Here is a 108,593-nt window from a genome sequence, read left to right on the forward strand (position 1 = left end):
AAATCCTGTCATGCTCCTGCTTTGTTGATCTATTTATTTTATACTATACCATTCCTCTCACTTACCTGTCATCCTTCTGCTCCAGTCCATCCTTCTCTGGAATTAGACTTCACCACAGCCTGAAAACCCACTAACTTGAAACTCCTGCCCTCTAAAACAACAGTTCTACTGTGCGACTTGGCTTGCCAATTTGGCTTGATGTAGGAGGTGGGGTTGGGGGGAATGGGTTCTATAAGTTTTAGTTATACTTGATACAAGTCTGTTCAGACACAAACGTTGTTTTGAAAACAGCCCTACAATCTGCAATGTCATTTTGGGTTGACTTGAATATGTCAGTGTTTCGAACAGATTTGACCCACATGCAGAAAGCAATTCAGGAGGCCGAGTTTAACGGTAATGAGTTTATTTACAGTGTAATGAAATGTGCAGGGAACTGGAACCGGGATAACAACTGTAAAATAAACAGAATGGTAAGCAAGGGATAACTCTGGATCTAAATTCTTAAATAATAATTCTGCCTTACTGGATTGATGGAGAGATCCGCCAGAGGGGGGTGGAGAGACCAAGGGGTTATTTACCCGTGAGACAGGAGATGGTGAATACTGGTGTGCCAGGATGTTTAGTAGGTCCGAAAGTTTCTGAAGTTAGTGCAGTGGATGGAGGAGTGTGGACAGGGTTTGTAGAAGGAGAGCCAAGGAACAAAGGAATCAGGAGGCTGCTAGCCAGTGTGATCCAACAAAGTAATAAGAGGCTTGAGTCTTTGTTCATGGAGCTGGATCGCTTCTTTCCAGAAGACTGTAATCCAGGCAGGGTTCAATGCAGAAGGCAAAGTCAGGTTCAGGTAAACCTGCAAGGTAACAAATACAAAATTACCAAAAGTACAAGGCAAGGTCAAGACAAAGGTAATGTGGCTTGAGCTGTACCACTAAGGGCAACACTCTGGCAGTGAGTTGCTGGCAGCCTCCTCCTTAAATACTCCTCAGCAGGTAATCAGGGGGATAGAGAACACCTGTCACCTCTCCTCCAGGTTCCACGCCATCTAGAGGCTAAGCACAGTAAGCAGCACCAATAAAATAGACATGGCACAGATCCTGACAGAATGATCCCAATGTTTATTTTCATATCCTAATTTTCTCACATAACCACAGAAAACCTCAACCTTAAGGTTCTGAACTTAACCCTTGATCCTTTCCTCTACACTTACTTTTCACCACAGATTGCACAACATTACTCTGTCTGAACTATGCAGTCCCAGCCAGGAACTAGGCCAATTGCTGACGACATAATACAGTAAAGACAAGTATGATCATGGGTTGTGAAAATAACCACGTTCTCGTTGGGAACACCACCAGTGACACAACGGATTGTAGACATGGCTAAAGAAAAGAGGACAGAGTTTGAAATAATTCTAGTTGCAAATTTAGCATTTTCATTACAAACACTTAAATGTTCCTGTTAATATTGTTCTAGTGTTTTGTCCTATTTGATTAAGTTTTGCTAATTGTGTTGCAGCCTATCTTGGTCACCTCAAGACCACAAAATGCCGAAAGATGTCACCAAAAACCCTGAGATGTTATCATGCTGACCTTCTGCAGGCTCTTGCTACTGCTCATATTTAAGTAGATGCCTGTACAATCGCTTTACCTTTGCTTATGAAGAGAAACCTTTAAGGCGAGGCAAATGTTTTACAGAGAGGGCATAGAAAAATGCCATGACTTCTGGAATAATGTGCTTTGGATAGATGCTTCTAAATTTAAACCTGGCCAGCTCACCTTTACAGGATCCACAATTCTCCCTTGTATCTGAGGGTGCTTGAGGAGACTGTGAGACCATTTGTACAAAAAAGAACTGGAAAGTCCTAGGTTTTTTTTCCTACGGGAAGACAGGGTAAAGGAGACCCTCTTGTCCAGGCGGGACGTTCTTCTCTGGAAACACAATGGATTCTTGGCAGCAGTGGAAGATTGTGTGCCTGACTACAATGTCGGTTGCGGACATAGAAAATGTGTACATATTTGGACTTTGATAACAGGATTTCTGCTTTTTGGAGTTGGTGGTTACCTGGCTTATCGAGTGATTCCCAAAATGTGGGCGGCTTTTCAAAGCATTCCTAAGCTTCCTGCGATATTAGATGGAGTCTGTAGAGCAATCAACACTCAGACTGAATGTTAAGAGAGCAGAATCGCAAGCTGGACACGATTCTTGAACAGAATCGCAGCCTGGCAGCGGTTGGACTCAGAAGTTAAAGGATATAATCTTGGAGAAGTTGTACGCTCCAGATCTGCGGAAAATACCAGAAATTTGGCTATTTGGATTTGCAATTGAGACATACCAGTAAAACTCTTAAGGTGGCTAGAAATTCACAACTGCCTGAACCACAACATTTATTGTTTTTCTAAATCTGGCGCCCCAATGTGGCCTTGGCAACTTCTGCTAACTGGCTATCGACAAAATATCTCCTGGATGTTATATAAACACGAAGCTCTTCCCCAGCACTCCCCTACCAGCTGTGGGCTGATAGGACTATGCAGCCGATTGATAAAACTTCCACCTCTCTTCTCAAGGACAATGGCGCTTCTGTCAGTGTTGACACTCTAATTCTTGCAAACACACTCAGACTTACATTCGCACCCTCAAGATTCCACCGTACCCTTGCTGAATTTTTACTTATGTGTGTGTTGCTTACCCCTGCTGAGGTTTTGTTTGTACTGTTTCAGACTCTATTCTGCTAAGAATAGTCTGAAACATGATTTTTTTCCCCTCCTATCTTACTTTACCTAAATGCGTGATTTCATTACTTTTCATAGATTTTACCAGCAAAAACCAAACATTATTAGTAACTTGGACTTTACACCAATGACCCAGCTTTCTTAGATTACTTAGTTCAACTTCAGCACCAGTAAAAGCAATATATTATTAGCACCTGAAAATGTGGATTAAATCTGTTTTGTACCAGTGACTCAGCTTCACTAGTTAGAATTCAGTGGAATGATGAGACTTCTCAGCACAAGATGCTTTCCCCTACATAGATGACTTAATGATATAATTACCTCTTTAGAAAGATTGGTTTAGAACCAGCTCTTACCAGTAAAACCCAAAGGATTATTAATGTTATCTGTATCATTGTAATATTAACCAGAGATTTTTAGATTTCTCAGAAGGATTCGTAGATTTTTAGATTTCTTAGCATTTGATTTGTTTTTCTGTGTTCTTTGTGATTGTATTGTAATTGCATGTACAGCGCTTTGAGTGTCTCGTTACTATAAATAAACTTACCTTATCTTACTTACCTAAAGTTAAGTCAATGCTCTTGCTCTTATTCAGATGCTGTAGGGGGTTATGTTAACATTTCTTTTTTTCTTCAATAGTAGTTTTGTTCCTGGTAACTTTGAATGCGTTTACACCATCGTCTTGATGATATCTCTTTAATTTATATTGGTTGTGTTTAAATGTATATTATGATCTACATAATATCACACACAATGATATATTGCAAGCACCTTTTTCAGTTCATTTGAATGATTGTGGCTTACATGCACTGAAAACCCAAAATCCAGATTCTTGGAACATTTGAATATTACATAAGACCAGTAAAAAATGATTTTAATACAGAAATGTCAGACCATTGAAAAGTATTTAGATATACAGTGCAGTAAATGCACTCACTACTTGTTCAGAGCTCCTTTTGCATGAGTTACTGCAACAGTGGATATAATCTTGAAGCACTGATTATATAATAGAACTTTTAAGAAATATTTTTATTTTCTCCTAGCCAGGTGTTGTCCCAGTTACCTGTAGTTTGCGTCATTGTTTTTTCCTTGTTCACTGTTAAAGTTGACTTTACAACAGTCATAATTACCACCTTGGTTGTTTTCTGCAGAAACTCGACTTTGACATTAAGCTGATGCAAACTTAGGTCAGGACTTTTAAAAGCCATACTTACAGCCTCCATCTCAGAAATCTCTCAGCACATCACAAAATGAACAGTTTAAACAAATAAAGAAGTAAGTAAAATGTTTTTTGTACCTTTCATAGATAAAGTGCTTCATAAAGACACAGCATAAACCTGATTACACATTGACAATAAATACATTTAATGCTACAAATAAATAAAAACACATGATTTTATATTTTACAAGATCTTGAAGAAAATCCCATTTTAAATAAAAGTGTCTTCTGTTGCTTTTTAAATGAGTCAAGACTCTGAAGACATCATCAAAACAACAGAAGGAACTACAGCAGTTTCTAGTTTTGGCATATGCTAATATTGCTGCTGTTTAAAATAAGGACAAAAAGTTATTCAGTGACCTTTAGTGAAAATGTCTTCACGTCAACCTGGAAATAAATGTTCAAATTTCGGTTGTATGTCATTGATCTCGAAATAACTTCTAATGATCTATTAAATTCAGGAATTGGGAGGAAAATGTTACCAAACCTGACATGACATTCTTATAACTTAGATTTATCCTGGGTTATTCAGGTTGTTTGAAGCTGCTTGTTTTTACAGGGCTAATAATATTCTAGGGAAGCAGCAATTTGTCAAATGTTATTCATCATGGAAAAAGGAATAGACCTGTTGGAAGAGAAAAATTATTTCTGTGTTCACCTGGACATCAGTTTGGACATTATGAGTGGGAAAAAAGTAAATTTTTGTATATTGGGCATACGACCACCTAGGACATGACATTTCTCTCAGAATTAACTTTTTTTTACTATGGCTTTAAAAAAAACAGGTCATGACCAGAAGAACAAGATCAAGCGGCTGAAATGACCTTCCTCCGCTGGGTGGCCGGGCACAACCTTAGAGATAGGGTGAGGAGATCAGCCATCTGGGAGGAGGTCGAAGTAGAGCCGCTGCTCCTCCACATCGAGAGGAGTCAGCTCAGGTGGCCTGGGCATCTGTTTCAGATGCTCCCATTCCCATTTCTGGATTAGCGGAAGACGATGAGTACAAGTGTTTTTTTATGACTTTGAATTGAGCAAAATGGAAATTTGTTTTCAGGAAAAAAAAAGTCAAAATTTTGAGATCAAAGGGAACATACTATCTTGAAGAAAAGGTGGAATGCTAAAAACTGCAGTGTATACCCACAGGAGGTTTATATGCCGAAAGAAAAATATATTTTCTGTTATTAAATTCTGTTCTAAAGTATAAAGTTAACAGCTCATTTACACAAGGCATGACTGAGCCAGCGCTGGTTCAGTTTAAAGGTTATGTTTTTAACCTTTTCTCAAAACATCCACTTGATTTTTGAAAGATGTTTACAAGTTTTCTTTCTCTTCATTTCAACTTTTTTTCTGATCATTTTAACTTTTTTGTTGTTTTTGACAAACTTCCTCCTCATTTTTTTTTCTCCAAGTGACCTTAATACTCTGCAATACAAAATGGATTAAGGACAACAAAGGCAATGCAATGGAATGGCCATCACAAAGCCCAGATCATAGAAAGTTTATGGGCAGAGCTGAAACCTGACTCAGTCACACCATTTCTGTATGGAGGAACGGACCAAAATTCTAGCAAACTCATGTGAGAAGTCTGTGGACCCAAAATGTTTGACCCAAGTCAAACATTTTAAAATGCAATTTTACCAAATACTCAAGAGATTTATGTAAAATTTGGAGAGTGTATGAAAAGTTTATATAATAATAATAAAAATGATTATAATAATAAAATATAATTTAATATATATCATTCTGCTATTTAACAGATAGATATGATTTTGGTAATTCCAACTGACCTAAAGGAGGAAACGTGTGGGGTACTTTAATAACAGACTGTGGGGGAGAAATCTTTTTATAGTGTTTGTAAATGTCTGATTTTAACTGTATATGAGAGAAGCTCTGTATGAGTAAGTTCCTCCAGTCTCTTTCGGCAAGTAACTGTTCTCCTTGTGTATATAAAGTAACTCAGTTTAGCGTAGTGCGCATGCTTCGGCTTCAGCTATAAAAGATCACCTCTCATCACATTTGTAGGAAAACAGTAAGGAGATGGAGGAGATGGAGGAGATGGAGGAGATGCCGTACTCAGACAATTGCAGTGATCTAACTACATTCTGGGATAGACACCGAAGAACCTGTGTTCCTTGTGAAAGAAAACCTGGTATGGTTATATTATAATACAATATATTATAATATAATATAATATATTATAATATATTATATTATATATTTTTAAACAGGACATGAAGTTAACCCTAATTGTGGACGCGACGATGAAGGTGGGATCCACCAGGCAGTCTTCAGAAAATGCAAACCCAACACTTTCAACAACGGGACCTCATTTTACTGTCAGAACTGTTCCCTCTGTCCTCCTGGCAGTTCTGTACTGAAATTGTGTACATTAACGTCTGACACCATTTGTCAGGAAAGAAGGTAAGAAAACTAATACCAGCATAGTTATTTGTCCGGAAATTGTAAACTCTTTGCATTTTTTTTGTGATTGCATTATAAATCTATTTAAGCTGTTTTTACCTCGTTGTTTTTCGGTGTAAAACTAATCCGTCTGCTGCAGAGTAAACAAAAGCATATTTTTCCCCCTCCTCCCGCATTAAAGTAGAAACGAGTTGACAACAGTGGCTTTCTCGGTGAGTAAACTGGTTTCAATGCACTTTGGCTTAGTTTACCAACAATGCATCATCTCTGTATTAATTGTTTCCTTCTCAGAAATCTGCAGACACTCTTGCCGCCACAACGTCATTCAGCCCTGCAGCAACGGTACATTTTTTTTCCGGTCGATATGTTAAAGCTAATAGTCTGCAGCTTTATTTTTGTTGGTGCAGGAAAGTAGTCCGTCGACGTTTCAGTAGGAAACAAAGCCCACATGTTTGAAAAAGAAATCCCCAGCGATAGGTTTCGGTGGTGAAGTATTTAGTTCATCTTAAATTAGGTTTCCATGAAATGTGTGTTATCTTTATGCATCTTTCTGCTATAATGGCCTGCATCACAACCTGTCTACATTCTCCGAATATTTTGAGGTATTAAAATAAAAAAGAGTAAATGATTGCTCAGAACGTTTCATTTAAAATATTTATGTTGAGAGTTCTGTTCAAAATAAAAAATAGCAACGAGTTTAAATATCGACTACATCTCGAGTGCACAAAAACGCACTGGAAACACGCACATTCTGTTCCAAATCAAAACTTGGAAACGTGGAAATGTATTATCCCTAAAAAAAAAAAAAAAAAAAAACCAGAGCAAAAACTAAAACTATTGTTCTAAAAAACAGCAGTGTCTGCAATACAGCTGTTTTTGACTGCTGCTTCACATCTGTGTTGCATGAAGACATCAACTTCTGGCAGCTGTGGGTTCCAGATTGGACTACATTCCCCAGCTTCTTTGTTTGCATGAGAAACAGGATTTCTGACGTCACTTCAAACGTTTTCAGTTGGATTAAAGGTTTACTTGCAGCCATGTATAAATGATCAGGGTCAAGTTGATAAATGAGTTTGGATGTTTTCCAACAATTTTTAAATCAAAGTTCTTCTGAACAATGCCTGGCTCTTTAATAAGAGCCAAATAAGGCTCATATTTTGAACACCTTGTTTTTATTAGAGAGTTACACAGAATCAGCAGCATGCAGGTCATAACGTTTGGGTTTGCTGCATGGTTTTCTGTTAATCTATTGCAATTAATTTGCCTTGTAGGGAGAGAATCTCTACCAAAACAGGGATTAATTTAGTTAGTGATGTTTTATTTATTTTTCTTTATTTCAGACAACGACATACAATACAGCCATCAGTCAGGATAAAGGAAGTCCGCAGACTACTGCTCTGTGTGAGTTACATACACTTGAGTCTCCATTTTTTGTTGCCAAAATGGAACTTAAAATCTTCTTGTTGTTTTTTGAAGGGGCAGTACCAATAATAATCATCTTTGTCATCCTGCTGGCTGCTGCTGTTTGTGCTTTGAAACTGAAAAAAAGAAGAGGTTAGTGTGCAAGATAACTCATCTTTCTTGAACACCTCGGGATAAATCAGAGCAAAGGCTGCAATTCTTGTTGGTTTCTCATCAAACTATGAACACACTCCTAAACCTTATAGAAGATGTTTGTAGAATAGTTAAAGTTGCTAATGTTGACAATGGTGGGCCCATCAACAAATTGGACCTTAGAGATTAAGAATAGGATCTCATCAAAATTAATGTAAAGGTTTGGACACACCTTTGTCATTCAGTATCTTTTCTGTATTTTTTATACCTTCCTACAATGTAGACACTTGCTGAAGACATCAAAACTGTGAAGCAAAATATATAGACCTATCTAAGCAAAAAATGGTGAAATAACTTTGCTTTGATTACTGCTTCGCACACTCTTGTCATTCTCTCGATGAGCTTCCTGAGGGACCTCAAATGGTTTTCCAAGTGTTGAAGGAGTTCTCAGATGTAAGAAAATAAAGACAAACCACTGAATGAGAAGCTTTGTCCATACTATATTTCCATTGCCTGGGACTGCTGGAATCCATTTTTTCTGTCTGCTTTGAAATGTGGGCTAGGAAATCGTTCCCTGCTAACAAGTTCAACATCTCGCTTGAGTGAAATTTTTAGCTTCCCACAAGAGCAAACCAAGTGCCTTCTGGTAAAGGGAAGTTCAGGTTTGAATTATCACCTTAATGGTTTTCAGCAGAAACAGTCATCTTGATAGGAATCAGCCAATAGCGTTCAACATGACGCAAATCTTGACCTTAACGAGCCATCCTTGTTTCCAGAAATCTCCCAGTGTTTAACAACTAAACAACATTGTTCCAAATGTTCTCCGTTAAATTGCGGTTCTGAAGCACGTTAATTCACTATCGGAATGAAATAAACAAATGAAAAAGCTGCTGAATAAGTCATAAAAATAGCTATATAAATGTTTTAACCTTAGCAATAATTACACTCAGAACTGCATTGTACAGTACCTTACAATAAGATTTGTTGTCATGGCAAAAATAGTTGCATCTTATCTGCTAGTTCTGCTTACAAATGCCATTCATTTATCTCAGTGCCCTTTATAACGGTATAAACATCACACAAATTATGCTGGTGTTGCACGTCAGAGTGTTTCCAGGGAAACTGTTGAACTTTGGCTGAAAGCTTCAACTGCAACCATCCTCATCAGTGCCTTGTAAAATGCCTTCTGGAGATACTTTATATAGTCAGACGAGACAAAGATTGAGCTATTTGGCCACAATGAATTTCAGCCTTTCAAACCTAAAAACACTGCACCAGCGGTCAAGCATGGTGGTAGCAGCGTCATGCTGAGGGTCTGTTTTGCTGCCAATGGCACAGTGAATAGAATTATGAATATTCTGGACAGCTGCTGGTAGTGTTCAACTTTACCTTAATTTAACAGGTAAACGGGGGAAACCTGGACACCATTAGGTTTCCCAACTGGTTGGTGATCACAAAAACCACCACCTGGTTTGGAAAGCTTTTAGAACGACCCTGACCTCAATCAAATTGAAAAAATTGAATCTCTTTGGACCTTTTCTAAAGGCTGGGTCGGTGCTAGGAAACCAACCAGTTTAAATAAAGACTATCATTTCTGATGAGAATATTAGTAAAATACCCAACCAGAATTATGAAAGTAGTTTTTTGACGGCTACTCTAAACAAAAAGCAGAAGGGTTAAAAGTTAACTGGAAGTAATTGAATATTCACACCCATGAAGAGAAAATGTAAACTTCTCCTTGGAAACTCTGGGTTGGTGAACCCTTTAGTACAAACCCAGAAAGACAAAAAATAACCATGTCTTTTTGTTTTGCACAGGTCTGTTAAAAAGCGTGTGCTACAAAAGAAGAACATCGTATAAGAATGAAGGTTTTAACCCCATCTCTACCCCTGGCACCAACAGCGAGGAGGTGGAGGACATTCTCAGTGAGTCAAAATGTTTCAAAATGTGTTATAGAAAGCCAAATGAATTACAAGTGAGTGCATGGATGTTAATAACAGCTGATTATCTTCTTTCTCTCTCTCTCACACACACACACTGCTGTACATTATATTTTTCACACATATATAGTATGTGTAGTTTTACGTTTGTTGCAACAAAGGATTCAAAATATTCTCTGATACTTTTTGTATTTTGTAGATGACAAAATCCTGTCAGCACCTTTACACACAGTTCTGGATGATCTTGATGTTTTGGAAGAGTTGGTGATTCTGCTGGATCCAGACATTCAGGGAATAAAGAACACAAAGCATCTGGCATCTTACTGCTCCTTCCCCTCTACCTGGATCACTTACGCTTACTCCATGAAGGAGAGTAAAAGCCCCCTGAAAGCTGTGCTGGAGGGGGTCACCAGCAAACAGCCTGACTGGACTGTGGGCCACCTGGCCAATCTGCTCAGACAAATGGATCGCAATGATGCCATCGCTGTTCTCGCAAAACTCCAACCCAGTCATTTTCATTATTTTTAAATCTAACTTTACATGTTCAGTGGAGAAAAAAAAATCCTATGTTTGAGAAGTACTTTTTGGTTTTTCCCATTATTTCTTCACTTTTTATGAAGTAGTAATCAGTAATCCATGACTTATGTTTCTCTGGCCTACAATTACGATGTGACAGAGACCCCTTTCTCTTGCTTTCAATTCTTGTTAAAAGTGAGAAAAAAAGATAAGAGAACATGCTGTTCATGGGAGGCAGACGTGTTTTGATCTTCAGAAATCTGGACATGGGTAAAGGAAAGTCTACTGGTACTAAAAGCAATTATTATAATGCTTAAAACATCTGGAACTGTATCACACAAAGCCAAAGGAGGACCAAAGTTTGTCTTGGAAGCACACAGAGTAAGCAGGGTGTGGAACGGAGGGGACAAAACAAGTCTTTATAGTTCATGGTTTAGTTTTCTCTGCCAGAAAATGGGTCTTAAACATTATTGGGGAACACCCGATTTAATGTCAAAGTACATTTCTGAACATGTTTTTTTCCACTTAATGAATGTTGCCAAATCAGTGGTGAGATTATTGCCCTGCAAATAAACAGGAATTTAAGGCTTGTTTAAGGTCTTAACCACATCGCCAAAAACACTGGGTTGCTGAAACCCTTTGCTTTCGCCTTTTTTTGTGTGGCTTCAGTTACAGCCTACAGGAATGCATGATTGTTTTCATAATGAGCAGCTCAGGTTAGTTTTTTTAAAACACGTTCACTTCTATATACGCTCAAGCAATAACTACAGTGTACAAAGAATGTAAAACAGTACATTTCATTCCATTATCTTTGTGTGTTTGGGATGTCATATTGTATGTCACAATAAACAATAAAATATGTTCAAACATCTTAACATCTTTATTAAGCAAGTAACATTATAAATAAAAAAAGTGCATAGAAAATTAAACAGGTTTAGAAATGTATATACAAATATTTACAAAACTCAGGGTTTATTTGTACATGGTAACAAAGACGTAAATTTAAAGAGCACAATTTCTCATTTTTATGTCTTTACACTTTAAAATAACCCTACTTTATAGATTTATCATTATATATATATATATATATATATATATATAGGTGTGTATATATAACATACAGCTTTCTTAACAGATCCTGGGAGAGATGGTCATAACTTCTGCAGTCTTCATTCCATGCACACAGAAAAAAAAAATGAAAAACACAGTGTACACACACACACACGAATATTAAAACCGAGCTTTTTAGTTTTTAAATCAAAGTCTCTTTTTGCATCAGTATTCCCAAAATATCTGTTTAAGCAGCTGAGGTAGAAATCCTTGCACGGAGTTAGGACTGACCCTGCTCTGCTAGTCTGGGCTCCACCCCAGCGTAGGTCATGCGAATGAGAAAATGAGAGAAAACATGATGTCAATTTGCTAAGTTTAGTCTCTAAAACAGAAAGGGTGGAGTAAAAATATAAGAGGGTAGGTTTTATTCGGCAAATAGTGCTCACTTTTAACTCCTGTGGCTGATACTAAGACAGTATTCTACAATAAAAAAAATAAAATTAATAAAAATGCTTCTTTTTTTAAAAAAAAGAAAAGAGCTGTTTCAGGTAGTCATAAAAGGCCTAAATGTATGACACAATCACCTGAAATGAGAATTCAAGTAAATAAGTGAAACAAAGGACATCATCTGTAAACAAAAGAAAGATGCGAAACAGGAGGGAAATCTATCAGTACACTAGACCGCCACCGCATTACACACACCACGACATTTTACTAATAAAAACACAAATCGGAACGTGAATAAATACAATTAACAAGCGGAACAGCGTGATTTCGATTTAGCCTCGCCATTAACAGCACTGAACATCAACTTACAACATTTAACTTTTTCTTCCCCCCTAAAAAAAAAAAAGAAAAAAAGGTGCAGGATGCCCCTATCAGCTCCGCGCCGACTGCAAGCGCTCAGTAGCAATGCTTCTATCCCCCAGTGATCTCCCTGACTTCTAGGCAAACTGGTAGCAGGTCTCAGAAAGATGAAGGTAATGTTTTGATGGTGATGTTTATTCGTGTGCAAGCGCCAGGCTGCCAAGTCTTATTGCAGTAGGAAAAAAAATACGAGCATCAGAGAAAAGAATAAAATATACACTTTAAAAAAATCCCTCCCCTCCACCAATCTTCACTTTTGGCTTGGGTAGTGTTTGCTACATACGCAGAGCAAATACCATGTCTTCTAAGACACACTTTTTGTCTTTATATCTATGACACTATATTACCGGCACATTACGACATCCAACTTAGAGCTGAAGACTGGATAAAGACCAGCGGACCCTTGATGGTAATCAGAAAATCTCGGCACACCAGTGATTTTAGGAGTAATGCTTAAGTGCATAAAGTTTAACGTTGGTGAACTTAGCAGGGAGAATATACAGCTAAACAATTCCTGATTCTCAAGACGTTTTAGTCCAACTAAAGAAAAAGAAAGCTTTCAAAGCTTTAGCACCATGGTTGTTTAGTTATAAACAAAATTTACATCTAAAAAAGAAAAAGAAATGTTGATTATAAGTAAATTAAAACACACAAATACACGATTGGGTGAATGTATGGCTCAAAAAAACAAAACCAAAAAAAAAAAAAAAAAGCCAAAAAATAAAACAGACATCACCACTGCACAGGTGGGCTATAATGCACCGCCACCAAGAAATATTAAACGGAGGAATCGTGAACACATGAGTACTACAGGTTGATGAATTCCTCCCAAAAAAGGAATCAAACGTATCAGGAACCCAAGATTAGCGATAGATTTTCAGCAATGATTCAAACACATAAGGCTTGATGAGTTTTGGCATCCTCCATTTAAAATAAACGATCTACCCTCTTTGCTTCTGCTTCAAGCATCGAGTTATAAATATCAAAAACCACTTCCTTGCCAACTGCTGCAGCAGCTGAATGTGAATGTGTGTTCCTTCCCACAAAATTTTGAAAGTGTGAGGCAGGAAACGCTCCAAAAGTCGGAATTTTGTTATTTTCCAAACCCGGGATAATTCCTGACTAGCCGTGTGTCTCCAGTCAGTCTCATAGTGGTTATTCCCATTCCAGACTGTGCAGACCGATGCTTGCCACCTTAGTTTTAAGGCTTACTAGTGACCAAGGATCCACTACTTGTTTTTTCTTTAATCTAACAGCGTAATCAGTTGAGGAAGCGGCGGCATCTTCGGGCCCCACAGTTACAGTTGAGCTTGTTGCTGGCATCCTCGATGGGGAATTTGTAGTCGTAGGTGAGTTCCTCGCCCCGGTAGATTTTTCTAAGCGCGAAGATGACGATGTGCTTCCGGCCTTCCACGTTGATCACGCGCGAGTAACAGTTGGGTTCGCAGGAGTGGTTGATGAACCTGGCCGCGTTGCCGTGCATGGTCGCGTCCACCACGTCGAAGTCGTCGATGCGGAACATGTAGCAGCCGATACCCTGAAAGGGAGAAGGTTACAAACAGGGCTGTAGACTTCATGCAACCTGATCAGAGTTTGAATGAAACCGGCCGCAGACAGAGGAGTGTCAGCCTACCTTGCCATCGTAGTACTTTTCTCTTTTGTCGGTGAGCACTGAGCGGATGACGATGCCAGCGTACTCGATGACCATCTCTCCGGCTTCAATGTTCCTCTTGCAAAACAGACCCCGTCCATGAATCGCAGACCTACATTGACAATATGGAACAGGTCAGACTAAAAAACTAAAATTATTTGGGGATTCTGGAAGAATATCAACCATTTTGTCAGATAAAAGAAAATGTAGACAACTTTGTTTCCTGTGATGATTCCTCTGAAATTCTTCCACACCCAGTTCAGACAGTTATGTTTAATAATGAATCATTTCGAACTAGTAATTCATTTCAAAAAGGACCAGGGGAATGTGTTGGTCTGACCAACCCCAATAATTGCATAAAATATTACACACTTTTCCGGTCAAAGTTTGTCAAAGTTCCTTGTTGTAGAGTCACATTTTCAGAATTTGTTTTAAGTTAGACAGTTAAGCCAGAAATTTGCTCACCCATCGCATATTTACAAGGAAAATTATTTTCATTCAACAAAGATGTCTGTTTCTACTAGGAAATGAGGCATCTCTCAAAAGACAATAAAAAAGGGAAAAGGAGTAGCAATTTTAAGAAAAAAAAATATCTGCATTACAGCATTTAACCCCTTCTTCTAGTCGCTGACCAGCTTTGTGCATGTTTCCACTGGTATATTGATGGTTTGTCTTAGAGGTTGGAAGGCCTACTTCCCATCACCCTAATCTTCAGCTCCCTCCACACACTTTCTATCAGATTAAAGTCGAGACTCTGGCTGGACCAGAAAAAATATGTTGGTAAAATTAAAAGACTAACTGTAAAATAAATACACTTTTAAACATCATTATTTAATATCACAATATTACATTTTTGACATTAATGTCCAATTTTATCTAAATGATCTCATTCAGAAATATGTAATAAAGAACGTAGGAGTTTATTTATTGAACCGTGGCACTTCTGACCTGGATAAAATATAATTTGGGGCTTAACTGCATACAGAACTACTTGTTTTTCAATGTGCTCATTATTAAATCTGACTTGACTCACGGTTTTATTAAGCAAGTAGATCAACATACAGAATGGTGGTCATCATCGTAATATCAGAGTGCATATTTGAAGTGTTATGCATTAATGGTCTACATAGAAATGCCCATACTGGATGAATATTTGCAGTGGCAGAGATGCTAAAGCTCATGGAGCATGCTAGAGACACAATGTCATGGTAAAGACCAGAATTGGCTTGACGGGTTAAACAAAGGTTAGATAAATAAAAAACAAACAAAAAAACATAACATGTTTATTAGTCATACTGGATCTTGCCCATGCAATTTTCAGCACCAGTGCCACTATTATAAGTTTATGATATCGTGCAGCCCTAATCATCCCCATATTTTATTTGCCAGAGAGGATTATCTAATTAACTACACGATGTTTCTTAATTTGCTTGTAGGCTTCAAATATGTATATCAGAAAATCTTAAACCCATCAGCATCATCTGATTTAGAAGAAACCGACCTTTGATTTCTATTTTGAACATCTCGATACAGAGAAGTTAATTTTAACTGTAACAGGAAGATACTTGGTTTCAACAAGACTGCAGGTGTTACTTCAGCTTAACTACCTGAAACTAGCACCGTTTTTCTTTATTCTGAAGAAAATTAAAAAAGAACTAGCTGACCTGTAGACTCCGACTGCCTCCTTGGACGTCCTCTCCAGATGTCTAAAACGCATGGCCATGGGCAGCTCCAAACTGGTAGCCCGTCTGAGTAGGAACAAACAATATTTAAAACTCTGTGGTGTGTGGAAATGATTTATTTTAGAGATGCATCAATTAATCAATCAGCCAGAGATCAGAATTGGCCAATTTTCTCTTCATGGTTTCTGATAGGTGATTGGTAGGTCAAACACAAACACACAAAACAGATTTTTAAAATCTTATTCATTAGATGCAGGAAAACTACAAATTTACACCATTTTGGTAGTTAAATGGATTAACCATTAGTTTCAGCCTATAGCAGCAAAAGGGGAAACAGGCTAAAGGAAACACACACTGCAGTCAGACCTCAAAGAAAACTGGAAATGGGCATCAGCCTTGGAGAGAGATGCTTGTTGTCAAGATTACTGAAGCAAAACAACGGCGATGCAGCCCCAGAAGTCAAAGTTAACCATTTGTTTTAGTAATATTGCATAACTTGCTTTGAAAGTCCTGGTTAGCAACGGCATCATAATCAGACACACTGTACTTTTTTTTTTTTTTTTTAAGATTTTACTCTAACTTCAAAACTAGAACATCCATATCACATGCGCCAATATAAAATAAACATCTAAACTAAGATAGAATTATTTTTATCTACGACAACAAATGTGTTTTTCAGTGTAAGAACAGTCATACCGCTCAAACACTCAAACATGTCACAATCTAAACACTGTTTCACATCTAAATAGTTTCCTGAAGAGTTCTAGGAACTGTAAGCAGCAAGTCTGGGCAGTTGAAAACTATTTGATAAACACAAACCAAATTGTTAGGCTTCAACATCTGCTGGGAGTAAACATCTGGGTCTTACCTTGTGGACTTCAGAAGAACTTCATCTTCCTCATCATCATAAAGGCCGATGTCAGGAAGCTGTCTGTGCTGAGAGGCCAGGAAGTTGAAAATGTCAAATGTAGACTTCCTGTAGGAAGAAATAAATATTGTCTTTGTAGTCATGGTGAACTTCTGCTATGGAAGCCACATCCTTGTTTCATTCACACTCGTGTCTTTCCGCAGAATAATGCAACATCATTTGAAGAAAGAAAAACATTTGCGACATACTTTTACAGGGAGTCATGATGTTCGGCTGTCGGATTAATCAGTCATCAATGCTTTTGAGTCCAACTTTTTAAAAGTGTGGGAATTTGTGAGGAATCACTAATTTCTAGGGTTTGGGTAAGTCATGTTAGGCCAATAAGAGCAGAAACCAGCCTGCTTTGATTGCTCAAGGTGTGGATGTTAGCAAAGACGTTTCACATCAACTGACCATCTTTGAAAGTGTCAGTTTTAAAGACAAAAAAAGAAAGCAAGTAATGTTGGTTAAAAAATGTAAGCAGTCGTACCTAACATAAAGCTCAGAGCGGGCACAGCCGGTGGGATTCACTGGCAGGTCGTCTTCCTGGCTGAACTGTTTGAAGAAACGGAAAGTATGTCGCTGACAGCGGTGGGCTCCTTCAAGTTGCTCCAGCAAAAACACAATGGCATCGTGGATCAGTCCCAGCATGCGAGCGCCTGTGATTTTCTGAAACGCTAGAGGCCTGAGCCTCGCAATTGCTCGGGCTTCCTGCACACCATCAAGCACGGCTTTCCAGGCCACTAATGGGAAGCAATGAGATAAAAATAGCATGAGGTGAACATAAAAACCAAAGAATACCATATGAAGACAATCCACAGCACCTTGCACTCTTACTGGCACGCCTGGTAAAGATGTGTAAAAAAAGCCTGGCTCATCAAGTCTCCCCAACAGTTAATCTACATCAAAAATGATTGCTTAGGAGGTAAGCAGGGAAAAAGAAGCACTTTTCCACCAACATAAGCGTGAACATGCAGGAGTTTGCTAAAGGCTCCAGAGGCTTTTATAGTAAACATGTGCTTTGGTTAAATAAGACTTCAATTGAGTTTTAATGCAACAAACAATTCAGGTGAATAAAACAAAGAATGAATATAAGGAGAAGCCCCTCATGTCCATAGCATTCATATGTGTGGGAGGAGGTGTGATGCTGTGGGCCTAGCCTTGAAAATCTTTCTTAGAGCAAATCTTAGAAATACTAGAAGATTTGAATAAAAATCAACTGGACTCCTGAAAAACTGAAAACGGGTCACCTCTGGGTTATAAAGCAGAATAATGATCCAAAACAGAGAGAAATCAACACAAAACATGCAACACCAGACACACAATCAACCTGTGCTGTAAGCTGAAGAGAAGGTAAGACCCAGACGATCTATAGAGATTTGAACTGTGGACGGTGATTTCCGATGATTCGAAGGAAAATGAGAAACTAGAAAAATTTGCATTTCCTGCGAAAATGCAGTGTGAATGCTGTAAGCTTAATTTTTTAGCTGAAAGCTGGCAGAAAGAAGCTGAAATTGACTGCAGAACATCTGCTGAAATCTGATAAATTAGTAGAAATAGCAGAAACAGCAAAGAAAAACTGTCATCTGATCTGTTTGAGCAGGAAGACTATTAGCTATAAAACAGCTTAACAATGTAAAGTTACCTCAAAACTACTTGTTGAAAGAGTTGTTGAAATGCAAGAACTGACAAAAACGTTGGTTACGTACTGTAACCCCAGATTCTATGAGTATAGGCGCAGCCCTTTAAGGCTATCGCTAGTGGGTTTATCCCTTCGCAGCACTGAAGACTTTAGGCCACGCCCACCTGCTGTGTGAGCCCCACCCCGGTCCGTATAAATTACGGTGAGACCGGACAAACGGCTCCCAAATAGCTTTTTCTTCAGCCATTCAGGAACCAGTGAGGCCCAGAGCTTAAAGGGCTGCACCTATACTCATAGAATCTGGGGTTACAGTACGTAACCAACGTTCTATTTCGTATAGGCTTCGCCCTTTAAGGCTATCGCTAGTGGGTTAAAGGCGAAGCAGGATGTAGTCTATGCCTCACTGGGTCCATCCAGACCACAACTGAACATCTGCTTGCCTAATGACACCAAAAATCAGCCTTCTGAAAGCGTAATTACGCACTCCAAGCGTCTCCATGAGGGAACGTGGAGACAGATCAGCAACTGGATCATGCAGCAGAACAACCTAGTGTGCCACAGACAACACAACAGAGGAGAAAAACCTCTGTTCACACGGAGGCTTAATGAAATACAGCCGCAGTGACAATAACATCATAAGTCACGATCAGTGGCTGATAATAATATTACGGCACCCTGCGTCTGCATGCAGGAAGGGTGACGAAATAACAGTCATTCTGTCAGACCCCTGAGAACAGAATGAGTCATGGAGAAACCTGACACATCTCGCAGGTAGAAACGAATAAATGAGCATGGAGATGACCATGAGGCTGCTGTGCAGATGTCCTCCACTGTCATTCCTCCACGCAGAGCCGTGGAGGATGAAATCCCCCTGATTGAATGAGCTCTGAGATTCTCTGGAGGATCCAATCCAGAGGAAATATAAGCCTGTGAAATAGCCTCACACAGCCAATGTGAGAGGCGCTGGACAGATAGAGGACGTCCTGCAGAGTTTTCTCTGTAATGCACGAACAGACGCTGGGAGCGGCGCAGTGCAGCCGGGACAGAGGAGAGGAGAGGTGGCCTCCTCTTCAGAGTTATGAGGAGGAGGATAAAAACCATCCAGAGTTATCACTCTCGATCTGAACGAACTCGTGATGCTTTTAGGTGTACGGGTCCTTCTCAAAATATTAGCATATTGTGATGAAGTTCATTATTTTCCATAATGTCATGATGAAAATTTAACATTCATATATTTTAGATTCATTGCACACTAACTGAAATATTTCAGGTCTTTTATTGTCTTAATACAGATGATTTTGGCATACAGCTCATGAAAACCCAAAATTCCTATCTCACAAAATTAGCATATCATTAAAAGGGTCTCTAAACGAGCTATGAACCTAATCATCTGAATCAACGAGTTAACTCTAAACACCTGCAAAAGATTCCTGAGGCCTTTAAAACTCCCAGCCTGGTTCATCACTCAAAACCCCAATCATGGGTAAGACTGCCGACCTGACTGCTGTCCAGAAGGCCACTATTGACACCCTCAAGCAAGAAGGTAAGACACAGAAATAAATGTCTGAACAAATAGGCTGTTCCCAGAGTGCTGTATCAAGGCACCTCAGTGGGAAGTCTGTGGGAAGGAAAAAGTGTGGCAGAAAACGCTGCACAACGAGAAGAGGTGACCGGACCCTGAGGAAGATTGTGGAGAAGGGCCGATTCCAGACCTTGGGGGACCTGCGGAAGCAGTGGACTGAGTCTGGAGTAGAAACATCCAGAGCCACCGTGCACAGGCGTGTGCAGGAAATGGGCTACAGGTGCCGCATTCCCCAGACCTGGGCTACAGAGAAGCAGCACTGGACTGTTGCTCAGTGGTCCAAAGTACTTTTTTCGGATGAAAGCAAATTCTGCATGTCATTCGGAAATCAAGGTGCCAGAGTCTGGAGGAAGACTGGGGAGAAGGAAATGCCAAAATGCCAGAAGTCCAGTGTCAAGTACCCACAGTCAGTGATGGTCTGGGGTGCCGTGTCAGCTGCTGGTGTTGGTCCACTGTGTTTTATCAAGGGCAGGGTCAATGCAGCTAGCTATCAGGAGATTTTGGAGCACTTCATGCTTCCATCTGCTGAAAAGCTTTATGGAGATGAAGATTTCATTTTTCAGCACGACCTGGCACCTGCTCACAGTGCCAAAACCACTGGTAAATGGTTTACTGACCATGGTATCACTGTGCTCAATTGGCCTGCCAACTCTCCTGACCTGAACCCCATAGAGAATCTGTGGGATATTGTGAAGAGAACGTTGAGAGACTCAAGACCCAACACTCTGGATGAGCTAAAGGCCGCTATCAAAGCATCCTGGGCCTCCATAAGACCTCAGCAGTGCCACAGGCTGATTGCCTCCATGACACGCCGCATTGAAGCAGTCATTTCTGCAAAAGGATTCCCGACCAAGTATTGAGTGCATAACTGTACATGATTATTTGAAGGTTGACGTTTTTTGTATTAAACACACTTTTCTTTTATTGGTCGGATGAAATATGCTAATTTTGTGAGATAGGAATTTTGGGTTTTCATGAGTTGTATGCCAAAATCATCCGTATTAAGACAATAAAAGACCTGAAATATTTCAGTTAGTGTGCAATGAATCTAAAATATATGAATGTTAAATTTTCATCATTGCATTATGGAAAATAATGAACTTTATCACAATATGCTAATATTTTGAGAAGGACCTGTAAAAGCAGGGTTAGGACGCAGCACAGCTGAGCTGCCGTCGGCTTGTATCCTGAGACATGAAGAGAGCGCAGATAAATCGCTCACTCTCTTCGCAGATGTCAGAGCTAACAGCAGGGCTGTTTTAAAAGACAGAAGTTTTAGTGGAGCCTGATCTAAGGGCTCAAATGGGGCTTTAACCAGTGCGCGCAGGACGAGCGCTAAATCCCACTGAGGGACTAGAGGGCGTGACATGGGTCTGTGTCTACATACATCCCGCAGAAAACGCTTCATCAGCGGGTGGTTAAAAACCGTTCTGTCACCAAAACCCTCATGACAGGAGGAAATAGCTGCAGCATAAGTTTTAATGGTGCTGAAAGCTAAATTTCTGTTCATCAGCTGCTGGAGGAATGACAGCACGCACCCTATTGGACATGAAAAAGGCTCCACGTCTTTCTCTGCGCACCAGCGCTGAAAAGCTGCCCACTTTGATGCGTATGACGCTGTGGTAGAGGGGGCTCGTGCGCCCTGAATCGAGCGCACCACATCGTGCGGGAGACCCAGCCTTTCTAAGCGCTCCCGTTCAGCGGCCAGACCCAGAGACGTTGACCTAACTCTGGGACGCTCCTGATCGCTCCTCCCGCCTGGAGGAGTGCATCCTCTCTCCACGGCAGCTGCCACGGGCGACCTGACACCAGCTGCTGCAGGCTCGGAAACCATGGCGCGCTTTTGCGCTCGGGGGCTACGAGAATCACTGAGAGCTGTTCCTCTCGGATTCGATCCAGGAGCCGCGGGATCAGCGGCTCCTGGATCGTCTCTGAAGACGTCTCATATGAAGCAGACCCAGCGGAACAACCACGTGAGCCGCTGACATCATTCCCAGTAATCGCATAAGTACTCTACCGGAGCAGCATAGGATGCTCTCATGGAGTCATGCTTGAAAACTGTGAGATTGTGGGGCCTCTTAAACGGCCGTTTAAAAGGGGCCGTCTCATTAGGAGTGGGGGATGTGTGTGAGGAAAGCACAGCGAGATCGTACGATCTGGCTGAGCCAGAATAAAACGGAAACTTGCTCTTAGAGAAATGTATGTGTTTTATTTCAAAACAATCAGTAGTTTTACACACATCCCCCCCCACCAGTCACTTTTTAAATCTCCGCCGTGGCTCCTGCAGAGGGTTGGACCAGGCGCACGCCAACTGCCGACCTCTGCGCTGCTGCTGCGGCTGAGGAGACGGTGCAGTGGGTGGAGGAACTCGGGGAGCTGCGGCAGCGGCCGTGGAGCGTCTCTGCTGCTGCTGCTGATCACGGCGATCCCGCCAGCGGCCGGTGGTATGGGACGACCGGAAGCCAGAGCGATTAAGAGACCCATGTCTCCTGACCCGTTCAAGTTCCTCTTGAGAGGTCTGCATCTGGCCCAGCACGGACTGGAAATGAGGACCGAACAGCCCATCCGGACTGATCGGTCCCTCCAGTAACTCCCTCTTAAAATCCTCAGGGATGGAGGAGGAGAGCCGAAGCCACATCTGTCGCTGTAGCAAGGTCTGCCAGGCAGCGATGCAGGAGGAGCACACAGCCGACGCCGCACAGAGGTTGAGGATGGTGTCTGCGAGATTGCAGAATTCCTCCACATCCTCCGGAGGCAGCTCCATCTCCCGAGCCTTCTTGGAGATGGCGTAGGCCAGGAAGGCGGTGTTGTTGGTCGCCGGCACATTGGTGGGAGCGATCAATCTGGTCGTGATCTGATCACTGGGGGAGGGGCGCACAGGCTGTCGTCCGATGCGCTGGACCGACCTAACCCCAAAAACTGCCGACAGACTGGGCTCCAGAGCAGGAACTGGGGGAAACCCCTGATCCGTCAGGGACTCCACCCTCGTGATGGGTATGAAGGTGGAGACCGGTGCCTTTAGCTGAAGCGGCTCTGCCGCTGCTCCCGACACGTAAGCAGTTACCGCAGGAAAACGGGGCCAAGCCGGATCTCGGCGAGTTGAATGAGCTGGGGCAAATTTTCCCGCCAGGTCGTCAGTCGGGAGCTTGGCTAAAGGCGCGGGAACAGGGACACCTTTAGCCTCAGCTACTTTAGCGATGATGTCCGGCAGCGCGCTAACAAGTGCGCCCATCGCCGGAAAGGGGGTGGTCGCCGACATTGGGAGGCCCTGAGCCTGAACTGATTTTGTATCTGCCTCCGCGTCCTCCGTCCGGAGGAAGGGAGTGGAGATATCAGTCGCTGTCTCTGGGGCGGAATTGTCCGATTCCCGCCCAACACCAAAGATGTCCAATGCCTCATCGAGGGAGCATTGGTCCGCTACGGGGAATTCCCCTTCTAGCGGGAAGAAAATGGCTAGCCGCCGTTGCTTCTCTTCCAGAGGCAGACGCCTGCAGGAAGGGCAGGTGGACTGCGGGGTCAAGGCCAGGCTTGCACGATCAGGACCGAGGCAGCCCTCGCAGATGGCATGCAGGTCATAACTCATGATGTAGCCTGTGTTACAAGCCGGGCAGAGGCGGATAGTGCCGACGCTAGCCATGGTTCTTCCCAAATCAGTGCTCTTAAGCTGTCGCTGAAGAAAAATGGGAGTCGTTTGTCCGGTCTCACCGTAATTTATACGGACCGGGGTGGGGCCCACACAGCAGCTGGGCGTGGACTAAAGGCTGATATTCATTTAACCCATCTACTATGCAAAAAGCAATATATAAGCTAAAATGAGCTAAAATTCTAATGCTTACTACAGCGTATATTCAAAAGTCTATGAAATTGCCGTTTAAAACTATTCACTCTTCAGCATTCACACAATAATAATAGTAATAAACTAGAAAATTTCTGAAGAAATTTAGACGGGGCCTGCCTCTTGGCGCGTGCTTCTTGGACCAGAGCCAAATGTTGTGGGGCTGAGGTGCAGAACCAAAGCAACAGAACGGTGTGCATCATGATTGAGGGTAGAAGGTTAAGATGTCTATCTAGACCTGTTCTTGTTTCACCAGTAATCACGCATCCTTGCATTGCTCTGGAAGTCGCCAATAAATAAAGAGTCCAGTTTAGAGATGTGTAGTAATAGGTGCCACCAGGCAATGGCATGGGAGTCAAGCCACTCACTGTTCTCCCTTCATTACTGTGGCAGGCCCCAACTAAGGAATATTGAGACTTTTATTTTGTAAATATCAGTGAGTTTATTTTGAAAGGATAAAGTACATCCATTTCCATCACAGAGTCCCAGCAATAGTGTTAAAATCCAATGCTGCAATTATTGCTGTGTGAAATATGAAGGCGTTTATTTTGCAGGGTATGTCTAGGTGTTGTTTTGAAAGTCCAGCATGGTTGTCCTTTCAGGTCTGGTGTACTTCCACTAGATATAAAGAACCTGTTTACTATTCTAAAATCATTGTGTATGCTATTATCAGCTTAAAAAAAATCAATACAAACTATGGAAGCTGAGGCTTTTATTTTGAAAGTTCCAGTAAGCCTTATTTCAAAGGACTAGCATAGTCCCATTTCCAACTTTGTGTGAACTCCAACAGTAGTGTAATGCCCAGTCCTGCAATGATATATAGTTTAAAACGTAAAGGCTATTATTTTGTAGAGCATGTTTTGTCTTATTTTGAAAGTCCAGCGTGGTTAGTTCTGTTAGTTGTTCTAAAATCATTGTCTATGCTATTATCAGCTTAAAAAATCATTAGTAACTATGGACGGTTGAGGCTTTTATTTTGAAAATTTCAGTAAGCCTTATTTTAAAGGGCTGATCTGGTCCTATTTCAAACACTGGATGAGCTCCAACATTGGTGTGAAGCCCAGTGCTGCAATTTTCTATAGTTTAAAATGTAAAGGCTTTTATTTTGTAGAGCATGTTTTGTCTTTTTTTGAAAATCTAGCAGGTTTGTCCTTTCAAGTCTGGGTTATTTCCATTAGTCATATAGAACCTGCTTGCTTGTCTGAAATCATTGTGTATGCTATTATCAGTTTAAAAAATCATTTGTAAATGTGGAAGGTTGATGTTCAGTGTGAAAAAAAGGCTTTTATTTTGTAGAGTATGTGTAGGTCTTATTTTGAAAGTCTAGTTTGGTTGTCAGCTATGACTGACTTATTGTGATCACTCATAGGTCACTTCTGGCCTGAGCTCAGCCTCAGAGCCACTCTCTGTCAGAGGTTACTTAAGTTCACTGGCAGCTGTGTTCTGTTGCTATGGTAATTAATGAGCGCCCAACAGCTGCTGTTTCTCACTCAGCAGCACCTCACTTTGTGTCTCATCATGGCCTGGCTTTATAACATGGCGGCACATGCTCCCGAACTACTGCCCATAACTCGGAAACCATAGGGGCTATCAACGTCATTCTTGGACCGTTTTTCTCAGAACGGACAAGAGAATGAGAATATTAACACATTTTTGTTAAAAATATAATAATAAAGGCACAACACTAGGTGAAAAAAAGGGAAAAATGGAGAAAAACACAAAAATGCCTGAACATGCTCTTGAACAACGTCTAATACCTCAGAAACTATAAATGCTATCAATTTGATCCATGCACTGTATTAATCAACAGGCCCTGGTGAACAATCATGGAGCTTCTCAATTTTCTACAAAAATCTGTCTGGGAGGTGTGACCCTGTGAAAAAGCGGATAATTTTGACCATTTTTAACCTGAGTGAAGGTGAATTTTTCAATGTCAAACAAACCTACTTCACGAGGAAACAATACAAAGTATCTAAATTATTTTTGGACCGTAGGTATCAGCAGGGATCGGTGAACAATCCTGGAGATTTTCATGTGTCTACATAAATCCGTGTAGGAGATGTGACAGTGTAGAAAAGTGGATAATTTGGAAATTTGTTAATTTCAAACGATTTTGAGAAGGACAGATTTGGTACTCCTAAACAAACCTTTTTTATGACAAAACGATAAAAGGTATCAAACAAATTCCTTCATGGTGAGCGCCAGCAAGGTCTGAAGATTAATTGGTGCAAAGCTCATGTCTCTAACTTGAACGGTTTAGGAGCGGCGGCGATTCGAAAACATGAGTTTAAGGATTTTTTGCTCTGATTTTTTCTGAAATTCCTATAGGTTTTCTATTCAAGGTGTGTTGACTTTGCGTTGCTCCCGGACGTGTTGCGTGAAATCCGTTAGTCCTACATTAATGAGGGTGACATTTTCTGAATCGCGAAAGAGCATCCTACAGTTTGATACCTAATTTGTGCCAGTAGAGTGAAAATTGAGCAAGTGAGGAGAGTTTGTTCGTTCTTTCTCAGGTTATTCAACAACCTAGAGCATACACTCTACCAACTGACGAATTCCGCCATAGGATTACATTATAAAATCAAAAACGTCAAAAATCTTGCCTAAAATTTGAATCGCAATTGTAGAAGAACCGTAATAGATATCAAAAAGCTGAATCATCTGAAGGTAGCTTAATGTCTTGTGAACATTTTAAAAGTTGAATGGCTGAAATAGCACAAAGTATGAAGGAGGAGATAGGTGCCAAAAAAAGTGTTAGATATACATTCACACAATTACCCTCAACGCTGTCGGCCTCCACACTGAAACCATCATCGCTGGTAATCTCAAATCGCAGATGTGGCTGATCTTTGTTCGTTGGACATCCTTCATCGTCATCAGATGGTGTCGGCTCATCATCGGATGTGAAAGCAGAACCTGAAACCCACATTCCACGCAGCTCATTTTTCACTGGGCAGCGTTAAGTGTTACTGCTGCTATTTTAGAAAACGTTTCAAGTGCACTTAGGTGTGAGTTCCACGAACGACACCGTCATACAAATAGGAGAAAAAGCACAAGTACCTGAGTATTTCTTCCAGTCTGCCAGGTTCATGTGACCCACCACTTCCCTTGCATGCTGTCTTCCTGGTTCACCCTGAGACAAGTAGCTCCAAGGCTCAGATCTGGGCGATAAAGTACAAAAATCTTTTCAAACAAACTCAGTACACTTACTGCATAAAGACTGTTTTTATTGTCCATTATTAATTACCGTTACTAAATACTAAGCGTGAACTTTAAAAATGTGCATCTAAATCAATTTTTTATGCAAGCTTTAGCTCAACCTGAAGAGCTCAGTGACCAGTTAGTTATAAAAAGCTTGGATTTGGAAAATTAAAAATGTAGTTTGACCCATTACCAGCATAGTAACTACATTGGTTACTGTACTGTACTCTCCTTCATGTGCAGAGGAAGTAAAGTGGGGATATTTCAGTCAGACAGCTGTTAAAGGCAGCTGTGTTTTCAGCTGTGTAACTGCACAACTGAGGGTCTGAAAACAATGTCGTCCTCTCTCCCTACCAGAGGAAACATAAGTTGTTATCCGCTTCCTGCTGCACCAGCGGGAGTAACAATAAAGTGGAACGTTGAAGTCTTCAGGGTGGCCCTGTTCGCCTATTTTAATCGGTACCAGCATTGTAGCTGAGGTGCTTGCTTATACTTGACAGGAGAACCAACATAATACCAGGGGTTTTGCCTGACAAGCTTCTATTGTACAGCCTTCAAAATAAAGGCCTTAAACATACACTTCTAGAAGAAATGAAGAGACCACCGCAAAAGTTATTTTTTTCCCAAAATCAGCATTTCTGCTTCAATTCCAGTGTCTGCTAAATTTAAATACAATCGTCTTACATAATGAGCTACGGAAAAGGTGATCACTTTGACCCAACAGCAATGTAAGCGAATGGTGGAGAGCCAAGACACATACTAAAAAAGTTATCTTCCTCTCAATATTGATTTCTAAACTAAATTTAAAACAATTAACAAACTGCCATTTCTGCAAATCGATGTTTAAAATTGGAAGTACTTATTAAATGTTAACTGTACTTGAATTAAGTCGGCCAAATTCCACAAACAATAGCTAACATTAGGCCCATAAATATTCAACCCCCTGGCAGATTTAGATTTAAAATTATTTTCATTCAACAATAACATTTGTTTTGATGATAGGAAATGAGACGGGCAGCTCTCAAAAAATTTAAGAAAATAGAACAAAAAAATATAAAATCTTTTTTTTTTACATTTGTAAAACAATGGCAGTCAAAAAAATGATTATTTCCTTCTCAATGAGCAATGGAAAACTTATTGCCACTGCAGCAGTTAAGCCCGTTTTTATAATTGCTGAACAGCTTTTTGCGTCTTTTGCTGGTATCTTGATGCCTCTAAGGCAATGAGGTTGCAACGCCTCCTTGCCATCACCCTAATCTTTAGCTCCCTTCACAGATTCTCTATCAGAGCCGAAGTTGGGATTCCAAAACGTTAATGTTACTTTCAGTTAGAAAAAGCATGTTGGTAAAATAAGCAGGGGTGTGAATAGTTTTGAGCTTAACTATGTTTTTATGCAGGTTAATTGTATTAAAACTATGATTTTATCACAAAAAAGGAGATAGCATGAAACAGTAAAAATGTTTTAAAAGCTATAATTCAAGGCTTCAGTTCATTAAAACTTACCCTGAGCTATCAGAATCACTAAGATGCTCATTTTTCAACTCATCCAGATTTAGGACCCCCTTCACTGTTGGGGTTTTGATGCGAACTCCAGAGGCCCTGCTGGACAGGCTTGGAAAAGCTGCCTTCTGGGGATCCTCCTCCTCACTGATGCCCTCTGGTGGTAGAAAGTCGACTTTACACTTCTTTGTGACAATGCGGTCCGAGAGGGAAGACACTCTCTTCATGCGGACGTGGGAGCGAGGGCGAGGTGCTGGAGGTGGCGGCGGAGGGGGTGGTGGTGAAGGAGAGCGTGGTGACACCGGGGATTCAGGTTCAATTAGAAGGCCGGGTGGTAAAACCAGTGAGGAAGGACTCATTGTCCGGAGCCCGCTCCACTTGGGGGTGTAGTTACTTGCCATTGCTTGATTGATGATTGCCTGGGCACTCTCAGCGGGACTCATCGGGTGGCTTTCAGTGGATAAGGCAGGCTGTACTGCAGCCTTGGAGGACTTGGATCTTCTGGACGAACTGGACTCCTTCTTCTTCTTTGGTTTTTCCGGCTCAGGGACTGCTTCATCTTTTGGAGTTTTCATGTTTTTTCTCGACTTTTTCGAATTTGATGAGGCCACAGCACCGTTGCTGTTGTGGGTGAGCAGCTGTGTAACTGTGGCTGGGTTCTGAGCAGCAGGTGTGGAGGAAGCAGGAACTGCCACCACATTGGCACCGGGTAGTGGGGCTGTCATGTTCCCAGCTGCGGCAAGCGTGGCTGAAAGCGCGTTGCTCTGCAAAAGGCTTGCAATCTGGGTGACACAGTTATAGGACGGGGAATTAGGAGTGGGAAGCTGGAAGGTGTTGCTCTCAGGGTTTTTTACAAAGATCTGCCCGAGGCGGTTCACCAGCAGCACATGAGGTGTGGGATCAACATTCGGACCGCCTACCTCCTTCACTGTGAGGATGGCATGGCCGGGTAAAGCCTGGGGCGTCACCTGCTGGTGAGGTTCAATGGCAGGCCTGGGAGTGGAGAAGTTGATGGAGATCGTGTGACTGGATGTGGCTTCCTTCTGCACAGAAGAGGAGCTGTAACCGTTTAGGACCACAGGAGCGGAGGTGCTCTGCAGCTGCATCGGAGTGGCTGAACACTGTGTCAACAGCCCGGGAAGAGTCGATCCAGAAGCAGTGGAAGAAACGGTGGTGACCGGACTGAAAGGCAGTGTTTGAGCGGTGAACAGAGCTGCACAAGTTTTAGCTGGGGAAACAGTCCCGAAAATAGCTGGTAATGCTGGATCATTCTGAGGGTCATTTAGTTGCGTCTGGGAAATATCTTCTACAGGAGTGAGGGTTGTAAGTTTAGTGGACAAAGGCTCGATGCACGGGAAGCTAGATGATTCTTGAGCTGCTGTCACTGGCTGAAGTGTAATACTGGTCAGAGGAGCATGACTGAAACCAGGTAAACAAGGATACACCTCGAGAGAATCTACGAGACACTGCGAGGGATTTTGTACATCTGTAGACAAGAAAGGGGAGGGCTGGATGAGGCCCAACATGGAGGTCTGGTTATTATCAACTGAATCAATCAGATTTGATGCTATATGGTTCATCAAAACAGCAGAGCCCTCAACTGAAGAGACAAAGTTGGGACCATCAGACTCTGAGTTCAGGGCTTTACAGGTTTCAGACTCTTGGTTTTCAGTTCCTTGTAAAACAGGAAGTAGTTCAGTGAAACTTGGGCTACCGTCACATCTCTCAAGAACAAGAGGCGCTTCAGAGGCAAAGCCTAAACTGGAACCGAATAACAACTCCTCTGAATAGGCTGTCTCAGGCACCTTGGTGAGTAAGTTAGGAAGAGACTCAACATTTGGAGTAGGAAGTATAGATTCCTGGTCTAATAAAGGAGTGTTGGTGGCATCACAGGGTATTGGTTGACATAGGGCGGCGGGACTGTCAGTCGTACTTTTTCTTGCAACTTGAGCTTCTGTTTGCATATGATCAAATGACAGATTAGCTAATCTTGTGCGGTTTGTGATTTCAGCAGAACTTGTATTAATGTCTTTTCTTTGTATCTGATTTTTACCACGTCCATCAACTTTCTGCGCATCATCGGTAGCTGCTACGCTTGCGTCACTCTCAGTACCGTCATCAATCCCATCCAGCTGAGCCAAGGGCCGGGTTGAAGAAGTGGAAGGAGACTTGGATCGCTCTATGGGTACCGAGCAGCTGACTACAGTTCGTGAGAAGTTTAAATAGTGCTCCATATCATCATCCGAGGAGGTGCTTCCCAAGTCTTCCTTTGCTGAGGCTGCAGAACTTGGAAGATTTGCAATAAGGGTTTTCTTCTTATGTACTTCTTTGGGTCTTCCCCAAAACTGCTCAACATCATCACCTTCCACCACTATCTGCCCCCCGCAGTTCATAGCCACCCCTTCATTCAGAAGTGTTTCTTCGATCTCCAGCTCTGTCCGCATCTCCTCGCCCAGACTCATGCCGGAATCTCTGTGAAAGGAACCATAGGGAAACTGGTCGTCGTGCTTGTCTATGTCTCCATGGGGCGAAGTGCCATTTGCTGGCGAGATGTCTTCAGGTTCCGGCGAAGCTAAAAAGTTGTGCGGCACATCAACTGAGTCTGAGCCACTCAGATCAAACGAAAGGCGGTTTCTTGGCAACTGCTGCATGGAGGCTGTGCTGTCCTGCCAGTGAGATTGAGGGAAGAACGATGTGGTGCGGCCAGAGGAAGCGGTTCTACCTCCAACTGAGCGGGATGAATTCATCAGGTTGTCTGAAACACCAAGCGGAAACAGAGGGGAGGTGGGATGAGGAGGTTTGCCGGCACGGAGGGTAACGGGTCCAGATAGAGGAGCAACCGGAGGAGGTGACATGCGACTCCGTAGGCCTGGGTTCTGGGAGTGTGGGCTGTGGCGACGAGCTCTTCGGGTCTCTTCCAGATCACTTATGGTCAAGATGTGGTGGGGTTTTGTCTGGATTACACCTACAGAAACAAGAAAGCATTGGTCTTCTGTGTAACACAGTTTACACACATTTCCACATGATCTTTAAAAAAAATGTACACACCTGGGCACGGCAGAGGACGGGACAAACCTCCAGCTGGTCTCCTATAAAGTGGATGATTGGGAATTTTTGGCTTTGTACTGTGATCAGACTTTGTAGGAAGACCTGGAACAAGGGATTCCTCTGCAGTGTGATGGGGCTCTGTTTCCTCAGCCTCATGGACTGCAGATACTAAAAATTCATAACAAACATGTGAGACAACATTAGCATCTCCTATGCTTTTATTATTTGCACAGCTTTCCACATTCTTGTTATTTATACTCAAATATACTAGCAGTTTGTGCATTTTTAAAATGATCTTACTTGTACATTTCCTAGAACAGAGTACTTCTAGCATCTGCATACTTTCTTCTTACGTTGTACATTTGATCTTACTGTACAGTCTTATTTTCTTCATTGCTATCTTTATGTGTATATGCATGCTCCCATTTCCCTGTCACTTTTCTGCTTATAAAACTGAATTCCCTGCCGACAACTTATATTTATATTCCTTTTCATTCCATCTTCATCTGTCAAGGTATATTAACCCCTGAGAAGTACTTTTTCAGCTCTAAATCACACACCAGGTAGCTGACGTGGGCTGTGAGCAATAGTGTGATTGTCTCCCTGGTCCGGCATTTCTTCAACAGGCTTCTCTGGGATGACGGGCCGGACCTCCTGAATTTTACACGTGTATCTGCACCGTTGCAGTGGGTTCAGTGTACTCCAGTACCACCGGGAACACCTGGAAAATACACAGAAGTGTTCTAGTTCAAGTTATTGTCCTACTTTAACAAAACTAACTAATTAAACTAATGAATTAAATTTAGCTCATCTAAAGGTTGGTTTAAATGGAAACTATTATTTAGAATATTTTTTGAATGGAAAAAGTTAGTTTTTGATCGATTACAAATAGTAATACATTTTAAGCGTATATTTTGGTGAATTTTGATGGCTTATTATGCCTTATAGCTAATTAAAAACCCCAAATTCAGTTTTTTTTTTTAATGTCACACAAGAAAAATAAACATTAGTCATTAAAGCAGTTGTTGCTACTAATGGCAGTGAAGGCAGGTACCAAGATCTGCTGGAAAATGAAATCAGCTGCTCCATAAAGCTCATCAGGGGAAGGAAGCACAAAGTGCTCTAAAATGACATTTGTTTCACAACTCTCTGGAGGATGTAGCCATCCCTGTTGCTTATTCACTTTTCCCTAGCCACATAAAGTTTTGTTATTTATCCTCCTTGCCGAGGGAGTCAGTGAATGTCTGCTGGACAACCATTAAAGTCAGTAGTCATCCTTATGATTGGGCGCATCACTTCTCTATTAAAACTCCCCTTTTCCTGTGTTTTGTTCAAATGTTCTACGGCTGAATCACAGATTTTCACCAACTAGTGTGCTATAATCATCAAAATTAGCAGCAATACAAGCTTGGAATATATTATTCTTTGTGTGTTTCACCTTTTAAACTGAATTACCGAAATAAATTAACTTTTAGATGATTTTTTAATGAATAACAAATTACATAGATTTATTCATTTATTTATTTTAATGTACATATTTTTGATTTCCTTCTATGATTGGAGTTCAAAAGACAAAATGCAACTTACTGAAAACCGACAGGAAACAGTTTGCCTTTGCTTGCTGAAAGTTCAGACAGCATTCCCAACTTGTCAATTTGGAGAGAACCTATGAAGAAACAATAAGAACACCAATAATTAGGCGAAATTAGCACAAAACAGTCAACAACAGAAGGAAAGCAACAAGTATCGGATAAAAAGAAAATGATGTACCGATCATCACATTGATCAGTTCTGGTTCCAGTCCGGTCAGGAACTTTCTGCGAAGACTGATCCCTTCAAAATCCACATACACTCTGCGGTTTACTTCAAACTCTTGAGCAGTGATCATCTGTGCAACAAAGGAAAGCAATTTTCACTCCACAGGTTGAAATGGTTGTGGCATCTAGTGGGAAATAAAGAGAAGGCCAGAACTTACCCTGCCACTGATGAGATGTCGGTGCTTGTGGCAATAGACCTTTTTATCATCCTGGAACACACACTGCCGTGAGCGTGCACACATGAAATGGTAGTTGCTTTGACAAGATGTCAGACAGCAGCCCACGGTGGCACCCGTCTGATTACAGCGCTCACATCGCTGATAACATCAGAAAAGACCAGAAGGAGAAACAAAGGATAAAGCTGGGTCAGAAGCAGCAATAAGTTAAAGTTTCACATATCTGAGCTTGTTAGAGCCATATTGTCACAGAAATGGACTGTAATGACACCCATTGCAGCAGAGATGACAAAAACCCCTAGAGGCTGAGCCCCTGTGCTTTTAGCTGCTGCTTAGCGCAAGTAAAGTACCTCTCCACAAAGGAAATAAACTTAGATTTCTACTTATATGCTCAAGTAGATTTAGCTATGGAGAATCGATTTACTGACCATCAGTCGCCCCCTTGTCACAGCGCTGTGTACATGCAGCAGAGAGCCATTATCTTCTTCAAAGACTTCAGCAGACCACAAACAGCAGTTGACGTGTGCCCACTCGTTCTGGCCGAGGTACAGCAGTCTGCCAGCCTCCTATAGAGTTGCAAAGACAGCACATTAAGTCACACGTTAACACTGCTAGAGCAGCTATAAGAAACAATGACCCGGTTCCATGCATTTCCTACGTTAGGTTTGAGGTCTCCATATTTTTGGCACAAGGAGCACTGCCTTTCGTCCTCTTTAGACCACCCAGTGTCCAAATCAGCTTTTGAAAGCCTGCCTCTTTTCCCTATAAAAAAAAAAGATCACAGTAACCACTTTAAGTCACAAACACAAAAAACCCCCCCAAAAAACACACATTTAAATCCAACAACAGGATCACCTTTGAGTTTGGCTATTCGGCTATTTTTAAAGTGGTTTCGGCTTATTGAATCCCCCGACATTGGAGAAGCTGCTTCCTCCTCCTTTATGTCCATGATGTGTTGTCCATTGTCATCCTGAAGGAGGCCCAGTGGGGGCCTGGGCAACAGCTCCTTCCTCTCCTGCCACTGGGCGTAAACATGCTCCGTTGTGGGAGGATGAACAGCAGTTGACAGCAACCCTCTAAACAAAGACCACCAACATTTCAAATTTGAACTTGTAGCATAGATGGGGACGGATTTATTGTGATGAACATAATGAAATATGAGAAGACTGATAATATAAAAGATAATCACTACTCACGCTGGCAAGTTTTTGGTAGAAAGGTTCCACAACTTTGGGTCTTGGCTGTTAAACCAGTTAAATACCTCTTCAAGGAGCTAAAAAGAAATAAAATCAAACCAATTATAAATGTAAGGATCAACTTAATATTAAATCTATTTTTCAATACAATTTTCACACAACAGCACAACAATACAGCCCTCTTTGCATTAAATGAAAAACAAATCCGCCTGCGGGTATGAATATAGGAAACTGAAGAGAACTCTACCGCGTTTGGCATGCAGTACCTTTAGGTAGTAGGAGCGTGCCAGGGCAGTGGGTCTTTGCTCCTCTGGGAGATGATCTTCTTGTTCGAGCCTTTTTCGGATCACCTGAACCACGTCTTCATGGAACATTTTCTAATTCGAACAACAACACGGGTGTTCATTTAGCCACAGGTCTTACAATGAATATTTGAAGACAAAACAATGACCTTCAGTTTCATTGTCTGTCTGTTCCACAAATCATGAAACAACATGATCCCTCTCTGGATGCTGAAAAGAATATTTCACTGATCATTTGGCATCTGAACCGAACTAAACCAGGTTTATTTCAAAATCTGTAACTGGAAACAACAGGAAACAACTCTCCAATTATATTAACCTATGCCTTCTTCCCTCCCTGTTGGATGGAGTAAGGGGGAGTCAGGAGCTCAGTTATGGTTGAGGTGTAAACACACCCTCAATTTCTGCTACCTGTATGACCCCTTCTCTTTTCCAATGGTTATAATCAGTCTGACAGAGGGAGGTACCCCGAAACCTTGTGGTTTTTAGTATAACAATGGCCACCAGTGGGCTCTACATGGACACACTTTATCAGTGTATTATTTTACTTAGTACCCCTACACATAGCCCATTCTTAAAATGGCCAAACTCTAACACTCAGTAGTTTAATCTAACCTCCCCAACAACCCTACACCATTCCTAACCCTTTGTGAAGAGCCTTGAGACGACATGTTATATAAATAAAACGGAATTAAATTGAATTCGTAGACACATCTGGACTAGATTATCATGCACTGAATGAAAACAAAGAACAGTTTTATTTGGCATAGAAACCAGACCCATCTAAAGGACCACCAGTCTAGTTTAAAACAGAAACAGCAGTTAATCATTCAGAGACCCACACAACACACCGTTATGTTTGGTGCCTTTTGTTTAGCTGAGCACCATCAGTGTTTCTCTGTGAATTTACGCTGTTTGATACTGCTGGCTGATATAATCCTCCGGATCAGATAAAACTCGCCGTTGCACTCGAGCTCAAGACTGGAGTAAACTTTTGGATATTGCGTTAGTTATGCAGCATCATGCAAGATGGTGGGTTCCTGTGGTTTCAAGCTCGAGTATCCAGATGAACTCAGGATCAGCTGATTCACCAAATTAGCCGATAACTGATTACAGCGTACGTCTGCTTAGCCTGTTAGCTACTGCCACCCTGAGGATGTACTTACTTTCCAGTAAGCTGCAATGGTAAACCAACAAAACCTTTACAGATTCTCCCTTAGAAAAATCTAACTTTAACTTGATCTACAAAATAAAATGTGCTTTATGGAGGAAGAAGCAAAATGGTATTGGTTTGCAAATGATCTGGCTTGATGATTCATTAAATTCTGATTATATTCATCTGGCTGAGTGGTTGTTTGCGTTGCACAGCGCTGTCACGTTAATGATAGCGTACGCTGCTGATATGTGGATACCAAGTGGGGTTATAAGCTATGAAGGAAAACAGCGATGGGGCAAAAAAAACTTTAAACTTAACTGAAAAGAAAACACAGTGCAGTGTGTGTACTGCAAAACTGAATTGTCATTCCCTAACAGTGCATCCTCAAAGCTGCAACAGCAGGAAAACATCCCCTGCAGCAGCAGTAATGTGTAATTAATCTTCTTGTCGGTTTTTATGCAAAAAAAAAAAAAAGAGTCCACTTATTTACACTACAGAGGTTCTATTTTATCTGGATATTTTCTTATTGATGTTGAAAAAGTCTTTTTAATTTTCATACTGTTGCACATGAATTAAGTAGACATATTGAACTTTACCTGAGTTTTATTTTGAAATTGAAATAAATTGTTTCGAATTAAATTATGACAGTGTTTTTCATGTTTGGAAAAAAGCATCATATCCCTTGAATGTCTGCTGTGTTTGATACAAACTGGAAAAATCGTGCAAACCAGTTAGAATATGGGTCGAAATGCTTTTTGCCCAAAGTATAGTTTTTTTCTTTAAGAGTTATGCTTTTATTTAGGGAAACCATAATGAAGTAGTGATTTTAATAGTGTGAATTTATTCTTTATTATTCCGTCTTCTTCTGGTTGCTTCCGTACACTTTTTGATTCACTTCTCCTTCTGCATACTTTGTGCTATTTTAACCGGTCAAATTTCACAATATTCAGCCCTTTCAGGACAATCCGGCAATGACCTTTGGTATTTATACCTTTTATACTTTTTAAAATATTCAGCTTTTTATGAATTTTTTGCTCCCATTGGAATGAATGGAAAACGGCAAACATTCTGCTAAAACTTCACTGTTTTTGCCATTTAACTACGTCTGCATACTTTCAGCTAGAAACCCCATTCAACTTTTAAAATGCTTTCACAACCCTCTGCTATTATTGTTTCATTCAACTTTTTGATATCTTTTACAGTTTTTCTACAATTTTGATTCAAACTTTATTACATTTTTTTTCAGATTTTCAGTTTCATAATGTAATCCTATGATGGAATGTTCGTGTCGCTAGAGTGTGTGCTCTAGGTTTTTGATTAACCTGAGAAAGAACGAACAAACTCTGCTCACTTGCTTAATTTTCACTCTACCTATACAAATTATGTATCAAAACGTAGGTTGCTCTTTCGCGATTAAGAAAATGTCGCCCTCATTGATGTGGGACAAACAGTTTTCCAGCAACACGCCCCAAAGTAATGCACAGTCAACACCCTGAGTGGGAAATCTATAGGAATTTCAGAAAAAATCAGAGCAAAAAAATCCTTAAATTCACGTTTTCGAATCGCCGCCTCTCGTAAACCGTTTGAGATAGAGACATGAGCCTTCTGGAGATTTATCTTCAGACCTTGCTGGCGCTCTCAGTGAAAGACTTTTTTTGATACCTTTTATTGTTTTGTCATAAAAAAGGTTTGTTTAGGAGTACCAAATCTGTCCTTCCCAAAATCACTTAAAATTGTAAAGTTTGAAAATTATCCACTTTTCTACACTGTCATATCTCCTACACGGATTTATGTAGACACATGAAAATCTCCAGGATTGTTCACCGATCCCGGCTGATACCTAAGGTCCAAAAAGTATTTGGATACCTTTTATCGTTTTCTCGTGAAGTATATTTGTTTGAGAGTGAAAAATTCACCTTCATTGGGTTAAAAATGGTCAAAATAATCCACTTTTTCACAGGGTCACACCTCTCAGACAGATTTTTGTAGAAACCTGAGAAGCTCCATGATTGTTCAGCAAAGCCTGTTGATTCATACAGTGTATGAATCAAATCGATAGCCCTTATAGTTTCCGAGTTATTAGACGTTGTTCGATAGCATGTTCGGGCATTTTTGTGTTTTTCTCCATTTTTCCCTTTATTTTCACCTATTGTTGTGCCTTTATTATAATATTTTCAACAAAAATGTATTAATATTCTCGTTCCCCTGTCCGTTCTGAGAAAAACGGTCCAAGAATGACGTTGATAGCCCTTACGGTTTCCGAGTTATGGTCAGTAGTTCGGGAGCATGTGCCACCATGTGATAAAGCCAGGCCATGATGAGCTTTCAGCATTCACACTGCATTTTTGGAGGAAATGCAAATTTTTCTACTTTTAATTGAAAAAAAGACAACGTGATATTTTTGTCCTATCTCCCCCATTCTGTGTCAAACCTATCAACCTTTGAACATCTGAACGCAGTTTATCGTCACCAAACTAGAAGTACTCCCAAACTCCTTCAGCCTTTGAAACCCTAAAGAAGCTTTTTAACTCAGTTAATGTCACTGAAGCAAATGCTTTATTCACCATTATTGACTTATAATATCAATGCATAAACATGAAGAGTCTGTGTCACTGTTTATTCAACAAAACCAAGCCAAAAAGCTGAAGAAATGTGAGAAACTAAGTCTTCCAAACCTTCTTTTATAGGATCTGAGAGGGAGATCAGCCACGGACCGCCTAGAAAATTCACACAAACTGAAGACTGCAAACTTATGCAGAAAAACAGAAGTTCTGCTAGTTTTTCTGGAGCGATAATGTGCTACAGTGCTTGTAACAATATGACCTTCTGAATCACAATGAGGTCACTGAGGACTTGCAAAAATAATACCACCATCTCAGACTTGATAGACCTTACTTAGTATGCACAAAGCTTAAGTTGCACACACAAGTAGAAGATGTCCAGAAGGGCTGCCAAGAGATAACTTTGCAGCCCTTCTCCAAGAAGGTACTAACAGCACAGAGGTGGTTTGCAAAAAAACCCATAAGACTTTTAGAGAAAAAGCCTCTGAAATGAAGCACTGTTGTGGGAGGTCATATAGAGGAAGTTATCAGAGCTTGTGGTGGTTCTGTAATTATTACATACACGACATTTTTTCCACATGTTCTGCAGTTCTGCAAACACATGAAGACAATGTGATAAGTCATATGTTGTTTTTTCTAAAAAGGTCATGTTTACTAAGATGGATCTGATTAGACCCAGATGAGCTTGGAGGAAGAGAAAAACCTTTGCCTTAGAAAGAATTAGAAGTGTGATTTACTTTTAAATTCCTGCTGAGATTCCAGTTAGCATCCTTACAGTTCTCAAGAATTGGTCTATTATTAAAAGTTTAACAAATGACCTTAGTGTTGAGATAAAAAAACGAGTGCTGCACTTACTAGCGTGGTGTACAGGCCTTTGTCAAACTTTTTGCCAACAGCTCGGAGGTCACAGGCTGGCTGGTTCTCAACTCCACTGTCAGGGTCAACCAACTTTTCACACTGAAACAGAAAACAGTGTGTATGTGCAACCAACTCATTTCTAAGTTTCAGTGGCATTTCTGTTCTCAGAAACAACCCCTTTCTGAGAACAGAAACACCGACTAGCACAATTTAAATGTATTTAAAGCTATTTTAAGTGCAGGTAAAAAGCCCAAATGTCTTATTTTTCACATGGTGCATGGATTTAGTCTATTACCTGTGAGCATGTAACAAGGTGCTGGGTGAGGGTGGAAGAGAGTAGGCAAGCCAACACCTTCTCCACGCCTGCTCTGAGCTCAATGTACAAAAGCTCCCTCCAGGCGCTGGGTTGGGTGACACTGCATGGCCGACAGGAATACACCACGCTTTCTGGCAAGCTGGACAGGATCTCATACAGCTCATCTGAAAGAGTGTAACAGCAAATCAGGGTAAAGTTGAAACTTTATGCATCTGTTTCAGTCCACCTAAACTGACAGGCTAAGCTGCCAAAAGCCCCATAACAACTCTGGAGAAGATCCTCAGCTCAGAAAAATCTGTCAACACGAAATATCCATGCACTTCACAAATCCAGCCTTTAGGGGAGAGTGGCAAGAAGAAAGCCAACAGGATCCCCCTCTCAATAATGACTTCCAGTTGCTTCCATCCTGCAGTCACGATTTTCTTCATAATCTTTTAAAATGAGCCAATATTTTTTTTTATATGTTTTATGTATGTATAGCAAGTCGTTACATCAGGAACTGTGTTTCTTTTATCCCTACTGGGCAGCACAATAATTGCCACCTTGAGGATAATAAATATGATGATGATGATGATGAAGATGAAGGTGCGCTGGTTTGATAAGGCCAAAATTGTAGAAAACCCATAAGACGCTGCGAATGACTTGAGACAGGGGCGACGGTTCACCTTCCAGCAGGACACCTGTCACCATGCAGCAGAGCTACAATGGAATAGTTCAGATCAAATCATCATTCATGTTTGAGAATGGCCTAGTCAAAGCCCAGACCAAATTTTCCAATCCATTTGAGAGCGTGCACCAATACTCAAAAATGGATGTTCACAGATAGTAGTTAACTGATTTCAAGCAATTCTAACAGAAACATATGGGCCAAACATGGTACTCTCTAGATGTGCAAAGCTGGTGGAGAAACAGCCCAGAAGAACTGATGCTGTGATTGCAGCAATACTGCAAAATACTGACTCTGAATAAATACTGTCAAAATAAGGTGAGATCTTTCCATGTAATCCATGCAACATTTAGAAACTGCTCACAGTTAACTCCATAAAAGTTACAATAAATATCCTTATATCCTTATGTGTAATCCATGCAATAATTAATACAACACAGTTGAAGCAGTGGAGAGTGAAACAAGCATGTTCTCATATTCTGGAGCTGAGAGACTGGAGAGGCCTGTGTGGAACCACATTTTATCGATTTTATCTTTTGCAGAAGTATAAACAAGTATATCCAAAGAAATGATGTATGATGATTTTACATTCTTTCACATGTATTAAATAAAATTAGTAGTCTTTGATTAACAAGTTAAAAGATGTATGATTGAAATGTGGTTAAGAACTGAGAATTAGAGTAAAAAACATTAAGGTTTGACATTCTCAATCAGTTATATATGAAAGAAATATAACATTAATCATTTGTGAAGCATGAATAAAAAGAATGAAGTGATGGTTTTGTAACTGTGTTTTAAAGTAAATGCTGAAAGCTGAGAATGGAATGTGTAATACTGTGTAAAGTTTAAAACTGAGCAGATTAGGGAAAGAACTGGAGGATGACTAGGAGTGACGAGAGCCAGCTGCATGCTGACAGCGAACCTTTTGAAGGGAGGATTCGACTACAGACCAGCTGTGTGGCTATTACCGACAAGCAGTACTATTCAAGTACTGTATTTTAAATTTTAAGTTGTTAAAAAAAAAAAAAAAAAGATCTGAAAACTGAGCATCATTTTCCATCCGATCAAACACTACTCCTATGTTGATTATTCACATATAATCCCAGTAAAACACAGTGATGTGTTTGAGGGTGTAACATGACAAAATATGAAATAGTTCAAAGGAAATAGATAATTGTGTATGGCACTGCATATGGAAATGAGTGAGCACGTGATGCCATCCAATACTAATCACCTGTTAAATCCTCACACTTGGCATGCACCCAGTGGTTACATGAGCCGCATTGCATCATCTGACTATCATAGTCATTGTCTTCATAACACTTGTAGCAGATTGGACAGTAATTACCTGAAAGAAAAAAAAAGAAATACAAATGTACCACAACAGGAATAATAAAACTGAATACAAATATAAACATTTTTTAAAAATGAAGCGATGAACTGGTAGAGCTGAAATATGCCTTCACCCTGGTCAAAGAGGCTTGAACAGTCTGGACAAAGGCCTTTGTCGTGGTTCCAGTCAGTATCCCAGGTCTTCCCAGGCGTCACGCCACAGCTTTTGCACCGAATGCATGTCGTACAAACCTGCAGAAAAATATATTAGCTGGAGAATAAACCATAATACAAAAATCAACATCCATGACAACGCTTCGTAGGAAACTCACCCAGGCTTTCCTTTTCTTGTTTTGCTTTGGAAAGTTCGGTCCCAAGCAGGAAGCATGATAACAATTCTGGCATCGTTCACACTCCAGTAAAGGCTGAGAAAAGCAATGTGGGGAAAAAATGTGAAGCTAATCTTGCTTAAATGTTCAGCAGCTAAAACAAGCCTTTTTTAGTTACTCGGTACCTTGGAGAGCTTGTTTTTCCCACCACACACATGGCAGAACTTGCAGCGTCGGCAGCACCAATTTTCTTTATTGTCCTCTGAGGGCCGATCGGCGGGGTCAAGGCAAAACTGGTGGAAGGGTTCACAGCATACTTGGCAGTACAACATCTGTGTAAAAAAATTAATTTAAAAAAGGTTCTTTAATACTGTTAGCATAAGAACATGAAACAGAACAGTTACAGGTGTTTTAATGTACACAGAAGTTAACAGTTTCCCCTTTGCAAATTTAAACAGAGCAGAGAATACGGAGCGGTCACCTCATGTTGTCCTTTACTGGCGCAAAGGAAGCAAACATAGGGTGGCATGACAGGCGCAGAGGTCAGTATACTTAAACCACCCATATTCCAGACATTCTCCAAAGTACAATCCTCCTGAAGATGAGACAATAAACAGGAACAGTTAGAGCTCTCTCCACTAACCAACCTCTGTGACAGGAAAATAACTACATATATATTTGAGATAATGTAGGCTTGAACTTTTAACTTAAGAGTGAAGACCATTGCTGTCGGGCTAAAATATGCTTTTTGGATTTGGTTTTCAGTGATAAGTACTGAAGCTTGTTCCTCTGTGAATTTAAAAGCAAACAATGGCCCCTGCTGGGCATATATTGAAAATACCACAAAGAATTTATTCAATTTGGGAATCTAAACGCATAATATACAGATTAATTCATTTTCTCGGGAAACTTAAAACATTAAGGGCAAAATAGAAAAATGTTATGATTGATCAATTCAATTTAGTTTTATTTATATAGCGCCAATTCACAACACATGTTGTCTCAAGGCACTTTACAAAGTCAATTCAATTGTCCGGTACATACATTCCAATTAATTCTAACTATCAAACAGTTCAGTCAGATTCAGTTATTTATTCAAATTGGTTAAAAAGTTTTTCCATCTAAGGAAACCCAGCAGATTGCATCCAGTCAGTGACTTGCAGCATTCAATCCTCCTGGATGAGCATGTAGAGACAGTGGACAGTCACTGGCGTTGACTTTGCAGCAATCCCTCATACTGAGCATGCATGTAGCGACAGTGGAGAGGAAAAACTCCCTTTTAACAGGAAGAAACCTCCAGCAGAACCAGGCTCAGTGTGAGTATTACATTCAAGCATATTAATGGAAGGTTGATTGGAAAGAAAACATATGGTAGCAACAGGTGCACAAGCAATAGGGGGCCAAGGCTTCAAGGGACATTGCATGCAGATGTATAGGACACTCATTCATTCATCTTATATACCGCTTATTCCATAGTGGGTCGCAGGGAAGCTGGTGCCTATCTCCAGCAGTCTACAGGCGAGAGGCGGAGTACACCCTGGACAGGTCGCCAGTCCATCGCAAACAACCATGCACACACTCACTAACGCCTAAGGGCAATTTATAAAGACCAATTAACCTAACAGTCATGTTTCTGGACTGTGGGAGAAAGCCGGAGTACCCGGTGAGAACCCATGCATGCACAGGGAGGACATGCAAACTCCCTGCAGAAACCCCTGCTACCAACTGCGCCACCATGCAGACTATCCAAGACATTTTACAATCTGTAACAGGTCATTTACGTGGAATAAAAGCTGCTTAAAACCAGCAAAAACAAAAAGTTTATTTTTTTTAATGACATCAATGGCAACTGATACTGTATTCCAAGAAGAAATGTGTGTCAACCTTAAAGTCCAGCCTGATTTTGTGAGTTGGTTTAGAAGACTCAACTTCCCGCTGCTCAAATCCGTGAGCAAGGGCAGCCAAGACACTGGGAGGAGTCTGCTCCAAGGGAACCTGGGATGAAAGAGCCTGAGAGACAAAGCCAACATTAACTGAGACTACGTGGATGCTACAAAATGGACAAAGATGCTTAGTCTTATTTTAGAAAATGCTTTTAATAACATAAAACATATGACTAGAGGGTTAAAACATTCAGAAACGTCTGCTTTGTCTGCTTCAATTTTAATAACAAGGAGTCAATCTAAAACCAGGTTTAGTGGCAACCACAGCGAGTCAATGCTAGACCTGTCTGACTGTAATTAACCATTAAAGGGATAGTTTAAGATTTCTAAATTAAGTTTTTATCAAAGAGGTTAAAAACAGTTAATTTATCTGCAGTGGATTATTATCCTGGCGGCTGTATTCAAGTTAAAATCTGAATTTTGGACGCTACGGTTGAACTAAACACTATTCCAAGAAGGGCAAAGACTAAAGTGGATTTCTACCATGTTGAAGCTTAGAACCCCTGTTAAAGTTGCATTGGGTGGTTATATACACAGGAGCTGGTGAATTATTTACACAGAAAATAGGAGGTAGGAGATGATGCCACCCAGGATCTACTGAGAATAGATAACAAATCTTATAAGATCAGTAAGATCAGTTAAACAGCACTTACTTACTTAAACTGCTATGATGTTTTAGCTTTTTAAAGTGCTATACTTTAATTACAGACAGTTACTCTGACAGAAACGCTTTACATGTTCTGTTCCCAGTGGTGCACCACCTGCTACATTTCCTGTGTCGATAATCATCGGCTTCTCTGTGAATATCCACACAATGGAAACATGATTGTCGATTCAATATTGCTAAAACATTTGCCTAAGCTTCTATGTTTCAAGACAGTGGCTTTTATTCTTCTGTCCATCTGAGACTATCAGCTTCGGCCTCCAAAACCAACTGCTCTAGTTTTAACCTAGATGAAAACGCCAGAGACATTTACTGCAGTCAAGATATTAACTGATAGTTCTGATTATTTTTGCTCACCTTCTCAGGTTTCCGTCGACCTTGTGGTACCCGATGTGAGCTGGATTTACGGTGTCTGACTTCATCATCTGAAAAGTCTTCAAAGAATCCGTCCAAGGACACAAAGTCTTTAGGACAGCAGAAAATTCATTATTTACTCACAATGCATTTTTACAAATGACCACATAGAACTATTTATGCTATGATTAAAAGGTATTACAAGTCTGTGGTTTGCTCAGTCTTTATTTACCTTGGTTGAAGCGCGGTCCAGCACCCCTCCTCCTTGCTGGTGAGGCAGAGCTAGAGAAAGCTTTGTCGTCGAGATCCGAGTCATAATCCACAAGGTCAAAATAGACTCGAGGCTTCACGACGCGCTTCGGCTGCTTCCTTACTGATGGACTGTGGCCGTCTGTGTTGGGACCAGATGGAGAGTCCCCGCCTCCCTCGTTCCCCTCATCGTTGCTTGAATACCCCCCGCTAAGAGATGACCGCCTCCGCTTAGACAAACCTTACCGAAGAGGGAAAACTACATTTAACTGTAGAACAGGCATTGTAACTGACACAAGGAAGAAGAAAAGTACTTGGTTGCAAAAAAAAAAAAAGCAGCAATATACTTTTGGGAGCTGTTCTGCCGCTAAGCCTACGTGCTTTCCTCTCTTCAATCTGATCACATCTCTTATACCTTGTGGGTAAAGAAAGGAAAAGAAAGATCATTATTTCTGAAGACTCTGCTGTATAACCCAACAGGTACTCATTATGTTAAACTTACACACAACACTGTCGCTTGGTATTGGGACCACCAAACTTAGGCTTGTCGAGGCAGTTTATGCAGTTTCCACAGTCTTCCTCGTGGTTGCAGCCTTTGCAGATGCCACACCTACGAGAGCGGTACCCGAACGGCCCGAGCCCTTTCTTCTTCGCGAAATTCGACGTCTTTTTCGACTTTGTTGCCTTTGGATCCAACAGGCTTGGGCTGTCTGACTCTGATGGAGACCCAATATCTGCAACCAGAGGGACACTTTAGTAATCATAAACCCAGGCAGCGACCCTCACAATCCAAGCAGATATTTTTTGCCAATGTTGGGGCTAATAGAATTAGTCTAGAGCTCAAATGTCTATAAAACAACTGGAGGGGAAAAAGGAAACATTATCAAGTTTAAAAATACCTCTTACATATATTTTGTTTTTACAGAATTTTGACATTTTCATTATCTGACAGTTACATATTTTTTAAAAAGGAAGACAAAGAGCACATAGTTTGTACCCTAACGAAATTTAACTGAACGGTTCCTCCCTGTTGTAACATAATGCCAATCTGTTGTGGAAATTAATGAAGATACTGCATGAAAAACAAAAACTGTCAAAATTGGTCTTTTGTTGCCTTTATATATAAATATATATATATGTGTTAAGAGGTTACAGACCTCTGGACAAACCAACAGCCTGCTGAAAATTTTCTAAAAAGTGTTAAAGCCTATTTTTAAAGAGCTTGTTTCTTCCTAGTTCATATCAAAACATATCTAATTTAATAAAAACACAGGTAAGGTGGTTATTTTATACAAATTAGATTTAAAATGAGTATGTTAATTATCCAAATGCATTCATTACTTTGCTAAAACTGGTAATCCTAAAACCAATCATAAAACTGAAACGTTGCTCAAAATAAACTTGAAAAGTAGAAAAACTTCCATATTCACAAACGTTACATTCACAGGAAAATTCAGGAGAGCACCCAATGAAAGAAAACGCCGACCATCATAATGACAACAACCTTTAGTAATAGCTGACGGGGAGATGCCAGATCTTTCATGCAGCGGCAAGGCACTCAGTCGGGGAATGTCGTCGGGTACCATGCCTCGGGGCTGGCCGAGCACCACGGAGGCAGCGCGACACACGTGCTTGATCCGCGGACCTCCTGCTCGACGAAACTCCTGGCACAGTGGGGATATGAGCTGCGGCTGAGAAGAAAACAACAGGGTTGGTAGAACCAGACACCAGAGACTTTTAAGACGGATCAATGTGTGTCCCTGTATTGATCTGAGGACTCACTTGTCCTTGAAGCGGCTCGGTCTTGACAGGAACCTGAGGACGAAGAACCTGCGCCCTCTGCTTCCTTCTCTGTCTTTTTGAGGCAATATCTTGAGATCTTGAATCCACTGGGCCAGATAACAGCTACAGCGGAAATAAAGAAACAAGGAATTAATTCAAGCAAGGGAAAGAGGCTTGTGTACTTGTGTTTATCAGGAATGCAGCTGTCTTCTATAACAGGTGGTAATCGTATCAGCCTGTCTGGTCTTGGATCTGAATGTGACTACATGTTTAGATTACATTGGAATGAACTGGATTGAAAAAATAAACCAATTTGAATCTTACCAATGCTTCTCCAAAAATAAAAGCATCGTCGAAAAGGTCATTTATTTTAGTAATTCAGAAGGTGTAACTACACACAACACAGTGTTAATTCAAGGCTTTCTTTTTGATAATGGCTAATTGCTTACAGCTTAAATCCTCTTTTCCAGATTATTAGATTACCAATAAAAATATATATTTTAAAATAGAAATGTTATGCTATGGGCTACACAAGCCTGCTGAAGACTGCCGACTTGACAGCGGTCCAGCATAGTCACTGACCACCATCCACAATGAGGATTAGCCTTTAAAGGTCATAGCTAAAGAAGATAGTTGTACAGTTAATGGAAATTGAAGTTGAAAAATTTAAGTTAAAAAAGGTACAGAGGCGACAGAGATAAGCACAACATTGAAAGCATCGTGAATGGAAAACCATGGGCTACCATTGTCTCATTCCTTGTGTTACATCAATGTGGAGCCAGAGATAATGTCACGGTCATGGGTAATTTGTGGAGCCATGTCATCTGTTTGGTTCATTATGTTTCCTCAAGACCAAAGGTCATAGAGGAAATTTAAGCGCACTCCATGCTGCATTTTTCATCGTAAGGTACACTTCAACTGTGAGAGACAGGGTAGAAAAAAACAACAAAACACCTGCGCCTGTTTGAACTCGCTGCCTGAAACACATCTGTCTGCACACATCTGTCTGCACACTCAATCAGACTCCAACCTCTCCACTGTGGGTAAGACCATGGTGGAGGACACCAGGGGCAAAGTTGTAGACCTGCACAAGACTGGGATGGGCTGTAGGACAATAGGCAAGCAGCTTGGTGAGAAGGCAGCAACTGTTGGTGCAATTCTTAGAAAACTAAAGAAACTCAAGATGACTGTCCATCTCCCTTTGTCTGGGGCTCCATGCAAGACCTCACCTCATGCAGCATCAATGATCGTGAGTAAGGTGAGCCGAGAACTACACAGGAGTGTACCCGAAGAGAGCTGGGACCACAGTCTCAAAGGTTACCATTTGTAACACACAACCCTGCAGCTGGTGATCAAGCCAGCACATGTCCAGGTCTATCTCAGGTTTGCCTATGACTATCTGGATCATCCAGATGAGACATAGGAGAAGGTTGTGTGGTCAGATGAGACCAAAATAGAACTTTTTGGTCGAAACTCCACGAGCTGTGTTCGGAGGAAGAGGGCCGAGTACAACTCCAAGAACACCATCCGAAGCCTGAAGTATGGGGGCTGAAAACATCATGCTTTTCTGCCAAGGGGACAGGACAACTGAACAGTTTTAAGGGGAGGATGGATGGGGCGAGATTTTGGACAACCACCTCCTTCCCTCGGTAAGAGTATCGAAGATGGGTCGTGGCTGGGTCTTCCAGCATGACAATAACCTGAAACACACTAAGGAGTGTCTCCATTAGAAGCATTTCAAGGTCTTGGAGTGGCCTAGCCAGTCTCTAGACCTGAACCCAATCGAAAATCTTTGGAGGGAGCTGAAAATCTATATTGCCGAGAGACAGCCCCGAAACCTGAAGGATCTGGAGAAGATCTGCATGGAGTGGTCCAAATCCCTGCTGCAGTGTTTGCAAACCTGGTCAAGAACTACAGGAAACATTGGACCTATGTAATTAAAAACAAAGGTTTATGTAGCAAAAATGAACTTCCACATTTCTACTGTATCAAATACTTATTTCATGCAATAAGATGCAAATATTTTTTTAAATATTATAGAATGTGATTTTCAGAATTTTCTTTTTAGATTCGGTCTCACAGTTGAGGTGTACCAACGATGATAATTACAGACCTTTCCATAAGTAGGAAAACCTGTAAAATCCAAGGTTTGTCAAATACATATTTTTCCCATGGAATAAAACCAAGAAAATAACAACAGGTTTTTTTTAAAGCATTATTAGACTTTTGTCCATTAAAAAAAGGCCTGGAAAAAACTGGTTTTGATACTTAATTTCCTCTTTTCCATACTTATCCAAACAAAAGCAAATTCCAGACATTTCAAGACTGCGCACAGACACTGAATTTTGAATTTTCATTACATGTAAGAAATAAGCAAAATTAACAATATATCAGTGTAATGAATCTATGAGTTTCCCTTTTTGACTTGTGAAATAAATTCACTTTTCAATTGTATTCAAATTTTGTTGAGATGCACCTATAAACCATTATTTTATGATAATAAAAATAAATGTGTAGTGTTTAACCTTACCCCAGAGGACTTTAGCTGTTTCTGCTGGTCGATTTTAATGAGTTGAACCTTTGCTTTCCTGAGGAGATTCAACATTTTTTTATTTGCACTAGTGAGGCGTGCCCTTTGTGGCGCTCCCTTCTCTATATGCCCCAGAGGAACGCAATCACCTGAGCCTGACTTCTGTACTGAAGACAGCTCTCCTGCAAAAACAATAACTGTTCTATTAAATGCCTTTATTTTAAAAACATTTATCGGTATCATGTCTAATTATAATAACTCTTACCTGAACCACGATGGAAAGTGTCTTTTACTGCCAACACTTCCTCTTCACATTGTTTCAATGCGACTGAATTGGAATTAGGAGTCCGAACACAGACAGAAACCTTTCTCACCACCCCTGGACTATCCAGGTCTTCAATCTTGATTTTTGACTTGTCCTTTTCTACACCTGTGTCCCTCTGTCTCAGACTGATGCTCATGACTTCGTCATCAAGTCCCTCTGCTAAATCAACCGGAGGCAAGGCAGGTTTCGTCACAGGCTCGAGCTCCTGTGTGATTTTGCTTTTTGGAAGTCCCAATACAGGCTTCTTTAACCTCTGATAAATCTTCAGGTGAGCTGTCTGCTTGTTAAATTTGGGCGGACTCTTCTTTTTCAGAACATCCACGAGGTCTGACGATGGTTTTGGGAGCTTATCTGCTGTGGTAGATAAAAATAGATCCTCACATTTGCTCTCTGGGGTTTTATCCAGTGTATACAACTCCTCGCAGGAATCTTCAGAAAGATTCCACTTGAAGCTCGAATTCTTTAGAGAAGTTTTCTTCTTTTCATTTTTCTCACTTTTACAGTCAAAAAACAGGCTATCGGCTAAATCGATGCTGTCCTCCAGGTCCTGAGCTGAAAAAAGATCAACATCCAGCTGAGCTTCACTCAAAATATCCTCTTCATCAATTGGAAAGATAGGAGATAACGGCATTTCTCCCCCATCGTCTCGCCTCTTTCCCGGGCGAATGTTTAAGCCCAGCTGCAAACCCTTCTTCGGAGAGTGCCTTCGAGGCAACACGGACATTCCAACGTCATCCATGAACCTCTGTGGGGTCTTGATCACTCGAGAGGATCTTGCACTCACGACAGGCATAATGAAGTGCTTGATGTTTTTTACAAACTTCGACTTGCAAGGCTGAGCACTAGCAACATCCGGCTGTCCCGAGTTCACTGGAGTGTCTGCTTCTTCTTGCTTCAAACTACCTTTCTCCATTCCCATATCAATCAACTTGGATATGATTTTAGACTGGGATTTGGGTTTTTTAGCTCCAACAAAAGGCAGCCTTGTGTGCTTCTTTTTGTACTTTTTCTGTACTCCAATGAGTGTGGAGCTGCGGGGTGGAGTGGAAGCTGCCAGCAGTGGAGAGCTGTCATCATCAGCCTCAAAAGTACTTTGACTTTCAGGGGATTTAAGTGGAGCAAATTTTCCATCACTGCCTCTGTGCCTGTGCTTTTGACGCTGACCAATTAAGGTTTTACGTTTCTTTTTAGATTTCTTGGATGATTTCTTGGATGTTATTAGATCACTTGTTTGACTTTTGGACACCACTGGCTGCTGATTGTCCACAATCTTCTGGCTGTCCAACAGCTGCTCACTGTCCATCTGCTGATTGTCCCCCAACTGCTGACTGTCTATAGATTGCACGTCTGGTTCCTCTTTAACTGTTGGTTGTATCTGCTTTTCTTCTACTTCTACTGAAACAGGGTCCTGTCTGGTCTCTGGTTCCACTCTATCTTTTTCCTCTAGCTCACTCACCTCTTCGACTGAAGGCTGAACATTTTCCATCTGAATGGGCTCAGGGTTAATAAAGTCAAGCGCATTGGGGGCTGCGTCAACTGTGGTATCAGGCAAAACAACAGCCTTCTGCTTTTGAACAGATTTCTTCTTCTTCACTTGTTTATTATTTCTAGGTTTTCTGGGTTTGGAAGGTACAGGCAATGGTTTGGCCTCTTCAGTCTGTGGCTGTTGCTGGTTCTCCAATGTCTGAGAACAAACATCAGCTGGTGTTTGTGAGGGACTGTCAGCGACTATTAGAGTTTCCTTTCCAAAAACTTCAGAGGAGTTTAAACTGGTTACCTCTGGAGGGTCTTCTTCCAAATTCAGACATGGGTTTGTTGGAAGAAGTTGAGGGGTGGACTGTTCAAATGAAACCTGAGGAGAAACTTCAGCTTTCACCTCTGACATTTCTTCTTCTGGGTGACTTTTCCTTAACCTTCGTTTCTGAGTGGTCATAGGTTTTTGGCTGACAGATTTCTTCTGAGGAGAGTCCAGGCTTGATGCTCTTCTTCTTAGCCTTCTACTAGGACTGGCCTCAGCATCCTCTAAAGATGACTTATCCTCTTGAACTTCTGGAGGATCTGTCAGATGTTCCTCTTTCTTTTCATGCACAGGGTTAACCTGCTGGATCAGAAAAGACGGCTTTGAGCTTTTGTGTTTGCCAGGAGATGAGACCTTTTTAATCTGAAGAGGTGGTACCTTCCCGCTATCTGCTTTAGCAATTTCTTGCGTGGGAGATTCAGGCGAAGGATCTGCTTCAGCTTGCACATGTAAACTTGATATTTCAGAGTCAGCCATGGTTTGGAGATCCTTTTCAACATTTGTAATGATTTCCAGTGGGGCTGCACTTTCATGTTCTGATTTTTTACCGTGTCCTTTTGTGTTCTTTGCACTGGTGTCACAAGGAGGGACTTGATCTACTTTGCTCACAGTCTCTGTTGGGTCCTTGAGGGTATCTTCTGCCCGTGGGGTTTCACTTCCAACTTTGACTAATGCTAAAGTCCAAATATATTTTCTTCGTTTTCTCTTACGAGACGAAGTCTTCCCACTGACCTGTGCATCAAATTTAGGGTTTCTGATCTTTATTAACTTTATATTTGGGACCCTCATTTCCTCGATTTTAATGGGCAAACTTTCATGTGCGGCTGAATTGTCAGGTTCTATGGATAATTCTTGGTTTTCTGGAACTGTAATATCTTTATTTAGTCTTCTGCTTTGCCTTCGTCCTTCTCTCCCCACCACCGGTTTGGCCTCAGCTTTTTGTGAAACTTCTGACTTGATCTCTGGCAGAACTGTAGCGGGTTTACTCAGACTTTCTGTTTCAGATACACTGTCCGTTATGTTTTTAGTGAGTGGGTTAGTAACTCTAGTGCTTCTACGAGTCACTTGTTTAACCTCGGAACCCTGAGGTGGGGCCGCTTTCTTTTTCTTTAAATTCTTTGTGTTCAGATTTTGTTCTACTGACCCGCTGTCCTTAACTACATCATTCAGTTTTTTCTCTTTTGCTTTTTGGTCATCAACCACAACTTTGGCAGTAGTCCGGCTTACAGGCTCGGTTGCCTTCACAGCAGATCTCCCACGCCTCCTTGTAGGTATGCTCCCCACTCCTTTGTCCACAGTGCTGAGTTCATCCTCGTACGACTCGGTTTTGAACTTGATGTGGGCGCTTAAAATCTGATCTCCCTGAATGTCCTTAATGTCAGGCTGATTCTGCACGTCTTTCAGCTTCAACTTCTTATCTGCTTTTTTCTGAGGCTCCTTTATAGTTTTCACTTTCTTTTTGGCCACCAGCTTTATTGTAATCCTTGGTGCTGCTGCTGAAGCTCTGCTTTTAGCCGACCCTTGGTCCATAGTGTTTTTTCCTTTTGAAGTTTTCTTTAAATCCTTCGCTGGTTTTGTTTCAAGAGATATGTCGTGTATTTCCTCCACAGCTTTTACATTTTTTATGGGACAAGGTGGGACAGCCTCATCAATCACTGGCGCTTTTTGTTGTGGCTTCTCACTTTTTCTTCTAGATTTTGCGCTGACAGCATCTCCTACGAAAAAAAAAAATATATATATATATATTATTTTAATAGGAAATTGTTCAATCTTTCATGTAACGCATTTTCTTCTCTATAGTTTTAAATTTCAGGTGACAAAATAAAAAGCTGTTTACCTTTGGAAGATTTTTTTTGCGACATCACAGATTCTGCAGAGCGTCGTTTGTCAGCTTCAAATCCTTTGAAGTCATCACCCTTTATGAATAAAAAATAATAATGATGAATCGCCTGTATACACTTAACAACACTAGAGACAATAAAAAAAACACAAACAATTATTTACAAAGCAGTAACAAAGCTACAATTTAATGATTTAAAAAGCATTTTCACTAACAAGTAGTAGTTTTCTTGATGAAATGAAGACATTTTCTCTGGATGTTCACACAGGGATGGATGGCAGGCTAATCAAAATTCAATTCAAAAATACTTAATTAATCCCAAAGGGAAATTAAATATTATGGTAGCTTATAACAGACCTACTGCTACATGCCACCACCTTGAACGCCGCATTTCTAGAATTTTAAGCATAATGTAGATTTAACCACTACAACAAACCAACCAGCGTGGCTGTGAACGTTAGTGGGTCGGACCATGGTTTCTAGGTCAAATGAAGACAATCAAAATTGGACGTAATAACTAATTTGTAGAGTTAATCTTCAGTCTATAAATAACTCAACCAAAATCATGCTCTTCACAGCACTGATTTATGTTAAATAAAATCAAATATGGGTTAAGGACAAGCACTTTATTGCCTAAATGGAAATTTTATGATTCATTAATTTTCAGATGGATTGAAAATTACAACCTCTATCAAAGAACCTATAGCACATTCTTTCTCTTTTGTGTGCAGTAGATCAAATTTGCTGTGGTTTGCTGTGTTCAGTGTAACCGTTACCCAGCATACTACCTGCTCTCATTCATAATTTGTCTTGTTCCCAAGTTTCTGGGAACAAGACAAATTATGTATCCATTGCAGCTGCATAACTGACTGGTTCACAGACATCATCACAATATCAGTGTGTGCAATATTGCAATTGCAAATTACTCCTTGTATACAATATTTGGAAGGATCTTATATTTTAAGTGTCAGACAGTAACACCACATATCGATCATATATTTCAGTAGTTAGATTTACTCTAAGTGCTCTTAATGCGCTCACCTGATGTTCAGCCACAGTATCTACCACAAAAATGAGCACCAAATTGTTTAGGAGACTGCTGATCAAGTAGTCCGCGTAGCGCCGCCTTGTTTAAACCCATTCTAAAACAGATTCTGACAGAGTAACACTACATGCAAAACACATCTGCATATGATGAGTTGGACTAAAACATTGTAGACGCTTGACATCTGCATAACAATCTTCTCAGATTTTATGCATACTGTTGCATGTGCGGCAAACAGTGCTGCCGGTATTGTAAACATTAGAGTCAGATGTAATCTATCAGACATATGGCGCGAGAAAAAACCAAAACCAGAGAGAGAAATAAAATTGAATCTGAGCACATTTATGTCTATAACCTTTAGGGGTTACAGAAGTATGAGGGGTTCACTGTGCATGGAGCCACATGGTTATTGTACAGTTAAATATTTTATTTCAAAGTACAAAGGTTGGTATTACATATTTATTATTAGTAACTAGCACTCTGCAAAGACATGTGTTCTAAGAGAAACCCTTAAGTATGATTGAGAAACTGGCCATCTTATTTTTGTGCACACTATCAATATACATATGCATAAAAAAAACTAACATTAAACAGCAGTTCATACCTTGAAAACAGATCTCAAAGTATCCCCAATAACAAATAATCGGTGACAACCAGGACAATAATATAAAATGTATGTAATGGTCAAGATCTACACCGTCCTTACAATTTAACGCAAACTCCTAACTCCGTGTTCGGTAAAACCATGTTGTAGGTAATAATGGTCACGCCTTCACTGCTGTTAGAAAAAGCTACAGCGAAACAGTCTGTAATCAACCAATTCCTCCAAACACTTACAATCGTCTTTACACTTGCAGCTGAGACATAAAGAAAATCTAATGCACAAGGAAAACACTCTATTGGTTGCGTTTCAACTCTACAAATTGTCCCATGTGCGGCAGTGACTTTGGCACCACACTTCTGTAGCTCCATTTAAACATGCCCTGTTTGCTAACAGCTACCTAACCCGAAACGATTTACTCCTTTCTGACAGTTAAGAAGCTTTATAGACACAATTAAAATGTTATCGTACTGTTTGTATGAACTTTATACTTTGCCAGCCACAACACGTGTTTTATTTAAGCCGACTTTAGCAAAGCATAAAGCAAAAATAGTTAGCGGCTGGTCTCCGCAGAGTACGAAGGCGCTAGCCTTCCTGCTCTTTGTGTTGGCTATTAGCAAGCTAGCTGATATTCTGGCCCCGTAACGAGAAGGCCATACGTAAACTAACTGCGGTGCACGTTTACAAATGCTTATTCTATCATTTGAAAAACATTTAAGTTATCCATGTTTAACCTTTAATTCTTTTTAATTCTTAGAGAGCAAATGAGAGCGCGGTGGTAATGTGACTTGCTGTCTGAGTTAAAATGACATTTTGTGTTTGGGGTGTTCTAATGGGAAGCTCAACTAGGCTAACGGTGGTTAACATGTACCGTTTAGCTTAAAGCTAAACTTAGCTAGCCTGCCAATGGTATGTTGACATTTCTCCATGGCACCTACCAGTCATACAACCGTGGAAAGCACTCATAGTGCGTATAAAACGATCACAGTGAAGGTGACCATTTTGAATAAATTACCCACTTCCTTAATGAGTACGGCACCTTACCTCTTCACTTCCACTAGAGCTATATCCAGCCTGGCCGAGGATCTTGTGGCTTGCCTCTATCCCGAGTAGGCGCAAGTGAGACTGGTCTTCGTTTAACGACAGAGCCAGGTTTGCGGGCCTTGGCCCAACGTTAGTCACATCATCAGCTTCTGAGCTTGATCGCCCGAGTTGCCATCGCTTCTCAGAGCGCAAACGACTGCGCGATGACCAAGGCCGACCGGGGAAACGACCTCTGGCCGTAGCGGTTCCACCTTGGCCTCCTACGGCAGCCGCGGTTGCTGATCCGCATCCCGCTGCCGCCGCCATCATTGCTTCAACAACAACACACACCGACGGCTAGCAGTTAGAGGGGGAGACAAGAGGGAAGGCGCGAGATGGGAGGGAGGGAGGGAGGGAGGGGGGGGGGGGGGGGGGGCGCAGTGGGACATGGGAAACTGAGTTTTTTTTTTCACTTAGCAGCGAGTTTGATTGATTTCCAGATGTAGCAATGCAAATTGAAGAACTTTATTAGCTCCAATGTTGATGACAAATACTGATTCAAGTATAATTTAACACGTCAGACTATAACTATACTTTTTCATTACCGATTAAACAATTTTAAAAACTAAATTATCTTAAAGTTTGCATAGTTAATACGATAAAATACAACTGATAAAAATGATAAAATATAATATTATGGTAATGATTAAATGTCGGTGAAATGCATTGTTAAAGCTACGTTTTATTGTTTTTAAGATCAAACGATAAATTCACACTGTTTTACCATCACAGCACAGTAGATGGCAGTGTACTGCATACCTGCACATTTGATTCCACAAAAAACAATGCATCTTTTGCATGTTGACTGAGTGATAGCATTTGTTATTTTTAATACTTTTGAGTTACAGTTAATGAAAACCCAAAATACAGTTTTTTTCCAGAAAATTTGAATATTAAGTAAGACTAATCAAAAATGTAATGGCTCACACACTTATGGGGAAACCTGCTACTTGACAGTTGTGCAGCAGACAGTTATTGACATTCTCCACAAGGACGTTGTTCACAGAGTACTCCAAGGCTGTTATCGGTTAAAAGTGTGACCGAAAAAGGTGCACACGCTACTATTAACAGCAGGCTCAGAATTCACAGAAAAAACAAGCTATGCCTAAATATATATGACACTGTGTACAGTTAACCTATAAAATATGAGTGTCATTTTTTTGATAATAATCTTCTGAGATGCGGATGTATTTTATATGAAAAGCTCTGCATTTGCCTTTATTTTAAGATCAGAATTTGTTCAAATATTCTTGAAAAAGGCGCGACAGTGGCGCCGGCACACAGCCATGTTCGAGTCCCGGCCCACTGAGGTGTGCTACATGTCTTTATCCCATTTTCTGTCAGCCATTATTTAATGCTAACGAAATCTTTGGGGGGTGGCTGTAGCACCCCATTGGTAAAAGACACAAAATTAAACGTTGCCTTTTCTTTTCTCCCAAGAACACTCATGAGTTTCAGACCTTTTTGTATCAAGTGTTCAGGGAATAATGTGGGGTTCCAGTTTCGTCACTTAGCATTTTCATCAGACTTAAAAATTAATGGCTGGTGGACTACGCAATACGAAAAGTTCCAGAACATGCATGGTGGTTTATGTTTTATTTTTATGTTTATTTATTTATTTTTTTAGAGAGCTCTAGTCTCCAGAATTTTTACAAGGAAGAAACTTCCCTCGTGTGTCTCCTTCGTCTGTTCGCTAAGGGGCAGAATCTATTATAATTTTACCTTGTGGCTGCTCCAAACAGAAGAAAGGTGGCGAGGAAAAGGACGAACATAGAGCAATTTTATTTTAAAATGTACACAGATGCATCCCAGAGTCAGGGCGCTCATGAGTATCTGTCATTGTTCCAGAATTCCAACATGAAATAGGGAGGAAACTAAATTAGGGATTATTTATAGCTACACAGCAGAAATGATTGCATTGTAATTTTTATTAGAATAGATTGGGTAGACAAGAATATAAAATGTCGGTATTTGTTTAGATTCAAGTTCACTGTTAGTCAGTTAAAGAAATCTTTCAGAAAGCCGTCCTGATATTCTAATAAAAATCCAACAAACATTATACCGTATTCAGATCATAGCAGGAGTATTTCTCAGGGTATCTGAACATGGGGTGAAAGGAAATGGAAAGGCAGATAAGGCTAAACAATCAACAAACTGGGGTGGTAATGTTATAAGAGTCACACAGTAAGTCAAGGTTAAAAGCATTGTTTGTTTATTTATTTCAAACATATATACATTATCTTCATAAACCATAATATATATTTATATTACTGTTTGTTTGAAAAGAAGGTAAGCAGAGGTATTTGACCATGCCCCCTTCCTTTCAGATGTAACTTACGTTACACAGTATTCTTCCAAAATAATAAACAATAAAAAATGGACAACACTTGTCCTATCACAAAAGGAAAGATAATATACCCGAACATAAAATATAGCTGTCAAAGAAATCAATAAATTATGCTTTACAGAGGAAAGTAGGAAAAATGGCAAAAACAATGGGAGGATAATATAAAAGGAAGAAGGTTGTACAGAATTCAATGGAAGGTTGCAGAAGTTAGAAGTGCTGGAAAAAACAGAGCACAGGAAAGAATGATAACTAGACTATGGCTGGGACACTCAGGTCTTAATTAAACAGTTCACATGATGGGGAAACAAGAGACAGGAAGATGTGAATTCTGTGGGGAAAGTAAAACAATATAACATGTTAAGTACAACTGTAAGAAATACCAGAGAGAAAGAACAGAATTAATCGGAGTCTTGAATAGGAAGAACAACAGTATGATGTTTTGAATCTCTTAAGAAAAAGTCCGTTTCACGTAAGCTATACGATTATTTTCCGTTATTTGGTTTTAACTTAGTTATTTAAATAATTGTTATTTGCTTTGTTTTTTCAGCGTTATTGTCCTGATTTACCCTTTCTTATCGGTTGGTGGCAGTAATACACCAAATTGTTGTGTGCCAACATAAAAAAAATCAAGAAGAAGAGGAAGGAAAAGACGGAGATGAGAGAGGTTGTCGGTGGTGAGACTACGTCGAAGAAGAACGGTTTTCTCCCAAGGGAAAAACAAAAATAGAAATATATCGGATTCGGAAAAGGTGGATTTGGGCATAAACTGGTATGTGAATGGTTCGGTTGGAAATGGAGACAGGAAATGAGGAAGACATGGATTTTGAAGGGTGGACGCCAGCTGGGAGAGGAACAGGGAAAGGACGAGGAATTTAAAATAATATTGAAACTTAAGAACGAGGAAGAACAGGATAACATCAGCCCCATTGTGGTGTCAAGAGAGATAAAAAAGAAAATTGGAGATGTTGAAATGGTAAAGATTTTGAGAGATGGAAACTTATTGGTAGTTTGTAAAAAATAAAGAACAAGGCTTTAAAGGTGGATAATATCTGCAAGAAAACGGTGTTGGAGAACAAAATTATGGGAGAAAATAAAAAAATTAGAGGAGTGATTTATGGGATCCCTCTAGATGAAGATCTTGATAAAAATTAAGAGAAGTATTATTGGTGCAAAAGTGAATAACTTGAAAAGATTGTCAAAAACAATAAATGGAGAAAAAGTAGGAAGTATGTCAATCTTCATTGAATTTGACGAAAAAGAGTTGCCACAAAACATCAAAATAGGTTATCTTAGCTTTCAGGTTAGACCTTATATCCCTCCGCCACTTCGTTGTTTCAAATGTCAAAGGTATGGACACATAGCAGCAGTTTGTAAAGGGAAGCAGAGATGTCCTAAATGTGGTGAAGATCACAAGTTTGAAGAATGTAAAGAAGTACAAGAAAAATGTTGTAACTGTGGAGGGCAACATAGAGTTACGTATGGAGGATGTGAAGTAAGGAAGAAGGCAAAAGAAATCATACAGATTAAAATGACTAAAAACATAAGCTATGCAGAAGCAGTTAAAAATGTGAAGGAACAGAAAACAAGAAAGATTGAACAAATAGCGAATCAAATTCCACAGCAAAGCAAAGTACAGTCAGAAGAAAATGTTACAATATCAGTAGAAAAACTAATATTATTCGTAGCATATGTTATCAACTGTACTGACCAAGCCAAGCATAAAACTGAGAAGATTAAAATAATAGTGAGAGGAGCTGAAAAGTTTTTGGGGTTTAAGGAGGTATCATGGGAGAACATAAATAAAAAGTTGGAGGTAGATGGGAGACAAGGAACATCTGGTGAAAGTACATGTTAATATTGCAATGGAATGCAAGAAGTTTAATTGCTAACGGACAAGAACTTAAAGGTTATTGATTATTATATATTGATAGTCTTGAAGAACAACCAGAAATTATTTGTGTTCAGGAAACATGGTTAAAAACAACATTGGATTTTGTGATAAAAGGATATGATGGTGTAAGAAGAGATCGACAGGAGAGAAGTGGAGGAGGATGTGGAATATTTATTAAGCAAGGGATACAATATCAAGTATTAGGGAAAGGGAAAGAACTTGAATATATAGTAATTGAGATATGGGAACAAGAAGGTAAATTTAAAATAATACATTTTTATAATCCATGTAAAACATTGTCAATTGAAATAATGGAGGAGTTAAATGAATATTTGGAAGGGAAAGTAATTTGGTGTGGAGATTTTAATGCAAATAGTACATTGTGGGGTAATTGTAATGATAAAAATGGACAGGTTATAGAAGAATTAATGGAAATAAAAAATCTAGTATGAATGATGGGAGGGGAACAAGAATCAATGTAAGAACAGGGATGGAATCAGTTATTGATTTAACAATGGTTTCAAATGGTTTAGCTGGTAGTTGTGAGTGGTGAAAAAATCAACTATAGTAGTGATCATTATCCCATTACAATAAGAGTAGGATTAACTTTAAATAATAAGAATATAAATGTCAATAAAAAACTAAATTTTAATAAGGCAGACTGGACTAAATTTAGATACTTGAGTCAAATAAACTTAGAGAAAGTAGATATGAGAATGGATATAAATGATGTAAATTTACAAATTTGTAAGGTAATCATGGAAGCAGCAGATAATTCTATAAAGAAAGCAGGGTGTAAAAGTAATAAGAAAATGGTACCATGGTGGACAAATGAATGTAAAGAAGCAATAAAGTTAAGAAATAAAGCATTTAAGGTACTAAAAGGAAATCCAATTTATAAGAATTTAATTGATTATAAAAGAAAGCAAGCAATAGTAAGGAGAACTATTAAGAAGGTAAAAAGAGAATATTGGAGAAATTTCTGTAGCACAATAAGGAAAGAAACAAAAATAGAAAGAATTTGGAAAATAATTAAAAGAATGAATGGCATAAAGAGAGAGTTTGAATATCCTATATTAAAAATAAATAATATAAATATAGTAAAAGATGAAGATAAAGTTGAAATATTGGCAAGAATGTTTAGTAAAATTAACAGTTCAAATAATATTAGTGAAGAGGGAAGAAAAGGAAGAGAAAATACAAAACTTACATATAAAGATGTATTACAGAGTGTTGAAGAAACAAATAATCTGTTAAATGTTGAATTTACAAAAGCTGAATTAAATTATGCACTGAGGAAGACAAAAAATACAGCACCAGGTAAAGATCAAATTTGGTACAGAATGATAAGGCAACTTGGTGGAAAATCGAAAGATATAATATTACAATTATATAATAAAATATGGGAGGAGGGAAAATTACCACTGAGCTGGAAGGAATCAATTATAGTACCAATAGCTAAACCAGGAAAAGATAAATCAAATCCAGGAAATTATAGACCAATAGCCTTAACATCAAATCTATGTAAATAAAATAATGGAAAAAATGATTAATAGTAGACTAGTATATTATTTAAATAATAAAGGATATATGTCAAAGTATCAAAGTGGTTTTAGAAAAGGGAGGAGTACTAATGATCCAATGCTATGTTTAGAGCATGAAATTAGAAGAGCACAGGTAAATAAAGAAAGTGTAGTGGCAGTATTTTTTGATATAGAAAAAGCATATGATATGATGTGGGTGGAAGGATTATTAATTAAATTACAAATACTGGGCATTAAAGGGAAAATATTTAAATGGATCAAAGACTTTTTAACAAATAGGAAAATACAAGTTAGAATTGGGGAAGTGATCTCAGGAAAATATATAGTAGAAAATGGAACTCCACAGGGGAGTATTATAAGTCCGTTATTGTTTTCAATTATGATAAATGATGTATTTAAAGATATTGGAAAAGTAATGGGATGTTCACTTTTTGCAGACGATGGAGCTGTTTGGAAAAGAGGAAAAAATGTAGATTTCATTGTAAAGAAATTACAAGAGGTTATTATTGAAATAGAGAAATAGGCGTTACAATGGGGATTTAAGTTTTCAGTTGAAAAAACCAAAGTAATGATATTTAATCAGAAAAAAATAAACAAGGAAATAAAGTTAAAATTATATAACCAAGAATTAGAGCAAGTAAAGTATATAAAATTTTTAGGATTATGGTTTGATGAAAAACTAAAATGGAATATACATATTCAAAAAGTTGTTGATAAATGTAAGAAAATTTTAAATATTATGAGATGCTTGGCTGGCAGTGGCTGGGGAGCAGATAGGAAATCACTAAAACAGATTTACACAGGAATGATAAGATCTAACATAGACTTTGGTTGTATAGTTTACGGTTCAGCAGCTAAAACACATCTGGTTAAATTAGATATTATCCAACATCAGGCATTAAGATTATGTACTGGAACATTTAAAACTACACCAACAGCAGCAATAGAAATAGAAATGGGAGAAATGCCGTTAGAGTTAAGAAGAATAAAACTAGAAATAAATTATTGGTTAAATTTACAAGGTAATAACTTGGATCATCCAATTTGGGAAATTTTAAATCCATGTTGGGAAAAAGAAAAGAAAGAAATGAAGAGTTTTGGATGGACAATTGAAAATAAAGTAAAAGAATTTAAAATGATTGATTTAGAAATTAGTCAAACATCACCAATATCAATTATACCACCATGGATTCTACCAGAAGCAACAGTAGATATGTCAATAATGGAAAAGAAGCAAGATAAATCTTCCATAATAGATAGTTATTCAGTACAGATACATTTAAATAATTATTATAGATATATTCAAATATATACAGATGCATCAAAAATAAATGGAAAAGTAGGAATAGCTTTTGTAGTACCAGAATTCAATCTAAAAATAGGAAAACGAATTACAGACGGCTTATCGGTATACACAGGAGAAATGTTGGCTATATTATTAGCTTTACAATGGGTAGAAGACATAAAACCATTAAAAACAGTCATTTGCTCAGATTCAAGCTCTGCATTATTAAGTTTAAAATATAATCAATCAGATAGTAGGATGGACATTTTATTAGAAATATTTAATACATTATACAGAATACAAAAAATGGGCTTGATAGTTATATTTGTGTGGGTTCCAGCACATATTGGAGTAGAAGGAAACGAGAGGGCAGATAAAATAGCAAAGAGGATAATTCAAAATCCTATTAGTTTTATAGTTAAAACAAGTAAATCTGAGGGAAAGAGTATTGTTAAAGAAAAGCTGATGGAAAAATGGCAAAAAAGGTGGGATGAAGGAAAAACAGGAAGATGGTTTTATAAAATTCAGAAGATAGTAGGAGAAAGAAGAAAGGAAGACGAAATGGAAAGGAGGAAAGAGTGATAACAAGGTTGAGATTTGGGCATACAGGACTTAATTATACACTTTTTAAAATTCAAAAGCATGATACTGGTAAATGTGATTACTGTGGAAAATATGAAACAATAGAACATGTTATATTAGAATGTCATAAATATGAAAGAGAAAGAAGATATATGAGAAGAGAGTTTGAAGGTATTAAGGAAAAGGTTAATTTATTAGATATTTTGAGGAAGAATTTAGGGAGTAAACATATACAAATAGTGATTTGATTTTTAGAGGAAACTAAATTATTTCATAGAATTTGATTATAGTAGATAAAATTGTGAAAGTATGGAGGATATAGATGGGTAGAATACAATGTGTAAGTATGTCTATTTGTATATATACATATAGGTAAGATATATTTATTTATTTAATTTGTAGAATTAAATATATATATATAAATAGATAGACCGACACGAACCACACTCTATACCAGTAAGTGGCGGTAATGCTACTAAACGTTTGTTGCCAACCGCCAATAAAACCAACAAGAAGAAGAAGAAGAAGGAAAAGACGAAGAAGAGGAGGCCAAGGAACTGCTTGTCTCTATTTACGTGGTTCTGTTTTTCGACAGTTAACTTTAAAGACAGTAGGTATGCTATCGCATGATTACAAATGTTCTTACTGTATGTTTAGTATAATTTAAAACACTTTGCCCAGAATCCGGGTTACGGTTGTTTTAAAGAAGCTTGCGTAACAATTAGCGAAATGCTAACGTTGCCTGAGGCTATTTCAAGTCACCTGACAGTGGATTTGTGCATTTGACGAAGCTTTTCTAGAATTTTGATTATCTTGAAAATATTTGAAAAGCTGGTTTGCTTTGCTAAGGCAGTGATTAGTCATTTGTTGAATGTAGCCAACATCTCCCGTATGTAAAACCCGTTTCATCGAATTTTACATTTGCTGGCGATACCAAAGTGGAGCTAGCCTTAAACATCTCCCTGGAACTTTGTTTCTTCCTTCAGCGGAGCCTTTGTGAGTTTACCATGAACCTGGAGCGACTTCCCAACGAAGAGAAACTCAGCCTTTGTAGAAAATATTACCTGGGTGAGAAACAATTTAAATGAATCACTGCAGACCGCTTTGCTTAATAATGTATGTAAATCTCCGTTATGTAGCCCCAATATGGAAACAGGAAGGGTGGATTATATTTTGAGTCCAGAAGCAATATTTTAGTTTCCGAACAAGATTTGGGTTGCTCTGGCTTTACATATATATGTTTTCTGTTTGGTTTTTAGGGGGTTTTGCTCTTCTTCCTTTCCTGTGGCTCGTAAACGTTGTTTGGTTTTTTAAGGAAGCCTTTGTGAAGCCGCCCTTCACCGAACAAACCCAAATTAAAACATGTAAGTGTCAAGGTAATCTTGGTGTCAAGCAATGCAAATTCACTACAATATAGTTAAAGGGTAAAACATTCTTGGTGGATAGTTGGCAACATTTTCAAAAGGGTTATATGTTAAAACAATAATGTTTATCTAAAAGCATTGAACCACTTTTAAATGATACTGAGAGATCATGTTTTTAGGTTCCAAAGTAAGACGGTTACATCGCGTCTGACCCAAAAATCCCCCAAAATGTATAAAAATATAGTCATGAAACATTTAACAAATGATCTTTGAAGGTCCATCTAGTATGAATAAAGGTCAGTGATTTGTAATTGTCTTTTTATTCAGTCACAAGGTCTGGTTGGTTACTGTAGAATACAGTTTTAATGTTAAAAACAGCGACAAGATTATTCTGAGGAATAAAAAGACAGAGAAAAGAGTGTATTCCTTTTTTCACTATTGGTCTTAATATTAGGATAAATGTTCATTCCTTGTACAGACTAATAAAGTTTGAGCTCACACATCAAATCAGTAGATTTTTCTCTAAGTATTTGATAACATTAAACTATTTTAATATTTTATAATGTTTAATTGTTTAAAAAAAAATCTATTCAACATCAAGCCTAAGCCCAGGCTGTGTTGTTTTACAGGAATTAAAAAAAATAGATTAATCATATTCTGATGTTATTTACGTTACCATTGGAAACTCTTAAAGCTGCTGCATGCAACAACATGTCAGATGTTGTTTTAAGTGAGTTGATCAAAAACCGCCGCTGTAGACTCTGTGGTAGAACATACATAGATCATAGCCTCCTGACTGGAAAAAAGTTAAAACATGGGTTTGAAATAAAAATGCAAAAGCCTGCCATTAGAGAAGTTACTCCAGTGAAACTATTAAATTTGGAAAAACTGTATTTTACTTTAAAGTCTTCTAATGCATTGCTTTTAGTTATTGAAACAGCCTTTTAAGATGTTTTGTGTTTAACGTTCACATCACACCCATAAACCACACTTTTACAACAGCGGTTACATTTTTTTTTTCTTTCCACACGGACCGGTCGTCAAAGTTACGGATGTGAATACCTCCTTATCTATCCATTTTTCTAGATTAACTGTTTGTTTAAACACATGTTCTCTGTGTATTTCTCAAGTATATTATTTAAATATTCATAGAAAATGCTATTCTCAATCACAGCTTTTTTCTAAATGGTTATTAATGTAATAATTATCCAATTCCTGGTTTACCATTTGAATAAGAAAAATATTTGCATCAGCAGAACGGCCTGAAAACCTTGCCTGCACTGACGCTTTGGACCAAACTGTTTTGCTACGTGTTGTAGAACAGGCCAAGAGTGTCGAGTAAATGATGTACAACATACCTAAGTTTTCATTTAGCAACTTTCTAATTTTCATGTATTTTCTTTCCTAGATGTGAAGCGATCAGCAATGGGTTTGTCGTTTTGGGTCACAGTATTGACGACATGGATCACAATTTACCAACACTTCAGAGCACAGTGGGGGGAGGTGGGGGATAACCTTTCGTTCACGATTCCGCTGGGCACTCCTTGAGACGTCTAACAGCCAACTATAATGGACCAAAGGGTTTCCTCTTTAATAAAGTGAAAGATTTTGGCCTTTGTGACATCAATTACCTTTAAAATGTTTATACAGTAAATCTCTGAATTTCTGTATTTTTGGTTTATTTTAGAGCCTTTTGTATTTTTTGATTTCAGTTTGAGCTAACAATGTGTTGTCACTGGATGTGCTTGCAAATGTCTTTTGAAAAAAAATTGTTTAGGTTGCTTTTTTTCTTTTTTGTTTCCATCAAATATTCCGAAGAAGACTTTGATTGTGCACCCAAGATGATTTTTACTTCTTGACCAATAAATACCTTTAAGCTACATTGTCTTTAAGTTCAATAAAAAAATGTAGATTCAGTGTCGTGATTTTGCTTTTCAGTGTCATAAGATACAGTGGAGACATTTCAACTTTCAGAGTCATAATTGTGGTTTTCAAAATCATAAATTTGAGAGTCATGAGATATAAAGTGATAAAAAGTCAATGACAAAATTAACAGATGCAAAGTTGTACTTTAAAAATATAAGGCATATCTCAGAAATGGGTTTCCAAACTCTTTCCTACTTTTATTTCTTTTTGCATCTGTGAGTATATAATTTAATTTCTGTTAATGTCACGTTTCCCAATGTCCAGACAAGCACCGCGGCTGTTACGAAACCCAGTACCTTAATCCGTCCAAATGTCCCTTCTTGCCCATCATCCTGCATGAGTCATAGCATAATCAGAGCTACTTTTAGTCACAGTCAAAGCTTAGGTGCCACGTTTAGCATTGCTAACAGGGTGAACATGTGCACATAAGTGCTACGTGTGTGGAGAGCAGTGAATATCAGCACATGCAGTGCTTCTCTTATTTCAAGAAGCCATCCACTGAAACTGACTTGTGGAAGGATTTCAATTTACATATAATGTCCTGAGCTGCAGTGCCTATGTATGCAAGAATTTTAAATGACCTTATATCCTAACTACACCTATGAAGCAGCTTTTAGGCTTGTCCTGGAAATGTTTAAGGTATTTGACTAATGAAATGTTGCCCATCCAGTGGAATAATAGGTGATTAATGATCTGTTAGATCAGAGGTTTCCAAAGTGCAGCCTGGGGGCCATTAGAGGCCCCCGGGCTGAATTTGTGTGGCCCCCCAACTACAATTCAAGAATGATTCAAATTTGGTTCAGCGCAGGTGGTTGATGAAGATTGAGACTTTATTTTTATTGAGAGAAAAATTATTCTTGGACGATAATTTCAAGTGAAACATTATATAGATTAATTCCACACAGACTGATGTTTTCAAGCCTTTATTTCTGTTAATTATGATTTTTCTGCTTGCATCTAATAAAAACAACATTTAAGATTAGAATCTTACATCAGAAAAAATACATTTTATTACAGAAACATGGGTGTGAAGAATATGAATGATACTCGCTTAATGGTTGTTTCTTTCAAAGAGTGCTTTTAATCTGACAAAGGAGCCTCGTCTGAACCCATATTTTAATTTATTGAATATGACTAGATCCTTCTATAAATGCAAATGTGGAAAACCCATTTTAAGTTTGGATCTACAATAATTTCCACATCCCTTTCTTACAAAAATATCTGATTTTTTGTTCAATTAAAATATTGTATGCATGTTTATTGTTGAGCACATAAAAAAAAAAATCACAACATTTTTTGAGATATTTTTTGTATTATATGTTGCTGGGCCATGAAAACCTTTGACCTGACAACTTGGGCCCATGTGCCAAAAAGTTTGGACATCCCTGGAGTAGTTACAGAGCACGTGTTTCCACATATGTTTAGGACCCATTCTTCTTTTGAACCTATTTTTAGAAAGATCTTCCTAGACAACAAACTTATCCCACGGCAGCTCTGATAGCTACACAATAGTAATAGGTTTTTATTCATGTCATTAAAAACACGGAGTGCTATAACAAAGACTTTAATTGACAATAAGCCACCAGCAGCTGTGTCATTCCCAAAACATACCCTCATCTCTGGGTGGCTGAGCCTAGACACCCAAGGGTACATAGTCTGGAATGTGACTGAGGCAAGGTGCCCCAGTATGAATTCCCAGCTCATTATGCAACTCCAGTATAAAACAGTCTGTGACAGTCGGTCATGTTCAGCACACCGAGGGAGAGGGGAAACTGGAAACAGACAGATCATTCCTCCTACTCAAGACTAGCAGGAACATACCAGGGGCGGCCTTTCTCTTGTTGCTCACTTTGGTCAGAGAACTTTTAAACGAAGGTAAGCTGCTCGTCTCTGAACGTTCACTGCACTCTCCTGAACTCTTTTGATTGTTCTTTTTACTTAGTAGAAATGGATTTTATTGTGCCTCCCACCACAACAACTGGGGGTATTTTATGGGAGAAGGTTTTACCTCCTCGGCTGACCGGGTCTCATGGTTATTATAACTGGTCGCCATCATTACTGATTCCAGAGACCGATAATGTCAGTTCTGCAGAGGTAGGTCATTCATTTAACCAAATGCTTCATAGCTCTTCAGACAAGAGTGAAAGTTTACTGACAGAATCTACTGCTAATCTTTAATTTAAACCTTACATTTGTTTGACATTTAACAGATTTCTTCAGAGGTAGACCGTGAGATTCAATTTAATGCTTTCAGAAAACAGTTTTTGAAACCAAATTTAGACAAAATTCACTTTAGAAAACATGCATTTTTTGGATATTAGCAGTAGTCATTTCATTGTTGTAACACCTCTTACATTATCTCCACTCATGTCGACAGGTCTACTGTGATGACATTGGATTTACCGTTCAAGTTGATGTAAAGCATTTCAACCCAGAGGACCTACTGGTCAAAGTCGTTGGGGACTTTGTAGAAGTGCAAGGAAAACACAAAGAACTGAAGGTTTGTTCACCAAAAGGAACGCATATTTTTTGAACGTTTTATTTTGACTGTGTGGGTTAGAGAAAATTCATAATAATACGAAACTTGTGCACCTAATTCTTGTTCTAAGAAAACATGACGAGTGTATGTAAACGTGGTTTGTAAAAATATTTATGTGAGCACATTATAATCAACTTTCAAGGATTCTTAGTCATCTCTGTCCATTATAAAATAAAAAAATACTAAAAAACACAGTGACGTCTTGGCAGACATTTCACCAGTGGGTAGGCTTCAAATATTCAGCAAATACCAGAAATAAGGAAGAAGGATGAAGGTAAGGCGGGAATGACACAAGGCAAAGAAGAAGGTAGAATAAAGATAGAAAGGAATTAAGGGAGGACACAAAGAAGAAAGGAACAATAATATAAAGGAAGAGGGGAAAGATTGATGAAAGGAAGGAAAAACAACTGACAGAAAATAGAAAAGACAAGATAGAAAATAAGTTTGGAAGGAAGGAAAACAACAAAGGGCAGAAGGAAGAAGATAAGGAAGGAAGCACACAAGGAAGAACAGAAGTAAAATCGTAAGGAATTAATGACAAGGCAAGAAGAAAGGAAAGGCAAGCAAGGAAGGACAGGATGAGAGACAAAGTAGAAAAGAAAGGAAGATATAGGGGAGAAAGGAAAGATGCAAAGGAAACAGCCTTTTTACAGATGAGATATGCCATAAAGTCTGGAAATACAAATATATCTCCATACTCTTATTTCCCCCCATACTTAAACAGACCTGAAAAATACTCAAATTAAATTCTTTTTGTTGTTTTTTCTAGACTTTTCTGCAGCCCTGATTTAAACTTTTGACCACAACAGTATTTGGAATGATTTTATCCTCTAAACATGTATTTGTCTTCTGGTAGAAGGAGGGCCAAGGCTTTACAACACTGCAGTTTAACCGCCGCTACCGAATCCCAAAGGGGGTAAACATCATGGCGCTGGAGTCAGCCGTCTCCCCTGAAGGCATCCTCATCATATCAGCGCCAATGCTGCAGACTGAAAGCACAAGATGCCTGACTTAACACAGAAGCCTTAGCCATCCTCACCATATAAGAAAATAAAAGGACAGATTTAACTCGCCTCTGTACTCCTAGCAGCACACAGCGTGCCGAAACACCCATTTATTTTGTTCTGTTCCTGGCACTGTTCGGATATTCCCTGCTCTTTGTGGTTTGTATATACAGTACTCCTCTGGTGTTGCTCATCACTGTACACAGTATTTCAAGGAACCGCTCTTTGTAAATATTCCTAACTCACTGTTAAAGCTGCTATGCTAGTGAGCAACTTTGTAAATGCACTATATTGTAATTGTGATTAATGCACACAGACATATTCCAAACTGTATGTTGAAATCCTATGGCATAAATAAACTTTATTTCAATATAAAAACGACAAAAAAACAACAGTATGATTAGTTCAAGCAGCCGGTTGCTCCTTCAGGGTTTCTTTCAGCATCACGTCCACCTCTCTAACAGAAGAAAGAGCAGAAGTAAAGTTACCTTTATCTGAGTCTTGTAAAATTCCAAAAGTATTCAAAATAAAATGAGGCCAGAAACATGAATTTGACTAAAACTGTATCATTTAAAATGACCTGATCTGATCTTTCACCCATTTTCTCTGCTGGCGGAGGACTTGTAACAGAGGGTCGTCTTCAAATTCTTTTCCATCAGAATCTGATAAAATAACGACGCAAAGGAAGAAAAACTGCACATTACAAGCAAACACAGGAGCTACAAATAGCAGTTGTTGGAAATAAAAATATATTAGTGTTGTGGCCTGGCCTACAATCAGGCTCACCTTCAGCCTCTTGAAGCAGCTGTGAAATGACTTCCAAGGAGTTCTGTGTGACGTTCAAAGGAACTGGGGAATGTGAAGGAGAGGAGGTGATTGTAGGAGGAGAAACTGATGAAGCAGGTGTCCTCTGAGCCACCGTCGGAAACAAAACCTCTGACACTACCTGTTAAAGCCCAGCGAGAACACAAATTCATCCGCATTACATGTGTTATTTTATGTCTACCACGTGTGCAAATTTATCATATTAACTGGTGGGTAATGTAGGTGTTTGAACAGTCTGTCTATAATGATCAATTTGCACATTTATTCACCTGGCCTAAAGCAGTGTGAACTGGAGAGGATGGTGGCAGATGACCCCTGATGCAGCTTTCCTCCTCGCTTCCATCCTGTTCATGCTGCTCTTTTAATGATGTGGTCTTTTGTGGTAGGCTCGGATTTGAACAATCCCTGATTGAAGATGTTAGTTAAAATATGGAAAACATTTTTATTTGATCATACAGGTGGAACTTAGTTCGTTAGAATATTTCAGTAAATCCGTTCAAAAACTGAAAGTCATGTTATATTGATTCATTGCACACAGCGAGATATATATCCATAGTTTCTTTTCTCTTAATATGTATGAAGTTGAGTGGAACGAAAAACTCTGGTTGAAAAAGGTGTACAGACAACATGGCTCTTCAATAAATTTAAATTCAATGCCCTCAATACTTGTTTCAAACCCCAAAGTATAAAGAGAATATCCTGTAGAGAACATGGACATTATTTTCTGTTGGTCAAAGTTTCTGCTAAATGTTTTTTTTTTTCAACTGGTCTTTTTCAGCTATTTTTTTTGGAAAACATGATTTGGGGTTTTTAGTAGCTGTAAGCCATTAAATCAACAGAAATACCGCATTGCAAGCCCTATATTATATACAAGTTTAACTTCTTGAGTTAAATTACTGTAATAAACCTTTCGAGGATATTCAGATTTACTGAGATACACCCGTAATACATCCTTCATGTTTCAATACATCACCTTGTAGGTTTCCTCTGCTGACTGGAAGGTAGTGCTGTCTTCTGGTGTGACCGTTGTGTGGCCAGTTTCTTCTTCTTGTTCTTATCGAGACCCTTTCGCCCCATAGGCCCCTCTTCTTTTATGTTTTCAGCTGATGCATGTCGGGAGGATGGCAAGCATTCTTTGATAAGCCCATCACTGTTGGGGCTCAATATGCTTTCTGAGACTTGAGTTTTTTTGTGGACAACTTTGGTTTGGGGCTCGGACAACTTTTGTGAAATGCTTTGCTCATTGTTAGCAACAGAGGACTGGTTGGGGCAGGGAAGGACATCGCAGAGTAAATGCATGTGAGCAGGAACATGGGTAAGAGCCTGGGTTTGAGACATCAAAGAAGAAGAGGAAACAACAGCAGCATGGAAGAGTGGAGGACTTGGAGCTGGAGCACTCAGTCTGTGGGTCTCTGTGATTTCCGGATGGGGAGCAGTCATGTATGAATGAGCATCTCTTTCTGAGAACTGAGGAGGTTGGGAGCTCTGCTGTTGCTAAAGATTATAAGAAGGATAGGAGTCATGCTATTTTGTCTTTGACAGAAACAAAACAAACATATTGTGTGCTTTTAAATCCAACCTTGTAAGGCTGTCCACTGGTTGATGCATGGAGCAAACCTGGGGCCTGCCAGCTGAAAGCAGAATCATGAAGCCCTGACTGGCTCATGGACTGGGACCAGCCTCTAGCTTGCTCCATCTTTCTCCGTAAACGCCACTGGAACAAAATATCCTCCTGTGGACGTGTGTGGGGTGTCACGGTGGGGATGACAGGTTTCCGGGAGGATGAGGCAGGAGCTGAGTCTGGACTGACCTTCGCTGTAAATACAACAAGCACAGCCGTAATGCTTGTAGTACTAAACTCAAGACGAGGAGCAGTTTTTAACATCACCAACAACTAAAAAAAGTGAAATAAATGGCTGCATTCAGATGGCTATTTCATATATGTGCCTCACCAGCAACTGGTTTTATTAAACTGGGAATCCAAGGTTGCCGCACTGGCTCATCCACACTGGCTGGAGAAGAGAAATCGTAGCATCCTAGGCCATCTGAGCTAACAGGGAAGGATTCATCACTCTGACTACATTCGCTGTTAAAAAGATAACAGTTTCATTTTAACTCAAGAAGGCTAATCACTTATCAGTTTTGTTACTTGCTGCACTACAAACCCTCTCAGTAGAAGTCTGCTTGCTCTTTCTTGAAGATGTAATATTTCTGTGTCATCAAATTCCCCCACAGAGGAGTCAGACACAACCTGAGGATCCAGGAGAATGAGACAAGCTCAAGCATTAATCTGAACAACAGTGAGGGAGAATAAAAATAGAATACAACACTTCAGCAGCAACTGAACAATAAATCTCACTATGCCAATTATCTGGCTTTCTAACAAATATACTAGTAATTTTTGAAATCCTTTTAAGGGAGTTTAAATGGGACATCAGCAGGCTGAAGGGTGTATTTTTAAAAGCGGCATTATTAAAAGCACCTCCCAGAGCATCAACTTCACAGAGGGGTTTTAAAATAGAAAGGAATGGTGTGCATGCAAATATTTATATCACACTTATTCCAAAGGAAGAGATTTTCCACCAGACCCAACCCACCTCATCGCAGATTCGGACACTCATTTAAATAAGGATAAAGAAAACAACGAGCAAGAGATGATTTCTCCTTTATCGGCTCTAATTGGTGATCAGCAGGTCAAATACTGCAAAATCAGCTTTTTTTTTCTATTCATTAAATGCATCAGAACTCCCGGTCTATAAAGGCAATAACAGCATGCCCCTTGATACAGTTATTTGTTTAATAAGAGGGTCAGGTAAAGGTTAGAGACCTATGTTTTAATGCATATGTGGAGGCAACATTTCAGTTCCTTCATTTTCAGTTGGCTACTACTTCTCCCTCTTTTAAAGAGCCTATTTTTTATTTTTTTGTGGTATGGTTTTAGAAAAACCAAAAACAAAACAGATTAAAATTGGTGTCGGCAGGTTAACCTCAAACGAAAACAGAAATCTGTATCAGTCAGGAAACAACTTGATCAGTGCTCTAATTATAATAACATACAAAAGGAAACTAAACAGTTTTCATCAGTTTAAATATTTACAGTAAGAAAATCTGGTTACACAGCGTTTAACTCCAAGTAAACTCTTACATGCACTCACATTGAAGGATCTGTCATGTTGAGGCTGCCCAACTGGACTGTAAACGGTGGAATCATGGCCATCTTTCAGGAAATGTATATTAAGTTTGTTAGAGAAAAAAAAAAGGGACACATTTGCAAGTTTATTCACATAAATGCACCAACAGGGAGTATACCTTTGTCTAATGATTTAGTTGGGGTCAAACTGGGGGGTGATGAGTGGGCCTTCCACCAAAAAGGCATCTGTTGTCTTCCATCAGTAGAGGCCATCTGTTGGCGCTCCTCTCGACTCTGAGGTCGACCATGACGAAAACGTTCTACATACCTGTAACAGTAAATGTTAGTACTTCCCCAAGCAAAAAAATACTCTATTTGTAGTGACTTGCACAGATATTCATAGTCCCTGAACATTTTGTCACATTACAACCACAAACTTCAATTTATTTTGCTGGGATTCATGTGATAGACCAACACAAAGTAGTGAATAAATGTAAGGAAAGGGATATGGATTTCAACAATTTTACTAATAAAATTCTGAAAAGTGTGACGCTCAAATGTATTCAAACACTTATAATCAGATACTCCTAAATAAAATTGCCTTCAGAAGTCAACTATTTAATAAATGCGAAAGCTCCAGAGACTTATTAGACAACATTATTGAACAAACATCACCATGAAGACCAAGGAACACAGCAACCCAATCAGGAATAAAATTATGAAGTTTAAAGCAGGGTGAGTTTGTAAAACACCATCCCAAGCTTTGAACATCTCACACGGACAGAGTCAAGACATGGCCGTCTCCAATCCCTTGTAAACTGAAAGGCCGGGAGGAGAAGCAGTCAAGAGACCCACAAGAACTCTGAAGGAGCTGCAGATTTCCTCAACTTAGGTGAAAGAATAAGTGGACAGAACAAATATGAATCTGGCCTTTATGGAAGGGTGGCAAGAAGAAAACAGTAGGAAGTCCTGTTTGCCGCAAACAATGTCGAGGACATCACATGTGTGTGAATAAAGGTGTTCTGATCAGATGAGACCAAAAATGTAACTTTTTGGCATTTATGCAAAATGCCGTGTGTGGATGGAAGAAAACTAACACTGCACATTACCATAAACACAACATCTGTCTTGTGAAACATGGGGGTGGTACCATCATGCTGTTAGGCTGCCTCCTCGGCAGCCATGAGGAAGCTGATTTGAATTGACAGCAAGATGGATGGAGCAAAATGCAGGGTAAGCCAAGAAGAGAGCCTGTTAGAGGCTGCAGAAGTCTTAGAAACAGGCGTAGACATTCACCTTCCAGGACAATGATCTGACTTTCCAATCCAACTGACTAAACTAAAAATATTTTTGCAAAGATGAACAAGAAAAAAATCTGTCTCTACTTGTGCAAAGCTGTTAAAAAGTGCCTTAAAAGACATCTATCTGTAATTGCAGTAAAATATGTTTTTACATAGTATTGTGTCAGGGGAGCAAACCACACTTTCTTGATTTTTATTTGTAAACCCCCTTTCTCCCCCATTACAGGTATGATCTCGTTTGTGATATAAAAGGAAAAAAAATACACTGAAATTTGCAGTTATAACATAAAAAATGTAAGAAAGTGGAAGGGGTAAGAATACTTCAGCAATGCACTGTGATTAAGATAACACTGGCAAACATACTTTGCAAGAACAGAATCCTCCTTTACTCCAGAGGGAACCGTGGATGTCTCTAATCTCACAGATAGTTTGTCTGGCAACATTTCATGAAAGTCGGTGTTACTGTCAGAGGAAGATCCACATTCGGTGGAGGGCCAGAACTCGGCAAATACATGTTGTCCATCACTGGCAGGAAAATCAAGATTTTCACACAGCTGCTGGCTTTCCCGGTTTAGAGAGCGAGGTGGATGCTTGGAGCTCTGATGTAAACGAACGGGACTTAGAGTCTACAAAAAAAAAAACAACATAAAAGTGAGACATTGTGTTATTAGATCAAACCAATCATAAAGACAGATTCAATAACATATTTCCGATTCAATCCTAAATAGAACACAATGCAGCAACATTTGGTGTATTATAAAAACAGTTAAAAATGTGACTAGCTAAGTAAGCCCAGATAGATAAATGATGAAGACACTGTCTAAAGCTCTCCACACCAAAACAATGCATGATCAGCTGGTAATGATAAGATTCAGGAGTTCAAAGTCCTGTCTGCAAAATTACTTTCTTTGAAACATACAACTGCTTTCTCTTTTTTTGATGACTGCTTGCGTGATGGGTGGTAATGTGCCCTCTTCACAGTGGATGAGGGTGGGAATGGATTCTGCCTCGTAAACACAGCTCCGCTAAAAATAAAATACAACACATTTTAGTAACTTCGTTTCCTGATTACAGAAGCGTGAATGTACATATTGCTTCTTACCTGGATTTCATAGCAACTTCAGGATGTCACAATTTATTCAGTAATTAGCTTAACATGAATACAAACTATTGTGAGTAAAAAAAAAATCATCAATTTCTTTTGGACAAGCCACATTTTCAGCGTTTGTGTGATTTTGTCCTCAATAGTTACCATGGAACCAAATGCAAGGTGGGCGAAACAGCTTATATAACTACACACAGCAGGTTAAAGGCCTATTTAACCTCAAATTCTATATTTTTAAACAAGAAACATAGGCTCTCTGGTTTCGTAAAACTACAAGAAGCTCTCGATAGCGTCGATGAAACAGAAAGATATGTTTACTACTACCACCAGCCAATAGGCAACGAGAAAGGAATGATGGACATAAGATTTGTCCAATCACAGACGATATGTTGTTTACGCAAGCACCAATCGGATGATTGTGAACCGGCAGCGCGCGGAAGAGGAAAGCCAGCAAAGGCTTCAAGCTTGTCAAAAACAAGCTAACTTAGGAACGGTAGCTGAGGTAGTACCTTTCACTCTCCAATATAGTAATAAGGTAGTAAGAAATATTTCATTATTTTAGGGCAGCTAGAAGAGTGAATTTTTAGTATAAGTATCTGTATTTAGAATGTAGGTTTTAGACTCGTTCTAACAGTTTTGGGGGCTAATGCAGAAGACTGGCTAACTGGTTTTAACAGGTAACCGTAGCTAACTGGCTAACGTTGCTGTTACCGAGGAATCAACAAGAGGTCGTTGTTAGCTCAAAGACCTTTTCTACCTTGGTTAGAGTAGAAAACCAGCTGTTTTAGGTCTTCGTTTTTCTGAGGAGCCAGTAAGAGTAAAGTGAAGAAAATGCACCACGTGAAGATAAAGTCAGAAAGGCCAGGTAAGACAATAAACACATCGTTAATAATAATATTACGTAAACAGCTGCCATCAACCACAAAATAAAGTCTTATCTAATCTAGTGTACTGTATTTTAAATTTGTATTTTATAAAAGTAAAATTTCCAGTTTGGATCTCTGCTAAAGTCGTACAATTGTGAATATCACAGACAATGTATTTGATGATGATTATTATTGATTTTACTTCAGATTTGGAAAGCGCAGGTGCACGCGGCAGGTTGGATGCTGTGCTGAAAGGTCTGGTAGAAAAAAGCGAAAATGAAAGGTTTGTAAAATGCTTCCCATAATCAATATATTGATTATCACAGTTTTTGAGCACTTTTCATATTAGGAACTGCTTTGCTGTACTTTTAAACAGAGAAACAAATGAAGATGCAGGAAAGTTGTCAGTGGACTCTTTAAACAAGTATGGAGAAGTATATTATCTATTTTACTTTAATCTAATTCATTTTAGATATCTCGTTTCCATAATCACAGTTTGTTGCAACTTTGTATCAGTATTTTTGCAATGTAGTCATCGAATGGTCTGTCTGCTCTTTATAGAGAGTTGTCTCCATCATCTGGTGGAAAAAGGTAAATGTCTGTTTTGCTGTACAAACACTCTTTTCTCCCTTTTATGTCTAGCTAAATTTTCGCTGCACACATCAGTTATTATGTTTAGTACTGTAAATGTTTAGGGCATTGCCAGACATAAGTGCCAATCTTTATTTAATTTATTTTCTTCAGACCTTCAGCACGATTTCCACAGCACCGGAGGAAGAAGCGAAAGGAGATGGATGAGGGTATACCGGAGACCAATCAGCATAAACAGAGTAAACTCAGTGCAGATATTAAAACAATTTTAGAGTTACATTCATATCAACTGTACCTCAATTAATGAGGGTCCATTTAGCTATTTACTGCATTGTGTGTTTTGTCTCTTTATTTGTCCTTGTATTTTCTGTCCTTCTCTTTTTTTATTTAGATGCATACATTATTAAGTTGTTTGATCGCAGCGTTGATTTAGCTCAGTTCAACACCAGCACCTCACTGTATCCAATCTGCCGTGCTTGGATGAGAAACAATCCTTCCTTTAGGGAGCCATCGACTTCTCCGAGCTCCCCACAAAGCATAACGGAGGAGGAGGTGGGACTGTGAACAAGTTTGCCATTTTACTTGTAATTTCTTTATCATATACAAGCATTAACAAAAATGATGAGAGTGACCTCTGGATGTGAAAGACAGCTGACAGCTACATTAAAACAAGTGTTTTTACTTAAAAAAAAAAAAAAAGTATCACTATAGATTTTGCTAAACCAATTGTTGCTCCATGTTTTCCTTGAAACTGTTTACAACTTCTTCAGTCATTACCTTCTTTAGCTTGTATTTGAAGTTTAATGAAACCACGTCAGAACAGAAGGAGACAGATGTAGATTAACTGAATAAAAAAATGCTGCGTGGTTCTTGTGGTTTTTTAAAATGGAAAACTAAAGTGGTGATTTACACATTGTGGCTTTATGTAGTCCGTTTTAATATTGTCTAGATATCCCCTGCACAGCAGAAACAAAGCTTTTTAAAAGTCTCTGCTGTGGCAAGCATTTTCTTACCTCTGTTTTGCCACCATAAAGTTTTTGCATGTAGATGCAAGGTGCAAACATAGCCAAATATTTCAGTTGTGGCAAATATCGGGTTTCATGCCGACAGGGCCTTATTGGCAGAATTTAGTTAAGGTTGTTTTTAGACGGAAAATACACCTTTTTTTTTTAAAAAGTTTTTATTGTAGTTTGTTTTGTCAAATAAACTAACTATTGTGGCTTTGGTTCCGCAAGCTAAGAACTCAGCCAAACTATCGGATTTTCTACCTCGTCCAACAGACGTGCAAATTAGTCGTATTTGGATCAAATCAAACCTGAGACTTCTGAAACTTTTTTTCATTTAGTGAAATGCTGTATAAAAAAGTTAAACATCAAGCACTTTGTAAATTATTTATTTATGATTATTATTGTACTTGTTTTTATGTGATTGAGCTAAATTTAAGTTGCATCAGATTCTAAAGGTCAATATCCACTCTAAATAAACATGCAATTATTTCCTTTTTTTTAGGATTGATAGTGCTAATTTTATCTAAAGTAGAGCAAGTAAAGTATACTGAACAGTATTTATAGTGTTTTACATTATGTCCACTGAAGATGAAAGATTTTTGAAAGCCCATTTCTGCATTAAAGCTTCAGATTAACTTGTAAGACAACTCATTAGATTTGATTTATTTTTAAAATTTGTTTTTTTTTTAGGTTTCAGATATGATGAATGGCAAAGGTCAGAATGTGCATCGACTTCCTCCTCCATCTACCTGCCCAGTTAGCCCCTCTGGTGAACCCATTAATCTCAGGATCCCACAGACTGAAAAGCCCACCATTTCCAAGGTTCTGAAATAATATATGATTTTCCAATTTTTTCTTTTAAACTTAACTGCGAGATAAAAATGCAGATTTTTACCTATATATTAACTGTTGTGAATAATGTTACTCTCGTTCCACAGTCGACAAATGTTCCTGTATCGGGAGCTCTCATAAGTGACCACATGGAGCGTTGGAAAAAGATAAGACAAAAGTAAGTCCTCGATAAGCTGTTTTGGATTTTGGAACATTCGTTCAAGTGTGCAAACAATCGTAGTAGTCCAAGATTTACTTTCAGTCTTGTTATCTAGGATCATAGTTCATTGGATTGAGGATACATTGATACAATTTTGATTGAGCAACAGTTATTTACTGGCAAAGGCATCTTTTTAAAAAAAATAAATGGTGATTTTCAGAAATAAATTAAATTGATCAACTAAATGAATTATAAATAGCTTGTACACAGCGAATAATGATGTATAATTATGTTTTCTTAATGTTTATTGTTATGGTGTACTTAACATGACTTTTGTTTTCATAAACTAAGCATATATGTAATTGCTTGGAAAAGATCAGAATATATCCTAGTTTTTTTCAAATACTTTTCTCTTCCTTTTTATAAAATTGTAAGTGGATTAAAATTCAATTATAAAAAGACATTTATAAACTGAAATTTATGCTAGAGTTGCATTTAAAAAGTCCGAATCCATGAATATCTAGTTTGCCTTTATTTGCCGCAAAAACCAGGCACCCAACAACATTAAAGCCCCCAATAGAAATCAGCCAATCAAATTTTGTTTCTAAAGCACATGTGGTACAACAAACAAATGCAGCACACAGTGCTTTCCAGAAACCAAGGAGAACGCAGGACTGAAAACAAACAAGTTCCTGTTGGCCTCCATTCACTCACATATACAGGAAGAAGCTCCTGGTGTGGAAATGCCGATGGATGTGACTACAGTGGAAACACTCTCAACCATAGCTGCCTGTAACGGGTGAGCACAGGAGATATGATTCAACCACTGAATAAAAGATGAATGAGAGAGACAAAATAAAAATAAGAAAAACATTCCAATTTATAGCACACTAAAATTTTAAGCTTCATCTACTGATTGTCTTCTGCCTATCCAAGATCGGGTCTAGGAGGTAGCGGATCCATGACGGAAACCCAGCAACGCTTGTCCCCTCATTCTGGAGAATCCCAAGGTGTTCTTAGCCCAGGAGGCATGTAGTGTCCCTTCAGTATGCTGGGGTAGACCCAGAACTCACTGGTACCCAGATGACTTTTTAAAACAATTAAGACCAGTACAATAGTTATTTAAAAAAAGATGAAAATAATCAGGAGAATATAAGTACATATAAGTATCAACTAACATCTCAAAGAAGTCAAATAAAAGTGAAAAAAAAGGTAGACAGTTAAAACAAAACTAAGAGCTAAAGGCTGATTTAAAAAAAATTAATGTGTAAATTTGTAAAAAGAAGAAAAATTACTAAAGATCTTCCTAAAAAGACTTAAAACTTAGAACGGTCCCAGCTGCCCTGATGTCCACAAGAAGATTTCTCTACAGCTGGGGCCCTGAAAACTAAATGATGTCCTTATAAATTTAAGGATTTATAAGGCTCTTGCCTCTGCCTTCCTTAATCAAAGGAAGTCAATGTAGAGATCTAAAAACCCGAGTAACATGAGCAATATATAAGAAGTACATTGATGTAGTTTTCTATGCAGCAATTTGTACTTTCACTACTTTATTTAGTCTTCAGGGTTGTATTTCTTTTACCTTTGTTTTTTGATTTGCTGGTTCACTCTACGTAGCCTTGTTTTGTGTTTGAGAAATAACTTTATCACAATTCAGACTCTGTTAAACCAAATAGTTTTCCCATGATGCACACATGCTCCACATCATACAAGATAAAAGTTGCTCTATGGGGAAAATCAATTTGTTTTTTATTATTCAGAGCCTCCACAACACTCCTTTTTTTTAGCTGTTCAGAAACCGAACCAACCTGAGTGGGAAGAAATGAGCCTAAAACCTTAAACTCTCTTACGTAACCAGTTGTGTTATACATTTTTGTTTTGTAAGAACATTTTGAGAAATGACAGTGTTCGCTATTTCTTTTGAAAAGAAATGTCTTAAGCTTCACAAATGTTTACACACAGCAGCCCATGTAACAAATGTAAGAATATTAATTGTGAGATTAACACAAAACGAACTCTGCATGCTTCTAGCGTAAACAGCGTCTGTGAACAATTATTAAATAAATGACAGTAGATGTTGACAAAATGCACACCTTATCATGGAGTTTTGTTTGTAAAAAACCTTTTCTGTTTTAGATGGAAGGAGTGCTCCAATAAGAACCAGTTGAGATACAGTGAGAGCATCAAGGTTCTGAAGGAAATGAAGGAACTTTATGACCACTGACTGCCGGCCTTGTAGCTGTTGGCTGCAGAATGAACTCTCTACTGCTGGAAAGAAGCCATGGATTCATGTTTCATTTTTGATAACGCCTGCATCCAGCACAGACTCGTAGGAAAACAGCAGCAGCCTAAGCAGCCTTTCTGTCCTCTAAATAGCAGAAACACATTTAGCAATTTCCTGTGTGATAGTGTGATGCAAGACTTTATAGTCAAATAAATTCTGTGTACATTTCTAAATAAATGACATTTAACACACTGGTGCATACTTAATATAATCAAAACAATTGTGATGTATTTCAACAAGAGGTGTTCTTATGTGTGTTTTCTTTCTGTCCGTTTTTAATTGGTTTAGATGGTTAAGTAATTTATAAACACATGTTGTCAGTTATCTCCTGGAACTCAATTTATTTCTTTCTGTTTAACATATCTAGTGATAAGATGTTGGTTTCTATATTCTGCAAGTGGGGACGTCCCCAAAAAGCAGGGATTCTTGTTCTTTGTCTCTAATGTAACAAATCTGATTTAGAATCAGTTAAGATTCTAAGTACAGCCAAGATTTCTGGGAATAATGAAAACTTTCAGAGTACTACAGCAACAAGCAGTTCATTTGAAACAACAATGACTGAAGTGAACATGGTGGACTTTCGTCTCATTGGCCTAAAGTGTAGCTCTCCTTTAAGTGTTAGTTTTACTGTAATGAGAGGTGACGCGAACTTAGAATTCGTATAACTGGAAAGATGTAAGGATTTGTTTTATGCTGCTGGGTTGTCCTAATTCTCACCAGTTTGTTTTCATGAGTGCTGGTCATTTTGCCCCTTCACCATTATTTACTCGACTTTCTGGTACCAACAGTTTAAAATATCTCTTATCTGCTCAGTCTACTGTAAGGACGTGTAGTTAGGACTCCTGCAAGCGTTCTCTCAGTACACTTTTTAGGCTGTAAACATTTCAAGTCAGTTCATTTCAAGTCAGTTCTGTAGGTATAATCCAATCTCAAATGCATTTATTTCAGTTCTGAGCATTCATGGTCAGCCTTTAACCACATACAGGTCCTTCTCAAAATATTAGCATATTGTGATAAAGTTCATTATTTTCCATAATGTCATGATGAAAATTTAACATTCCTATATTTTAGATTCATTGCACACTAACTGAAATATTTCAGGTCTTTTATTGTCTTAATACGGCTGATTTTGGCATACAGCTCATGAAAACCCAAAATTCCTATCTCACAAAATTAGCATATCATTAAAAGGGTCTCTAAACAAGCTATGAACCTAATCATCTGAATCAACGAGTTAACTCTAAACACCTGCAAAACATTCCTGTTTTGAGAAGGACCTGTATATGCCATAATTATCAATTTGTTTTAGAAATAAATACTTGAGATTGACTTGATTTACCAAAACTAACTTTATGATGTGCAGCAGCTGATTTCATATTATGACAATGAGCAAACGGAACTATAATCTACATTTAAGTATTAAAGCACATCAATTTGAAGTTAAACTGTAATGACATGAAGTTGTTTGTTTAAATTGATGCCATAACCTGACACAAATGGGATGAATTGCAGTTTTTCATTACTTATGCAGTTTTTCAGACCTTAGTTTGACCCGCTATGTATTGTAGATTGTATTATACTTGTACTATAACTACTACTTCTACTACAACTAAAAATAACACTAATGCATATTCAATTTTAATTCAAAAGTATATTATGAGAGACTTGACACTTTCAGCAGATAGCCAATATTAATTTCACAGTTTTATTTAAAATTTGGTTTAGAATATCCCTGCAGTTTGCATTTTCACATCAGTTCTACTTCTGTCGTAATGTGTAACAATTTCCTACAGGGAGCTGGACATCACCACAGACCATATTTACTTAAATTTTCTCTTGACTTGTCTTGTTTCATGATATGAAGTATGAAATTCATAGTGTTATAGAGAATTTACTCTCCATAATTGTCTAAAACATTGAGTTAAGCTGGTGCTTTATTACCATGGTTATGGAATCTAATGGCTACAAAGAAGAGCTGCAGTACGAGTGTTGTGATTCAGATAACCACAAAGATGCTTTCACAACTTTCTGCCATTAACTGCTCAAGCTGCTTTTGAGTATTATTTATTTGCTGTTGTTATATTCTGTAAGATAAAACATTAATGCCATGACAAGAGTGTTTTTTCAGCATATTTTTATTGCCGGAAAATCCATCAATGTTGTCATAAAATTTATTTTCACATTGTTATCGATGCAGTAGATAAACAACAAAATGCGAGCTTTGTTAAACATGCAGATACATGAAAAAAGAGCCAAAAGTGAAAAAAGTCCAATCTGTTCTGAAGTAAACAAGTCATTTTCCACTATTTTTACAGTTTTTAAAACCATTTAAAAGCTTAATGTATGCACAATGTATTGCTGAAGGAAAACCACATAAGGTTTCAGTTCCATTTGCTGATGAAATGTGAAAAATAGAGGGTCTGTGATTTTATCAGACTTCCTGCTGTATAGCTCAGAATGTCTCTGTAACCACATACAAAAACACCTGTCAATTTCATAAACCAAAAAAGTAAAGCAATCATTGAAAAAGATCTTTTAATTTCTCTGCACATATTAACACTATTGTCCAAATTCAAGCTTTGTTTAGAGCACTTCATTGCGATTCATATAAGTCCACACTTTCAGTCAGTTTGTGGCTGTTTTCCTCAGTGCTCATTGACCTCTCCTTGCAGGTCAGTTTTGTTTCTGTTAAGCTCATTGATGTCTCAGCTTCTTTCCCCTCAGCAAAGGCAACAGAAACAGACTTTCTCGGAATCCATGACGATAAGGAGCGAGACGATGGGACAAATGACAAGGGGTCCTCTGCTAAGGCATTTTCTAGAACCAACCATATGGACTGCTTCAGCTTCTTCTGGAACTCGTCACACATGAAAACATACAGAATGGGGTTCAGGCAGCTGTTCATGAAGGCAAGACTTACAGTTAGAGAACCTCCAATCTGAACAATGCTCCGGAGATATTGGTGATCATTGACCTTTGTTTCTATGAAACTCAAAACATGAAAGGGCAACCAGCAGATGAAGAATGCAAAAATGATGGAGAAAATGATCCGTTGGGATCTCCGTTGTCTCGTCCTCTGAAGACGCCTAGCACGGATCCCTATGGCCACATATGAGAAAAGTATTGCCAGGAATGGGATGAGGAAGCCCACAAGAAAGCGGATTGTGTACAAAGTCAATATTTGTTCTTTTGTTGTGGTTAAATGGTACGTGCAGAAGGTCTTATTTGTGTAATCAGTGTACACAGTACGAAAGATAGCATAAGGTGTGCTGAAGATCCCTGCAGCCAACCAGATTACAGCACACATGATCTGAGCTTTACGGACAGTGCGCTTGTTTTGTGCCCACACCACCACCCAGATGGACAAACAACGATCAGCACTTATGGCTGTCAGAAAAAAGACGCTGGCAAACATGTTAACTAAACTCACAAAGTTGTTGAGTTTACACATGAACTTTCCAAAGGGCCAGTGTAGCTCCTGGGAGAGAGAGACTGCTGAAAAAATCAGGAAAGCCGTGAAGAGGAAGTCCGCCAGAGCCAGGTTGAGAAACCACACCGAGTTGACAGTTTTCTTCATCTTGAAGCCTGTCACGTAGATGACCAGACCATTACCTACAGTCCCAAACACAATTATTGCACAGTAGATGACCAATGAAAATGTTTGTATGTGCTTGAGAGCCACATCCACTCCTGATGGTTGAACTGAAGTTGTAGTTCCATTATCTGATGAGTAAAAATAGAAATGGTTTGATAAGCATTTACTAGAATGCTGGAAGAGAACAGCTTCCCAATTATCTAATTAAACTGATTAATTAAAAGCATTCCAGATGAATATCTACTTTTATGCAAATTTCACAAGTAAAGTATACAATTCTAATATAGAAAAAAGATCACTTTTGCATGCTGAAAGCATCTTACCACTTTTCATCTTGCTTGTAGCTGCAAGAGATTGCCTTCACTCTGAAATGATCTCTATCTTGTCTTACCCACGTCTGTTCTCTCTGTGTGATTACCCCTCCTCCTGAGCTTATAAACCTACCAATGAAACAGTACAAATGGGAGTCGATCATTTCACAGCATCACATTATAGTGCAAAGCAATCCATTTAAAGTTAATAAGGTATAACATTTTACGTGTCCACTGGACTGACATTACCATGTATTCATGTATTACCTGGGAAGTAAGACGAAAAATGTGGCGTCTACTGGTTTGTCGACCTTCTTTACTCTTATAACTTAAATAGTGTGCAAAATATTAGTAAATCTTGATTTGCGTGTTTTAGTCCTCAAAAGGTAATTCAAGAACAAGATTGCAAGTTAGCAGTTACCATGAAACTTCGCCTTGATGCTTCCATTGGAGAGATATTTTTCATTGTATTGGGGCAATGTATCTAATCAGCAATGGAAATGAAATGAAAACGAGTGCTGTGTCCAGTTTGCAAATTGTTTCTCTGTCATATGGTGCACACTGTCACCTGAACCAACTCACAACTGAGTTATCAAATTTTTGTCCTCTCAAAAGCTGTCAAACAAGTAAGGGCAGACTATTGTATACTGCAATCTGTGGTGTTGACATGAAAATAGAATGTAAATGAGAGCCGTGAAAGGTTTTCTATGAATGTGTTTTGATATTTTGACTATGTGCAAATCATTTTTCCTGAATTTAGTACATCATGTCATACACTCAGAACCTTGTCGTCCAATGTTTTTGAGTATACTTTCAAAAACCTATTATATGTTTTTGTAATGCAGATGCCAAAAAAGATGGCAAAATCTGTACAGGTGGAGTTTATTTTAGGTCCTGAGGACATGAATATGACTTAGTTTCAAGATGTCTAAAGTGTTTGAAAAAACATCACTAAAAACTAAAGCTGTTAATTCTGCTTTGTGTTTATTTGGTTGGACGACATCACAAGAGGCACAAGAATCAAGCTGATCAGAAAGCATTAGCAAACATTAAGGCAGATATAGTTTCCAGAGTTTGACTCTACCGACGTCTAAAACCTCATAGCTGCTGCAGAGGATGGCAAAGCTGAGGGAAATAATGATTATGTTCAGAACTTTGGTATGAATCTGCCTAGAGTCCAGTTTAACTTTTTCCTACTGGTTTCCATCCATATTTGCCTCCTATAAAGTGAGTTAAAAAAACCTCATTCTGCTTGTATTGTTTTAAATAGTTATGTGATTTGCCTGTACAGTACCACTGCGTGCAATTAGAGTTCATACTTTAGCTTAATTGAGCAACTTCTCTCCTTCTGACTCCTGAGCCTTCAGATTTTTCTTCTTAGTTCTTCTCTGTAGTGTTATGACTGCTCCAATGTTCTACTGTGGCTGTCCTTTCAGCCTTTCTTTGTTTCTGTTCTTATTTCCTTCCTTTCTTTGTGTCCTTCCTTCCAATTTCTGTTGCATATTCCACAGGTAAAGCCTGCCCCTCTGTAGAAATGTTTAATAAATGTATGAGAAGCTTTAGTATTTTACAAATTAAAGTTAATGTAAAAGACAGACAACTCTAGAACGTTGAGTCTGGAGAAGTCTGGATCTTTACAGGACAGATGTGTAGGAACCCAGGACCGTGTCTGAACTTCATACCTCCAGAGGCCCAATGATTAAATACAAGAAACAGGTCTAATTGTGCTCAAACATAGTATGTACAGGAAAAATGTCAGTGTATTCTTTGTTAGTGTTTAGAACATTACAGATTGTGAAACAATTTTGAGACCCATTTTTTTTCCCAACATTTCACTTCAGCAGTTGTTTGCCTACAGACAGAGTAGTGCTGCTCACCCAGTGCAGAAAACCATGAGCACTCTTGTTCTTGAGGGAAAACGTAACACAGACATGATTGGGATTAAGCCAAATTATTGGGCAATTCATACGTCTACCATGAGCTTTCTGTTATCATCAACATGTCCCCACCACATCAATGCTTCATGTGCTCCAACTTAGAAAACATAACAAAAGGGGTCATTTAAAACTAAATTTTAACCAGGAAACCTTGCAGCCACAAAACATTTCTGCATTTCAAATTCATAACTTTATTTTTCTATTTTTTGTTTCAAACCTCACTTTTAGATAAAAATGTGGTATATTCTGTAAATAAGCCTTGCTAGCCTGGGAGTGAAACTAGTTTACATACAGGAAAAAGATACTGATCAGAACCTTTATGGTGCTTTTACAGAGACTAAGAAGTGCTTTGTGGTTTCAGTTTTGCAGTGCAAAACCTTCTTAAAATTACAAACTACAAAACGTGACTGACAACCATCTCACAGATTCTAACTAAACCAAGACTGGGGAACTCCTTTTGTTTCTTTTCATAGCCATCTTCGAATGGATACCAGTAGAAAGCATCTTCTCTCTAAAAGGCATATTGCTGCAGGCCCTTTGGGAAAATTGGACCAACGTAGAAATGTTTGGCTATGATGCAAAAGGCCATTTTTTCAAGAAAACTAAATATGGCATATCAACATAAGCACGTACCAACTATCAAGCATGGTGGTGGAGGAGTGATATTTCGGGCTTGTTTTCCTGGCACATGACTTGGGTACCTCACAATTTTGATTGTACGATAATTTTTTTTTGACATGTCCCATTACAGTCACAAACTACAATGTATTTGTTGGTATTTTATGAGATTGACCAACACAGTTTGTAACTCACAAATAAGACATTTATGGAAGAGTCACAAAAGGAAAGTTATTGTTAAAAGAAAGTCCTAAGAGGTTTTTATTGCAGCTTGCATCAACCCATTTTGGGACCCTGAAACATGATTGAGAATCTATAGTAAGGGAAATCTGTGAAATTGATTTTCACAGACACTCCATCCAGTCTGACTGAGCTTTAGCTATTTGCAAAAAAGAATGGGGAATGTGGTCTTTATAAGTGCAAAGCAACTGAAATTGTAGCAAAGGATGCTTCTACAAAACATTGATTCAGAATGGCTGAATGCATGAGAATGGCAGATATTAGATTTTTATTTGTAAAAGATTGTGATAACCATGTTCATTTTCATTGAGCTGCACAATTATGCACTACTCTGTGTATCATAAAACAAATCCCAATATAATACATTGAACTTTGTGGTTGTAACAAAACCACATGGTGAAAAAAACATAGATCACGAATATTCAAGTATTAGGGTATTTTAGATTCAAATGTGGAGCCATGTGGCCCTCTAGTTGCTTTATTTAACCAAATAGCAACAATTTAAAATATAATTTTTTGGTCCCTCGCACCCTCAAAGGAAAGACAATAAATTAGGCTAAATTAGATTAACTTGATCATTGTAAATCTAAAAAACAATTCAAAAAGAGAAAAACATTTTCAAATGGACAAAGGAGGGGAATTTGACAGTCTTTTGTAAAAATGTTATTTTCTCGTGTTTTTCCTTTTAAAATTCGGCGCCTAAAAGCAAAGCCCACTCAACTGAGGCAAAAAGATTATGTAAAAGATGACTCAACACCTCAGATCGAGTTCTCAGCATCATCTTCTTTTTCTCTGGGGGCTAGTACTGATGCTGTTGACCCCATTTTATGCATTTTTGGTGGTAATGAAGATCACCAAATAGCAGGTGGCTGCTCCAGGGCTCCATGAACTAGAAACTAAGAACCACTGTGATGGGTTGTTGATATAGCCATTTGAAGTTTGTGATAATTATCTTTGAGAGACTTTAACGAAATGGAGGTGAAGCATTCTAATAGGCATAACCTAATGGATCAGTTCCTGGAACTTCTAATGTTCATCCAGAACAAAATGGATTATTTTAGAGCTGTGAAGTACGTACACAGCATGTATAGTCCTGCATGCAAGACAAGGCCGTGCTTTCAATGGGGGGCCATCTTGGGTGTTTCTGTATCGCTTCACGCTTTTCACAACATTGCAACACTGCATACTTTTTCGACCATGGATAAGTATCTAGAGTCGTTACAGCCTCCTGATTAGGCCACGTACCTCAAGAAAATCAACAAGGTGGATCCATATGTTGGTTTGCTTTGCGCAAATCTGGACGATTTGAAGCACATCATTTTTTGAACAAGTAAGCATGTAACTATTTTTTCATACCAACAACATAGACAAAAATTCATGATAAGTTCAGTACTGCCTTTTAAGATTTTTACATAATAGTTATATTCCTAGATAATACATTTACACTAAAACAGTAAAGGTAAATTGCAGCCATACATGGTCAAGGCGTGAGAGTGCAGCTTATTGAAGTAGGTCACAACGCTGAGTGGTGCCACCCAGCTCAGAATCATGTCAGACATGTCAGGAAAGCAACGTGGCGTGGTGAGTTGAAAAAATACTTAATTACCAAAAAGAAACTTATGGGCAGGCAGGTAGTTGCAGATGCAGACATGGACAAACTTAGGCAGAACAGGCTTGGCATAAACAGATGAACTGTGATGTTTCCACGAAGAATGAACAAAAAGAACGTGTATATATAGAGCACGGTGCAGGTGAAACGGAGAGACTGATTGCATGGTGCAGGTGGACCCAATGAAGCTGATTGCTGGCTGACTGAGGCAGGGAGTGAAAACAAAACATGGCTGGAACAAAACAGAAAATTCAAGAACATTATCAAACCTAAGAAACAACTGTAACAGAACATAAACCAAAAAGCATTATGAACTGAAAACATCCACAAGAAAACAAACCTAAACAACTACAGCACCACCTCTAAAACAGTAAACAGAAGCAGGTTTCAAAACTTCAAAACTTGAGAACAAAATGAGTAGAACCCAGAACCAATTATAACAAATCAACTGATCAGCTCACAGTCTTGGCAGACTACTTTCCAGAATATTATTATAATACATTTATGACGATTTTTTACCTGTCATAAAATGTGCACTGCACACTGGGGCATGAGTGAGGTTCAAACTGTCCAAATCCGCCCTGGATATCCGATTCAGCCACAGTAGTCGACGATGTGCACTCAGTGTTTTTGTTTTCTTACACTGATTTTCTATCACGGCTGGTAAACGATAGAATGAATATTGGTCTTGACCACCACGCGCAGCACACCCACAGTTAAGTAAGTTTTCACCATAGTTAAATTGAATTATCCAAAGTTTTGCTTTACTGATCACAGTAAAACTATGAAAACAGGCTGCAGCTGCCACCCAAGATGGCGATTGCGAAGTGTGGTCATGTGACTGCGATGTAATTTGAAAACCCCCTATTGTTGACCTGTGTTGAGGATATTTCTAGGAGCGCCACATGCTGATTTCCACCGAGCCCTGGTGGAGCTTGGAATTTTCCAGGTGGTCAATAGTTGTTGAAATAGGTGTTATTGAAGAGAGTACATTGCAGCAGGTACTCCTGTTGGTCTTTTGTGACTATATCAGGTGGAGATCACAGAAGGAATCTCTGAGTTAGTTCTTAGGGAAGAACACAAAGAGAGAACAAGGTAAGTCACAGAAGTAGGTCATATTGAAATGAAATGAAATTGGCACTACCACATAAGGTTGACACTCAGATGCAAAAAAACCATGAGGGATCTCTGTAAATCATCCATTCTGATAAGCCTGATGCGAGACAGGTATAGCCTCGTCAGCTCCGCCCTCCAGAATTGAAATTTGCAGCTCAGTGAAAAGGCACAACACAGACGCACCAAGCCCAGCACCACGACAATGTCCTTCTATTTCATTAAGGTTAATTCTGAAGGTGAGAGTGTAAATTCACTGTACTGTATATTTCTCACCATTAATTGGTAAGGGTTTCCTCTTAAATAAAAAGAAATCCTTACCTTTTGATAAAATACCTTCGGTTTTGTGGTGCATAAACACATGCATTAGAGGACACTCCTTGTGATACCCAAAGATAAATCACATATGTAGATAAGAGGGAGTTAGCATTTAACACAGAGAAGACAAGTTATTCATCAATAGCATTTTATTTACAGCTTGGAAATAAAATCAACACTTAAAAATCTAAATTTTGATAATATAAGGATGCATGTGTGGGCCTTTATGAGAAAATTGTCAAATTTAAAAACAATATTTTTTCTGCGGTGCAAGTGGCCATGATTGCTAATATTCAGACAGGAAATAGGCAGAGAGAGAAAAGGGGGGAAGACATGCAACAAAGGTCTCAAGGTCAGGAAATCAAACCCAGGATGGTTGCATCGAGGACTATAGCCTCTGTATATGGAGCACCTGCTCTACCACTACACCATGGAATGTTCTAAATCACCAGACATTTTAAGCAAGTTAGATTATAGATCTATGGAGAAAAAGTATTTTGATATTTTTACTTTACTTCAAATAGTTTAAGCTAATGCAGTGCACAGGGTTTCAATTACACTATACATTTTAGGAAATCAGACAGATAAAAATCACCTACTGGTGGAAAAGTATAAAAAACACCATGAGGTAAAAAAAAATATTAAAATATATATACACTACTTCAAAAATTAAAGGAACACTTTGAAAACTCATTAAATTTCAATTGGAAAAAATGCTGAATACTTATACAGATATGCAATGAGTTAGGCACAAAAGGATGTCATGTCATTTGGTGAATATGAAACTTATCAACCCACAGAGGGGAAGTCAACAAGAAATTTAAACTGAAAAACTGATGAGGCAGGTTAGTCCAATTTACTTGGAATGTCATTGCAGCAACTCAAAATGAAACTCATTGGTTTGTGTGGTCCCCACGTGCTTATATCCATGCCTGACAACGACAGAGCTTGTCCTTATGAGATAACAGATCCTGATCCTGACCAAGGCATCATTGAGCTCCTGGACAGATTAAGGTGCAACTTGGTGGCATCAGATGGACCTGAACATGATGTCCCATGGATGTTCTATTGGATTTAGGTCAAGGAAGTGAGGAGGCCAGTCAATGGTATCAAGTCCATCATCCTCGAGGAACTGGCTGCATACTCTTGCCCCATGAGGCCGGACATTATCATGCACCAGGTTAAACCCAGGATTCACTGCGCCAGTAAAAGGTCTAACAATGCGTCTAAGGATTGCATCCTCATATCTAATGACAGTCAGGGTAATTTATCCTGTACATGTTTGTGTGTCTCTTAATGGATTTGCCTCCCCAGACCAACACTGACCCACCACAGAACAGTTCATGCCGAACAATGTTTCAGGCAGGATAACATCCACCACAAATGGTTTTGTTCAGAGACACTCTCGCCGGTGACCCACTGGATCCCTTTATAGGACTCTGGCTGTACTCCTGTTCCTCCTTGCACAAAGGAGCAGACACTGGTCCTGCTTATGGGTTAAGAACCTCCAATGGCCCTGTCCAGGTCTCCTAGAGTAACTGTCTTTCTCCTGGATTCTCCTCCATGCTCTCGAGACTGTGCTGGCAGACACAGTAAGCCTTCTGTGAATGGCACAATTGCTGTGCCATCATGGTGGAGTTGGACTGCCTGTGTAACCTCTGTAGGGTCCAGGTATTGCCTCATGCCACCAGTAGTGACTCTGACCCTGGTCAAATAAAAAACTACTGAAAAGCAGTCAAAGAAAAATGAGGAGGGAAGAATTGTCTGTGGCCTCCACCTGTAAAACGATTCCTGTTTTTGGGGTCATCTCAATGTTCCCCCATTAATACACCTATTGTTAATTTCACCAAAACTGCTGGCACTGATTAACAACCCCCTCTACTGCTTAACTGGCCAGATCAGTATTCCAGAAGTTTAAATGACTTGATATTATACTCTAAATAAAAAGTGTACCTTTAATAAATAGTTAAAGTACATTCAAGATCTTTTTGATAAAAAAACGTTTTAAACTGTCTTTGTTCGATGCTCCCTCATTGTTAACACTGTAGCATTATAGACATAACAACATATTTCCCCTAGACAGGAGCAGAGGACTCAGATTTTCTAGCAACCCGTGTCAACTGGGAAGACAAGAAACGAGAGGATGTAAATGGCAAGTGGTCTTCTGTCAGAGCATGTTCCAGAACAAAGCACACAGACTGATGAAGCTTGTTTTGGAAGTCAACTCGGATGAAAACATAGAGGATGGGGTTCAGACAGCTGTTCATGAAAGCTAGACTCAAAGTCAGAGGCCCTCCAATCTCAACAATCCTCCGAAGGCCATAGTTATCACTGAAGGATAATTCCAGAAAACTTAAAACATGAAACGGCAACCAGCAGATGAAGAATGCAATAACAATTAAAAAAATTATGCGGTGAGATATGTGTTTCGTCATCTTTTGCAGGCGCCTGGAACGGATACCTATGGCCACATAACAGAAAAGCATGGCCAGGAATGGGATGAGGAAGCCCACAACAAAGCGGAAAGAATACAGGCTCCATTTTTGTTCATTAGTCATCCTAGAATTGTACATGCAGAAAGTCTCATTTCTGTTAACAGTGTCTACAGTACGAAAGCTAGCATAAGGTGTGCTGCAGATCCCTGCAGCCAACCAGATTACAGCACACATGATTTGAGCTTTACGGACAGTGCGCTTGTTTTGTGCCCACACCACCACCCAGATGGACAAACAACGATCCAGATTTATGGCTGTCAGAAAAAGGACGCTGGCAAACATGTTAACTAAACTCACAAAGTTGTTGAGTTTACACATGAACTTTCCAAAAGGCCAGTGTAGCTCCTGGGAGAGAGAGACTGCTGAAAAAATCAGGAAAGCCGTGAAGAGGAAGTCCGCCAGAGCCAGGTTGAGAAACCACACCGAGTTGACAGTTTTCTTCATTTTAAAGCCTGTCACGTAGATGACCAGACCATTGCCTACAGTCCCAACCACAGTAATCACACAGTAGATGACCAGGGAGAATGCGTGAATGTGCTTGAGAGCCACTTCCAGTACAGATGAACGGTCTATGGTTGTGTTATCTGATGAAGGGGAGTGGAAACACTTATTAAAGCATCTGCAGAAAGCATCAAGATAAAATGTGCATGCTCTACGCAACACTGCCTTCCTCCACATGCAATAATACATTAACATTTTGTGTTTCTGACGTCAGCTGCATTTTTAAAAGGAAAGAAAGCTTGTTGAATCAGCATAAATAACTTAAACAAAATTGTCAGAATGATGATATATGCTGTGTGAAGATAAACATTTAACAATGTTCCAGATTTTGTAAAATTTTTGAACTAAGACAGAGTTTGTGAGTTGGTTGTTTGAACCTTTTTTTACAGCAGTTAAGTTACAATGAAAACCACCAGCTGACCTAAAGGATTTAGCCTACTCACCTAACAATTGTTGCATGAAAACAGAACTTACATAATTCTAGGAGAACTAAACATAAATATGTGAAAAATAAATCTTTTTTCAATAGCATATTTAGAAGTAAAATACACATACCACCAACATGAATAGGCCTACATTAATTGTTTAGTAAAACCTAAACTATACTTACATTACTCAATCATACACTTTTCTGTTTGAATTATAAATGCACTTTGAAAATATTGGTCTTATTTGTTTGGGCAACTCACCAGTCCCCATTTTGCGGGTAGCTGCAAGACGATGTCTTCATTCTGTGCTGATTTATATCTCATCTTACCTATATTTCTTCTGTCTCTAATTACTCCTCCCTCTCTTCTGTTACAGCTGCCAATAAGACAGTGTGGGCATACAGCGGGAGGGAACAAAATGGCAGTACCAGCTAAGAAAATTCACCATGATACATAATCGCATTAAATGTATGGAAATGAATCTATCCACCTATCCAGCCTGGTGGATAGATACATGGTGGTGAAACAACAATAGAAAAACCCACATCTTTATTACAATTCATTGCTCAGCAACAGATAAATGCATCCAATGAGAATGCGGTGCTAATAGACTAGGGTTGAGGGGGGAGGGCGAGGGGGGATGCAAGGACAAAAAAAAAAAAACAGCCCCAAACTTTCTCTCAAATAGTTCCACTCTCCACGAGGTTGCTTTGGGGCTACAGGCTGGGACACACTGTGCCAAACACATGTAGAGGGCATCAATGCCATGACGCAAGCCATGAGTGTGCAACTGACTATATAAACTTGTGTGGATAACATCATCCCCACCAGAATGGTGTGATGCTTCCCTGGATCACCAGTGACCTGAAGGACCTGCTTAACAAGAAAAAAAGAGCCTTAAAAGAGGGAGACGGGGAATTATTGAGGAGTTTACAGAAGCAACTTAAAGTCAAGATAAGAGACAGCAAGGAGGTGTACAAGAAAGAGCTGGAGAGCAAGCTCCAACAGAAAAATATCAGAGATGTGTGGTCAGGGACGAAGAAGATCACAGGTTTCAAGCAGAAGGAAGATCCAACTGATAGATGTCTGGACAGAGCCAATGAACTGAACACATTCTTCAATAGGTTCAGTTAAGAAACAAAATCAGCATCCTCCTCTCCTGCTCACAGCCAAACAGACAACCCACCCTCCTTTGACCCAAAGCTTTCCAGTCACAACTCAAATGTTTTATCTTCCACCTCAGCCATGGACGCTTCTGCTTCTACATGATTGCATTCAACCAAATCAGAAGGTGCTGATGCTCCTTTTGTCCCCCCTTCCACCTGTGTGTCTCAAGAAGTCAGGCAGAAGTCAGAAATAACTAGAGAGACTGAACCGGAATAAGGCTGCAGGTCCAGATCATGACAGCTCTAGATTCCTGACGGCCTGTGCAGCGCAGTTCTGTGGGATTCTGCATGACCTCTTCAACCTTAGCCTGGCCCAGAAGAAGGTTCCGGTGTTGTGGAAGACCTCCTATCTTGTTCCGGTGCCAAAGAAAACTCACCCATCAGTCCTCAATGACTATAGACCTGTTGCCCTGACATTCCACATCATGAAGGTCCTAGAGAGACTCCTGTTGGCCCACCTGAGTAAGCAAACAGTAAACCATCAGGACCCCCTTCAGTTTGCTTATCGCTGTGGAGTTGGAGTTGAAGATGCCATCATACACCTGCTTCAACAAACCCACTGTCATCTGGACAAAGCCAGCAGCACTGTGAAAATCATGTTCTTTGATTTCTCCAGTGCATTTAATACAATCCAACCTGATTTTCTTTGTCAGAAACTCCAGAAGACTCAGTTGGAGGCCTCAACAATCTCCTGGATCAAAGACTACCTGACAAACAGACCACAGTTTGTGAGACTGAAAGGTTGGTTGTCTAACCAGCAGCACAGGAGACTGTACTCTCACCATTCCTCTTCGCTCTGACTTCCAGTACAAGACAGATTCCTGTCATCTGCAGAAGTACTCGGATGATTGTGCAGTCGTGAGGTGGAACAGAGATGGACAAGAAGCTGAGTAAAGGAAGGTGGTGGACCGCTTTGTGGCATGATGTGGAAACAATCATCTCATCTTGAACATGAATAAAACAAAGGAGATGATTGTAGATTTTAAGAGAAACAGGAAAAGGTCAAACACTACTTCCACCATGGGAGAAGAAGTGGAGGTGGTGGAGGAGTATAAATACCTCGGTGTTCACCTGGACAACAGACTGGAGTGGAGATGCAACTGTGATGTCATCTACAAGAAGGGAGAGAGCAGACTGTACTTCTTGAGGAAGCTTAGGTCCTTCAGTGTTTCCATCAAGATGCAGCATATCTTCTATAAGTCTGTTGTGGAGAGTGTGGTTTCTTCTGCCATCATCTTAAGTGGGACTTAAAAAAGCTCAACAAGCTAATAAAGAAAGTTGGCTCTTTGGGGACTCCTCTGGAACCTATGGAGATAATTGTGCAAAGAAGGATTCTTCATAAACTGAAGAACATTATGAAGAACCCTGAGCATCCTCTTCATGAGACTGTTGTTCAACAACAGAGTGTCTTCATTCAGAGGCTTCTTCAGATCTGCTGTAAGCGGAGCGGAGCGCTACAGGAGATCCTTCCTGCCCACAGCCATTAGCATCTACAACGGCTCTTTGAAGAAACCTTCATAATGAGCTACAACAACATTTAATTTCCCTTTGGGATGACCAAAGTATTTTTTTATTGAATTGAACTGACTGAAAGGACCATTGGCGGTTCTAGACAGGGTCCAATAGGGGCCAGTGCCCCTGTATAACTGGAGAGACTAAATGTACATCCTTCAATCAAACGAGGTGTGAAAATTTTGACAGGTGGCTGGGACATCCTAGGGCGGGACTTCCGGTGGCTGGGCCTTCCTGTGACATAACCGGATATCATCATTAATCGGATGTTGTCATTAATCGGATGTTGTCATTAATCGGATGTTGTCATTAATCGGATGTTCTCATTAATCGGATGTTGTCATTAATCGGATGTTCTCATTAAACGTCACGTTTACCATTAACGATGATGGGAACATGATTCTGCCTGCTTTTGAGGACTTTCTGGATGAGTTAGTACAGTCCAACGCTGAAATGCCTGCAGATAATAACCTGGAATTTGTTCTACAGGTAGTTAATGACCCTGCAGGAGGGTCAAAACGTAAGGTTAAAGGAACGTTAGACTGTGAACTGATTAATAAGAAAAAGTGGCACCTGTATATTATAGATAATACCGGTAATCAGTTATGCTTTGCCATAAGTCTTGCACACGTCTCTGACTCTAACCTTACTGATAAGCAGGCTTTAGAGCTGGGGAGGGAGTGGCAACACAGGGCTGGTTTAGATGATCAGACAGCAGTAACTTTCAGCGACATTGGTAAATTTGAAAACATTCTAAAGAGAAAAATTGTAGTGTTTCACAGAACCGTTACAGACTCTGCAGCTCTGTGTAAATTTGAGACCAGTTTCCCTGATCGATCAAACCCTCTCTTTCTGCTGTTATTTCAAGGTCACTACTATGGGATAAAAAATCTCAAGGGTTTTATAGGATCAAGATACATCTGTGCATATTGTTACGGGAGCTATGAAAAGCCAGACACACACCATTGTGAAGTCTATTGTCCGGTGTGTCACTCATATCAATGTATGCGTGAAATTAACGAACCTGTCGCCTGTGCAGGTTGTCACAGAATCTGTCGTAACTCTTCTTGTTTCAGTAGACACAGCGAACCTCGCAAAAGACCTAGTGCTGACAGGCCCATGAGTGACTGTGAGTTGGTAAAACTGTGCAAGGTGTGCAAAAGGATATACGTTATTCCAATCAGCAAGCAGGATAAACCACACGTGTGTAATGTAAAATGCCGTATTTGCGGTGAGAATATACCTCCTGATTTAGATGTGACGTGCGATGGTCATCTGTGTTACATTCAAACCACCCAAGCCTGTAATCAGTTAGATAATAAACTGTTTTTTTATGATTTTGAATGCTTCATCGATGAGAACGGTGTCCACAGTCCACATCCCCTTTCTGGTCTGTGTTAAAACGCTGAAAGGTGAGGAATGGCATGCTTATGGATTGAATTGCACCCAAAAATTACTTCTCCATTTCAGGAGACCGATGTACAGAGGCTTCACCTTAATAGCTCATAACGCACGTGGGTATGATAGCTACCTGATTATCACAGCTATGCTGCAGTTAGGTATTAAACCTCATCTCATCATGCAGGGAAGTAAAGTTCTCTGTTTAACCGACCCTGATTACAGGTTAAAATACATTGATAGCCTGTCCTTCATGTGTATGAAGCTTGGTGTGATGCCGAAAGCATTAGGTTTTAGTGATAAGACCAAAGGTTTTTTCCCCCACCTATTCTCCTCTGAACAACATCTCCAGTATGTGGGGTCTTTTCCTCCTCCATCCTCCTACGCTGTACAAAGCATGAGCCTTCAAGAACAACAGGCGTTTAACAGCTGGTACAGAGAAGCGAGCAAAGGGGTCTTTGACTTTGAGAAGGAAGCTCTTCGTTATTGTAAAAATGATGTGGACATTCTATTTCAAGGTTGTGTTAAATTCAGGGATGAGTTCTTTAAGGAGACAAGTGTGGATCCGCTTAAATGCATCACGATAGCCTCAGCCTGCATGAAGGTTTTTGTAACCAATTTCCTTCCTCCTAAAACCTTGGCCATCCCCTCACCTCTGGACTACAGGCATAGTAGTAAGACATTTTCTAGCACGTCCATTCAATGGCTTGGCTGGATTTCAGACAGCAGAAAAATTGACATCGAACATGCATTAAACATGGTGGAAAAGAAAATTGGTCCATATTCTGTGTATGGGTATGCAGTTTGAATTTTATGACGGTTTTTTCCACGGCCGTAAAAAGTGTTACATGCCTCATGACAAGTGTCCGTTGAGAGGGGTCGCATTTGAACAGTTTTATGCAGCCACTGTTGAGAGAAGCAAGGTGCTCCAAACTGTGTACGGCCTTCGTCTCGAGGTCATCTGGGAGCATGAGTGGATTGAAATGAAAAAATCCGACCCAGGGGTGATCGGCTTTCTTGAGAAAGTTAATGCACCCGAACCGCTATCACCCCGAGATGCTCATTATGGTGGACGCAGCTGCCCTATGAGGTTGAGGTACGCAGCGGGGCCAGGTGAAACTGTACACTATGTGGATTACACATCTCTGTACCCTTATGTAAATGCTAGCTGCGTCTTTCCCCTGGGGCACCCCACCATCATTTACAAAGATTTTGATGACCCCAGAAGCTACTTTGGCCTCATCAGAGCTGTGGTCTACCCCCCACGAGGGCTCTTTTTCCCTGTTTTGCCTTACAGAACATCCCAAGGTAAACTGGTGTTTACTCTCTGCCGCACATGTGCTGAAATAAATAACCAGTCAGGTCCCTGCAGGCATAATGATCAGGACAGAGCTCTGACAGGTGTGTGGGTGAGTGTAGAGTTTTGTAAAGTGTTGCAGTGTGGTTATCGCCTCGCCAAAATCACTGAAGTTTGGCATTTTGAGAAGACCAGCGACACAATCTTTAAAGGTTACATTCACTGCTTTTTAAAGGGTAAGCAGGAGGCTTCAGGCTACCCATCTGAAGCGGTGGATGAGGTCAAAGTATGTAGCAGACTACAAACTCCACCAGGGTATCCAATTAGACGCAGGCAAAATCGAGATGAATCCTGCCAAAAGACAGGTAGCAAAACTGTGCTTAAACAGCTTTTGGGGAAAGTTTGCGCAGCGAAGTGATCTGTCTCAGACCACAGTCATCACTAACCCTGATGAGTTTTTCAGCTTCATGTTCTCGAGTAAACACAGGGTTAACTACTTCCATTTCTTCAACCCTGAAATGTGTGTAGTGCAGTGGAACTACAGCAAACGTGTCATCTCTCCCCCAAGCAAGGTAAACAATGTGTTTATTGCAGCATTCACCACCGCTTATGCGCGTTTAAAACTTCTCAGCAGCATGGAGCAATTGCAGGACAGATTGATTTATATTGACACGGACAGTTTGATTTATGTGACAAAAAGTGGTGAAACTCCTCTGGAGTTGGGGAATTATCTGGGTGATCTTACTGACGAGCTCGCGGGAGACAGCATTTCGGAGTTTGCATCAACAGGACCCAAGAGTTATGCATATCAAACCAAAAACCAGAAAAAGCTAGTGATACATGCTAAAGGTATCACTCAGACGCATGAATGCAGCGAGAGGGTCAATTTGGACAGCATCAAAGGGCTGGTCGAGGGCTACTTACAGGGGTCAAGTGAGAGTGTCATTGAAATCCCTCAGCACACGATCAGGGGGGATAAAAAGAGATTCCTCTTAAGAAATGCTGCATTTGTTAAAAGGTTTCGGTTGGTGTATTACAAGAGATGCCTTTTTTCTGACGGAATAACTTTCGGTTATTAGAGCATAAGAAGAAGAAGAAGAAAGATAAAATAAAAATGTTGCAATCTGCCAATTTACAGGAGGTTGATTTTGATCCTAGATTTAGAGCGCCTTTCTCATGTATGATAATAGGACCCAGTGGTTGTGGAAAAACCTTTTTTGTAAAAAGTGTTTTGCAGAACTGTAACCATGTCATGGATGTTGTTCCAGAAAATATTGTGTGGATTTACACATCTTTTCAACCGATGTATGCTGAATTGCAGAAGATGAATAAAAATATTACCTTTGTGGAAGGATTGCCTCATTCTTTTGTAGATGAAAACTTGTTTCCTCCTGATCAGAATCATCTGATTATTCTAGACGATGTTATTGCTCAAGCCTCAGATGATGAAAATGTGATGAGGGTCTTTACCCAGTTTCGCCACCATCGTAATATGAGCGTCATGATGCTGACTCAGAATGTTTTTCATCAGGGAAAGTTCAGTCGCACCATCAGCCTGAACGCTAACTATATGGTGTTGTTTAAAAACCCGAGAGATAAACTCCAGCTGAACATATAGGCCCGTCAAATGTTTCCATCTCAAAAGGGTCTCTTCTTGGAGAGTTTTGAAGATGCGACGAGAGAAGCTCATGGATATTTAATCATTGACTTTACGCCTACCTGCCCAGAACATTTCAGACTGAGAACGGGGATACTTCCTCAGCAGTGGCCTGCTGTGTACGTACCCAGAACAAAGTAAGTCATCATGTCTGCACGTATAAAAAGGAATGTCCCATTATTCAGAGCATTGTACCAGGCTACTCCGCAGAAGTGTAAAGATATTCTCGCACACTGCTCTCCCGACTTTCTTCAGGCTCTGTGCGAGATTGCTCTGAATATTTTAAAAGGTAACATTAAACTATCACCCTCTCAACACCGGAAATTGAAGAAGCAAAGAAAAATCATCAGATTGTTGGGTGATAAAAAAAACGGAATAAAAACTTAACAGCTGGCTCTCAAAAGGCAACGAGGTGGTTTTATTCTCCCCATCTTAACGGCTCTTGCTCCCTTGATCGGTGATCTAGTGGGTGGAATCATCAGGAGATAATGTCTCTCAGAACATCGCAAAAGATGTTTCTCATTTCCCCTCATCAATTCAAGCGTCTGACCCAGTCAGACACGTCCATCAGACAGACGGCGGAGGAGAATTTGGATGCAGACATGAGAGCAATATTAAACGAGCCCGGTTTGACTTCTTATGAAAAAATCAAGAGATGCAATGTGCTTTTGCAAAGGTATCTGACTCTACTCAAGCAAGGTGTGAAAGAAGAACAGCGGGTGAGTTTGACGCTGCAGCGTGACACAGAGGTTCCTGAGCATGAGCAGTCCCAAGAAAAACAAGGCCCGGGGCAATACGAGGCCCCTAAGGATCAGGTTCTTACGGAAGTACTGAAAAGCCTACCGAAGCATAACCGTAAAAATGCTGAGTACATTTTGATGAAATTATCCAAAAGAAGTGAGAGTTGGACTTCGCAAGGTGAATTTGTATATAAAGGGTGTTGGAATAATTGAATAAAGATTTGTCTTATAGTTTCTCCTATTTATTAACTTGACTATTTGATTATATAACTTTTCATAATGTATGTGTGAGTAAAGGATGTGTGAGTTTGTCTGCAGGCAAAGATCATAAATAGGAGCTGAACTAGCAGAGAAGGAAGCAGTCCAGTTGAGGAGGTCATAAAGATGAAGGCTGATTACACTCAACAAAAGGCACAACTGACCCTACAAGTTGGAGGAGACTGTGGGAAATGTGTTGTTAATGTATAAAGCTGTTTATGACCTGTTTACGATGCAGTTGTTGTTTTCCCCCATCCTTTAGAGATTAATGTTTTTGTAAACTAGGGACCCCCGAAAGACAATAAAAAGAGGAGGCGGACAGATGCTGTTCAGAGCGGTGCAAGATCTGTAACTGAGCATATCTTGACCGTTTCTCCTCGCAAAGCGAGTAAAAGGAACTAATACTTTGTCTCTCTTTTCTTTCTCAGAGTTCCGTCAGCCGTCAGACTCCAGCGGGCGGGCCGAAATCCAGTTCCGGAAAGGGTCTGCGTGTCTTCCTGTTGAAAACAGCCATGCGCACGGTCTTTTCCTGGAGTCTACCGACCCGCTGGAACCATCAGGCGTAGTTGGAATCCGGCTCTCGAAGGACCAAATTAATGTCAGGTTTAACCAACCTAACAATACTTATAACAACACAAAAAGAAAAGAGAGACAAAGTATTAGTTCCTTTTACTCGCTTTGCGAGGAGAAAACGGTCAAGATATGCTCAGTTACAGATCTTGCACCGCTCTGAACAGCATCTGTCCGCCTCCTCTTTTTATTGTCTTTCGGGGGTCCCTAGTTTACAAAAACATTGTTCTCTAAAGGATGGGGGAAAACAACAACTGCATCGTAAACAGGTCATAAACAGCTTTATACATTAACAACACATTTCCCACAGTCTCCTCCAACTTGTAGGGTCAGTTGTGCCTTTTGTTGAGTGTAATCAGCCTTCATCTTTATGACCTCCTCAACTGGACTGCTTCCTTCTCTGCTAGTTCAGCTCCTATTTATGATCTTTGCCTGCAGACAAACTCACACATCCTTTACTCACACATACATTATGAAAAGTTATATAATCAAATAGTCAAGTTAATAAATAGGAGAAACTATAAGACAAATCTTTATTCAACTATTGCAACAAAGAGAATGTTGTAAAGGGGTCCCACATGATTGACTTGTTGAAAAATCTCATCCGTCCGTTTAAAAATCTGGAGCATGGCTACCCCAAGGGTGGTCAGACTTTCTACATACCTTGTCAGAGGTAAACATCCCCATATCTTCAGTCATTAACCCTTATGCTCGTGATGAATATAGACAGTTCAAAACAGGGGGTACATCTATTGAAAATGGGGGTACACCACCCAGCGTTAAGCAGAGAAGAACAAGAAGAAGAAGGCAGATAACTCATTCTCCCCATTGGTCGAGATCCGAGCTGGAAGATCCAAAAAATGCTGATGGGAAGTCAAAAAAGTATCTTTGTAAGACGACATTACCACCCCGATGGATTACATTTTCACCATAAACCGTTATAAGAAAATGAAACATGTAGCCTATTTCTTTTATTCAATAAAATATTTATTGATTATATTTTCAAGTCTAGCTTCGTTCTCTACTTCACACACTAACATATGATGTCATTACACAAATATTAAATCATAAGAAAAAACAAACAATTTAAAAAAAAAAAAGAAAAGACAATTTAAATTCCATAACAATCCAGAAACATATCCAAAGAGCATGTTCCGTGAGTATAAAATGTACAACTTCGATTAATGACACATTTCTGATATTTTTTCACAAAGTTAGATACCATTAAATCATTCTTAATCACATCTCCGGTGTATTTTGACAACACTTGCTCCAGTCATAATCCGCACGCTCTATGACATAGATGAAAAATGCTATGGTGACCGCACACAGTGGACAGAGTGTTTTGAAGCTGATTATTATGATACAATATTTTTGAGGATCTGTCTTCTAAAAATGTTACGATGCTTGACGGGTAGAACTCGAAATCCGGAGAGAATCCATGAGTCAAAAAAGCTGGATTGACCATTCTCATCCAAAGTCAGAGCTAACCAGTGTTCTCCAGGCATGTGTGAAGGATGTGTGTTCACAATAAAGTAGGCCGGCCCTAGGAATGTGTCAGCTAGCAGCGGCAGCTGGTCGCACGCCCATACACCGCAAAACAAATCTCCCAGCAGATGATGCAGCAGGTTCTCAATTTCATGATTATTCATGTCTGATTAGATTAATAATAATCCACCAGCACACGCCTCTTTGAATCAATCTCTAAAATAGAGTCATAACAAGCGTAGATGATCAGCATGGTGGTATGAGGCAACGGGTTTCTGAAACGCATTTCCAATCTTAAATTCCCACTGGAAACTGGAGATAGAGCATCTGTGTCCTCACCCGGGTTAAGATTAAATGCAAATAGAGAGTATCCTCGATTAAATTCCTGACGTGTTATACTCAGCGGAAGATCTTTTAGATGTCGTCCTGTAGCCGTAAACAAGTTGTAATACTCTCTCACTGAATGACGTTGGTTAAAATTGTGCTGGAAGGCTTTAGCAGGAATTTGTCTGCCATCCTTACACAAAGCTAAATATTCCATATCAAAATGATTAAAGTCAAACGGATTGAGATTGCGTGTTCCTGTAAAAGCGTCATGATCCAGTAATGCAATCACCACATACTTGGGAAAGATACCTAAGAAAAGATTCTCTTGGTTGCATACCCTTGAATTTTCAGGGATGGAATATGTTTTTACATTCACACATGAAAGTGGATAGAGAGCATTTGCTTTCATTAAAGCTGTTGTGTGACCCAGTCGTACAGCTGGAGAGACGGTAACTTTTTTGATGAAAAAAGATGCTCCTAATATCCTGAGTTTGAAAGTAGAGTCTCTTGCGGCCATGAGACAAAAGGCATCGTTGGCTCTTGTAAGTTTAATTTTGAGGTCAACAGAGTTTAAAAGAAGTCTTTCATAGAAAAATATGTCTGCATGCAGGGGGCCTAGGAGATGTACCTCCCTGGAATTTTCTGTAAAGCCTGCTCTGTTGTTAAGACCTTGGTTAGGGCCGTTAGTTGTAACAATAGAGTTCAGAGCCCCTGCAGTGTCTTTATAAAAAAGACCAGAGCTAAACTGGCTTTTTAAAGAATCCTCAGAAAAGTTTAACAATGTCTTAATCATGGCTCTATACGGATGTGTAGCGCTGGATTGTGAAATCAATCGATCTCCGAGAGTGACGTCACACTCACTGAAGATGGTGTTTAACGGGTAGTTGATGTTGATGAGCCCTACAGGTGCATCATCCGGCAGGTTTGTTCCATCCTCGTTAGTAATTTTCACTCTGAGATGCAACAGCGTATCGTTGAGATCTAGATACTTTTCTCCATCTCCCGGAATTAAAAACTTGAACGGGCCTCCATCGGTGATTGCTGATAAAGGCTGGATCTCGGTGTAAATTTTATCTTCAATCGATAGCTGCGTCATCGGGGCAGAAAATAAGTCCAACTGTGCCAGCGTGCACTCTGATGATTTGTTATGTAAAAGAGCCATTATTTAAATATATCAAAACTTGCGGATGACTTCCTTCCTCTTCGTTTGTCAGCTCCAACTGATCTCCTTTTTCGCGTTTGGCGTTGTTTTTTAACCGTCCTTAAACGATCACCGGGGGGTCTTGTTCTGGGTCTTTTGGATAAAACCATAATTCCTGAACCTTCTTGAGCTTCGGTGCGTGTAGAACCACTCATTTTACTCACGGCTCTACCAATGACATCCGAAGCGATATTTGATGCAGCTGTTTTAAGATGGGGTTTTGCAATAGCAAATCCTTTTTTAACCAGAGGGGATACGAAGCGGAATAATTTTGAAAATAATGATCCAATTCCGCGTCCGTACATGACCGGGGCCCCATAAAACCCTGGCAGATTACCGCCTGATTGACTTACATATTAATTTACAAAGCGATTTAGATCACGTCCAAGACTTAGCTGTGCCATGTTCTCTCTTGCCTGCTTGATGCAGTGTTGAAGGACCAGGGTAATATGAATGATAACCAATCAGTCTTAGAGGTTATATATATCTCTGGAATAGTTTATACAAATAAAATTTATCTCAGGCTACGTTGTGATATCACCGGTTTGAAGTGTAGTCTTACGATGGTCTTACCATAGACGAAATTTACAGGAACATTTTGGTCCGATTTAATTTCTATATGGATATTTTCAATACGTCTTTTGGAAACTGGAAGGTAGTGGGCAGGGTTAAACGTCAGAGTAACCATATCACTGAAGTCGCCTTGTACTTTGACGGTCCGCAGTAAAGGCGCAAAAGTGTCGCCTACTATTTGCGGGCTGACCACGTCGCTGTAACAGTATAGGTGATAGAAACCAGCCTTTATATCTGCCGGAAAAGGAGCCAGTTTTGGTTCAGATACATGAATCCATTCCCCTGGTTTCACGCCCATCATATAAGCCAGAGTGTTGAAGAAGCGTATTTCATACGGACCGCTTGCTTGAAATGCAAATCTCTTTTGAACTTTGCTGAATTTAATGCGGATACC

The 108,593-nt window shown here is 39.4% G+C and overlaps 8 protein-coding genes across 14 annotated transcripts; 4 read left to right on the forward strand and 4 right to left on the reverse strand.

Annotated features, from left to right (window-relative positions):
* The first annotated feature begins 5,945 nt into the window (after nt 1-5,945).
* igflr1 (IGF-like family receptor 1) lies at nt 5,946-11,251 on the forward strand. Of its 4 annotated transcripts, none has more exons than XM_047359740.1 (8): nt 5,946-6,094; nt 6,174-6,366; nt 6,548-6,578; nt 6,658-6,708; nt 7,707-7,767; nt 7,843-7,920; nt 9,738-9,845; nt 10,060-11,251. In XM_047359740.1, the coding sequence occupies exons 1-8, from the start codon at nt 5,983-5,985 to the stop codon at nt 10,386-10,388; spliced, it is 963 nt and encodes a 320-aa protein (XP_047215696.1). In that variant the 5' UTR covers nt 5,946-5,982; the 3' UTR covers nt 10,389-11,251. The 4 variants fall into 4 exon arrangements, with proteins under 4 accessions (XP_047215696.1, XP_047215703.1, XP_047215678.1 ...); XM_047359747.1 differs by having other exon boundaries at nt 7,849-7,920; XM_047359722.1 differs by having other exon boundaries at nt 7,707-7,920.
* On the reverse strand, nt 11,238-56,554 carry kmt2bb (lysine (K)-specific methyltransferase 2Bb). The gene is made up of 36 exons (XM_047359248.1): nt 56,227-56,554; nt 53,534-53,612; nt 49,839-53,411; nt 49,574-49,755; nt 47,044-47,166; nt 46,766-46,952; nt 45,764-45,995; nt 45,609-45,676; nt 45,245-45,502; nt 45,016-45,122; nt 43,936-44,061; nt 42,533-42,646; nt 42,237-42,383; nt 42,055-42,147; nt 41,857-41,974; nt 41,625-41,738; nt 39,703-39,887; nt 39,405-39,506; nt 34,797-34,907; nt 34,531-34,607; nt 34,190-34,410; nt 33,993-34,096; nt 33,763-33,900; nt 33,317-33,475; nt 33,112-33,229; nt 32,929-33,007; nt 31,902-32,062; nt 31,342-31,509; nt 28,297-31,258; nt 26,653-26,753; nt 26,371-26,508; nt 17,024-17,276; nt 16,495-16,602; nt 15,609-15,692; nt 13,927-14,056; nt 11,238-13,830 (listed from the first exon to the last, which is right to left on the reverse strand). The coding sequence occupies exons 1-36, from the start codon at nt 56,533-56,535 to the stop codon at nt 13,555-13,557; spliced, it is 11,505 nt and encodes a 3,834-aa protein (XP_047215204.1). The 5' UTR covers nt 56,536-56,554; the 3' UTR covers nt 11,238-13,554.
* Nucleotides 56,555-64,240: 7,686 nt separating this feature from the next.
* On the forward strand, nt 64,241-67,195 carry psenen (presenilin enhancer, gamma-secretase subunit). 2 transcript variants are annotated; one of them, XM_047359964.1, is made up of 4 exons: nt 64,241-64,524; nt 64,901-64,982; nt 65,174-65,278; nt 66,687-67,195. In XM_047359964.1, the coding sequence occupies exons 1-4, from the start codon at nt 64,384-64,386 to the stop codon at nt 66,824-66,826; spliced, it is 468 nt and encodes a 155-aa protein (XP_047215920.1). In that variant the 5' UTR covers nt 64,241-64,383; the 3' UTR covers nt 66,827-67,195. The 2 variants fall into 2 exon arrangements, with proteins under 2 accessions (XP_047215920.1, XP_047215927.1); XM_047359971.1 differs by having other exon boundaries at nt 64,310-64,528.
* A 1,726-nt stretch (nt 67,196-68,921) lies between these two features.
* hspb6 (heat shock protein, alpha-crystallin-related, b6) lies at nt 68,922-71,297 on the forward strand. Of its 2 annotated transcripts, none has more exons than XM_047359979.1 (4): nt 68,922-69,079; nt 69,150-69,298; nt 69,582-69,704; nt 70,600-71,297. In XM_047359979.1, exons 2-4 carry the CDS (start codon nt 69,152-69,154, stop codon nt 70,756-70,758), a joined length of 429 nt encoding a protein of 142 aa, XP_047215935.1. In that variant the 5' UTR covers nt 68,922-69,079; nt 69,150-69,151; the 3' UTR covers nt 70,759-71,297. The 2 variants fall into 2 exon arrangements, with proteins under 2 accessions (XP_047215935.1, XP_047215945.1); XM_047359989.1 differs by having other exon boundaries at nt 70,603-71,297.
* On the reverse strand, nt 71,077-77,418 carry proser3 (proline and serine rich 3). Of its 2 annotated transcripts, XM_047359398.1 has the most exons (13): nt 77,106-77,418; nt 76,923-77,028; nt 76,367-76,629; nt 74,882-75,030; nt 74,728-74,789; nt 73,738-73,823; nt 73,525-73,658; nt 73,152-73,387; nt 72,546-73,066; nt 71,842-71,977; nt 71,534-71,693; nt 71,328-71,409; nt 71,077-71,204 (listed from the first exon to the last, which is right to left on the reverse strand). In XM_047359398.1, exons 1-13 carry the CDS (start codon nt 77,114-77,116, stop codon nt 71,153-71,155), a joined length of 1,998 nt encoding a protein of 665 aa, XP_047215354.1. In that variant the 5' UTR covers nt 77,117-77,418; the 3' UTR covers nt 71,077-71,152. The 2 variants fall into 2 exon arrangements, with proteins under 2 accessions (XP_047215354.1, XP_047215363.1); XM_047359407.1 differs by lacking the exon at nt 77,106-77,418 and having other exon boundaries at nt 76,907-77,024.
* A 145-nt stretch (nt 77,419-77,563) lies between these two features.
* lin37 (lin-37 DREAM MuvB core complex component) lies at nt 77,564-83,038 on the forward strand. Its single transcript, XM_047359885.1, has 9 exons — nt 77,564-77,973; nt 78,182-78,257; nt 78,351-78,398; nt 78,536-78,565; nt 78,719-78,804; nt 78,957-79,117; nt 80,263-80,394; nt 80,511-80,581; nt 82,700-83,038. The coding sequence occupies exons 1-9, from the start codon at nt 77,940-77,942 to the stop codon at nt 82,785-82,787; spliced, it is 726 nt and encodes a 241-aa protein (XP_047215841.1). The 5' UTR covers nt 77,564-77,939; the 3' UTR covers nt 82,788-83,038.
* A 1,010-nt stretch (nt 83,039-84,048) lies between these two features.
* Nucleotides 84,049-86,646, reverse strand: LOC124864980 (chemerin-like receptor 1; the record flags this gene model as incomplete). Its single annotated transcript, XM_047359952.1, has 1 exon — nt 84,049-86,646. A coding segment is annotated over one exon (1,206 nt), but the record flags the coding sequence as incomplete, so codon positions are not given.
* Nucleotides 86,647-94,663: 8,017 nt separating this feature from the next.
* LOC124864865 (C3a anaphylatoxin chemotactic receptor-like) lies at nt 94,664-96,283 on the reverse strand. The gene is made up of 2 exons (XM_047359829.1): nt 96,274-96,283; nt 94,664-95,667 (listed from the first exon to the last, which is right to left on the reverse strand). The coding sequence occupies exons 1-2, from the start codon at nt 96,281-96,283 to the stop codon at nt 94,664-94,666; spliced, it is 1,014 nt and encodes a 337-aa protein (XP_047215785.1).
* Between the last annotated feature and the right edge of the window lie 12,310 nt (nt 96,284-108,593).

This window comes from Girardinichthys multiradiatus, chromosome 3 (genome assembly GCF_021462225.1).
Source record: "Girardinichthys multiradiatus isolate DD_20200921_A chromosome 3, DD_fGirMul_XY1, whole genome shotgun sequence".
In the NCBI taxonomy this organism is placed as follows: Eukaryota; Metazoa; Chordata; class Actinopteri; order Cyprinodontiformes; family Goodeidae; genus Girardinichthys; species Girardinichthys multiradiatus.

Bases quoted from the DNA above. Each gene is read 5' to 3' on its own strand.
- kmt2bb (XM_047359248.1), bottom strand. From the start codon at position 56,535: ATGATGGCGGCGGCAGCGGGATGCGGATCAGCAACCGCGGCTGCCGTA. The intron at 42,384-42,532 runs GTGACCGCTCCG...TTTTTTACACAG, and splicing joins CCAGTAAAGGACAACATGAG to ATGTTGTACTGCCAAGTATG. The intron at 31,510-31,901 runs GTGTGTGATTTA...ATGAATTTTTAG, and splicing joins CAGCCCACGTCAGCTACCTG to TATCTGCAGTCCATGAGGCT.
- proser3 (XM_047359398.1), bottom strand. The intron at 75,031-76,366 runs GTATGTTTGCCA...TTACTGTTACAG, and splicing joins GAGGATTCTGTTCTTGCAAA to GTATGTAGAACGTTTTCGTC. The intron at 73,824-74,727 runs GTGAGTGCATGT...CTGGATCCTCAG, and splicing joins AACATGACAGATCCTTCAAT to GTTGTGTCTGACTCCTCTGT.
- hspb6 (XM_047359979.1), top strand. From the start codon at position 69,152: ATGGATTTTATTGTGCCTCCCACCACAACAACTGGGGGTATTTTATGG. The intron at 69,299-69,581 runs GTAGGTCATTCA...TCATGTCGACAG, and splicing joins ATAATGTCAGTTCTGCAGAG to GTCTACTGTGATGACATTGG. The intron at 69,705-70,599 runs GTTTGTTCACCA...GTCTTCTGGTAG, and splicing joins GAAAACACAAAGAACTGAAG to AAGGAGGGCCAAGGCTTTAC.
- lin37 (XM_047359885.1), top strand. From the start codon at position 77,940: ATGCACCACGTGAAGATAAAGTCAGAAAGGCCAG. The intron at 78,399-78,535 runs GTATGGAGAAGT...TGCTCTTTATAG, and splicing joins TCAGTGGACTCTTTAAACAA to AGAGTTGTCTCCATCATCTG. The intron at 78,805-78,956 runs GTAAACTCAGTG...TTTTTTATTTAG, and splicing joins GACCAATCAGCATAAACAGA to ATGCATACATTATTAAGTTG.
- igflr1 (XM_047359722.1), top strand. From the start codon at position 5,983: ATGGAGGAGATGGAGGAGATGGAGGAGATGCCGTACTCAGACAATTGC. The intron at 6,579-6,657 runs GTGAGTAAACTG...TTTCCTTCTCAG, and splicing joins TGACAACAGTGGCTTTCTCG to AAATCTGCAGACACTCTTGC. The intron at 6,709-7,706 runs GTACATTTTTTT...TCTTTATTTCAG, and splicing joins CATTCAGCCCTGCAGCAACG to ACAACGACATACAATACAGC.
- psenen (XM_047359964.1), top strand. From the start codon at position 64,384: ATGCTACTAAACGTTTGTTGCCAACCGCCAATAAAACCAACAAGAAGA. The intron at 64,525-64,900 runs GTAGGTATGCTA...TTCTTCCTTCAG, and splicing joins GACAGTTAACTTTAAAGACA to CGGAGCCTTTGTGAGTTTAC. The intron at 65,279-66,686 runs GTAAGTGTCAAG...TTTCTTTCCTAG, and splicing joins ACAAACCCAAATTAAAACAT to ATGTGAAGCGATCAGCAATG.